Source organism: Giraffa tippelskirchi, chromosome 10, assembly GCF_054371585.1.
Source record: "Giraffa tippelskirchi isolate mGirTip1 chromosome 10, T2T-mGirTip1v1.2.pri, whole genome shotgun sequence".
Taxonomy (NCBI): Eukaryota; Metazoa; Chordata; class Mammalia; order Artiodactyla; family Giraffidae; genus Giraffa; species Giraffa tippelskirchi.
The window spans coordinates 114,937,201-115,081,379 of NC_137284.1; the positions used below are offsets into that span (position 1 = coordinate 114,937,201).

At 41.7% G+C, this 144,179-nt stretch overlaps 3 protein-coding genes and 1 long non-coding RNA gene across 25 annotated transcripts; 2 read left to right on the forward strand and 2 right to left on the reverse strand.

Moving 5' to 3' along the window:
- Positions 1–506: 506 nt before the first annotated feature.
- CBX3 (chromobox 3) lies at positions 507–14,372 on the reverse strand. Of its 2 annotated transcripts, none has more exons than XM_081533849.1 (6): positions 14,284–14,372; positions 12,257–12,308; positions 9,231–9,373; positions 4,718–4,880; positions 2,409–2,503; positions 507–1,828 (listed from the first exon to the last, which is right to left on the reverse strand). In XM_081533849.1, the coding sequence occupies exons 2-6, from the start codon at positions 12,278–12,280 to the stop codon at positions 1,702–1,704; spliced, it is 552 nt and encodes a 183-aa protein (XP_081389975.1). In that variant the 5' UTR covers positions 12,281–12,308; positions 14,284–14,372; the 3' UTR covers positions 507–1,701. The 2 variants fall into 2 exon arrangements, with proteins under 2 accessions (XP_081389975.1, XP_081389974.1); XM_081533848.1 differs by lacking the exon at positions 14,284–14,372 and adding an exon at positions 13,459–13,536.
- A 177-nt stretch (positions 14,373–14,549) lies between these two features.
- On the forward strand, positions 14,550–24,253 carry HNRNPA2B1 (heterogeneous nuclear ribonucleoprotein A2/B1). 20 transcript variants are annotated; one of them, XR_014066618.1, is made up of 13 exons: positions 14,550–14,723; positions 17,443–17,478; positions 17,576–17,686; positions 17,853–17,999; positions 18,232–18,442; positions 18,588–18,689; positions 18,766–18,846; positions 19,344–19,406; positions 20,570–20,689; positions 20,932–21,054; positions 21,564–21,646; positions 23,020–23,155; positions 23,704–24,253. XR_014066618.1 is itself a non-coding variant. In XM_081533836.1 (12 exons), the coding sequence occupies exons 1-11, from the start codon at positions 14,718–14,720 to the stop codon at positions 21,623–21,625; spliced, it is 1,062 nt and encodes a 353-aa protein (XP_081389962.1). In that variant the 5' UTR covers positions 14,550–14,717; the 3' UTR covers positions 21,626–21,646; positions 23,704–24,253. The 20 variants fall into 20 exon arrangements, 12 of the variants coding, with proteins under 12 accessions (XP_081389962.1, XP_081389963.1, XP_081389960.1 ...); XR_014066619.1 differs by having other exon boundaries at positions 23,020–23,092; XR_014066622.1 differs by lacking the exon at positions 20,570–20,689.
- A 1,834-nt stretch (positions 24,254–26,087) lies between these two features.
- On the reverse strand, positions 26,088–60,472 carry NFE2L3 (NFE2 like bZIP transcription factor 3). 2 transcript variants are annotated; one of them, XM_081533833.1, is made up of 5 exons: positions 60,377–60,472; positions 59,596–60,268; positions 38,340–38,507; positions 30,064–30,147; positions 26,088–29,427 (listed from the first exon to the last, which is right to left on the reverse strand). In XM_081533833.1, the coding sequence occupies exons 2-5, from the start codon at positions 60,169–60,171 to the stop codon at positions 28,174–28,176; spliced, it is 2,082 nt and encodes a 693-aa protein (XP_081389959.1). In that variant the 5' UTR covers positions 60,172–60,268; positions 60,377–60,472; the 3' UTR covers positions 26,088–28,173. The 2 variants fall into 2 exon arrangements, with proteins under 2 accessions (XP_081389959.1, XP_081389958.1); XM_081533832.1 differs by having other exon boundaries at positions 59,596–60,472.
- Positions 60,473–127,317: 66,845 nt separating this feature from the next.
- Positions 127,318–128,164, forward strand: LOC145522772 (uncharacterized). Its single transcript, XR_014066160.1, has 2 exons — positions 127,318–127,586; positions 128,079–128,164. It is a non-coding gene; the product is annotated as an uncharacterized LOC145522772 (long non-coding RNA).
- Positions 128,165–144,179: the final 16,015 nt, after the last annotated feature.

The window sequence follows — 144,179 nt, forward strand, 5'->3', positions numbered from 1 at the left end:
AAAGGACAAATTCCTTTCTCATTGCTTTGTCTTAGTCAGTGTATCAATGTTATCTTGCTAGAGGACATATTTCTCCTTAACAAGAACCTTCTGACTAATCCTGTCACCTTAAAATGTATATTATGGAGTGGGTCTAGTAAAATCTATTGTTCATTCTAATCTTGTTAATTTAAGATGTTTGTGGGAGTGGGTCTGAAAAAAGTACGTAAGGCCTTGATAAGACTAGCTATCCGGGCATTCCCCATCCCCTTCTGATGTCTGTGTCAGCTTTCTCTGCCCCTTTTCATACCTTAATAAAACTCTGCTACACAAAAGCTCTTGAGTGATCAGATCAAGCCTGGTCCCAAAGCTAAATCTTTGGAGATCACAAATCTGACATCATTCACAGTAAGCTATCAGTGATACCACTGATCATATTTATGAACATGATGCTATTAATTCAATGAATGTGTCTCAATTCCCACCATAAAGGTCACCAGATAAAGAAAAAACAAAGTCTAATCACATAAAGGAATATAAAACTATTTATTGACCACTGTTCACCAGTATTTACAATAAAGTAAACAATATACAGTTGATTAACATTCTGATTACTACAAAGTTATTGTTTTTCTTGGCTTCTGCTGAACTAGTAACCCAAAACACTGAGAAAATTGAGCCTTCATGTAAGGAATGGATTGGAATCAAGTCTGAAAAAACATGCAGGTCAAGCGTAGATTAGAAAAGTTTGTTCACTTCTTTATTCCTGTAGATTGTAAACTGCCAATATTTTAAAACTATCTGATTAGGTATCCATGAACAAATCTGAGACATCCCATGTATCACAACCTTTCCTAAATATAGCACAGAGACTTCAATTTCTTGTAAAACAATGGTTCATCAAAAGGAACCATCAACTGTCCATTTAACTAAGTTTTGCTTTGCTATATTAAAACATACCAGAATTTTTCTACTTTTTTCATTTGGTTGGGAAGGTTGTTGATAGTGATAAAAATTGTCCTTCCAGGGTTTCTGCATGTAAAACTGCATTTATATGCAAATATGGATGCAGATTCTGATAGGGTTGCTTAAAAAAATTACCCAATTTAAACTGTTTAATTTGTCTAATTACAAAATTATTTAATTTGAAGGTTAAGACTTAAATTTTCAATCTAAGTTGAAGTTATTTCTTATATTGCTCAAAATGATGAAATTCCAGAACACGGGCTTATCCATGGTTATGAAAGGCTGTTGTTTAAATATATTTACCAAAACAAATACCACAACAAAAAATTAACTCCCAAATCATTTACATATGTCTTTTATGTATACACATACAAAAAACTTAGAATGGTCCTCAGGCATATATGAGTTAAACGCAAATTCTAAATTCTGATTGAGTAATGACTATGGAGATTTCCTCCAACATTTAGAAAAACTGTTCTCTAATGCTGAGGAAATAATATACCATGGTATCAAATTCTTTCCTGCTGAAGGAAGCAACTACAGAAAGCATTTATCTGTTCAAAGTAACCAGTGCTACAGATGGAAAAAAAAAAAACCCAAAAAACCCAATGTAACTTCCCCAATACTACTTCAAAACAAACATATCAAACCTGATTTTCATTAGAATGTAGTTATTTCTTCACACTAAGAAATCAAAAAACCAAGACCCACATTTTATATATATATATAAATATATATAAAAGGCAATGCAAACAATTATTGAGCCTCATCTTCTGGACAAGAATGCCAAGTTAGTCTCTCTTCATAAAAAGCAATTACAATTTGAGGACATTTCATATTTGCCTCTTTTGCCAGCACCAAGTCCGCCTCATCGGAATCTTTCCTGTCATGAGAGAAAAAAGTATCCAGTTAAAAAGTCTAAACATTTTTTTGTCAACTGATAACCATGCATTTAAAAAATTGTAATTCAATCAAAACACATTTAAGTGCTTCAAGAGGGTTATGGGGTTACTTGTGGCTGTGTTCCAGTAAAATTTCGTTTTCCAAGACAGGTCACAGTTTGCCAATCTCTACTTTAGCTAAGTAACACGAATCATTCTTTCAGCAGATAACTACTTTCTACCTAGCGCTTCCCTGGTGGCTCAGTGCCAAGAATCTGCCTGCCAGTGCAGGAGACAAAGTCTGATCCCTGGGTCAGGAAGATTCCCAGAGAAGGAAATGGCAATCCACTCTAGTATTCTTGCTTGGAAAATCCATGGACAGAGGAGCCTGGTGGGCGATAGTCCTTGGGGTTGCAAAGAGTCAGCCACAACTTAGTGATTAAAACCAACTTGCTACCTAATGATGGTTAACTATTTATAAAGCCTAGATAGATAGGTTTTTAAAAAATTCACAAGTTTTTTTTTTTAATAAAAAACATATCTATTCTTACTTTAAAATATAACAGCAATTACTCAACTCACCATTTCATGAGGAACATTAATTCTCCACTGCTGTCTGTGGCACCAATTATTCGTTCTGGATCAAGACCTCTGGCAAAACCTCTTGGTTTATCAGCCTGTTCAGAAGTTAAATGATTATATAAATTTTTAGTTTCCACACATTTCATCACAGAGAAAACTAATATTAACTTCCAATTTCTCTTCATGACATATAGCCTTCTGATAATGAAACAAATGATTAGAGCAAGAGTACTAAAACACCTTTTAATTTCCATTAAACTTATAAGCAGAAAAAATAAATTTGGATATCTATAAAAATATTCTGAATCATAAATCAAGAAAACAGAATTTTTTTCAAAGACAGCACAAGGCAGGAAAAAACCCAAATCTCTTATTTTTAATTAATGAGTATAAATTCTTGAAAGCAGTATTTCAAGTTACTTCTAGGAATCATTCTAAATTACATATTTTTAAAAGCACAAACTATAAATAGCAAAATCGTAAAAAGTTTAAAAAACTGACAGTAATCAGTACTGTACTCAATCTGAATGATAAGAAACCTTATAAAAAACCCATGGCTCTCAAAAGTGTGGTCTGAGGGACCCCCAGGGATGCCAGAAACCTTCCGGACTATTTATCTACATGATCTCCTTTTTTCATGTATCTGTGAGTTTACATAATCTTCACATACTTCTACAAAGCAACATATCACAGCAAACTGAATACTGAACTAATGTCTTATTAAGACAAACACTGACAAAATTTGCAAAAATGTAAAATGCCAGGCCTTGTTATTCTTAACTGAAAATATGGTATTTTATAAATTACTACTTTCATTTCAAAGGCAGTTAGTACTGATAGTTATAATCCATATAAACAAGTTTTTTGGGATCCTTGAGAATTTTCTAGAGTGTAGCAAATCCTTTTTTCCCCCATGAGACTTTTACATCATTACCTCAAGCTCTGGAGTCAAGACTGCCTAGGTTATAATGATGTGCCTAACCTTTGTGGTTTTGGGCAAGTTAACTTCTTTGTGATTCAGGTTCATTTTCCATAAATGAATACCATCTGTTTCACAGACATTTCAAAGTATATGAAACACAAATTTAGTTATTCAGAACACGGCCTGGCACATTACATGGGCATAATACAGGATAACTATTGTTCCCTGGTGGGTCAGTGGTAAAGAATTCACTGGCAAATGCAGGAGATGCAGGTCCAATTCCTGGGTCAGGAAGATCCCCTGGAGAAGTAAATGGCAACCCACTCCAGTATTCTTCTGTAGGAAATCCCATGGACAGAAAAGGCTGGCAGGCTACACAGTTCATGGGGTTCCAAAAGAGTACCACAGGACTTGGCAACTAAACAACACTGTTATTAAACGGTGCTTCTGTGGAACATGTGGTAGACTTTCAATTTACTTATAACTGATTTTTAACATTGCCACCTTCTTGCTTTGGCTGCTAAAGCATTCAGAACCAAATCTGTAGCCCACATCTGTTTTCCTTCTATAAAAACAAGGATAATACACCTATGATCTTGACAGAATTGTCATTAAGTTAGTGGACTATCTGTAAAGTACTTAGAATATAATTCAAATTACCTATTTTTAAATCCAAAGTCCCTATCAATAAATCTGTATTGTATGTTAAGTCCCCAAGCCTAGATATAATTCAGACCCAAGACTTTTCCCTAAATTACCACGTTAGGCTAAAAGGCAGGGCAAGTATAATCAGTTTTAAAGTTGAGGGTAGAAGCAAGGATGTAATTTGCCCAAAGCCACAGAGAAATCAATAAAGCAAAGGTTGGTTTAAAATACACATGCAGTGAATGAACCAGTGTTCTCAATTCATACCAATAAAAAAACTATTATCCAAGATTATATGCTTCAAAATCAAAGTATTTTGGGGGAATACAAGGATCATACGCTAAAGTTTTGGTCACTACCACTCACTAATGATTTATAATCAGAATGTGAGATGTAGATTGTTTTCAGTGTATTTTAAGTGATTTTCAATGATCTAACTTTGTATTGTTTTTATTTAAGACAGCTGGTTTAGATCAGAGGAAATTGTCTCATCTGGCGCCAAATCCATCAATGTATCCGAAATAACAGTAGCGCAATGATTTAAAGAAATGTTAAGTGCTTACTGGACATTTACACAATGTAGGGTTAAGCCATGCCTCTCCTTTTATCTTAAACATTTTAAGTATTTAAAGAGCCTTTTTAATGATATTTGCGAAGTATCTGCGTCTTAAAAAGTATTTTAAAAAAATCAAGCCATCCTTTTACAAAGAAGCCAGTCTGCTGGCCAATGTTTTATACTTACAGCATCTCTTTTCTTCTTTGATTTGCTATCATCAGATTCACTGTCAGACAAAGATTTTCTTTTTGTTCCATCTTTTTCTTTACCAGCTTTTTGAGAGTTAAGAAATGCTTCAATCAACTCTGGACAATCTAAATTTTCTTCAGGTTCCCAAGTATTGTCTGCACTGTGTTGTTTAAAAGAAAAAAAGTTCTTGGTTAATAACCACCGTCCAGATCAATTTAATAATACCTGACAAAAAGCCCTCTGTACTGCAGATACTTCCTCCTATCCCCGACATTCTTTTGAGAGAATCTAGAAGACTCTACACATGGACATCACCAGATGGTCAACACCGAAATCAGATTGATTATATTCTTTGCAGCCAAAGATGGAGAAGCTCTATACAGTCAGCAAAAACAAGACTGGGAGCGGACTGTGGCTCAGATCATGAACTCCTTATTGCCAAATTCAGACTTAAATTGAAGACAGTAGGGAAAACCACTAGACCATTCAGGTATGACCTAAATCAAATCCTTTATGATTATACAGTGGAAGTGACAAACAGATTTAAGGGACTAGATCTGATAGACAGAGTGCCTGATGAACTATAGACAGAGATTCATGATATTGTACAGGAGACAAGGATCAAGACCATCCCCATGGAAAAGAAATGCAAAAAAGCAAAATGACTGTCTGAGGAGGCCTTACAAATAGCTGGGAAAAGAAGAGAAGTGAAAAGCAAAGGAGAAAAGGAAAGATATTCCCATTTGAATGCAGAGTTCCAAAGAATAGCAAGGAGAGCTAAGAAAGCCTTCCTCAGCGATCAATGCAAAGAAATAGAAGAAAACAACAGAATGGGAAAGACTAGAGATCTCTTCAAGAAAATCAGAGATACCAAGGGAACATTTCATGCAAAGATGGGCTCGATAAAGGACAGAAATGGTATGGACCTAACAGAAGCAGAAGATATTAAGAAGAGGTGGCAAGAATACACAGAAAAACTGTACAAAAAAGATCTTCACGACCCAGGTAATCACGATGGTGTGATCACTCACCTAGAGCCAGACATCCTGGAATGTGAAGTCAAGTGGGCCTTAGAAAGCATCACTACGAACAAAGCTAGTGGAGGTGATGGAATTCCAGTTGAGCTATTTCAAATCCTCAAAGATGATGCTGTGAAAGTGCTGCACTAAATATGCCAGCAAATATGGAAAACTCAGCAGTGGCCACAGGACTGGAAAAGGTCAGTTTTCATTCCAATCCCAAAGAAAGGCAATGCCAAAGAATGCTCAAACTACCGCACAATTGCACTCATCTCACACGCTAGTAAAGTAATGCTCAAAATTCTCCAAGCCAGGCTTCAACAATACGTGAACCATGAACTTCCAGATGTTCAAGCTGGTTTTAGAAAAGGCAGAGGAACCAGAGATCACATTGCCAACATCCACTGGATCATCGAAAAAGCAAGAAAGTTCCAGAAAAACATCTATTTCTGCTTTATTGACTATGCCAAAGCCTTTGACTGTGTGGATCACAATAAACTGTAGAAAATTGGGAATACTAGACCACCTGACCTGCCTCTTGAGAAACCTGTATGCAGGTCAGGAAGCAACAGTTAGAACTGGACATGGAACAACAGACTGGTTCCAAATAGGAAAAGGAGTACATCAAGGCTGTTATGTTGTCACCCTGCTTATTTAACTTATATGCAGAGTACATCATGAGAAACGCTGGGCTGAAGAAACACAAGCTGGAATCAAGATTGCTGGGAGGAATATCAATAACCTCAGATATGCAGATGACACCACCCTTATGTCAGAAAGCAAAGAGGAACTAAAGAGCCTCTTGAAAGTGAAGAGGAGAGTTAAAAAATTGGCTTAAAGCTCAACATTCAGAAAACTAAGATCATGGCATCTGGTCCCATCACTTCATGGGAAATAGATGGGGAAACAGTGCAAACAGTGGCAGACTTTATTTTTTTGGGCTCCAAAATCAGATGGAGCCCAAAAATCAGATGGATGTCTGTAGATGGTGATTGCAGCCATGAAATTAAAGACACTTACTCCTTGGAAGGAAGGTTATGACCAACCTAGATAGCATATTGAAAAGCAGAGACAGTACTCTGCCAACAAAGGTCCGTCTAGTCAAGGCTATGGTTTTTCCAGTAGTCATGTATGGATGTGAGAGTTGGACGGTGAAGAAAGCTGAGCGCTGAAGAATTGATGCTTTTGAACTGTGGTGTTGGAGAAGACTCTTTAGAGTCCCTTGGACTGCAAGAAGATCCAACCAGTCCATCCAAAAGGACATCAGTCCTGGGTGTTCACTGGAAGGACTGATGTTGAAGCTGAAATTCCAATACTTTGGCCACCTCATGAGTTGACTCATTGGAAAAGACTCTAATGCTGGGAAGGACTGGGGGCAGGAAGAGAAGGGGACTACAGAGGATGAGATGGCTGGATGGCATCACCGACTTGATGGACATGGTTTTGGGTAAACTCCGGGAGTTGGTGATGGACAGGGAGGCCTAGCATGCTGCGATTCATGGGGTTGCAAGGAGTTGGACACGACTGAGCGACTGAACTGTACTTCATTTTGTGTCTACTTCCACAGTCTGTGCTAAGTAGGTAATCTGTTGTATTACCTCCCAGGTAACTGAACCTGACTAGCAGAATAAAAGCAGCTAATATTTTTCCAAGTTATATGGACAACTCACTTTGGAATTTCTCACTTTCTTTCAGAAAAGTGGATTCTGGATCCCGCCCCAAATTACTTTATCAGATAGTGCCTAGGGTTAAGGCCTCCAATACTGTGTTTTAAAAAACATAATTTAGAAGCATTCTCAAACATGAGACAGTATTTTCAATTTCTGCTGGATACTCAAATTGGGAAATGAAGAAAGAATGTTTTTTACATTTTTAATTGGTTGGGAAAAAATTTCAAAATAAAAATCATGTTTTTTGGACCCATAAGCAACAGCATTATTAAAACACTGTTTACTACATTGCCTGTTGTTGCTTTTGTACTACAGTCACAAAGTAGCTGGGACAGAAAGCCATAGTCTCAAAAGCTCCGATTATCTTCTACTAGGGGCTCTTTAGGGAAAAAGCTTGCCAATCCCTGATATAAGGCCAAGACAACCATTTTCATGTTTTTCAGAAGGGCTGGAAAGAAAATGAATATCAAGTACCAAATGTGAAAGTGAGATCAGCCTACAGCATTTGTGACAAGATTGCCAACTTTGTGTGCTTTGATCCAAAAAACTTTTACAGAACTACACACAATGAAATGAATCATTTTAGAGATGCTAGGAAAGACGCTTTAAACCTCTGGTTACAAAAAGGTCTGTTGATGTCCTGAGACTCTAAAATTGGCAGACTTAAGAATGGAGAAGGACAAAAGAGCTAAAGTGGAGCCTCCATTCTATAGTGTTATTTTAATCAAATATTACCTAATACATTATACTGCACATAGCAGGTCCTAGTCACACTTGTGGCCTTAACCATGCAGAGAAAGAGGGAGGAGTTAATTTTCCAGTGTTTTGATTGGTAAGATACAGAAACAAACAGCTTTTAATGCCTCATAGGATAAAACAAACCAAACCCCACAAACTGTCTGCCATATGAGGGTGATCACTTCTTTAGCAAATTGGTGAAGTTTTACTTAAAATACTGCAGACTCTGTTCTAATTGTAGGAATTTTTTTCCTAGTGCCTAAATCACAAACTTACATATATATATACTTACGCTCAACTAAGGGTACTGCAAGAATAAACAGAGAAACATAAATCTTCCACTCAAATCATAATTCCCAAATTGCTGTGGAGGTGATTTTAAATGTGAATGGTAAAAGAAGCAGTAGATAAGAGAACCATCATACTCCCCATCTCCACCAAGCTCAGAAAACTGTTGTCCATCTCCACCTATCCATTTTCAACAGTCACTGCTCAGTCTTGCTGTTTTTGTGGTGTAAGATTAGAATTCAAGTAGACTGTACATGGTAAAGTTTGAGTATAATTTCTGCATGTAAGTTATTCACAGAACAGTAACATTGTAAAGACTGGTTTTGATAGCAATTAGTAATAGGGAATATTAAGAACCAGGTCGCTTAAAAAATGCCCAGGCTCTACTTAGAGATTAGGAGAATAGTAAGCCTAGTGTAGGATCTGAATTATGATGAGCACTTCTGTTTAAGACCCACTAGTATACCTTATACAGCTTCAGTATTTTTTAATGTCCACTGTAGGGAAACAATAGATTAATTAACACAGTATCCAACTACATTAAAAAAAAGCAACCTGTACTCTATATAATTATATAAATTTGACTCTCCAAGGTAATCAACTAGTCTCAAATCTGCTTGTTTACAACTGTAGGCTGAAGACTCGACTCTTTAAACAAGATACCCTGGATTAAAGGTGCCTTTAAATTCAAAGAAACCTATGAGAAAATGGGTAAAAAGATTTTAGGATAAAAACAAATTTTAAACACTACTTAAGTACAGTTAAACATATAATAAAAGCACTGAGATTTCTTACTCTGTAAATCCCTTCCACTTCAGGAAATACTCCACCTTCCCGTTCACTACACGGCGGTCCAGTACTTTTTCTACTACAAATTCTTCAGGTTCTGCCTCTTCAACTTTTTTACTCTTTCCATTTTGTTTCTTTCCCATTTTTTGCTTAAAACAAAAGAGAGAGATTTAAGAAATGTCTTTCTCTTATTTGATTTTTGAGTACATTTTAAAGGCTAAAATGCTGATATTATCATTGCATTTAACACCTAAATTTTCACTTTTATATCCGAAGGCAAACACTTTCTGAAAAAGTTAACAGATAATCAGCAAAATAAAGGAATGGTTGATTCTGTGGCTTTAGCTCAAACCTATCACCCACCACCCTTCACGGAAATAATTTAATCAAAGACAGTTCTCCTGAAAATTGTTTTATCTTTTCCTAGTCTTATTTCTACACAGTCTACAAGACCAAGTTTAGTAGAGTTTTCACTCATTGTAACTACAAGACAGCAGAAAACAACTATTAGAAACTACTAAAGACTAATACAAAGGAGAATAACAGCGACAGGTCTTATTAGGTGAACCATAGACCCATTAAAAATACAGCTCCCAAACACTAAGTAAGACTCCCTTTTTCAATTCAAACACCAATGTTAAAATCTGAACAATAACAGAGAAAAGATAGCTGCAGAACGAAAACATGGTTCAGAACCCTGATATCAATTGGAGGGTCAACCAAGGAGACCATAAATAGGTTAAGAAGGACAAAATCATTTCCCCATAATTTCGGTAGATATTACTGACCACTTGGAACAAATCTATAACGCTGTTACTTCAAGAGGCCAAAATGTTGGATCATTTTAATTCTCTAATGAGAAAAAAATCCTTTTTTTCTTGGTTTCTCAAGAGAAAGACTAAACTGGTCAATGAATTTCACTTAAAACAAGGTTTTAAGTGTGTGTGTCTATGTGTGTGTGTAACACTATTTGAGAGAAGCAGGACACCAAGATCCCAATCTACTTTCCAGTAACTCAAAATGGAGACTGAGGGGGGAAACCCCACATTATGCTCATCTTGGAATCATTTCAACTTAAAACAGGTGCTATTTAAAAAAAATTGTCCAATTACTAAAGTCATCCCTCACATTGCATGAAGGCAGGGAAAAAACACCAATGCCTCAAACATAAACACCAATGCCTCAAGATTACAAAGGACATTAAAAAATATGTAATCATTTAGAAGTGTACACACACTTCTAAATAAATATCCTGTGAAATAAAATTCTATGAAAGAAATAAAAATCCTGTGAAATTTAAATAATGCAGCAAGCATCTGATTTTGTTGGATATCATTCTCCATGTTAGGCTGTACAACTTTCATTAGTCAAGATACTTGGATATTGTACTCAGTCCAATAACTTTCTGCCTCTGTACAATACAACAAAGGTAGTGGTAGTGGGAAGAACGAAGAAAAAATTAATGTAGACAAAAGCTTATTAGATACTGATCCTAAATGGAAAACAAAACTATGTCCAAGAAAGTTAAGAGGCTAACGGAGTAAAGAAGAGACAAAAATAAACACAGAAAATTAAAAGATAAAAAAAATTTAGCAGAAAAAACAAAATATTTACTACTATAGCACTCATAAGCTAGTTTCAAGTGCTCATCTTTTTTTTAAAGAGAAAATCCACCCACTTTCCCATTTAAATTAAAGCACACATTACCTCACAACACTAACAAAATTATTTTAAAATGAAAGGTAGATACTGAAGACTATCAAACTGTAGGCAAGAGCAATTTAACTTTAACAGAAGCATCTATTTGCTTTCTGTATCTATATATTCATCCCCACAGTCTCAGGGACAGGTAGCTCCTTTCCCATCCAATACTTTAAGAATACTGTGTGATTGTAAAGCCAATTTAATTATCTACATTTTGGTTTACTGATTATGAAATCTGAACGACATTCCTGAGGAAGTGTTGGAAGATGCTTTGGGCTTTCCCCATTGATGACTGGGAATAAATAATGCCACCAAACAAGCTTTTTATTTCCTATTTAAACATTTCTCAGGATGTTCAACTTAAAAGTGCAATCTAATGATGAAACAAATAAAAAACCACCAACTTGCCCTTTTAGTTGTGAAACCCAAGGGGAGACTTCATAAACCAAAACGAAATGTTTTGCTTGCTTAGATGTTAAAACACTAACCTTCATATACTTGCAATTATTAACACAATGTATTAGAATTACCTACTGTGGGAACCATAACTTTGAATTTCGTGATTTTTATGTGAATATTTCAGTGCTTATGTTAAAATTTGTAACTTAACATGGCTGAATACACATATGTCAACATATTTGTACAACTTTTAATGAAACCTAAGAATGCAAACTGTGGGTTTAAGAAACTGCTGGAGAGAAAAAAATTGCTCAGATGTAGTCTTCTCTCTTTTCTGGACATACGTGTGATGTTTTTCTTGCTGAGTATTTAAAAAAACTGCACTGCAATGATTTAAATTTAAGGCCCTTTTGTATTTTAGAATAAGCACGTTTGAAATATGATAGTGACCAAAACAATTCGAAAGACACAATGACTTTCGCCTCAATCTAAGTGTACAAGATATCCATTCTTTAAACACAGCAATACTGAAAATACCTGCTTTCTCTAGAATTCAGTATAGAGTAACTTAGAGAACAGTATACCAATCAACAAGGCTTTATTGCTTTGTCTGTCTATGCTTGTAACCTTCTTCCAAGTCACATAAATTTGTGTATCTTTCTTCCAAAATAAAAATACTTGGTAAAATTCACATTGTGCTACCCTCCCAAAATTAGGTTTCTTTAAATGAATCGAAACACTATGAAGTCAAGTCAATGTAATAATTTCCTTTTTTGCTCCTAACTTTTCCCCATAACAGTTGTGGGGGACAGGGAACTTGAACTACATATGGGTGTAAATTACCCAACCACAGAGATGCAAAGTTATAATTTTTGGAGGAAAAAAGTTTGAGTTAGATCCTTAAATATTTTAGGTTTTCATTAACTTACCAATGTAGTTTTATTGGAGGCCATTTTTTATTGCAGACTTGAAGAGCTATTACTAGAAAAATGCATGACAGTTAAGAAGTTTGTAAGACATAAAATGATAGCTACACACAAGTTTTGTTTGGATTCCAACCCCTACCTAGGTAGCTCATGTCATCAAACGTATATACAAGTCTACAGAGAAGCAGTTTTAAGATTCTGCATAAACTAGTGATACGTGCCTGAGAATATATCAGGGCTGTAACTTATCTATACAACCTTACTGAGAACATAGATTATATCCGCGAAAGCTTTACAGGGTAAAAATTGGACAAAAATTTTTTTCCGATCCAAATCCCATTTACACCATAATCAGCATTTTAAAAAACTAGCAAAATAACTTAGTTCAAAATCAGACAACTGCCCAATCGATTACAATAATTAGTGTGAATTTTTCCTCTAGACTTAACAGTCCGAAGAGTCGTCTATGTAATTTAATTTCAACTTGGTTTCTTCTTAGAGACCTTCCCAATCACTAGTTGAAAAACTAAAACACATCGAGATGCTCCAGTTACATTTCGTGCCACTTTTGAAAACAAATCAGCTATTTCTGCACTTTCGTCCGCTCCCCTTAAACCCTTACCCCACCCGGCTTAACGAGGCCTTAGCACCCGGCCCCCACCCTCGCCACACGAGAGCGCGGGCCTCGTGGTCAGCGCATCCGCGGGGAGAAACAAAGGCCGCGGCGCGGGGGCTCAAGGGCACTGCGCCACGGGGCCCGCGCCTCTCCCCACCCGGCGGCGGCCACGTAACGGAGCGCCCGCCGCAGTCTGCGGACACTGGGCTGCGCGGATGCGGGATAACGCACCGCCCTCCCTGGAGGCCCAAGTCGCCGACCAAGCACGGGACGGGAAGGAAGGCCCCCTCAACCTCAACCGGGATGGGGGAGGGGAGAAAAAAAATGCGCTTTGTCTAGAAATAAGGCGGCTAGCGCCACGGCTTTCAACCTTGTGGAGGAGTCTCGTCCCCTAAACCAACTACAGACGGCGGCCCGGAGCCAGGCCCGCCATGGGGTCCCTGTTCGCTTCTCCTTTCCTCCCCGCCAGCTCCTGACTCGGGGTCCGGCGAGGAAGGATAGGAAGCTGGGAAATGGGGGACTTTGGGGCTTATGTGGTATCTCAAGCAACACCACCGACTGAAAGCTAGAGAGAAAGAAAAACACCGACTTCACCGCCTCTGAGCTGCTCCGGGTCCTGGGTCTGCGGCGTCTCCGGCCCTGCGCGCCTCAAGCTCCAGTCACATCCGAGGGGGAGGGGGGGCTGGGGAGCAGTGCTGCGCGCGGGGCCGCTGCCGGGGGGAGGGGAAGGTGGCACCGCCCACGCCAGGCAGCCGCGAGGGGCGGGGTGGGCGCGCGCCCCAGGGGGGTGGGGCCGCGCGCCGCGCAGTGCCCGCCGGGAGCCCGAGCCTGAGGGAGGGGGTAAAGGAAGGGGCGGTGACAGCGGCTCTTAAAGAGTTCGCGGCGTGGCGCCTGGTGGTCCCCGGAGGGGAGAGCGAGGAGGGGGCCGCAACCTAAGTCTACTCGGCGGAGGTGTTTCCTGCTTTGCTGCAGCGGTAGCAACTGGCGCCAAAACAGGACTCCGCCCACTTCCTTGCCCCTGGGGTTGGGTGCCTTCAAACGCTGGGGGTGGGTGGGAGGAATCGGGAACCAAGAACGAGCACAACTTTCGACTGCCCGAAATGTGGACCCCAAAAACATTGGCCAGGGTTAGGGTGGTGAATCGTTAAGTGTCATTTGTTGACTAGAAGTCGCTTCGGGTGTTTCCGGAAGGGCCAGTCAGTCCTCCGCGCAGAGAGGGGAGGGCAGGAGAAGGTGGGGGAAGGAAAAAACAGTGGAAGAGGCTACAAAGATTTTTCTAAAACTGGGGCTCGGGGAAAAGCTATCAAAGCGTTGCTGTAAGGACCACCTCCCGGCTTGAGGGGGCTGGACCTCTGGGTTGAGGATTAAGCTCCTCCCAACAGTGTTAATTTCAAACTGCGCGACCGTTTCTCACCTGCCCTGCGGGGGCAGGCCCCAATTCCGAGAGACTGAAATACGCAGGACTCGAGCCTTCCGCAATTTACAGAGCCCTTTTACGCAACTGACGTCCAGCACCAGTGCTGGCCTTAAAGGGGGAGGGGCACGTACTTGGCGCTAGGAGGTCGTAGAGCGTTCCCGCCATTGGCGGCGGTTAGGACGTTTACGCAACGGCCTGACGTAGGGGAAGACGCGTTAGTCGGGGGAAGGTTCTAGAAAAGCGGCGGCAGCGGCTCTAGCGGCAGTAGCAGCAGCGCCGGGTCTGGAGTGGAGGTGCTCCAGCGGTGTTGTTTCTCGAGCAGCGGCAGTTCTCACTACAGCGCCAGGACGAGTCCGGTTCGTGTTCGTCCGCGGAGATCTCTCTCATCTCGCTCGGCTGCGGGAAATCGGGCTGAAGCGACTGAGTCCGCGATGGAGGTAACGGGTTTGAAATCAATGAGTTGTTGGAAAGGGCATGGCGAGGCCGTTGGCGCCTTATTGGAAGTCGGCCATCCGCCTCCGTGGGAGAGCGGCAGCGAAATTGGGCCACTTCATAAGCGGTTGGTCTCAGGATATTTTTGGAGAGGGGTCGTTAGCAGAGGCCTAATTGTACAGCACCTTCCCCACCCTCAGCCTCACGGCGCCATTTCCCTTTGCTGGGGGTGGGGGATGGGGAGCTTCCACATGGCGGACGCAGCCCCACTTTACTGAAAGTGGGGCGCGGAGGCAGGAATTCCTGCTCCGTTTTTAAAGAAGGGTGGTTTGGGGGTCTCGGCGTCCCCGCGTTGGAGCGTTTCGGCGGGTTTCGGGTCCTAGCGAACCGGGCTGCGGAGCTTCCCCTCCCCCCTCCCGGGAACCGGATTTGGCGGCCGCCATTTTCATTTCTCTCCTTCCTCGCAGCGATTTCTTTTTAATTCTCTAAATTTGACTAGCTTGACTTTTTCAGTGAGGAATAGAAGTGGGTAATTATTTCTTTTTCTTTTCGGACTGTTTTCATGCTGTTTCGAGGTGGAATCCGAGTGTGTAGGGAGCTTGGAGCTTTAAAGTCCTGCGCACCTCATTAGAGGCTCGCTCCCTTCCCCTCGATGAAATGGCGCCATTGCGTTCAGGAGCCGCACCGAAGGGCGGGGGGAGGGGCGGCGTTCTCCTGGGCGGTTTCGCTCGACTTAGGAGGTAAAACCCTCTAGGGTGTTGGGCCCGGTTTCACGCGAGCCATGGTATAAAGACCCCACATTTTGTTTTTCAGTCCTTGTTTGAGTAATAGTTTTATCTGCGTTTGCAGTGATTGAAAAGGCAGTTGAATCGTAGGAAACGTAAAATGAAAATTTATAGATTATCGATTTTGCGGGAGGCCGTGGGGAAGGTGTCGGGGGGGGCGGTGTTAGGGTCAGAATCCTTTATTTTCCTGACGGATTCTTTTTTAATCGTATAATTTATTTGTATTTTAAGTAGTATTTTTACCGGGGAATTTGATCTTTACTGGGTAAGGCCATGGGTGTGTTTCAGTGATAAACTTGAAATTACTGGTTTAGTTGTACTCTGATTAAAACATGGCTCGGTCCCTCAATGCGTGTTCTGCTGTATACAAAACCTTTATTAGGCTGAGCCACTATGTTTTTGAACTTTGTCACTTGCTTTTCTCGTTTATGTTTGCAATCATGGTTGATGATTACATTGATAAGCATAAGGTCTCAAGCGAAGGGGGTCTGCCTGGGTATTTTCATTGACCCTAAGCACGCTTATAAAATAACTTTGTTTGTAATCGATAGTGGACAGCGGGTAAGTTTGGAAAATGAGGTAAGTAATGAGTTTTTGCCTTTTGTTAGTGATTTGTAATGTTGTAGATGTATTTTAGTCTCTTTAATTTATTTGGGTTTTAAAAGGCCAGTTAACTGACAAGTGTTCGGAATAAATAAAATATGCTTAAGTGAGTGTCCAAATACCAGTATAAACCAAGTTACCGTTTTAATAGATCGTTAAGTGTCTCATAAGCTAGTTTGAGAATGTGTCTTTTCAAAAATTTCAGAATCTTAAAAGTAACTATACAGGCAAAGAAGTCTCTGAATTATTACTGTTTTCTGAACTGTTGGGAGAATATCATGCATGGAGAGAGAAACTTAATGGAACTATGGGTTGAGTGTTGTAGTTCTATTTAATAAATTTAACTACATGCACTTGGTGGCTAACTTTAGTTTCTGAATGTTATTTAACCTAGTCAACTGAAAACCAAATATAATGATCCAAGCTTCCCTAACTGATAGCCCAAAATACAGAGCTACTAATGTAGCTTATACGCGTGATGGTTTGTAAGGATTGAGATTTCAGCTCAGGCTCTCTTTTCACGTGAAAGTTGTTTTATGCTGTGTAATTTGCCAGAAGACCACTGAGTTCTACATGGTGAAGTGTAAATCGTAGTAGTGATATTTTGTAACTAGAGTGGATAGTCACAGTGGTCATTTAAATGTTTTTATGGTTTTTGAAAAGTGAGGTGATTACAGTGTCTTTTACTGTATTTGTCTTTTGGTTCAGTAATAGTTGATAGTGCCGTCAACAAAACCAGCTATGTTAAAACTATATGGTTTAGACACCGGTAATTATAAAAGTCATTTTATGTTGGGCAGAAAAGATAAATTTTGAGGCTATTTTGCCACCTATATTGAATGTTTAAGATTTTCTCTGGAGAGTTGGTACATGAGGGAAGGAAGTCAATACTAAGTTTTTTAGGGTTTTGAAAATTGAGTTACATTATAATCACCACCAGAGGGAGCAATGAAGGGAAACTGATTTTTTAAATGATAAATCCAGAAATTGGAACTGTGGGTTATAAAACAAAAGTTATATTTCAAAAATTTGTATTTGAATATGTAAAAGTGAATGTCTCTGTTCTGAGTTATAGGATCGAATGCAGATGTTGATAAGAATCTTTTAACTTTACAGTCACCAGGGAATAGATTTGTGCTCTTCTTCAGAAATATTTTTAAAACTAAGTGATGCTATATTTGTTTAAACTCATTTAATGTCAAGTAAATTTATATCAAGCATAATGATTTTGAAACGTGTAGTTTGGCTGAGGCAATTTTTTTTTTTGGTGTAACACAACTAATATGCAGTTTAACATATGGTTTAAATTTGATGTAAGTTTTTTTTTTCCCCCCAGAAAACTTTAGAAACTGTTCCTTTGGAGAGGAAAAAGGTACTCTGCCAGCAGGTCACCTCATATTTAAGAATTTTATTTCCAGCATACAAAGAGAAAATGTAAATAAAAATTGAAATGCTGTTTTCCTTTGCAGAGAGAAAAGGAACAATTCCGTAAACTCTTTATTGGTGGCTTGAGCTTTGAAACTACAGAAGAAAGTTTGAGGAACTACTACGAGCAATGGGGAAAACTTACAGATTGTGTGGTATGTTAATTGTGGAAGTGCTTAGGGATACTAATCCTTCAACTGTTGAATTTCTCTGTTAAAGACGTTAAGTGACTTAGAGAAAATCAATTAAATTCATGTTCATTATTTTAAAATGCTGTAAGTAATGAGATTAAATGGTAACATCACTGCTTTGTATTTCAAGGTAATGAGGGATCCTGCAAGCAAAAGATCGAGAGGATTTGGTTTTGTGACTTTTTCTTCCATGGCTGAAGTTGATGCTGCAATGGCTGCAAGACCTCATTCGATTGATGGGAGAGTGGTTGAGCCAAAACGTGCTGTTGCAAGAGAGGTGAGCAAATAGGCAACTTGTTTGTTCAATAAACAATTTGGGCTGAAATTCTGTTTCACAGTTAGTGGCTTTTCAAAGAACAAAAAGTTACAGGGAAGACTAAGTTCTTTATCATAAAGGCGCTTTACTTAGTGTTTGGCCAGAAGACAGAAGCCATGCTTATTACCCAGATAGTGTGCTCGTACTCATGTTTGTGGTTTCTTCCTGTCAGGATGACTTTTTCTCATTTCAGGAATCTGGAAAGCCAGGGGCTCATGTAACTGTGAAGAAGCTGTTTGTTGGTGGAATTAAGGAGGATACTGAGGAACATCATCTTAGAGATTACTTTGAGGAATATGGAAAAATCGATACCATTGAGATAATTACTGACAGGCAGTCTGGAAAGAAAAGAGGCTTTGGATTTGTTACTTTTGATGACCATGATCCTGTGGATAAGATTGTGTGTAAGTGTCTATAAGTGCTAGGATTGTAGCTCTTGAACATTTTAGGTTTTGGGTATGTTAACACCTACAACTTTGTTAAAAAGTGAGCTTGAAACTTAGCTATTACAGGATGCTGACTTAATGGACTTTGAACTTTTCATTCCAGTGCAAAAATACCATACTATCAATGGTCATAATGCTGAAGTAAGAAAGGCTTTGTCTAGACAAGAAATGCAGGAAGTCCAAAGTTCTAGAAGTGGAAGAGGAGGTAACTTGTAATTCCATTTTTTTTCTTAAGATTTATTTGTGTAAGTGTTAGTTACTAACCAGGGTGTTTATTGTAGGCAACTTTGGTTTTGGAGATTCTCGTGGTGGTGGTGGAAATTTTGGACCAGGACCAGGAAGTAACTTTAGAGGAGGATCTGGTAAGTCCACATTCTAAGCTTAGGAAGGTGAATGTGCTTGAAAAACAGTTTTAATTGGAATCTAGGAAGTCCAACCTACTTTGTTATCTGTAAAATTTAAAGTGAGATCTGTCCTAATGGGATATTCTAATTTGGTTGGCAAGAGGTAACATTTTAAAATCAGAGTTGTATAGCTCTAATCAAGGACAGATAATTGCAGAGATTGTTTTATGGTCTTCAGTTTCTAAAAGAGTTTTAAAAGGATGTTGTAACCATTTTAAATTTATGAGACGTTTCATGAATAGTGAGTGGAAATACAGTAGAGGTTTGAAGAGATCTAAAAGTTTCTTTGCTTTAGGCTTTATATGTGGGTTAATCTCAGTTATGTAGTAAGTAGAAAAACTGAACTGTCCATTGTTAACTGCTTTTTTATAAGTGGACAACCTGGAGAAAGTAGAGGCTAAAAAATTGACATGGACCAGAATAAAATAATCCTCCTTTTCTTCTGCCCTTAACAGATGGATATGGAAGTGGCCGTGGATTTGGGGATGGCTATAATGGGTATGGAGGAGGACCTGGAGGTCAGTTTCTTCTATTTTTTGATGATAGGTGCCTAAAATCTTAATCACACTGTGTGCTGTCCATCTGAGCATAAACATGAAATGTCTCTTCTAAATTTTCATCTTAGCTGTTGAAAATTACCAAAAAATTACTTGGCAGGTGTTACACTTCTGCAACATCAATTGGGTAGATTTTAAATGAGAATTTAAAAGATGCCCTATTGTTTCTCAAGCAAAAGAATTAGAGATAGATGTGATATTTTGTATAGTGTTTTCCTTAAAAGTATTAAAAAGTGGTTATGAGCAAGATGAACACTATGACAGGGGAGTGTCTGTAGGAGCACTGTGTTGTCTCATCTCTTCCAGGATGAATCTACCAGGACAGTGTCCTAAAAGTCCCCGAGAGAATTTTTCCAGAACATAGCTAGTGTGCTTCTATGTCCAGCTAAGGTTTTGAGCCACTGTTAAGTATCAGTTCATGTGTTTTATTGAAGTACAGAAAAGATAGGTACCTACTGACAAATGTCTTAAGAAAGGAAGGAGAGGTTTGAAACTGAGCTTGTGATAGACCTCGTTTCTGGTTTTGCAGTGATTAGGCATGACTTAAGTTATTCCTACATGTCACTTTCCAGCTTTGCTTTAAAATCCAAATATTGATTTGGTTTTATGAGAAAGATGAGTTTTTACACTTAACTGCAAGCAATCTGAAACTTCGAATTAAAGTTGTAAGTCAGTGCAAGTTGGCTAATTTCTGGTTCTTCCCCTTATTTCTACTGAAGAGAAGGGTGTGGTGGGCATCTTATTTAAGAGAAATTGTAGATAATTCACATTAGCCCACACATCTTGTCTGCTCCACCTTACCCCACAATCTTAGACAAATATAACTAGTATTTCAAGATACCGTCAAGAGAATCCATAATATCTTTAGTTTTGGGGGAGACCTGTGGCATTACAGGTATTTGTAAAGGTTTTATCCAGTTTGTGAGTAGGCCTTCCTCACTGGCAACTGTTCACCAAGGTGGATATTCAGAATCAGCCCTTGAGGCTATTTTAGAGGAGATGTTATAGAAAGAATCTTTTTTACTTATAAAATTGAGTTGTTCTGGAAAGCTGGAAATGGATGTAATAAGACAGTTCAAATGGCGTTGAAAATACTAATTACTTAAAGGCTTATTTTATAATAGGTGGCAATTTTGGAGGTAGCCCTGGTTATGGAGGAGGAAGAGGAGGATATGGTGGTGGAGGACCTGGATATGGCAACCAGGGTGGGGGCTACGGAGGTGGTTATGACAACTATGGAGGAGGTAATAAATTCACCTGCAACCTTTATGTGGGAATTTGGATTGGAATTAATGGCTTTAACACGTAAGATGTTTCATTTCATTGTTGTCAATAGTTGTCTTTAAAAATGTAGAACTGTAGATAGGTGTTTTGCGTTTTGATTTGTTTTTGTGGGAAATTTTTCTAAAATACTTAGCATGTATCATCGGTTTAATACTTGATTGTATGAGGTTCATTGTGCAAAAATTTCCAAATTTTTTTACAGGAAATTATGGGAGTGGAAATTACAATGATTTTGGAAATTATAACCAACAACCTTCCAACTATGGTCCAATGAAGAGTGGAAACTTTGGTGGTAGCAGGAACATGGGGGGACCATATGGTGGAGGTAATTAGATTCTTCAGATTAGTAATGAAATGTTAACTTTCCATGACTTGAAGGAAGATGACAATTGTTCATTATTTATGTTTGGGTAACACTTCCCACCAAATATAAAGTGTTAATGGAGATTAAAGTTGTGGGAAAATAAGAATGCAACATCACTTTGGGAGATTGTTGTAGAGGTGGGATATCTAGTAGTGTAAAATGAATTACATATTTTCAGTGGGATTTTTCCTTTTGGCTGACTAAGAAAAAGCCAGATTTGCTGAGAGCACTTTGCATGTGGTATAAATTTTGTATGACTTGTATCTTTGAAAGCTTACTTAGTAAATCTGAATTTTTAGTTCAAATCGTTGTTATTCTTGAGAAAGTTTAGATTTCCTACATTTAATTTGTTTCCTGAGTAAAGAGATTAGCTAGAAACAAGTAATGGTCTGTGATCTGCTTGTTTTAAAGAGTGATTATAAAATAATTTGGTAAATTAAGTTTGCTTTTTCTTATTCCATTAACTTTAGGAAACTATGGTCCAGGAGGCAGTGGAGGAAGTGGGGGTTATGGAGGAAGAAGCAGATACTGAGCTTCTTCCTATTTGCCATGGGTAAGTAGCTTTTAAGTTTCACATTGTTAATGTCTTGGGAGACCTAGCTGCCAGGAGTTAAAAGCTTTTTAGGATCATGTTATCTTTCCTTAAAATCTGGTTAGATGGATAATTTCATAACCTATTTTTTTTTTACTCTTTACTTCTGTTGAAACAGGCTTCACTGTATAAATAGGAGAGGATGAGAGCCCAGAGGTAACAGAACAGCTTCAGGTTATCGAAATAACAATGTTAAGGAAAATCTTATCTCAGTCATGCATAAATATGCAGTGATATGGCAGAAGACACCAGAGCAGATGCAGAGAGCCATTTTGTGAATGGATTGGATTATTTAATAACATTACCTTACTGTGGAGGAAGGATTGTAAAAAAAAATGCCTTTGAGACAGTTTCTTAGCTTTTTAATTGTTGTTTCTTTCTAGTGGTCTTTGTAAGAGTGTAGAAGCATTCCTTCTTTGATAATGTTAAATTTGTAAGTTTCAGGTGACATGTGAAACCTTTTTTAAGATTTTTCTCAAAGTTTTGAAAAGCTATTAGCCAGGATCATGGTGTAATAAGACATAACGTTTTTCCTTTAAAAAAATTTAAGTGCGTGTGTAGAGTTAAGAAGCTGTTGTACATTTATGATTTAATAAAATAATTCTAAAGGAAATTGTGTAATTATAGACTTTTTATTTTAAATAAGTTAAGGAGTGGGTAGTATAATTAAGGTCTGTTGCAAAGCTGTTGTTATATTTGTGTAAGATAAATGCTGGTCAGATGTAAGTGTGTTGTCTGCAATTCATGAGGATTAAATTATCTAGATAACTTAAGGGATATCTCTGCAAGGAGAAACACCTTTTTAGATCTTTTAGATGCTGCTGCTTCAATGCAAGGAAAGGAAAATAACCCCAGCGAGGTACTCTTCAGGGATACAGGTCTAGTACAAGAGAACTCTTTGACGGCTACTAAGGTCAGCCAGTCTTAAGAAACTGTGCTGTTTCTACAAAGCTTTAACTACAGTAGTTTTTAAGGATGCCAACGAAAGCTGAGGGTGTAGAGCAAAGTAGTTCTAAGCTTCAGTTAAACTTCTTTAGGTAAGATCTCATTTACTTTTCCTTTCTTAATTTTCCTCCCCCAAAGATAAACTAATACTCTTCAATGGTCTTTCAGTATAGTTGGTTCTTATGTAGTATAACATAGCTATAAATTGAGTTTAACAATTTTATAAACTCAAGAGAATAATTTTATAAACCCTGTTTTCCAATCTGTCATTTTACTTATATTATTTTGGTTGTTTTTTATTTCCCTTTTTTTCCTTCTTTCCCACCCCCTCCCCCTCTATGAAGATTCAGGTGCTTAACATATCATTTTTTTCCCTGCTGGAATTTTAGCATTGATATGAACCATGGACAAGTATATTCTGCTGCCACAAAGACTGTAAAGTGCTTCATTTCAACAGCTGAGGCAAGCCAAGTGATCATTAATAAAGCTTTTCTTGGTTCCTTCAGTGGTGTTGGTAGTAAAATGGTAGGTAAAAGTTAGGCTGCAAGTTCAGTAAATCATGAAATTTCCCATCGTTACACCCTTCTGTATTCACGTTTCTTGGATCAAGCATTTTGAGTGAACTAGGGTTTTTTTTTTATTATTAAAAATAAAGACTTCTTTTAAATTTTGATACTGTTCTAGCTTTACATGCATATCAGGATCAGGCTAAGGAAAAGGTAGGGCAAGATGGTTGGATCTACTTTCAGATAATATGTATTTATGAATGAAGTGTCTACATTATAAATCTGTACATATCCAATTCTAAATACTTGGGTTTAAATGCAGTAATTCTTTCCCAATCCCCTACCCTATAGGAGAGATGTAGGTTGGCTGCTGAAATTTCATTTCTTAGATGTCATCAGAGATTGATTGCCTGGCTTTATTGCCTTTTCAGGAATGTGATAATCAGGGCATATTCTACTGTATGCACCTGTGAGTCTTCTTTGATCCTAAGACCACCACTGAAGTTATTTAGGTTCTTTGGACAAACATGATAAACTTCTTCAGATACTTTTTTTTTCCTTTGGCAGGAAGGTGTCTTGCTGCAGGTAACTAATGAAGAAGTGGTCAACCACAGAGTCTTCAAGAAATAAGAAATTCTGTACCATCTGAAAGTAGTTCTTGTTGGTGCCTTCATTTTAAAAAAGCACTCTTTAAGATTAAAGGGAAATGTTTTCTGATAAAACAGACTTCATTTAGTTACAGGGTCTTAATATAAAACAATTACAAATTGAGTATTGTTTGTAAAAGAGTAAACATCAAGTCAGCTAGAGAGATAAATGTTATCATGTTTTGAATTAGGTTTTGTGAGTAGACAGATTAAAATTCTATTTTAAATATAAAGTTATAAAATAAATACTTTTGTATTCAAATACTTGGTGTAATGTTTACACATAAAATGTGAATCTTGTTCTATGAACATTAAGTTGTCTAAAGGATTGCCATCCCCTAGATTTTTACAGCAGTTTCACAAAGCAAATGCATATTGCCATTTTCCTTTCAATATTGATAGACAAATGAGAAAAGCATTGTGGACATTACTGGCTGTCCCTAATAAAATGCCATTCTTTATACACTGTATATTCAGCGTTTGAATAATGCTATAGATCTCTGGCTTTGCCTTGTATGTTTAACATTGCTGGTGGTGGTTTTAAAATAATTACAGATTTTAACCCAGCTAAAGTGGTCCAAAAGAGGTGGCTATGCAAACATAAAATCTGTGAACTAACTGCTATGTTGTGTTACACCTAGTATCATGGTTGTCTTGAAGGGTTAAACATGATGGTACAGCAAGCAAAGACTTGGTTACCTGGATGTTCACTTGAAACAATGAAAAACCAAAGGGGACAAAGTAAAGTTGACTTTTTTACTACTTTGTTTCTTAGGTATCTCACAGGTAAGTCAAACTAATGATGGCTAACAGAAGATGAGCTTTGTTTAAAATCTGCATCCATTATTAACTATAAACTTGTTAACATCTGGCTGTGGATTTATTAGGAAAAATAAGATCTTAAAAATGTCCAGCTCTGCGAAGAAGTTAAACTTTGAAGATAAATCAAGTTGGTTATAATACAATCCTAGAACACCCAGCGTTTAACACCAGCACAAATAGGGGAAGACATTTTAATAGGTATGAACAGGCTGAAATGAACTAACGTATTTTGAAATAGGTGATGTGGAATGTTGGTGTGTCTTAAGTGTTGAGCTGCTAATTTTCTTTTAGAAATGAGGTTTAAGGAAGTTTCCTGAAAGAAGGAAATTAGTACTGTTAAATATATTCACCTCACAGAGTAATTATACATGAAGCTTTTGGAAACAGCTGTGGTTCTAGCTGAAGCTTCAGGGTTGTATAACTTGAGCTTGAAAACGTGATTGGGGCTTGAAAATTTGAATCCAAAATGGCCTAATGATAGGAGTTGAAGATAGGTGCTGGCGATTTCCTTCAACCGTAGTGAAGCAACAGACTCTTAACAATGCAACCCATGTTTTAAAGTTGTGATGGTGTGTGAGGTGGGGGGAGTTGCTCACATGATACCCAAAAAGTAAGCAATACTGGGAGCCATTTTGAGGGGGTGGCTCCCACACCTGGTGTCTGCTTCTCTGGTGAAATGTTTTTGAAACTGGATATTCTGTGGTTTTCACTATCCCAAGTAAGTGTGTGAGTACAAGTTAAAGTTGGTCTCAAATTCTTTTAATTGTATTCAGTTACTGTTCAAGTGTGGAGTATATGGTGCCTTTGCAGGAGGCAGAAAATATCACCGATTTCAGTATACCTGAAGTGCATGTTTACAGTTTTGTCTTGGTTTCGCTTACGTGTCTAAATTTGAAACATGTTCTCAGGTTAGTATATACCCAATGATTTTAATGCTGCTCTGCTGTTACTGCAAGTAATAAAAGAAGCAAATTCAGATCTTTGAAGATTGGGTGAAGGGAGACTAATCCAGGTATTTTAACAACATTTAAGTGAAAAAGGTTTAAATTGTCAAACACTGATGTATATTCCGTAAGATGACACTTTCTGGGGTAGGAATTCAGGCATTTAGGATTTCAACTGCTTCTCTATCCTAAGGGTCAGTGCTGAGCTGGAGCCAGCCTTGAAGTGCACCCCAAATATCCAGATCTTATTGAGCACCCATTGTTTCAACTGCCTGGTGGCTCAGACAGGAAAGAATGCACCTGCAGTGCAAGAAATTTGGGTTTGATCCCTGGGTGGAGACTGGAATGGCTACCCACTCTATTCTTGCCCAGAGTTCCATAGTATCCCAGCAAGTCCATGGGGTCAAAAAGAGGTGACTGACTTAACACATGCATTGCTTCAGGAGTAACTTAATTTCACCTGGGGATTTCATCATGGCCTGTTAGGTACCAAAAGGGATGGAAGCTTTTAATAAAAAAAAGTGAACCAGATTTCACCTGATTTTCAACTGATGTAATCACAAAGAGGTTATTTTAGGACCAACAATATTCTATAGGAAAGGAAAGGGACTACCATGTTGGGAGCAATTCAAAATGAAATGTTTGGGTCATTCTGTGAACTCAGGAAAACTTCAGAACTAGAACAGTCTGGTCAGTCTTGGGGTATGAATTGGTAAGTAGGCAACTTTGACTAAAATACTGAAATGAGGTTTTCCCTGCTGTTAACCACTGGAGAGTAAGCAGCTTCAGTACCGTACCACAGTCCATTGTGTATTGTACAAAGTACCCAGACAAGCCCATGGCAAGTGAGATTGAACTGGCTGGTGACAGCTCCATTCATCTACCTTTGGTACCAGTGCACCAAATACCTTAGATCTCGAGATGTTTAAGTTTTACCGTGAACGTTTTGAATTCCAACTCTTCAACTATACCCCTTCTCCATTTGATGTTCCATAGTTCTTTGTGGTCTTGATGCTTTCAGGGATTGGGGAAGATGCTGAGCCTGAAAAGGACACTCAAAATTGAGCAAACCAGGGTATCTGCAGTTGCAGAAACTGACAAGTAAATTGGTTTTGTGGATTTTGTTCCAAACTTGAAATAACTTGTGATTGTGCCTCTCAGAAGCCACAACGCATGAGGTGTGTTGCCTTGCAAAAAGCAAGCCTGTCAACACTGAAGTGGGCAGAACTGGTCAGAGGAGCTGAACTTTGATCAGGAATCATTTTGCTTTAAAACAGATTCCTAGATTCAGTTTAAAATAGTAACCTAAAATAACTGACTTGATTCTAATATCTGACCTTAGATTTTTCTAATCAGATACTGTGTATGTAAGGTGTTCAGTTGTGCCCAGCTCTGAAGTGGGCAGCCGCTTCTTGTTCCATGGATCAAAGTTGGCATCTCTTGCATTGGCAGGTGAATTCTTTACCACTAGCACCACTCAGGGAGCCCTATCAGACAGACTGGACAGCATTTGTGTTACTGTTCTCAAACCATGACAGTTTGGACAGCTGTCCTCATGTACTTGTTTTTGAGTGCCATCATTTCTAAGACATGACCAGGTTTTCCAGTCTCCTTTGTCTTTTTTTATAAAAGTGTTTCTTTTTGCTTATTTGAAAGTGTTTCATTTTGCTTTTATTTCTTCAGTCTGATTTATCCCTTAGTGTAAGTCTTGAATGATCCATAACGTTTTCACATTTAAGTAAGTTGGTGTGTTTTTTTTCTGGTGTGAACTTGTCGATTTCCTAGATAAGGGAGCCATCCCTACAGGCTGGCTTTACTGCCAGGGAGTTCCAGTTCCCCATATGCAGGTAGTTATGTGGGGGGAGGCTCTTTGTCCTCAGACATTAAAGCCTAAATGTGTATTTTGAAAGCTGGACTATTGGGGGTGCATCCTAGAGTAGAACCTAGTCTATTTCATGTGATGTTCTGTGTTAATTTGGAGGGGCTGGGGAGGCTAATATTGTCAGTTCAGCATACTGACTTCAGTTTGGCTAGAGTCTGGTCAATTTGTAATTAAAATTTAACACTGTTGCTGTCCTATTTGCGGGATATTCACCTGTATTTTTCAGTGTGGTTATTTTGGAGAACTGGAAGGTAAATTTGCTTAGAATCTATCAAAGGCAAAAGTGAGCACTTCATAAAATCTAAAGTTTATTTCCACAGAAAAAGCTATATAAGTTAAAGTATTCATAAAAATTAAGCTAAAAAGCTCTATGAAAAGTCACTAAACTTCAGTGCTAAGTGAAAAAACCTTAAGGTTAGATTGCATTTTAAGTCACAAAAACATGTTTTGAAATAATTGCATCCAGTGTTTGCCTCTTTTTAAAAAAAAATCTTAAGAAATGGCTACCGAAGTAGGCTGTTTTTATGTCACATTGTACCTCCTAGTAGGACTTCATGAAGTTGTGGCTTCTGCCCCAGGTCTGATACTGATCCATGAACTTGTCCACTTAAACTTGAAAACAGTTTTAACTGAGTGATTCAAGTTGTAGTACTTAAAAGCTAACACAAGCTGAACTTGGAAGCAGATTTATGATCCTTTATCAGTTTCTAACTGCTTTTATGTTTGTTGGTGGAATCCATCTTCAATTTTTTCTCTCATTTTTTCGTTTTCCCTTGTGGTTTTCCCTTTTCTGGCCTGGGATCATTAATTCCTTGGGTACAATCAAAACACTTCCATCATGGGTGCACTGAAGAGCATACTGGTTTGGACTGACTGGTCTACCTTGATCATCTCTTAACCTACTAAAAACATCACGATAGAGATTGTGCAGTTTCTGTTTCATTATGTTTATAGCTTTGTGACATTGGGATTGCTCTCTCTTAAGGGTTTCCTTCTTTGCTTGCAAGCTACATACATCATCTTCCAGATTCAAAATCGTATCCAGTTTACGCTTTCGGCAGTTCTGAGCAGCAACTTTATTTTTCCCTCTTCGTCTAATGTCACGGATGAGCGACACTTGTAAATCTGTTAGATAGTGCCTGCTTAACATGCTGTTGAAAGAATCTACAGGCATGCGGATAATTTCATCCACAGAAAAAGGGATATGCAAAGCTTTAGCACGTCGTTCATCACGGCTTAAGTTTCTGTCTGTGTCGTTCAGGTATCTACTTATTTTCTGTGACTTCCCAGGCCATGAAAAAGATTCGGAAGTGGATTCTAGTGCACTTGGCTGTAAGTGGTAAGTGTGGTTATGTGATACGTGTTGAAATGCAAGGTCCCCATGAAAATGGGAATCACTCCTATCATTGATGTGACAAAGCTTACTGGGCTCTGGATAGTATCCTCCTACAGCCCCTTCTAGGTTATGGTGGGAAAGGTCACTGCTAGAACCTGTAGCACCTTCACATACAGAGTGAGAAGAATTAGACTTGATAACAGAGGTGCTATTATTGTCACTTGAGTCTAAGGAAAGCCCAGAATCATAACCTGGTTCTTCAAGCAGCCAAGAAATTTCCATTGGATCAAAACCTTCTGTGGCCAAAGACATTAAGTTTATCTCATCAAATATGTTTATATCAAGGTCATACAGATGGTCTTGGCTTAGATTCCTCATCTGATTGTCAACAAATGGAAGAAATCCTGTCAAATTAGTTCCAGGAAGGGTCTGTTCAGTATTGGTAATAGGAGAACTTAACTGGAGAATTTGTTCTTGTGGCTGTGAAGTCCTTGCTGCTGGATCCCTTCTAAATGTATTGTCAGAACATAGCAACATGGCCTCGTGGAGACTTACATCATGACTTACAGCTTGGCTAAAATTTACATTATAATGTGTGGGGGAATTCATGCCATCATTGATACTTCCAGGGAGAGGAGCAATATCTGCCAGTGAGACTCCCTGAAAAAGGAAAGGAAAAATGCTGTAAATACATAAAACTATTTCAACACCAGTTCTAATACACAATGCAGTACTTTCAGTTCTCTTTGTTAACTCCTCTATACAAATAAGGATATGCTGTTGGCTATGAATAACTTCCCTTAAATAAATGCAGGCAACTGACTACACAAAATGACCTCAAATGCGACTATGGTATAGTGGGGGAAAGATTAGGTCTTCGAACATCACAAAATTTTAAAATAGATTGTCAGTATAAAAGCTGGTCTTACATCTAATATTATCTTCTTGTTATTTATTATTTATCCTGTTTATAAGCTAAGCTAAACCCACCCTGTGGACTGCCATGGAAGTACAGTGCTACCAGAAAGACTGAGGTGTGCCTTATGTTATCTACATACTGCCATATTGATTCAACATGGATTTTATGAATTTGATTATACCTTTGTGATTATTTGGAAGGGGGAACAATGTACAGAGGAGCCTGTGAGCTATAGTCCATGGGGTTATAATGCACTAGGAACTATTAAGTATTAAAGCTGTTAAAGCTGTATATCCCAGGTAAAAATGTTACATTTGCTCACAAAGAGGTCAGTGCAGATATTTTCCTGCAAGGATAAAAGCCAAGTTTCTGATTACCTCCAGTAGATTTTCAGGCTGCGATGAAAGCAACTGAAATAAGTCTTCCAGAGAGAAAAATGCGTCTGTTCCATTTTGATATCTCTGTAGAAAAAGTCATTTAAATTAAAAAGTTCAAGTGGTTGCCTGGGACTTTTAGACTTAATCTAGAAAGGATAACCAAGTCATATCCAGGATGAATTTTTATCTTTATTTTGAAATTTTTATATTGTTCCTTTTTTAGTACTATTTTAATATCCTGCTTTCAACAAAAACATATAACTCAACGACTCCATTCCTGCCCTAATCATTTTCCATCAATTTTATTGGCATGTATTCTTAGTTCCACATTATTTTGTCCCTCCCCAGCTAACCTTCCAGAGTGATTAGAGGATATTGTAATTTTCAGTCAAATACATTTATAGAGTTACCAAAAGTTTTATCAACCTCTCTATTCACCATTGCTTCATCTCCTGCCTTCCTAAAGGGTTTAAGTTTCTTGTTGAAATGATTTGATAGTTTTTTAGAGTGGCTTCATGAGCTCATTAGTCTTTGTAATTTGGAATTATTTTGCCTTCATGCTTAGGTTAGGCTTAATGTTTTCCCTCAGCACTGTCTTGTGGCATTTAGTTATAAAATGACAGACCTACAGGAAACATAACTAATTTCCCCTCTTCCCCTTCAGTTCAATTGTTCAGTTGTGTCCTCCTCTTTGCAAGCCCATGGACTGCAGCATGCCAGGCCTTCCAGCCCATCGCCAACTCCCAGAATTTACTCTAACTCATGTCCATTGAGTCGGTGATGCCATCCAGCCATCTCATCCTCTGTCGTCCCCTTCTCCTCCTGCCTTCAGTCCTTCCCAGCATCAGGGTCTTTTCAAATGAGTCGGTTCTTTGCATCAGGTGGCCAAAGTATTGGAGTTTCAGCTTCAGCATCAGTCCTTCCAATGAACACCCAGGACGGATTTCCTTTAGGATGGACTGGTTGGATCTCCTTGCAGTCCAGGGGACTCTCAAGAGTCTTCTCCAACACCACAGTTCAAAAGCATCAATTCTTTGGCACTCAGCCTTCCTCATAGTCCAACTCTCACATCCATACATGACTACTGGAGAAACCATAGCTTTGATGAGGCGGACACTTTGTTGGCAAAGTAATGTCTCTGCTTTTTAATATGCTGTCTAGGTTGGTCATAACTTTTTTCCAAGGAGCAAGCATCTTTTAATTTCATGGCTGCAGTCACTATATGCAGTGATTTTGGAGCCCAAAAAAATCAAGTCTGTCACTGTTTGCCTATCTATTTGCCATGAAGTGATGGGACCAGATGCCATGATTTTAGTTTTCTGAATGTTGAGTTTTAAGCCAGCCTTTGCATTCTCCTCTTTCACTTTCATCAAGAGGCTCTTTAGTTCTTTTTCACTTTCTGCCATAAGGGTGGTGTCATCTGCATATCTGAGGTTATTGATATTTCTCCTGGCAATCTTGATCCCAGCTTGTGCTTTATTCATTCCAGCGTTTCTCATGATGTCCTCTGCATATAAGTTAAATAAGCAGAGTGACAACATACAGCCTTGGCGTACTCCTTTCCCTATTTGGAACCAGTCTGTTGTTCCATGTCCAGTTCTAACTGGTGCTTCCTGACCTGCATACAGATTTCTCAAGAGGCAGGTCAGGTGGTCTGGTATTCCCATCTCTTTACAATTTTCCACAGTTCATTGTGATCCACACAGTCAAAGGCTTTGGCATAGTCAATGAAGCAGAAATAGATGTTTTTCTGGAACTCTCCTGCTTTTTTGATGATCTAATGAATGTTGGCAATTCGATCTCTGGTTCCTCTGGCTTTTCTAATCCCAGCTTGGATACCTGGAAGTTCGTGGTTCACATACTGTTGAAGCCTGGCTTGGAAAATTTTGAGCGTTACTTTGCTAGCATGTGAGATGAGTGCAATTGTGCGGTAGTTTGAGCATTCTTCAGCATTGCACTTTGGGATTGGAATGAAAACTGACCTTTTCCAGTCCTGTGGCCACTGCTGAGTTTTCCAAATTTGCTGGCATATTGAGTGCAGCACTTTCACAGCATCATCTTTCAGGATTTGAAATAGCTCAGCTGGAATTCCATCACCTCTACTAGCTTTGTTCATAGTGATGCTTCCTAAGGTCTGCTTGACTTTATACTCCAGGATGTCTGGCTTTAGATGAGTGATAACACCATCGTGGTTATCTAGGTCATTACGGTCTTTTTTTGTATGGTTCTTCTGTGTATTCTTGCCACCTCTTCTTAATATCTTCTGCTTCTGTTAGGTCCATACCATTTCTGTCCTTTATCGAGCCCATCTTTGCATGAAATGTTCCCTTGGTATCTCTAATTTTCTTGAAGAGATCTCTAGTCTTGCCCATTCTATTGTTTGCCTCTATTTCTTTGCATTGGTCGCTGAGGAAGGCTTTCTTATCTCTCCTTGCTATTCTTTGGAACTCTGCATTCAAATGGGTATATCCTTCCTTTTCTCCTTTGCCTTTTGCGTCTCTCTTTTCAGCTATTTGTAAGGGCTCCTCAGACAACCTTTTTGCCTTTTTGCATTTCTTTTTCTTGGGGATGGTCTTGATCACTGCCTCCTGTACAGTGTCATGAACTTCCATCCATAGTTCTTCAGGCACTCTATCAGATCTAATGCCTTGAATCTATTTGTCACTTCCACTGTATAGTCATAAGGGATTTGATTTAGGTCATACCTGAATGGTCTAGTGGTTTTCTCTACTTTCTTCAATTTCAGTCTGAATTTGGCAATAAGGAGTTCATGATCTGAGCCTCAGTCAGCTCCCAGTCTTGTATCTGCTGACTGTATAGAGCTTCTCCATCTTTGGCTGCAAAGAATATAATCAATCTGATTTCGGTGTTGACTATCTGGTGATGTCCATGTGTAGAGTTTTCTCTTGTGTTGTTGGAAAAGGGTGTTATGACCAGTGCGTTCTCTTGGCAAAACTCTATTAGCCTTTGCCCTACTTTATTCTGTACTCCAAGGCCAAATTTGTGTGTTACTCCAGGTATTTCTTGACTTCCTACTTTTGAATTCCAGTCCCCTATAATGAAAAGGACATCTTTTTTTTTGGTGTTCTAGAAGGTCTTGTAGGTCTTCATAGAACTGTTCAACTTCAGCTTCTTCAGCATTACTGGTTGGAGCATAGACTTGGATCACTGTGATATTGAGTGGTTTGCCTTGGAAACAGAGATCATTCTGTCATTTTTGAGATTGCATCTATTTACTGCATTTGAGACTCTTGTTGACTATGATGGCTACTCCATTTCTTCTAAGGGATTCTTGCCCACAGTAGTAGATATAATGGTCATCTGAGTTAAATTCACCCATTTCCCCCCTTGGGTAGTTTCAAAGATATTTTCTTAGTTTTTGTTGCCCTGCCATTTCACTATGATAGGTCTGGGACTTAATTTTTTATTGACTCTGCTTAGGAGTCTGTGTATCCCTTTAATCTGAGTCATAGGATCATTTTAATTTTGGAAATATTTTGGCATAAACTTTGAATACTGCTTCTTCATACTTCCGAGTTTCTCCTAGGACTCCTATTAGAAGTAATGTAGATTTTCTTATTCTATCATTGTCTTTTCAATGCAAAAGCTCATCTTTGAGAGCTGTTTTCTATAGGAATGCCACATACTAAGTGTTTACCAACTCAGTTGTATATTTTTCTCTTCAAGGACCAGTTTTTCTATCACTTTCTACACATTTTCTTAACTCAGGATTCCTGACAGTGATGGTAGTCTGAATCCACACCACTTGGTGTTCTGATTTCTAAAAGTTGGATGGACAGCTTCCTTGCTCTGTCTCCTGGCTCATGGCTAGAAGTGTCCTAGCTGTCATTTACTAAACTAGAAGAGCCTTTAAATATTGAGCTTTAAAGCAGGGAACTCAGGTACCCAGAGGCATGGACTTGCCATCTACTCAACCCCAGCCTCTGTCATGGCATCTGGATATCTTCAGCTTTTGTGCCTGATTTGAAGATAGTATTCATTATGCCTCATCCAGGATTTCTGTCTGATGTGTCAAAGGGGTGTCTTTACATGTTAGTAAGTTCACATTCGTGACTTGTGCTGTGTGTAACTCCCACCCATAACTTTTTACTCTAGAGTTTTCTTTTTTAAAGATTCAGATCAGCTGGACTGATACTGTGGTGGTGATGGTGTTCAGTCCCTCAGTCATGTCCAACTCTTTGCGACCCCACGGACTGCAGCATGCCAGGCTTCCCTGTCCTTCACCATCTCCTGGAGCTTGCTCAAACTCATGTCCATTGAATCAATGATGCCATCCAACCATCTCATCCTCTGTTGTCCCCTTCTCCTCCCGTCTTCAGTCTTTCCCAGCATCAGGGTCTTTTCAAATGAGTCAGTTCTTTGTATCAGGTGGCCAAAGTATTGGAGCTTCAGCATCACTCCTTCCAATGAATATTCAGGACTGATTTCCTTTAGGATGGACTGGTTGGATCTCCTTGCAGTCCAAGGGACTCACAAGAGTCTTCTCCAACACCACAGTTCAAAACCATCCATTTTTCAGCGCTCAGCCTTCTTTATGGTCCAACTCGCACATCCATACGTGACTACTGGAAAAACCATAGCTTTGACTAGACAGACCTTTGCTGGCAAAGTAATGTCTCTGCTTTTTAATACGTGGTCTAGGTTTGTCGTAGCTTTTTTCCAAAGAGCAAGCGTCTTTTAATTTCATGATTTTGTGTGTGTGGTTTTGTGTGTGTGGTACAAATACTTGGGTTTGCCATGTTTTCAAGGCTTTTTGTGTCTATTTCTTTGGCTGTTTTAAGACATATTTAAGATAAGCTGGTGGATAGTATTTCTTGTTCTTTAACTGGAAATTACACATCCTTAGTGGGTAGCAAAGTTCTTCACCAATTGGTGAAGATTTTAAATGATACTAAGATATTAAGAAATTTCAGAAACTTGATTCATTCATCCTGGCCAACCATTGACCAAAATTTGCCTGATGGTCACAAGTGTGTGAGAATGGATAACATCAGCAGAAATCTGTATTCATTCCCACAAAAACCACCCTTAATTATGGGTAAATAACATTGTTTGCAGAAAAGAAAGTCTTAATATTTAGAACATGGAAATATGGGTATGAAGATCATTCTCTTTAAAATGAATTATGGACTGATCCTTCAGGCTATTCAAAGATATGTCTCATTAGATCTTTTTTACCTGTTTCTTCCTCTTCAGTGCCCCTGTTGATGGAGGCTTGAGGAGCTAACACCTTACAACCAGCATTCTGGTTGATTCCGGAAGAAATGGGAAGATGGAAGGAAGAAGTGACAGGGTCCCTTAGACACCTGTTATCTCACTCTTATGACCACATTACCACCTCTTATGTCCACTCTCACTGAGCTGTATTTTTCCCCAGGTTCCTTTCTGCTCTGAGGGTGGTTTTGGGTTCAGGTAGTTTAGCTAGTCTATAGGTGTCTCTCTATTTCTTGGTATTGCCCTTAAGCCTGCCCTTACTTGCATTGCCCTTAAGCCTGCCCTTACTTCCATTACAAAGAAAATCCCCTCACTTCTCTTCAGAATCCCATGGGCCTGTACCTTTTACTTGAGGGCCTAAACTGTGGACTACATGACTGCAGTCCTAAATCTTCACATAAAAGTCCTCCTTCCTAATCAGTTCTGTTTTTGGCCAGGAATTCACTGCATTTTGAACAGAGATCACTAGGAATATTAAATATGGACACATTTTCTACCTTTAAAAACATGCAACAATACATATATTCAACTTGTCTTTAGTGAGAAGAACGTATCTTCAGACCAGTTAACCTGTATATATTTGTGTATTTAGTTTTCATTAATAGCAGTCTAGCCTTGCAGTGCAGCTAGAAGGAAGTCACTGTTAATGAGTAAATTATGTCAGTCATCCTAAATATTCTCAAATGCCAGTGGTTCACTGGGGTCACAGATAACTCCTTTCTGCTTTGTTGTTAGAAGCTCCTACAAGAAGTGTAATTTAAACACTGGAACAAAACAGAAGCATGGACCTACAAAAAAGGAGCTGAGTCTGATAATTAAGAACCAAGGCACAAATGCCACACTCTTAAGTGATTGTGTTTCTAGACAGTTTTGTCCAAACTGATGTCCGTCTGCAGTGAAATATTTTAAATTCTCCAACGAAGCTCCCTACTTCATCGATCACTTCATTGTTATTTAATGAGTGCCTGTTACCTAGCAGTGAGTGAGTTACTATAGGCAATTCAAAAAAGTAGAAAATAAAATTAGGTCCTACTTTTCTGGGAAGTCTTGTGAAGGGGTAAAATTGCAAAGACATACCCAGGGTAAAAAGGAATCAACAGCATAAATCTATACACAATGAAGTGGCAGTAAGACTGGTTTAAGAACATCTTTTGCCTCCAAAAAGATAGTTTGTGAGGCACTCCATAAAGTGGCCTGAAATGTCTCCTTCAAAACAGACACAGTTATTTCAGCACTCACTGGCACTGATGTGACAATTCCCTGGCATGTGTGTGTGTGTGTGCATGCGCATAAGGAGGTGGTAAAGCCATAGCAAGGTACCTGAATTACAAAAGAATACAAGGCCTGGGGAGAATACCACTGGGTAAAAGTGGAGGCAGCTGGGCATACCTCTGTATGTCATAGTGAAATGCCAGGCTGCAGCGGGATCTCGTTTAACTGTAGCTCATAAAAGGGTTGAATAACCTGAGGTAAAGTGAAAATGGGAAGGGGTTCCTTGGGGTGAACTCCACATCTTCTAAAGACTAGCAAAAAAGGACTCAAAGAGACCAAGCATGGGCTGCAGCTAGAGAAATGATTGACAGACGAGGTGAGGGGCAGGTTTCTGGGACCAGCAGGTGCTTGAGAGGCCACCTGGAGGTGGAGGTGCGTGTGACCTTGGGAAGGACAGTGAGAGACCCAGCTGTAGAGGACTCCAGTAGGGGTCTCCAAAGAACCTGCAAAATGAAAGTGCCCAACCAACAGAGAAGTGGTTTTCAATACATTCTGCAGTCCAGGGAAACCAGTTTCAGACTGGCAACAGTCAAGAAACACCTTTTCTGAGCTCTTCCCACCCGTCACACCCTCAGCTTCAGAGATGTCTGAACAAACGAGGAAGAACTGGGGAAACCAAAGAAGCTGGCCACACACACCCTTTTTCACCCCGCCAGGCTTTGAGGCTGCAGCAGGGATAGGAGTGGAAAAACTACAGACTTGTTGAGAATTTACACTGGTTCTGTCTACCAACTGCTGCACTGGGATAAGCAGAGAGGTTTTGGGTCTGATTATCTAGCAGAGGGCCTGTCCTAGATTTCACCCAGCATGCAGGGAAGAACTAGTTTCCTAAAACAGAACAGGCTGGAGGGGTGGGAGAGTGGTGAGTGGGCAGAGGGAGCAGAACTGTGTTCAGGCTTCGTTCTGTCAATCATGTTACGTTCAGGGTGATGTTAGAAAGTCAAGGCTACAGTGATGATGGGCTGCCTGAGAAGGGCCAAGGCATAGTACTCTACCCTCCATGGGTGTTCAAGGCATAGCCCCAAATTCCACCTGGGGCAATGCAGGGCTGGGAGTCCCGTCAGGGCAAGACCTGTAAGGGTGCCACCTGCCAGGGGAAGTACCAAGTGGTTAAAGGTCTGTGGAATTCCATACCTGTCTGGACCACTGCTGAGTAGAACCCAGCTTAGGTCCCATGTTAAAGAAGAAAGGAGTTCAGCCTGGCTCCTGGAGTTCACGTTTTTCTACTCTATCTACTACTCACGAGTGTGGTTATTAGTTGCAAGGAGTCAATGAGGCTATCTGACTCAACCTAGGCCAAAGATGCAAAGTGGGCTCATGGATGCCCAGTCAGCATGGTGCACCAGGAGACTGAGCGAGGATATGAGCCCAGGTTCCAGCCGGATTGAGGGTGATGTTCCTGTAGGGTCTTCTCCTTACTTTCCCAGACCTAGCCAACCTGTCTACTTCTGGAAGTGGCTGGTTTTGATTGAGGATTCCTGGGTTCAGGATGCCAGCCATCTCTACATCCCTTGCAAACACAACAAAACCTGCTAGCAAGTTTCTGGACGGGTGTGTGTGAGTTTAACCAGATATAATGGTCTATGGCTGATTCCTTGTAAACCAAATAACCACATCCACAATTTTAAAAAAATATGTATTTTCATATATCAAATTTACTTCTAGTGAGGCACACATATATAAAATCCATTCCCAACACATATTGTCAAAAGTCATAAAATCTACCTTAAAGCCAAAATAGTATGGTTGGAATATTCTGACATGCTTACCTCACTTCTAGAACCAGTGGTTTTTTCTGCCTCCCAGACAGGCTTATCTGCTACTTTATTTTTATCTTCATTCTTCTGCTGTAGTGATTTTTCCTTCTGGGTTGATGATCCTTGCTCATTTACTTCATGCTGGGGACTGTGACCCACACCTCTTAATACCTCATTCTCCTATAAAAAGGACCGACCCCAAAATGTGCTAAGTACAAATCCACATTTCATCAAATAACTAAAATCTTTAAAACTGTTTTGTACTTACTGCTCAGTGATCAGGAAAACCCACAAGTCGAAAACTCAGACTGACATTTCATTATTTCGGTATCAAAGAAACATTTTAATTCTGAAACAAAGGTCAGTTTTGTGTCCTGTCCTTTTCAAAAACTCACTGTGAGACAGGCTGTACTGATCTGGATAATGTAAATTATTTGCATTTATAAACCCCCTGACTTCAGGAAGGATAAAGAGGGTTGACTTTGTTTTATACATTTCTATACTGTTTGAATGTTTTACCACAAACATGTATTTCTTTTACAATCAGGAAAAATGTAAATAAATTTTTATTTTGAAAAAAAGTCAATGATAAAGCTTAAACTAACATCTCCATTGATATTTTCAACTATGTTTATTTATACAGATGAGTCCTTCACCTTTAACTTAGGAGACAGATAATTAAAAGGCTAGAGATTTCTTCTGAACATTCAAACAGTTGCCATTTAGCATATAATATATATTCTGATACTTCCAATTACATTAAAAATTCTCTGCATACTGTTTCCCCTCTAACATAACATCACGGCCTCTTGAATTCTTTCCAAGGATCTGTTTTTCATTTCTCTCTTCCAGCAACAAAACACAGTGGACTAACTCAAGGACAGCATTACTGCCCCCTACTCTAAACCATAGGAATGTTAATCTTTAAAAAGAAAATAAGTCAAAGAAATGTAAATACACAGATGCTAAAACAAGGAGAGAAATCAAAGCAAGAACAGAATAAAAAGGCTAATGTGTTGATGGCCTGCTTGGTTTTACTTGCTTCTCTGTTCACTGTACCAAATTCTTGACACTGTAGATGTTGGTCTTCCTACCTCAATGATCTCTTGTTCACGTCCTCCATCACAAGTAGCTCGTGTGCTTGAAGACATTGCTTCTGCTACCCTATCCTCTTTTCTGCGTCAACAATACTTCCTTGTCTATTCGATAATTCCCATCAGCCTTCCAACACACAGTAACTAACACCAACATCCACTGGATCATCGAAAAAGCAAGAGAGTTCCAGAAAAACATCTGCTTTATTGACTATGCCAAAGCCTTTGACTGTGTGGATCACAATAAACTGGAAAATTCTGAAAGAGATGGGAGTACTAGACCACCTGACCTGCCTCTTGAGAAATCTGTATGCAGGTCAGGAAGCAACAGCTAGAACCGGACATGGAACAGCAGACTGGTTCCAAATAGGGAGAGGAGTACGTCAAGGCTGTATGTTGTCCCCCTGCTTATTTAACTTATATGCAGAGGACATCATGAGAAATGCCAGGCTGGATGAAACACAAGCTGGGATCAAGACTGCCGGGAGAAGTATCAATAAACTCAGATATGCAGATGACACCACCCTTATGGCAGAAAGTGGAAAAGAACTAAAGAGCCTCTTGATGAAAGTGAAAGAGGAGAGTGAAAAAGCTGGCTTAAAACTCAACGTTCAGAAAACTAAGATCATGGCATTTGGTCCCATCGCTTCATGGCAAATAGATGGGGAAACAGTGGAAATAGTGACAGACTTGATTTTTTTGGGCTCCAAAATCACTGCAGATGGTGATTGCAGCCATGAAATTAAAAGATGCTTGCTCCTTGGAAAAAAGTTATGACCAACCTGCTGCTGCTAAGTCGCTTCAGTCGTGTCCGACTCTGTGCGACCCCATAGACGGCAGCCCACCAGGCTCCGCCGTCCCTGGGATTCTCCAGGCAAGAATACTGGAGTGGGTTGCCATTTCCTTCTCCATCCTAGACAGCATATTAAAAAGCAGAGACATTACTTTGCCAACAAAGCATCTGTCTTGTCAAAGCTATGGTTTTTCCAGTAGTCATGTATGGATGTGAGAGTTGGACTATGAGGAAGGCTGAGTGCCAAAGAATTGATGTTTTTGAACTGTGCTGTTGGAGAAGACTCTTGAGAGTCCCCTGGACTGCAAGGAGATCCAACCAGTCCATCCTAAAGGAAATCAGTCCTGAATATTCATTGGAAGGACTGATGCTGAAGCTGAAACTCCAATACTTTGGCCACCTGATGCAAAGAACTGACTCATTTGAAAAGACCCTGATGCTGGGAAGGACTGAAGGCAGGAGGAGAAGGGGACGACAGAGGATGAGATGGTTGGAGGGCATCACCAACTCAATGGACATGAGTTTGAGTAAACTCTGAGAGTTGGCGATGGGCTGGGAGGCTTGGCGTGCTGCAGTCCATGGGCTTGCAAAGAGTTGGACATGACTGAGCGACTGAATTGAACATGTTATTGTATTTGTTTGTTGTCTAATCTGTCCAACTAGAACACAAGTTTCCTGAGGGCAGGGACTCTGCTTGATTCCTGCTGTATGCCCTCTGCCTATACCACAGCCTGGCACACAGCAGACCCTTAATAATAGTTGCTGAACAGATGAACTCCTAGATACGACATCCTAAGAGTTTGTATGAAATTTCTGATGAGTGAGAATCCATAGTCTTGCTCTTTTCTGCAACTGAAACACTGATTCCCATCTAAATTCAGGGAAGAAGGGAAAGGATAAGACTGGTCATCACTCTTTTAACCTCAATCTTTTGCCAAGGGAAGGTTTTTTTTTGTTAGGCCTTAAGAGAATCTAATTCAAAATACTAGATTCCTGAGGCAGCTAACTTTGTGTACAAATAAATTTGCTGCTGGTGGGCATAGGAGCTTCTAACCTCTAAATCACAAGATCTATTTTAGAACCATGAAGGAAGGTCCTCTTAGTCTGTAATATCAGAATTAATACAACACATGTAGAAAGACACATAAACTTGAAAACATGAGAATGTTATCTATAATAATACATAAATAAACAATAACAGAGGAAACCAGTGGCTAATACATAACTAGGTCAAACCCATAAGGAAACTTTCAGAGTGTATGCGAGTTTGGTAACAAAAGTCTGTAAGACGGCCTGTCTTAAAACTTGGGAGAAGAATGGAAGATAGAGAAATTCTGTATGACCACAAATCACATGGCAAGAAGCAGAAAATAGGTTAAAAATCCTATTATATTATATAATAATGGATCATAACTCAATAAAGTGAAGTTGCTCAGTCATGTCTGACTCTTTGCAATCCCATGGACTGTAGCCTACCAGGCACCTCCATCCATGGGATTCTCCAGGCAACAGTACTGGAGTGGGTTGCTATTTCCTTCTCCAGGGGATCTTCCCGACCCAGGGATCGAACCCAGGTCTCCCACATTGTAGACAGACGCTTTACTGTCTGAGCCACCAGGGAAGTCCTTAACTCAATAAATGTGTTAAATAAAAGGACCAACGAGTTCATTTCAGTATAAACAAGTAAATGAGGAAAAAGGGAAATATCTCCCTTACAGTAGAATGCAACTAATAAATATAGAAGGAGAATGATGGAGTTAGAAAATCATGAATGAATGCTGAAACTAGGGAATAAAAATTTGATGAAAAATAAAAATATTTAAGTAGCCTCAAAGTATCACCCCAGATTACTTTTTAATTACAAAGAGAAAAATAACCCTTCAGGAGAAACCTGGAAAACACCATTTAAACCAAGTTTTCAAATGTTATGTGGCAGCCTGCATGGGAGCACGGGGGGTTTGGGGGAAGAATGTATGTGTATGGCTGAGTCCCTTTGCTGTTCATCTGAAACCATCATAACACTGTTAATTGGCTGCACCCCGACACAAAATAAGTTCAAAAGAAAAACAAACCAGTGGTCAAATCTATCATCACAATATGGCGATACACCAAGATGCCTCCTGACACAATATGAAGGATACAATACCATTTCTGTGGTGTTCATAATCTCAATGTAATAAGGAAACATCAGACAAATCAAAATTGGGAGCCACTTTACAAAATAACTGGTTGATATTCTTCCAAAATCTAAAGTTCAAGAACTGAAAGAACTTTTCCATATTAAAGGTGATTTAAGAGATTTGACAAGTAAATGCAATGTGTGCTCCTGCGTTAGACATAGACCCAGGAGAAGAAGTAGTTACATAGGATATTACTGGGGCAACAGATAAAGTCTGAGTATGGACAATAGATTATAGTCTTAGATTCATGTTAAATTTTCCTGATTCTGGTTAACTGGTTATAGATCATACTAGAAGTACTATACATAATGGCTACAATTCATTCTTAGATGTTTCAGAATGAAAGAACTGTATGTATATATAGATGTAATTATAAACAGGTAACTCAAATGGGGCCAAATGTAAACAACAGGCAAATCTGAGTAAAGGATCTATACTATTCTCACAACATTAAAGTCTGAAATTATATCTAACTAAAGTTATACCCTAAAATTCCTACATGGCAAATCACAGAAGGTAGTCTCAGAAAAACTATTCTTCCATTATAATTCCTGTTAGTCTGTATTTTTCCCCCCAGAGCATATACAGTCATGTCAATTGCTTTACTAATTATGTTTCACCTCTTCCTTCTTACAATTTAAATTTATTTCATTTTCTTGTCTAATTGCTTTGCTCATGCTTTCAGAATACTGCTCAATAATAACGATGACATCTGACATAAAGGAAAACACTGTGTCGTCCCTCCATTCGCAGTGGTCTACTACTTTGCTTCTGACACCAGATATGTGGGCTTTTCATACACCTAGCAGCTCTGTGACACCACGTGCATGCTCTGTAACTTAATTCAGTTCTGACACTATCTACCTAGAGGTAGCATCAGATCCCACAGGTTAAAGGCTCAGTCTCAAATCTGCTACCTCTCCCTCCAGAGGTCAGTTCCAAGTCCAGGTGGTCACCTGTGCTTCCCACCAAGCGCCTGTAAATTAAAGGTCCCCATAACCCTCCTCCTCCTCTGGTGTGATTAGTTTGCTAGAGTGGCTCACAGATCTCAGGAAAACATTTTACTCACTAGATTACCATTTTATTACAAAAGGACACAACTCAGAAACAAACAGATGCCTAAAAGCAAGGACTGTGGAAAGGTCACAAGCTGCCATGCCCTGCGTCACTCTCTCAGCACCTCCATGTGGTCACCAACCTGGAAGATCTCCAGAGCCCTCCTTCTGGCTTTTTATGGAGGCGTCACTACACAAGCATGGTTGATCGATCATTGGCTGTTAGTGACTGAACTCAATCTACAGCTGCTCTCCCTGCCCCAGAGGTCTGGGGGGCGGTGTGGGGCAGGGGGGTAAAGTTCTAATCCTCTCATCATGTGGTTGGTTCCCCTGGCAACCAGCCCTCATCTTTAGGGGGCTCTCCCAAAGCTACCTCATCAACAGAATGAAGGGACTTCCCTGGTGCTCCAGTGGCTAATACTCCACAATCCCAATGCAAGGGGCTCAGGTTCAATCTATGGTCAGGGAACTAGATCCCACATGCTGCAATTAAGACCTGACACAGCCAAATAAATAAATATTAAAAAAACCCAACAACCCCATAAGTCAGGTGTGGTTAGAAGGGGCATGTTATAAATAGGAAAAGCTTCCTTTCACCTTCAGGGCTCTGGAACTATTTCAGGAACTGAGGACTGAGAGACCAAATATTGTAACAAAAGATGCTCCCATTGCTCTCATGCTTAGGAAATTCCAAGGTCTTTGGGAGCTCTGCCACATAGGGGTGGGGGGTGGGGGCAGATGAGGACTAAATACGTATTACATCACATCATCACACCTGCCATTCTTATTTTTCACTCATAATGTTTCACCAATAAGGATATCATGCAGCTTTCCTTATTCATTCACTCATTCAATCAATCCATATTAAATGCTAAACAGTATACTGGATGCTGAGGATACAACAGTGAAAAAAAGTCTAGATTGCCTCATCAGAGCTTACATTTGAAGGGAGAGGAAGTCCAAAATACAAGTGAACTAAGAAAATTACTGCCACTTATGCCAAGTGAAAGAGAAGGGGGGGCACCTTTAGAAAGACTGGTTAGGGAAGACCTCTCAAGGGAGTAGTATTTTAGCTGAGATCTAAAAACAGAAAGAGCTGTGTACAGAGGAGAGAAAACCAATACATTCCTGTTACCACAATGGATTTGATTAGTTTCTTAATGATGGATATTTGTCTCCAATCATTTCTTAAAAAAGAAAAAGAATTAAAATGTCCTTATGCATACTTCTTTGCACACATGTGTTAAGTAAAATAAATTCCTAGAATGTATGCTAGGTCAACAGATACATGCATTTTTTTATTTGAGGGATTCTACCCAATGGTCCTCTGAAAATGTTTGTGGTAATTAACTTACACTCCAACCAGTAAACATGCCAATGTGATAGATGAAAAGTGGCATATCGCTGTAGTTTTAATTTCTATTTCTCTTATTAGGAGTGAGGTTGAACATCTTTCACAAGTTTAAAAGCATTTGTATTTCCTTTTCTGTGAACTCTTTGTGGTCTCTGTCCATTTTTCTACTGGGGTCTTTTCTCCTGGGGTCTACTACTGAAGAGTGGTAGCATTTTTACTCACCTTCTCCCATTCAGTCTCCGATCAATGTATGTATGAAACAAGTGGCGACTATGAAGACAGTATGGGAAGAGTCCTAGACAGGAGTGGGGGAGAGACTCGAGACATGAGAGAAAGCCTGAGTTCTCCTAAGGACAGAAGCATGTGGAGCAAAAGGGCCAAGGCAGGAAAAGTCACAGTTAGGGTAAGAATCTGAGCTACAGTTATTTCTTCTTCCTCTGCAACCACAGAGAGAAATCCAAGAGTTGAGGTGGGGAGACCAGTTAGGAGGTTACTACAATAATTAATTGACAGTAGGTAACAGTCTTCCCAGATGGCCTAGTGGTAAAGAATCTGCTGGCCAATGCAAGAGACATAAGAGACCCGGGTTTGACCCCTGGGTTGGGAAGATTCCCTGGAGGAAGGCATGGCAACCCACTCCAGTATTCTTGCCTGGAGAATCCCATGGACAGAGGAGCCTGGCGGGCTATAGTCCATGGGGTTGCACAGAGTAGGACATGACTGAAGTGACTTTAGCACACACACACACAGAAATAACAGTCTGGAAAAAGATGGTGGTGACAGAGAAGCGGAAGAATCCATGATACACTGTGGAAAATGAGACAGGGCTTGTTGATGGACTGGAAATGGGATGACTCCTAGATTTCCGGCTTGAAAAAAGATGGTGGATAGTTACAAACAGAACCAATAAAAAGGGAAACTGAGAGGTCTTCCATTTTGGAAATGTCAAATTTGAGACGTAAAGAGTCAAGCAGAAATATCTATTACACTACTGAGATGAGAATCTGGAATTTAGAGCAAAGATTTGAACTGGAAGTAAAAACTGGGAACACATCAACATAAACACACACACACAGGAACTAATGAGATTCTAATAAGTGAGCACAAAGCAAGAAGGGGCTCTGGATAAGGTTCTGTGGAACTGAAACATTGAGGTCAAGCAGAGAAGCTGGTGATAAAAGACTGAAGAAGACAAGAAACGAGTTTCAGGGGAAGACAGGATAGCAGTGTCTCGGAATCCAAAACTGTTTCAATAAGAATGGAGTGGTTGATTGTGTTGAATGCTCCTTGGAGGTTGCGAACAGTAAAGGAAAGAACAGTATCCCATGGATTTGGCAATAAGAAAGCAGTGGGTGGCCTTCGAAAAATTTAGGGTAGAAGCCCAATGTTGAAGAGTAAATGGGAGATAACAAATTGGAAACAGTATACAGACCATTCTTTCAAGAATTTTGGCCATGAAGTGACTGGGGAAGTGGGTCAGAGCCATATTTTAAAGATGAGATGCTGGAATATGTTTGTAAGGCAATGATTGAGGAGAAAGGATAACATTCAGAAAGCTGTAGATAAAGACTCCAAAGGACAAATGGCAGGACTAAGTTTCAAAGAAAGAAAAATAAATCCTTCATTTCAGGATAAGGAGTAGAAGTGGATACAAGACTGTATCTGAGGATTTAGTAGTATGAAGCTCTATCTGTATTTTTGAAGGGCATTTTTAAAAGTAGAAATGGGTATTGAACTTTAAGGTGTTTCAAAAATATCCATAAATTATATATAACACTTTTCTTCTTCTTCAAGAAGTAAAGATTAATCCTCCTTCTGAGTTAGGGCCAGACTTAATGAGTTGTTTTTAACAAAAGGAGTATTATTAGGTGGGCGTAATGGTTCAGCCCTGTGGCTTCCACTTTGCTCTCCCTCTGATCACTTGTCCTGGTGAAAGCCAGCACTCATGTTGCAAGGACATTCAAGCTTCTATGGAGAGGCCTTGGCCTCCTGACCACAGTTGTCAGTGGTTCACCTTGGAACTGGATCTTTCAGCCCCAGTTCAGCCTTCGGATAAATGCACTCCAATCACCATCTTCACTACAACCTCTTGAAACCAGGAAGGAGAACTACCCAGCTAAGCCACTCCAGAATTTCTGACTCACATAATAAATGGGATAATAAATGTGGTATTAAGTCATTAAGTTTTAGAATAATCTGCTCTGCAGCAATGGATAACTAATACATCCATTTTAAAAACTGCTTTATGCACCTATATTTCTGTATGACTTGCTAACATTTTATTTAATGTTTTGCAGGAATATGCATAAGAGTAATTCCTGGATTCTTTATTTTTCTTTTTTGGTATCACTGTCATGCTGGTTTTGAAGAAAAAAGAATTGGGAAGCTTTATGGAACATCAGAACTCCTCACTGGAAAGTTTGAAAGAATTCTCCTTGACCTGGGAGCAGAGAGCATCCAGCTGGGCCTTTACAGAATGCCTCGCCTACCTAGGGCCCCCTCACCTAAGGTCACACCCTTCCTGGGGCACCTACATCCCAGGACTGAGCAGAGAGAGCACAAAGGCCTGGCCACCTCGCCCATCATGGGACAACTGTGAAGAGCCACTTAAGCCCAGAGCTCCTGGCACTGCCAACATGCTCCACAGCTTGACTCCTGCTTCTGTCCAAACTTGCTTCCTTGTATTCCCTTCCACAGCTGTAAATTCGAAAGGTACTCCCTTAGAAACATCCTGCCCACTAAACTTGGGCTCAGAGAGAGTCCTCTTCCCAGGGACCAATTTGTGACAGTTAAGCAATTCTATCTTGGGCGGAGGGGCAGGTGGTGGAGACACCAGGAACACAAGACAAGGAGGAGAAGGTCCAATGTTATTTCTATTTAGAAAGTGAAAAAGGGTTATTGCACTTGTATACTCTGCACAGTCCACATGGTCCCACAAAAGCCTCCTGGCTAGGAAGGCTCATGTCCAAAAACAGCTGAGTAAAAGAGGCCACTCCTTTTCCTACCAGCTTGGGCCACTCTGACTCTCAGTCTCCTTGTCTGTGACATGAAGGGTAATAGTTCTAATTCATATTTTAAGGAATTGGTTGAAGAAAAGCACTTTATACATTTTAAGATACTATGCAAACATTAATCAGTACTTTCTACTGCTTTTTGATTCTGAAGAGTTGCAATTAATGACTAACTGCTGACAACTCAATCAGAACCCCAAGAGAAAGCGACCCCAGCCCCTAGTGGCCAGTAATTACTATCTTTTTGCTTTCTTCTTTTCCTGTTTTCCTCAACTCAGTAACAAGGAGCTGAAAGAGACAGTACAAGTGTTTTACAAGCACTGTTGCATATACTGGAGATTTATGGTCCATGCTCTTAAAGAATGGGTAAGCAAAACCCATCATTAAGTTACTTTTTATTTGTGTGTAGGTAGGTGATTTTTACTCTCAGGCTGGGACTCAATTTCAAAAAAAGGAGAAGAAAGTTTCCACGCTCACCACAGGAAGCCATCGTAAACTTGTGAGCTGGGGCACTCAACACCACCCAGGGGCTTGCACTGAACTGGCAGCTGGTGAAAAGGCAGGCCCTCCCACCACAGCCCTGACTGCTGGGAGCCTAGCCACCCCATCCTCCGCATGGATCCAAACCTCCTCAGTTTGGGTCCCTTAATTAAAACTGGGTTCTTCTGTCTCAAAAATCCCACGGCCTGTAGAGTTTCTCCTATGAAATGCCTTCTATTCTATGTAAAATTACAATTATTTGGGTCTTTTCTTTCCTACTGGGCTGTAAATAATTTTTTTTTTAATTTTTATTTTATACTAGAGTTTAGTTGATTAACAATGTTGTCTTAGTTTCAGGTGGGAGCAAGACATATACATGTATCTCCCTGGGTCAGGAAGATTCCCTGGAGAAGGGCATGACAACCCACTCCACTATCCTTGCCTTGAGAATCCGATGGACAGAAAGCCTGGAGGGTCGCAAAGAGTCAGACATGACTGAGCAACTAACACTTTCACTTTTTCCATACATGTATCTATTCATTCTCAGATTCTTTTCCCATTTAGGTTATTACAGAATATTGAGCAACTAAACAACACCCTGTGCTATACACAATAGGTCCTTGTTGGTTATCTATTTCAACTACAGCAGCGTGAACATATCAATCCCAAACTTCCTAACTACCCCTCTCCCACATCCTTCCCTACTTGTAATGAGGGCTGTACCCTTCTGACAGTACCCTTCTGACACCGGTCCTCCAGCTGTTAACTCATCTTTGCCACCACAGATGAGTTAGGGAGCAGAGCTGAGCCTCAAAGGAAGGTTTAACGAAGGATAGTGGAGAGGGGAGAAAGAAGCAAAGCTGGACTCTTCTCTTTGCTGAGTCTTGGAAGTTCTGGTATCCGGCAGCATGATTTCTGACACGGTACTTACTATCCTGTGTTGGGACCGGAAGAGGACGATGGAATTTGACCCTGAAAACACTCTTTGTGAATAGTTCCGGCTGGCTTCACTGGCTGGGCCTTTCCTTTAGTCATCTGGGGGAGGAGGGACTAAGACCTGCTGTGACCTTTAGGGTTGGAAGAACCTTCAAAGACAAAGAACAGTGTGGGGCCTATGAGAAGGATGACATCAGAGGGAGAGGGATGAAGGCCAAAGAATTCTGAGGCCCTGGCTCTAGGCTGGAGGCAAGCTGGAGTCATCAGGTCTAGAGAGAAACGAGGAGCCAGATAAAGAGAGACTGTGTCCTGTCTGGCCTGGGTGGTTTGCTGCAGCAGTTTATGATAATTATAGCTCACACTGATTGAGCACTCACTCTGGGCCAGGCACCGCAATCATGATCTCACTGAAGTTGCCTGGCATCCCAGGCACTGCTCTTTTCTCCTCTTACAAAGGGGGAAACTGAGGCATAGGGAGGTTAAGCAACTTGCTGTTAAGTCACAGACCTGGTAAGTGACTTAACAGGGTGTGGCTGCAGGTGTTTTTACTTGACAGCCTGCTCATGGACACTGTCCTGGTTCTTGTTTGCCCCCCAGGTCCCCATGTGTCCCCAAGAAGCTGAGCCCTGCACACTCTGGGGCTCCCAGCAGGATTCACTGGTGGGAGGGTACAGTAGGAGGCTGGAGTGGGTGATGGGGGAAATAGGAGGGGCCTGGACATTTCTCCCCCTACCCGGGGCTCTGCCTTTCACTAGTAGTCGCTGGGTGTCCCAACACCCCTGTCTGCTGCTGTGAGAAGTCATTCACTGAAGACTCTTCATTTCCTCTTCTGTAGGAAGAAGGGTGCCTTCTTCCTACAGGAAAGCCAACTGCACCACCACCCATGATGGCTCCCACTTGCTTCACACAGATAAGAACTGCAGACGTGGGAAGAGCTCACTCCATACGAATAAAGCAAGTCCCTCTCTGAATATCAAGCAGAACAGCTGGCTACAGTGCATGGTACTGATCTTATCTGGACTGCGAATCCAACAAACCAACTGTGAAAAAACTTATCATGCGATAACTGGAGTTGAATACGAACTGGAACATTCACTGATAACAAATTTTTGCTGATTCTTTTTAGGCGTGGTCTTGGCATTGTGTTGATGTTTAGAAGGGTCCTTTAGGGATATACCCTAAAATATTTATAGAAGATTTTCTGAGTTGATGAAGGTAGTGGGAAGAACAGGAAAGGAAAAAATCCAGGCTTTTTTCTTCTCTTGACTAAATCCCTGCAAAGAGCTGGCACAAGAATCACAAGAAATGATGTCTGGAATTTGTTTCAAAGTAATGGGGGAAGGGACAAGGGGAGTGACAGATGAGCCAAGACTGGCCCTGCACTGGTGATTGTTAAGCTGGTGACAGGGACGAGGGACGGGACTCCATTATCCAATCTTCATTCTCTCCATTTGCCGTTATGTGCTGGAAACTGCTCACCCTAACATGTGCTACAGACTAAACTCACTTCTGAAGGCTCCTAGAGGAAGCAGCTAAAAAAACTGGCAAGCATCCTCCACGAGGCTGAAACTAAGCCATTCAATGTGACTGCCCACCAGGAGAAGCGGGGTATGAAAATAGCCAGTGTTTCCAAACAGTAGACTCAACACCTGGGACACAAGAGCATGAACTCCAACTTGCAGGCTTTGATTTTAAAAGGAGCTGCTTCTTCCTCAAGTAATCCCCAGGTGCAGGCTGAGGGACTGGGAGAGGGGAGGGCAGAAGGGAGTGGGGGAGGGGGAGCAGAGGGACCAGGAGAGGGCAGGGCAGAGCAGAGGGGAGGTGGGGAGGGCGGAGCAGGAGAGATTCATGTAATGCTGCACTTCTCCAGCAGGCAGCACAGGCCAAGCGGCCTTCAACATGCATGTTTTTCTATTTTCTTCACAATGGGAAATTTCAAACACATAAACAGAAAACAACATAGCAAGCCCTCCATAAACTCCTCATCCAGTTTCAAAAATTATCAACAATTTCCTGCCATTCTTTTTTGGTTTTGTTTTCTGGCTGTGCCCTGAGGTATGGGATCTTAATTCCCAACCAGGGATTGAGACCAGGAAGAGACTGGGGATTGAACCCAAGCCCCCTGCGTTGGAAGTGCAGTCTTAACCACTGGGCCACGAGGAAAGTCCCTTACCTGTTGTTCTTATATCACTAATCCCACCACCCCTCCCCTCCGCACTACGTAATTATTCTCTCATAGTTTTTAGGTAGTGTATACCTGGCCAGAACTGTATAAACCTTAACTGCACAATTCTGACAAATGTAGGTACTCATTTAACTTGCACCTCAACTGTGAGAGAGAACATTTAAAGTTCTCAGACACTCCCAGGAAGTTCTCATATTTGTACCTTAGCTTCACCTATTCTAGAACTGAAGCATGAGTTAGTTTTGAACTGCATTTATTTGCAAGTTAGTTCTGCATTCATTATTAGTTATTTTTGCAAGTTAGTTCCTCATCCTCAGCAAGGAACTAGACAGGTCAGGCTTTAACTTTAAAACAACACCTGGCAAACCAGGGCTCTAGCCCAGGTCCTGCTGCCCAAGCAGGTAACTTTGGCTCAGTCTATGAGCTCTTTTGGGCTTTAAATTTAGAAGGGTAGTTTTCAACCAGGCACCGTCCCCCCCCCGCCCCCCATTCCTACATTGCTGGGCCTCAAAAAGCCCTGAGGCAGGAACACCATGGCTGAGATCAAGATGGGGTGGCAGAAGAATCATGTGGAAGTCTGAGAAACTGCAGACCCATCCCAAGCCCCATCTGAGAGGCCAGTCTCAGGTAGGCCCTGAAATTTACATTGTATCAAGCAACCGGGTAACTGACACAGTCACTGGGGTGAGAAACCCAGCTCTAAAGTAAGGCTAAGCAGCTCTTCTTTCAGATGAGCCTTAAGGGTTCTGCCTCCTCAACAAGCCCAAGGCCTCCTGCAAGACCTCACAGTCATCCGCCATTTCCTCGAGATGTCAGGGGTTTCCTGGGAGTTCGACATTCCCCAGCTCTGGAGCAACGAGAGCAAATCATTTGCTGAATATTTATTAATATGCCAAAACCTGCGCACCCAACCAGGTGACTGAGTAAAAGACAGTGTCTTTGATAATCCAAGTGGGCCTCATCCAATCAACTGAAAGTCTTTCAGGGCAAAATGGAACAAAACTAAGGTTTCCCTGGGGAAGAAATTTTGCCTCAAACCTGCATCAGGAGACATGGGTTTGATCCCTTGGTTGGGAAGATCACCTGGAGGAGGACATGGTAACCCACTCCAGTATTCTTGCCTGGAGAATCCCATGGACAGAGGAGCCTGGTGGGCTACAGTCCATGGAGTCACAAAGAGTTGGTCACGACTAGAGCGACTTACCACACATGCATGCATACACACACACACACACACACACACACACTCTGACTCTGTTCTCTGGAGAACCCTGGCTAATGCCAGGGAACCCAGTCGTACCCAATCGCAAAAGGCCATGCCTTCCTTGCCTCTACAACACTGACCATGATCTGCCAACCACCACGTGCAACTCAACCAAAAACCACTCAGGTGTGTGCCAGAGCCTCAGCCTGCTTCAGCTGCCCAGAAGTGTATTTGAATATTACTGTACATCTTTAATTAGATTTTGAGAATAAACTATTCATATCGAAAGGCTACCACAAATGCAAGAAGCTTGTTTTTATGTTTCAATTTTTTAGTGGGTGGGGGGGTGGCATAGTCTACCTCAGCACTTAAGAACAGTAACCTGTCTATTCTGGGCAAGATCATACTTTAGGCAATCCTGAGTTTCACCACCTGATTAATTATATGCCAACCTGAAAGTCTGCTTTCCAATGCCCCCTCCGCTCAAATTGGCATTAAGCGGTCAAACAGCCCATCAGGATTTCGTATATTTCTATTTGGGACTCTGGCCTGGAAGGTCTCAAGACACATGCGAGCTCTCAGCACCCGAGAAGCTCTGCAGAGTCAACATGGAGGATGAATGAGGAGCTCAACACACACTGATTGAACAGGCTTCTGCTCCTAATCCTGTCCCTGGGTGCCGCTTGCACATTAGAGTGAAGACCCAGTTTCCACATTTACGGCGCTGCAGTTCAAAGTAGAGAATGCAAGTCTCATAGAAGAAATGTCACAAAATGCAGCAGGGCGCAAAGGAAAGAACAGGAAATGCTTGAGGTAATAGTGGAGAGGAGTCAGAACTTAACAGCAAAAGACTTGAGAGAAATGAAAGGATGCATTCTGGGCAAAGGTAACCCAGTCAAAGGCAGGAAAGAACCAGCTGTTTGGGGAAGAGGAAGGGAGAAAGTCAAAGTAGCAAAGTAGGCTACAGGTGTGGGCCAACTGGAGAAACGAACTCAGAACAGGGAGCTGCCTCAGATAGGGAACCTTGAACAACAAAAGAGCAAACTGGTAGACAATGAGGAGCCACAGGGGCTTCCCAGATGAAAACGGGAAAGAACAAGGCATGCTCTGGAGACCTGCATGTGGCAACAAAGCACAGAGGAATAAGGAAGGGGCAATGGAGCACCTCCAGCCCCCGCTGAGTTAACAGCAGCTACCGACATGGAGGGCTTACCAAGTGCCAAGCCCACAGAACTTGTGTGTTCTCTTTAATCCTTCTGAAGGGACTCTTACCAACCCATTTCACAGATCAGGGAACCAAGGCACAGGGTGGTTAACAAGTGTGCTCCAGATCATATAACCAGTCAGCAGTGAAGCTCCAGGGCCGGCACACTGACCACAAGAGCAGCCTGCCTGAGTCCACCTGCAGACCTGGGCCCTGTGCTCCGATTCTGAGTGGAGCTGAGAAGTAGGGCGAGCAAAGGGGAGACTCATACACTGTAGAGGTGATGTCTCTGTAACCTACCACTTTAGGTCAAAGGCTGCCTGGAAGAAGTGTGGGGTTCCTTGGGGTTATGGCACAACAAGCCAGCCAAAAACCAGCTTTGCTCAAGAACTTATACCAAGTCCTGCTGCAAATGGTCCCACACATAGTCCAGCTGCTTCTAGACATCTCGGACTTTCAACAACTGGTACCTAGTTGGTAAGCAAGAGGAATACCCCCAAGAGTTCCCAGAAAGGGGAGATGATGACAGCACAACGGACTGAACTGAGTCCCTCAAAACTGATGTGTTTGAAATCATAACCCTCAGTACCTCAGAATGTGACCTTATTTGGAAACTGGGCCGTTGCTGATGTAATTGGTTAAGATGAGAAGGTGGGCCCCTAATCCTATATGACTGGTGTCCTATAAAGAGGGAAATCTGGCTACAGGCATGTGTACAGGGACACCACCATGTGAAGAAGGCAGAGACTGGGCTGATGCAGTAAAAAGCAAGGGCTGCCGAAGACTGCCAGCAAATGAACAGAAACCAGGAGTGAGGCCTGGAACCTCCTGGAACCTCACCCTCACAACCTTCAGCCTCACCATCACAGCCTGGAACCTCAGAACTGCTGAGACCCTATCTCCACCTTTTTCCCTCCAGAACTGTGAGGCAGTAAATTTCTGTTAAGTCGCCTGGTTCATGCTACTTTGTTGCAGCAGCCCTAGGACACTAATGGGCTTCCCAGGTGGCTCAGTGGCAAAGAATCCCTCTGCCAATGCAGGAGGCATGGGCTTGATCCCTGGGTCAGGAAGATCCCCTGAAGAAGGAAATGGCAACTGACTCTCTTATTCTGGGAAATCCCATGGACATAGGAGCCTGGCGGGCTACAGTCCATAGGGCAGCAAAGAGCTGGACACAACTGAGCAACTAAACAGCAACAACACTAATACAGTGACCCATGCTATTCTTTCCCATAAGATCATAGGTGCATCTTCACTGCACATTTTAGTAAGTAAAAAGTCTACTGTGAAACGCTGTACTGCAATGCACATCATTACACAAAAGACTATTTCTGTATCATTGTTGTAAGGTGAAAACAGGCAAGTGTTTGAAATTTCATCTATCTTCAACTGCTGAGGCATCAGGGACTATCTTTGATTTTGAAACAAAAACCAACTTTCACTTTAACAATCTAGGATCTCTTCCCTTTATGTACTCTTAGAAGCAAATATTGACTGTATCAGATTCTTCCTGTGACCTGAAGAAACCAACTCCAAAGGTCAGAGGTCCTGCTGGACCCCTCACTCAGCAGAAGGTCCCCGTCTGTCCCACGGTATGAAACCACAGCAAGATGACCACAAGCCCTCTCAGTTTTAAAGTGGCAACAGCTCTCTGAAATACGGCTGCTGGCTGTAAGTAGACACCCCATCTTCAAATATGCTCACACATTCAATTCTGCAACTACCGTTGATTTCTTTGTTTAACCAGTGCATGACTTTGAAGAACATGTGCCTCATAAGTTGTGAGTGAATGGTTGTGGTTAGGAAGGGAAGCTTGTCTGCCCTGGGGAATTCCATATACTGTTTGCAACTAACGATTAGCCTCACTAAGAAATGAAACCAAAGCTGTACTTCTTTTGATACTTGGAAAATCCCCTACTCCAAAATATTTTTGCACATGTACAAAAATTATGGAAAGTTATACTATAAAGCCAGAATCTCCTACAACTCAAATGTAAGCCACCAGAATCATCTATAACAAACTTAAGATGTTCTTATTGTCACAGCACTCCCTCTCTTTGAAGTTAACCTTGAGCATTTAAGATGGCACAGGCACAGTTCTAAGCCTATTCCATGGTATGAATTGTTTAATTCTCACAACAACCCCCTGCAGTAGGCACCTATATTATTCCTATTTTGCAGGTAAGAATAAAGCACAGATAGGTTCAGAAATGGCCCAAGGTCACAGAGCAATGCATGGTGGAACTGGGATCCCAAACCAGGCAGTCTAGCTCCAACCCACCCCACCTCCTTAACAGACAACCAATCAAGCTAGACACAGAGACAAACAAGACAAAATGTTGAGTGGGGACGGGTTAAGGAGGGTGTGTTGAGGATGAGGGCAAAAGAAAACAATCACATCCAAGGCACTAGGCTGGCACTTCACACATGCTTTTCCCACTTAATGGGCACAGCATCCCTCATTACTCTCCCACTCAACAGATGAGACACTGAGGCCTGGAGGGGTTCAGTCAGTTCAGTTGGGTCACTCAGTCGTGTCCGACTCTTTGCGACCCCATGAACTGCAGCACGCCAGGCCTCCCTGTCCATCATCAACTCCCGGAGTCCACCCAAACCCACGTCCATCGAGTCGGTGATGCCATCCAGCCATCTCATCCTCTGTCATCCCCTTCTCCTCCTGCCCCCAATCTTTCCCAGCATCGGGGTCTTTTCAAATGAGTCAGCTCTTCGAATCAGGTGGCCAAAGTATTGGAGTTTCAGCTTCAGCATCAGTCCTTCCAACGAGTATTCAGGACTGATTTCCTTTAGGATGGACTGGTTGGATCTCCTTGCAGTCTAAGGGACTCACAAGAGTCTTCTCCAACACCACAGTTCAAAAGCATCAATTCTTCTGCGCTCAGCTTTCCTAATAGTCCAAATCTCACATCCATATATGACCACTGGAAAAACCATAGCCTTGACTAGACGGACCTTTGTTGACAAAGTAATGTCTCTGCTTTTCAATATGCTGTCTAGCTTGTTAGTTCAGTTCAGTTGCTCAGTCGTGTCCGACTCTTTCCGACCCCATGAACCGCAGCACACCAGGCCTCCCTGTCCATCACCAACTCCCAGAGTCTCCCCAAACCCATGTCCATTGAGTCGGTGATGCCATCCAACCATCTCATCCTCTGTCATCCCCTTCTCCTCCTGCCCCCAATCCTTCCCAGCATTAGGGTCTTTTCCAATGAGTCAACTCTTCGTGTGAGGTGGCCAAAGTATTGGAATTTCAGCTTCAACATCGGTCCTTCCAATGAACACCCAGGACTGATCTCCTTTAGGATGGACTGGTTGGATCTTCTTGCAGTCCACAGGACTCTCAAGAGTCTTCTCCAACACCACAGTTCAAAAGCATCAATTCTTCGGCGCTCAGCTTTCTTCACCATCCAACTCTCACATCCATACGTGACTACTGGAAAAACCACAGCCTTGACTAGACGGACCTTTGTTGGCAAAGTAATGTCTCTGCTTTTAAATATGCTATCTAGGTTAGTCATAACCTTCCTTCCAAGGATTAAGCGTCTTTTAATTTCATGGCTGCAATCACTATCAGCAGTGATTTTGGAGCCCAAAAAAATAAAGTCAGTCACTGTTTCCCCATCTATTTCCCATGTTAAGGTAGCCCATATGAGGGCACATTATTATGTGATGCCCCCACATTCAGGTTTGCTGATTGCAAAAACCAGTGCTGTTTTGTTTTTTCAGCCCATTTTCTCCAGAGTCAGTTTCCAACTGTAACTTCGGCATTATGGATGGTACAATTTGCTTTTTAAAGTCAATTCAGCAGTGGAGAGCAGTGGTGCTGGGCTCAGGAATGGGGGTAATGTCCATTCCAGCTGCACGCTTGCACAGAAAACTGGAGTGCAGCGGAGATGCTTAGTGTGCCAGCCTTGGAGTCAGGGGGGCTCAGGGTCTAGATCCACTTCTGGTACTAATTAACTGTGCTGATTTAGCCAAGCCCCTCAACCTCACTGGATCTCTATTTCCCAAGTATGAATTGGATATAAGGATGCCTGTGGACCTCACAAGGGGCATGTAAAAGGTATTACCAATACAGGTGAACTGGCTGTGAAAACTGTAAGGTGCTCAACAGCTAATCATCACCAGAATGAACAAAACCATGTCATCCCGGCAGCTACCACAGTCCCGCAGGTCCGCACATGCCAGCTGGGGGAGGTGATACTAGGAGAATGGCCTGGGGTGAACCTCACCCTCTCCCTTAGGAAATCTGGGCTCAGGCCATCCAAGGTCTGGCTCTGCCTAGGTCCCCAGAGCTTTCCCCCATGGCAGCCTTGCTGATCTAAAGAGATATCAACCAGGAGAGCCTGGGCAGGGGAGCAGTCCTTGAAGAGCAGCCTTCTGTGCCTCCAGGTCCTCGCACACTTCGCAGGCTGGTTGGCACTGAGCGGTGATGTGGGCAGGGTGCCATCTGGGACAGCATCCAACACTGGGTTTCATCCCTGGGTGGCACAGAATCGGGAAGGGGAGCGTCACAGAACGCACCACCCCTGCAGAGGGAGGGATTCAGGTGAGACCATCCCCCAGGGTGGAGACTGGAGGACAAGCAGAAAGGATCTACCCACCCCTACCCTCTGTTTATTCAGTACAGACTGGAGCCCACCGAGACTTGCCCACCCCCACCCTATTAGTTCCTGCCCCAGGAAGAGGCAGGGATCGGATATGTTTAACACTGAATCACCCAGCACTTGGGCACAATGACCCCTCCAGAAAAGGGCGGAGAAGCTCGTCTGGCAACTGCCTACACAAACAGGGCAATTCTGAAGAGCAGCAAACAAACCAGTCTGGTCCCATTTTGCATAAGATAGAACTCCACAAAAACAACTTCCAAGGAACTCTTGCTGATCAATACCAATTGCTAACACTGAGGTTTAGGCCAATTACAGAGGTCCCTTTGGAGGAACTTTGGATAAGGCGATTTTTTGGAAATTGCTATGCTGTGTCGGTAGACACCAACTCGCCGTTGGGAGCACCAGACACATCAGTCAACAGATTCTGGCGAACTTTGTTTTAAAAGGAAGTTAAACTGAAAGGTTTGAACCTACGAACCAAAAGAAACTTGTCAGTCACTAGGTGACTGTCAGGGTACCCGTGTTCTTTATGCTAAGGGGTTACACAAGTTCTGAGGGGAGGTGGATCGTTAGGTGTGGAGAATCGTTAGGTAAGAGCAGATCGGTCTGCCTGCGGGCCTCGGAGTGGACACTGACCACAGCCCCTCAATCCAGAGAAGCATCAAAAAACGAACTGCAATGGGTTAAAATCCGGAGGGGGTGATCGCGTTGGGCCGGGAGCGCGGTTAAGAGAAACGTGTATCCTCCCGGAGCCCAAGGCCGCCTTTGGTTCCAGAAAAAGACATGTCATTTTACACAAGGTACGAAGACGGTGGGCCAGAAAATTTCCAGCATACCGTCCTCCCTCTCCAACCCCGAACTGCCCTTGATCGCCGTCAAACACAGGACAGGTGTTCTTTATAACCTAACTGATGAATGACTTCACTCACTTTGTTCCCCAAAGCCTAAGAGTCACAGCGACAACACTAAGCCTTCTTCAGTCGAATTCACAAAAAGGAGAGGCTCACAGTTGTACGCAAATCTGCAAACCCCACCCCCCTGGGGGCGAAGGGTGGAGGTGCGCAGGCGTGCCCCCCTCCACACCCCCACAACCTGGGCTCCGGGCCAGGTTCCCCCAGCACCCGCTCGCGTCCCGCTCTCCTGTTACCTCGCTCGCGTGTCCGCCGGCGTCCGACACTTGAGCCGTAGCTTCCGCGGGTGCCTTCTCCTCCTCCCCGGCGGCCAAGGGGCTACTCTGAACCGCTCGCGGATCCCCGCCGCCACCCGGCGCAGCCTGGCTAACGCCGTCCACGCCGGCGCCCACTCCTTCGGCAGACGAGGCGGCCGCGGCGCCGAGCAGCGCGTGCGCCCCGTCGGTGTCGCCAGCAGCCACGCTGTGCACCAGCCACGCGTCCACTCGGGTGCTGGGGATAAAGGGGACCCCCAGCGCGCGCACCTCCCAGAGCAGTCGGCCCTCCGGCGGCGCCGCGGGGTCCCGCTCCCAGCACTTGGGGTGCAGCAGTTCGACGCGCCCCCACCCTCCCGAGGCCGGGAAAGGGCTGAGCGCGAAGATGTGGCTCGTCTGGCCGTTCCGGAGCAGCAGCTCATCTCCAAGCCGAGTGCGCGGCGGGAACAGCAGGTAGAGGTCTAGGTCCAGGTCCAGGCGGAGCTCCGCCAAGCTCAGCAGGATGGTGAAGTGAAGAAGGCTGCCGCCGTCCGACCACCACGGCTTCAAGTACTTCATACCCCGCCGCGCGCCCGCGGACGCCCCGGCGGGCGCCCGCTGATCCCTGCGCTCAGGCCGCGGCTCTGGCACGTGCGGACCCGCGCGCCGCCGGCACCTGTCCGGAAGAGACAGAGCGGCGAAACAATGGGCCTGGGCGCGCAGCGGCCGTCGCAGGCCCCCGGAGCAGGGCACAAAGGCGGCCCCACCGTAGCCGGCCGGGTACCTGCGGCTGCGGAGTGGCGGAGGAGGAGCCACCTGCGGCCAGAGCTCGCCCTCTCGGGCTTCCCCGCCGCCCGGAGCTGAAGCCAGGCTCCGCCCCGGGCCGCGGGCGCCGCCGCCGGGGACACGCCCACGGCCGCCTCGGGCCGGCGCCCGTGGGAGGGGCCCGCGCGGGGCGGGGCCCCCGCACTCAAAGGCTCTTTATTCCGGGGGAACGCAAAGCTTCCTGGGAGCAGAAGTAGTTCTGGGCGCGAAGTGGCCTCCAGCCCTGTGGTCGTGGGCTGGGCGGTTGAGGCTGAAAGCGCAGGGTGGGAGTAGGGGGTCCGGGATAAAAGTGGGTAGGAAGCGACAGGATGTATAGACTGAGGTGGGGGGGTGGTGGGAAGTCGAGGCACTGGGCGGCATGCAGAGAGCTTCCATCCACGTGAGAACACTGAACTGGCACAGTAGGTTCAGATCCCAGCGCCACTATCTACCAGTCGTGTGACTTTGAAAAGTTACTTCTCTGTGCCTCAGTTTTCTTATCTGTAAAATGGGGATAAAAGTACCTGTTCAATAGGGATGTGGGGAGATCAGAGGCAATGTATTGTAAAGCCGAGAGTTTGACATATAGATTCCAAAGCTGCCATAAGGATCAAACAGCACTGTTCTCTGTTCCCTCCCGCCTCCCCCGGGCTTGCCCTGCCAGAGGTTAGGCCTTCCCTCACCATCTCTTTTGCTCCTTAAGTGAGAGTTAGGAGCGCTAGTGCTCTATCGTTGCCCTGTATGCGTCCAAATTCCCCCTCTACTGCTTACTAGCGAGGACCTTGGACAAATCGGTCACTCTCAGTACCTGTTTCCTCACTGTGAAGTGGGACTAATGAAAGCACCCCTTCAGGACACCTGTTGTGACCCCTAAATGAGGTGTGTATACCACCAACCACAGCACTGGGTAGATAGGAAGTGGCCTCTGAGTGTTACCCATTATTTGTATTACCCATCCTCCAAGGCTTAACCCGAAGATATATCCTTTGAATTTTCACCATTTGGAATTCTCTTCCCCCATCTGTTCTCCCACAGTGATTTCTCCATATGCCAACATTGCAACACTTGGCACATTTCACTTTGCATTGTAGTTGAAATTGACCTGATTTGTCCATTATACTTTCTTGAGGGCAAAAAAAAACCTGTTTGGCTTACCTTTGTGCTCAGCACTGGGCCTTGCCATGGTAAGTTTTGCTAACTCACTCCCTTCCTGGGGAGGGGGCAGGGAGGGAGAGGGTGGGCATGCCCAGCTGAGGGTTGGCAGTTGTATAAGAAATTGAGCAAGACTTGTTTTTAAAGGCCCCTTCCTCCACCTGGTTTTCTCCTCTGTCTCGGGGCTAATGTAATGAGAACTCCACACCAGATGCCACTTTGCTCTATGAGAACCAGGGGAGAGAAGCAGACTTCTGAAAAGCCGGCTTCTACTTTAAGCCCTGGAGGGTGTGTTATCAGGTGTGAAGAGGCTGGCAGAGATGATCTGCCAGGTTAGTGAGATTTGGGACACTTAGTTCCTGGACAGGGATTCAGGTTCTGGGCTTGGTTAACATCTGCTGAATTCAGACATCTAGCTCAGTGTTTTCTGAGGACCCACTGAACTGCCTCATGTTGTGAAAGATAGGAAATGGAGTACTTTTGCTCTGTAAGTTTATGGTCTCATTGGGGAGTGAAAGAATGTTCTCGGATGCCCAAATATTTTGGAGATGTAAATGACCATAAAGAAAGTGCCATAAACCAGGTGAGAACAGAGGTGGCACCTTCTTCAAGGTAGAATCTCCCAGAAATTTGCACTTGTACTCAAAACATATTTTTTTTTTTTCAGTTGAATTGAATCTTTTACACTTGAGATGTGTTTTGAAGGATCCGAATAGACGAACAACAGGAAGGACCTTCAAACTTCCTGATATAGTTGGGGAAGGGGCTGACTCCTCACCTTTAAAATGTGAGCTGATAATCATAGTATCTGTCAGACTTGTTGTTCAGTCACTAAGTTGTATCTGAATCTTTGAGACCCCACAGACTGCAGCACATCAGGCTCCTCTGTTCTTCATTCTCTACCTGAGTTTGCTCAGATTCATGTCCATTGCGTTGGTGATGCTATTAGCCATCTCATCCTCTGCTGCCCCTTCTCCTTTTGCCTTCCTCTTTCCCAGCATTTGGGTCTTTTCCAGTGAGTTGACTCTTCGAATCAGGTGGCCAAAATATTGGAGTTTCAGCTTCAGCATCAGTCCTTCCAATGAATATTCAGGGTTAATTTCCTTTAGGATTGGCTGGTTTGATCTCCTCACGGTCCAAGGGACACTCAAGAGTCTTCTCTAGCACCACAATTCAAAAGCATTAATTCTTCAGCACTCAGCCTTCTTTATGGTCCAATTCTCACATCCATACATGATTATTAGAAAAACCATAGCGTTGACTATATGGACCTTTGTTGGCAAAGTGATATCTCTACTTTTTAATACACTATCTAGGTTTGTCATAGCTTTCCTTCCAAGGATCAAGCGTCTTTTAATTTCATGGCTGCAGTCACTGTCTGCAGTGATTTTGGAGCCCAAGAAAATAAAATCTGTCACTGCTTCCACTTTTCCCCCTTCTATTTGCTATGAAGTGATGGGACCAGATGCCATGATCTTGGTTTTTTTTAATGTTGAGTCAGGCTGTGCAATTCAAATCTGTGTCTTAAAGACTGGTGAGAATGAGGGCACAGAAAGGACCTTGAGGCCAAATATTAAACAGGGGACTCATAATCAATCCTACATACCTTTGACCTTCAACATAACAAAAGATCCCATTTTTAGGAAGTCAGAGAGAGTGGAGAATGGGTTTTTTGTTTGTTTGAAGTTTTTAAAAATTTTTTTTCTAGAATCCCTCTTCCCAGGAATAGCCAAGTGAAAAGTACGAATCACCGACTTGTAAAAGCCTTGAAAAGTCATCTGTGTTTATTCAAATCCTTAAACCAATGCCACTCAAAGGATGGTCCATAACTGAGATTAGTCCATAAACTATTTGTTTCTGGTCCAGGTGAGGTAAGTAATAGAATTGAATGTTTAGAAATGTTTACAGTTTTTTGACATTGTTGTTAACAACCAAGCCATGATCAATGGGTTTGCTTTTATGTACTGTAGTTGCTTAATTTTTCTAGAAATGAATTTTTTTTATCGTACAAAAGTACTGACCTATAACTGGGGAAAGAAAGCTGATCTATCACCAGGATTAGTTTGAGAAGCACTGCTTTAAGTGCATTCTTGTGAAGCAGACATGTTCTGAGATGACTTCCTGTCCTCCCCTTTCCTCGGGTGTTGGCTGATCCTGGTTACTTGCTTCTAACAAATCGAGTATGGCCAAAGTGATGCAATGTCATTTCCAAGATTAGGTTATAAAAAGACTGTGTCTTATGTCTTGCTTACTATCCTACTCTGTTTGGGCTGCTATAACAAAATACTATAGAACTGGGTAACTTATAAACAGCAGAAGTTTATTGCTTACAGTTCTGGAAGCTGAAAGTACAAGGTCAGGGTGCCAGCATGGTTAGTCTGGTGAGAGCCCTTGTCTGGGTTGCAGACAGATGGCTTCTTGTATCCTCACAGAGTGGGAGGGACAAGGGAGCTTTCTCAGTGGCTTTTAAAAAATGTATTTATTTATTTATTTATTTTTGGCTGTGCTAGGTCTTCCTTGCTTCGTGGGCTCTTCTCTAGTTGTGGCAATTGGGGGTTCCTTTTCGTTTCTCATTGCGGTGGCTTCTCTTGTTGCAGAGCATGGGCCCTAGGGCTCTTGGGCTTCAGTAGTTGTGGCTTGGGGGCTCAGTAGTTGCAGTTCCCCAGGGCTCGAGCACAGGTTCTGTAGTTATGGTGTGCGGGCTTAGTTGCCCGGTGGCATGTGGGATTTTCCCAGACCAGGGATCTAACCGCATTGGCAGGAGAACTCTTTACCACTGAACCACCAAGGAAACCCCTCAACAGCTTTCTTAAGGAGGCTCATCACCTAATCACCTTCCAAAGGCCCCACTTTCAAATACCATCACCTTAGGGGTTAGGTGTCAACACATGGATTTGGGGGGAACACAAGCATTCAGACCATAGCACTTACCTTCTCTGTGCATCTCTTGCTCTCTCCCTCTTGGAGAGCAGCCGTATATAGAAGCTCATGTGGCTGTGCAAAATCAATTGCTAGTGAGAAGCTGCTGTGTAATGCAGGGGAGCCCAGCCTGGTGGTCTGTGATGACCTAGAGGGATATGAACCCACTCCAGTACTCTTGCCTGGAAAATCCCATGGATGGAGAAGCCTGGTAGGCTGCAGTCCATGGGGTTGCTAAGGGTTGTACACGACTGAGCGACTTCACTTTCACTTTTCACTTTCATGCATTGGAGAAGGAAATGGCAACCCACTCCAGTGTTCTCGCCTAGAGAATCCCAGGGATGGGGGAGCCTGGTGGGCTGCCATCTATGGGGTCACACAGAGTCGAACACGACTGATGTGATGCAGCAGCAGCAGCAGCAGAGGGGTATGATGGGAGGGGTTAGGGAGGCTCAAGACAGAGGGATTATATATATAGTTATCGCTGATTTGTGTCGTTGTGAGGCGGAAACCAACACAACATTGTAAAACAATTATCCTCCTATTAAGAAATTAAAAAAAAAGAAGCTCATATGGCAAGGCACTGGTATCTTCAGTCAACAGCCAGTGAGGACCCGAGGCCTGCCACAGCCACTTGAACAAGATCAAAGTAGGTCCTTCCATGCTTGAGGTTTGAGATGATGGTAGCCCTAGCCAACTCCTTGATCACAGCGTTGTGAAAGATCCCCAAGTCTAAAGATGTATGTAAGCTGCACATAGATTCCAACTCAGAAATGACTCTAAGATAATAAATGTTGTTTCAAGCCACTAAGTTGTGGGGTAATTTGTTACACAGCCTCGTTAACTAACACAGTCTGTGTCAGAAGAGGACATTAGACACGTGGAAGGAAAAAGTAAAAATGCAACTGCAGCTGTTTAGTATGGTTAGTGAAATATTCCATGAATAATTTATGACTGTGAAGTAACATTACAATAGTACATTCTGAGCCCTTCATGCAATAATCTGGCTTACCCCTACAAATATAAGATTGTAACTTGACATGAAGAGATCGCTGAAACATTTCTGGTGTGAGGTGAACACAAGTATTTTTTCTCATGGCAATTTCTTTATCTATCTGAAATTAGTAGGAAAGAGAACTGGTCAAAACCTTGGTATTCTTCTTTTAGAAAATTTCTGTTAATATGAGCCACAAGAAATATAAATTAGTAGTAAAAAATTCCAGGGTTAAGCAAAACAATTTCCAGGATTAATAGCATATTTAAAATCTAAGATATAAATTAAGATATAAATCATATTATCTAGGAGGAAGTATTAAGCACAGCTAGTTTCGTAACAGGCATAGTCACAGGAATTTAAATGAGTCTGCAATTGTTGAGACATTTTGCCAAAGGCTTCTGCAAAATACGTTCATGAATGACCTGATTTGCAGTCTAATATCTACCAGTCTTGATGAATCAATGATACTTCATGAAGAGGAACTTTATTCTTGCTCTCTTGTTAGTCTATAATCTTCTAAAAGTTGCTTTGGACATTGGGATGGTGATGATCACCATCCGTGAGCCATGCTCACACATGGCTTTCATTAGAGGAGCTGCGATGTACTGAACCCCACTCTTCTGGGACCTTTCCAAGCAGGATCTCATTTACTCCTCACAGCAACTCTATGAAGTAGGTATTACCTCCGTTTTGTATTGTCTAGACAAGGAGCCTGAGTTTCAGGGTCATGACCATGGACATGCCCTTGGTCAATGCCAGAGTCAGAATTCAGTCTCTCCACTTCCCACCACAGTCCACGCCGCCTCCGTACTGCTCTTGTTTACTCCTGACTCATCCTCCTCTTCCTGCAGGAGAGGATGCCCTTTCTCAATCACTGCGTTCTTCCCACGGCTTTTGAAGGTGTAATATCTGCTCACATCTTATCTTCTCTGTAAAGTTTCAGGGGAAATGAAGTACTGTTTTTGTCTCTCAGTACATTGTTACGTCCTTCTTGATCTTTTACACAAAAATAACCAGCCCTGTATTTACAGCAGCCTGTGTGGTGTGGCTGTTTGGTTATCCCTACACTGATTTGACTCCTATTCGTCCATGTCAGCCTCAATTACTGTCAGCGACACAGTAGGCATCCATTGGTGACAGTCATTGGGATACAAAGTAGGGGAGGACAAGAGCTTACAGTCCTATTAAGGAAGCAGGATGTGAACAGGGCAAAATGCTGCCACTGATCTGGGCACCTAAGCCTCCTCCTGTGAGAAGTAAGCTTGTGTAAGGCCAGGCTTATGCCGGGAAACTCAACAAGCTAAGTAGCTTTGCTGCACCTCCCCCACCCCGCCCAGTGCCGCAGCTTATCTCTGTGTGTGAATTGGAATTCTTAAAAGTCAGGTTAAGGTTCCAGAGTTTGCAGTTGCTGTGTGTGTGTGTGTGTGTGTGTGTGTGTGTGTGTGTGTGTGTGTGTGTGTGTGTGTGTGTGTGTAAGAGGATTGCAGGGACAGAAAGGGAATTAGGAAAAGAGGTCTAGGAAACATTGGAGTGAGGCCAGTCAGCAGGGAATGAGAAATCTACAACAGTTTGCAATAGAGACACGTGAGAGTAAAGAGAAATGACTGTAGCCAGCCTTGGTCCTGTCTATGAATGGTGGATCCCTAAATTATTGTGGGCCTGTTCTGTCTAACCAGTCACACAAACCTAGTCAGAGTGGCTAACCACTATCATAAACAACCCCCAGACTCAGTGGCCTAACCCAGTGAAACTTTGCTTTTTTATGTCACAGTCCAGAAAGGGGTTTACAATAGGGGAAGTCTCTGCTCTTTGGGGTCATTTGAGGACACAGGCCCTCTTCTTATTGGCTCTATCCTCCTTTAGGTCCTCAGCCTTTTCTCCATTCAGCTGGCAGATAAAGAGAGTGAAGATCAATCCCGGTTGGGAGGATTTTATGGGCCAAGCCTGGAAGTGGCCCCCATGACTTCCGCTCACATGTCATTGTCCAGAACTCAGCCATGTGGCCTCACCTAAGTGCAAAGGAGGCTGGAAGATGGGGCTAATGGTCTTCCCGAGACCAGGGTGGAGAGGGTGGATATCTGTCTTTGGCGCATCTGGTGAGCTGCTGCCCCTTGGTCTGATTTTTGTATTCTACTCATTGAGAAACCATTTATTCAGTACTACTGGGTATCTAGCTCTTTTTGACTAAAAATATTATTTTAGCCACTCATAGTGAATTAACATACAAAAGTAAAACCAGAATGGTTTGTTCACAATAGAGCAGCACTTCACACTGACAGTCTGAGTGTTTAGGAAATGCTGCCTGAAACAATATGGATGGACCTAGAGATGATCATACTGAGTGAAGTCAGTCAGACTGAGAAAGACAAATATTATATGATATCACTTATATGTGGAATCTAAAATGTGACACAGAAGTAGACTATGAAACAGACTACTTTATCTATGAAACAGAAAGAGACTCACAGACATGGAGAACAGGCTTGTAGTTGCCAAGGGGGGATTGGCATTGGGAGTTTGGGATTGGTAGATGCAAACTATTGGGAACTTGGCATTGGATTGGGAGTTTTGAGTTAGCAGATGCAAACTATCATATATAGAATGGATAAAAAACAAGAACCTACTGTGCAGCATAGGGAACTAGATTCAATATCCTGGGATAAACCATAATGGAAAAGAATATAAAAAAGAATGTATATATATAACTGAATCACTTTGTTGTATAGCAGAAATTAACAAAACATTATAAATTGACTATACATCAATAAAATAAAAATAATAAGAAAAAAAGAGCTGCCTGATCAGATTGATCATAGCCTATGGTACATATGTGGGGAGAGCTTGGGATTCTTCAGTTTGATCCTAACTTGCCCCAAGCAAATCATCTTGGGAAGGGCACCTACATCTCTGGAGCCTGTGCCTCTTGCCTATGCAGTCAGAACTTGAACTGGACAGATTTCTATGTTCCCTTCTCACCTTGAGTGTCTCTGAAAGTCTTGGTGACCAATGAGGAGTTATGTTAGATTACAACCAAATTCACGTTCTTACTTAACTGAGAGGCTTTCAGTCCAATGGCGCCACCACACAGCTTTAGAAAATAATTCTTAATAATCTCCAACTGGAATAAGAATCTGAACAGCATCCTCTCTGACAGCTTTCCATCTTTGTGATGCATCCTCCTTATTTTTTGCACATGCCCCTGCCTGATGACATTTTGAAAGTCTAACACTCACATTGATCTTCACTCTCCAACTTCACACTGTCTATATGGTGAGGGAAGCAGCAGAGAAGGTGGATTGTAGGGCAAGTCACTGGTCATCCACAAAGTAGGAAACCCAAGCGACCACCACTGAGAATTCATGGAAGTGCAGTTTGCCAAGGACCAATTTACTGCTCCCTTGTTAATAAGAAGCTCGTTTTGAGGCCAACGACCCTGATCGTTATTTAATAAGGTTGATGGTTTTTTAAATTATCTAACAGAGGTTTAGTTTAGCACCTGAATTCTCTCATTTGCTTAATCATCTCTCAAGCATATTTGTATTTTTGATTTGCTGCTGCTAAGTCGCTTCAGTCGTGTCCGACTCTGTGCAACCCCATAGACGGCAGCCCACCAGGCTCCCCCGTCCCTGGGATTCTCCAGGCAAGAACACTGGAGTGGGTTGCCATTTCCTTCTCCAATGCATGAAAGTGAAAAGTGAAAGTGAAGTCGCTCAGTCGTGTCTGACTCTTTGCGACCGCATGGACTGCAGCCTACCAGGCTCCTCTGTCCATGGGATTTTCCAGGCAAGAGTACTGGAGTGGGTTGCCGTTGCCTTCTCTGGTATTTTTGATCACAGCTATACTATTCTCTTTACTAATTCACATCATTAACCAAGTCCTGCCTGTTTCTTTCTCCTTGCTGGTTTTTTCTAATTAGTAGTTTTATCTTTCTGAATTCTGGAATCTCTATCTGAGCTTAACTCAACAGCAGCTTTCTGATCGCCAAACTACAAGAACAGAAGGCAGGTCTTCCTGGGCCATCTAGATCTGCTTCTGAGCCCCTGCCAAACTCTTAACTGCCTTCACCCACCTTTTTTAAAAAAATAATTTTAATATTTATTTATTTGGCTGCATTGTCTTAGTTGGGACACATAGAATCTTTTCTGTGTCACTTGGGATCTTTCCTTGTGGCACACACGCTCGGTACCTCCATGGCACGTGGGATCTTAGTTTCCCGATTAGGGAAAGAACCCAAGTTCCCTGCATTGCAAGGCAGATTCTTAACCATTGGACCACCAGCTAAGTCCCTTCACTCACCTTTTTAAAAGATAAATACCAGTCATAGTTTCTGCATGCCGACCAAATCTTGTTTATGATATTGTAGTGGGTTGAATGTGCATGCGTGCTAAGTTGCTTCAGTTGCGTCCAACTCTTTGTGACCCTATGGATTGTAGTCCGCCAGGCTCTTCTGTCCATGGGATTCTCCAGGCAAGAGTACTGGAGTGGGTTGCCAATAGACCCTCCTAATTGATTTCACCATACCAGACCTCAAAATGTGACCTTTTTTGGAAATAGGGTCTTTGCAGGTCAGGACTGAGGTAGAGCACACTGGATTAGGGGTGGGGCTGAATCCAGAAGACAGACAAGGACACACACAGCCCTACAGAGAAGAAGGCAATGTGAATATGGAGGCAGAGACTGGAGTGACGAGCCACTGGAAGCTGGAGGGAGCTCAGAAGGGTTCTCCCCTTGAGCCTGCAGAGAGCACGGCCCTGCCTGCCCTTAGATGTAAGACTTTCTGGTCTCTGGAACTGTGAGAGAAACACCTTCTGTTGTTTTAAGCCACCAAGTTTTTGTGTAGTAACTTGTTAGGGCATTTCTAGGAAAGTAATACAGATATTTTTCAAGTTTCCTTCTGTTTTTGTTTTGTTCTTGTTATTATGTAAGAACGATATTTTTTCCTGAGTAAAGACTGCGATCCTCTGGGTGCTGCCGAGTTACTGGCAAACTCAGAGCCAAGGTAAAGGAAGGAGTGTTGTGGAACAGGAGTTACAACAATGATGTCAGCACTCTGGAGGCCTGCTCAGGTAAGGGCAGACGGGTGGGGGGCTTGTCTGGGAAGCCTCCTGAACCCTGTGCCTCATGTCTTACCTTCAAAGTTCCATCTGCAATGACCCTTGTCCTGTCCCCCACCTCTCACCCACTGGGAGGTCCCAGCCAAACAGTGTTGGGCTTTTGTAAGAGAAGTGGATAAAACTTATCAATGACTTCCTTTCTACAACTTGAGATACTTTTTAGTTTTTCTCCTGCTGATAAAAGTGATGTATGTTCTTGTTAAACAACACCAATAGATAATACAGAAAGGCAATAGGAACTTAAAATCACCTAGAATTTCACCACCCAAGATAAAATTACTTTTTTAATGTAATACCCACACCTGTATTTATATTATTTTTATAAAATAATTTTTATAATTTATATAACTTACCATATGTAAGTTATATAACAATTTTTATAAAAATAATTAGTTTTGGTAACAATTTTTTTGTAACTGCTTTATAAAAACCACTTATAATGCTTATACCATTTATTTATCTTCCATATAAACAAATATAGTTCTATACTGTCATCCTTACAGGGTGCAAAATATCTCAGAATACAGATGTACCTTAATTTAAATAGTTTCTACTGATAAATAGGTTGCTTAGGTTGTTGTTATATTCTCACTATTATAAACTACTTCATGATAGACTTCTTTTATATGTAATTTTGGTCATGCATCATATTATTTGCATAGCATAAATTCTCCCAAATTTTTGAGTGAAAGAATATAAACTTTTGGAGGAATTAGACATATTCTGCCAATTGCCCTGTAGAAAGGACAGTGTATGATGGACTTTCAGTGCTTTTTACCAGTATATCCTAATTTTGAATTACAGCAAATACCCCTGATTTTCTGAGTAAAACTATCATAGCCTTGCTGTTACTGACATCTAGATTAGAAAGAATCTTAAAAAAAAAAAAGTTTCATACAGTAATTGGAATTTTTTTGGAGAGCATTTTCCTTCAGTTGTCTCCTCTTTCACTCTCTGTCTTATTTCTGTTTGAAAGTGCTTTGTGATCAGTGTTTTGTTTACTGCTTGGTGCCTTTTACAAGCATCAATTAACTGTGAACATGACTCTCCCTGATGTATGTCTTTCTTAATTCAGTGGCAAGTGCACTTTCCCAATTCTGCTGCCCTATATCTCTCCAAACCTTCAGGATTGCCAAGATGAGTTAGGAAGAAACAGTATCTGGATCTGTTTCCTACAGAAGTGTCAATATTTGCTAAAACAAAGAGCTGGGAGTAACCCCATGGTATGCCATCTGTCCTTGTCTTTGAAAGCCTGGCAGAAAACCATTTCACAGCCAAGAGATGGTTACTTCGCATAACTGACACTGAAATTCCGCAAGGTGGCTTTCAGAGCTGAAACTGGCTGATGTAAAGAGAGACTTTGCTATGGGAAAACCGGAAATTATAGAAATGTGGCTCAGGTTTGAAACTCTAAACTAAGGATTGTTTACCAAAATATTTCCCATAGGAACCTTTGAATCAGCAGGATCACCTAACTGATTGAAACATTCAGATCGTGAACATGTCATTTTCTTGTATAGGTTTTCAGGACATGAGCAGCTGGTAAGATGAGACACAGTTTTCTCCTTAGAGTCCGATTATTTCAACCATGCTGTTTCTTAAGCAAATAAGCCGCCTACTTTCTTCTATGACATATGGAAGCTCAGTTCTGTTGCAGTTTTAGAGGGGAGGCATAAGACACAGAGCCCCGCTTCTGAAGTACCATTAGTTGCCTGACTTAGGTTCCATAGGGAACCTGGCTACCCTGACTTCCCTTCGAGAAAACCCAGATTCCCGTGAGCAGGAACCTGAAGAGTAATTTAAGACATCATCTTGGGTCTCAGTGAAATCCTTCAAAATACATTAGATGGCTTTCAGGGCCCCATCTTCCTCCGCCAGAGTAGTGCTCAGTGGGATGTTTGCCACTCAGAATGTCAATCCATCTGTGTGTTGTCCAGCTCTCCCCAGAGAATACATTCATTTGGGAATCTTGAACCATCTGTAGAGTCTGAGTCCACAACATTCTTGTGATCCCCAAACACGCCATTCAGCTCTGGCCTTTCTTCCAAGTTTATTTCCAGCAGATGCTGCCAGCCCTCAGCAGGACCTTCACTTATTCTTGTTCTTCTCAGGAAAAGAGTAGCTATCCTGGCCTCAAGAGGGCTGTAGGCCACCCCCACTAGCTGTCCCTACTGCAGGCTGGAGTGGACCAGGAGGGCAGATCTTTCCACATTGCTCTGCATCTTGGGCATCTTGGCCCAGATTCACTAGATCCAGCTAATCCACGAGGGTCTTGGCCACTATAGAAACATATATTTCAGCCCCTAAAGATACATGGGTATGTTTATCTAATGGATTTTACATGGATTAAGTGCATGCATTCATTCAATAATACTTAATGAATATTACTCTGCATCAGGCTTTGTTCTGAGAACATGTTTCTGTGAATAAAACCTCAGGTTTATTGGGGTTTGTACCTGGTAGTTCAGATGGTAAAGAATCTGCCTGCAATGTAGGAGACCTGGGTTCGATCCCTGGGTTGGGAAGATCCCCTGGAGAAGGGAATGGCTACCCACTCCAATATTCTTGTCTGGAGAATTCCATGGGCAAAGAAGCCTGGTCGGCTACAGTCCATGGAATCTCAAAGAGTCAGATATAACTGAATGACCAGCACTTTCACTTTTCATCCATTGGGAGCAGACAGACAATAAACAAATAATTCGTCAGGGGTTGATATATGCTAAAGATAAATAAATAAAACAGGGGGGAAAGGCTGCAGGGAGCAAATTGGGTGTTCAGGCGCACATTACATAAGGAGGGAGATATGGAAAGTCTGACCTACAGGAGGTGATGGCGTTCAGTGAGGGGAAGGAGAACTTCAGGAAGGCAGAATAGCAAGTTCACAGGCTCTGAGGCAGGAGAGCACCAGCTATGTTCAAGGAATAAGGGGGAGGCTATGCGGTATGAAGGGCAGGCAGTGTCATGTAACAACTCACGCTGGACATCACACCATTGTGAAGGTTTTGTATTTTGCTCTAAGTGGGATGGAAAGCCAATAGAAACTTGTAACAAGAGATTAATACATTAATACAAGAGATTAATACATGTACATTAATACAAGAGATTAAGCCAATAGAAACTTGTAACAAGAGATTAATACATGTAAGAGATTAATACATGCAAGAGATTAATACATGTAACAAGACATTAATACATTAATACTTAAGGCTTGCCAGGTGGCATTAGTGGTAAAGAACTCGCCTGCCAATGCAGCAGACATTAGAGATGTGGGTTCAATCCCTGAGTCAGGAAGATCCCCTGGAGGAGGGCATGGCAACCCACTCCAGTATTCTTGCCTGGAGAATCCCATGGACAGGGGAGCCTGGCAGACTATAGTCCATGGGATTGCAGAGTTGGACACAACTGAAGTGACTTAGCATGCACACAAGACACTTAAAACACTGCACACAGTAAGTACTCAAAATTCTAGATTTTTACTTTCCTTCACTCTAAAGGCAACCTCCATTCTGCTTTATGAGAATGATCATTTTTATTCTAAAATATGGCAGAAAGGATAGAAATCCTGATCTTATAGATCAGATTTGTGGTTGCCAGTGGCAAGGGGTGAGGGGAGGGGGCTTTGGAGGGGGGGGGGCGTCAAAAGACACGAACTTCCAGTTAGAAGACAACTTAAGCACTAGGGATGTAATGTACCACATGATAAATATAGTTAATACCACTGGGCTTCCCAGGTGGCTCAGTGGTAAAGAGTCCACCTGCCAGTGCAGAAGACACAGGAGATACGGTTTTGATCCCTGGGTCAGGAAGATCTCCTGGAGGAGCAAATGGCAACCTACTCCAGTACTCTTGCCCGAAAAATCCCATGGACAGAGGAACCTGGTGGGCTATATTCCATGGGGTTGTAGAGTCAGACACAACTGAGTGAGTATGCGCACTCGTCATGTATGAAAGTTGTTAAGACAATAAATCCTAAGAAGAAAATCTTAAGAAGAAAAAATTTTTCTATTTCTTCAGTTTTGTACCCATCTGAGATAATGGATGTTTGTTAACTACTTAAATACATGAAATGATAATCACTTCATGACATATATAAGTCAAATCATTATTCTATGTATTGTAAACTTACCTGTATAAGTGCTGTACGTCAATTATATCTCAATAAAAGTAGAATAAAAAACTTCATTAATATTGAAAAAAATCCTGATTGTACAACTTTAGGTCTAATTTTAACATCCTCCATCTACAAAGAGGATTGGTGATTAGAAAATTATCCCATATCCAAGACTGGGTTCTTTACATTTGCTATTCGACAATTTATTTTCTAAAAAACTTATTATGGGTATTTTCAAGCTTAAAACAAAATTAAGCTAGAATCACCTAGCTTCAAGCAATTATCAACTCATGGCTAATCTTGTTTCTCCTGTATTATTGTCTATTTTCCTCTCCCTCCTCACACTGAATTACTTTACAACAAATCTCAGACACATCTTTTCATCTGTGAATGCCTCAGTATATACCTCTGAAAATAAAATCTTTCTTTTTTGCTTTACCACATTACCATTATCACACCTACAAATTTAATGATAATTCCTTGAGAGCATAAAAAAAGCCAGTCAGTCATCAAATTTTCCTGGTTGTCTCCCTAATGCTTTTTAAAAATAGTTGATTTGGGGACCTCCCTGGTGGTCCAGGGGTTAAGACTCAGCACTACCAATGTAGGGGGCAAGGGTTCCATCCCTGGTTAGAATAGAATAGAATGGGATAGAACAAAATGTAAAATAGCTGATTTGTTTAAATCGGGATTCCAAACATGCACTCTGCATTTGGGTGTTAGGTCTTGTAAATCTTTTAAGATCTGACTATTCACCCCCTGTTGTTGTTGTTGTTTTCTTGTCATTTATTTGTGAAGAAACTTGGTCTTCTGTTCCTGAGATGCCCCTCATTTGGGATTTTGCTGACTACCTCCCCACAGGGTTGTGAGTATGTTCCTCTTTCCCCTTGTTTCTCCTTTAAACTGGTAGGTAGTTCTAGAGGCGTAACCAAATTGGGTTTTTTTGCCTAGACCTCATGAGAAGTTTTTGAACTTCCTGTTACACCCCATCAGGAAATATGCCCTGCCTCTCTTTCTCTTTCATTTGCAACACACATAATATCAAATTAGCATTTTAGCCACATTAAAGAATACAATTCAGTGGTACTTAGTACATTCACAATGTTGTACAACCATCACCACTATCTAATTTCAGAACTCTTCCGTCACCTCAAAAAGAAATTCTGTACCCATTAAGTTGTCATGTCCCATCTCCCACCGGCCAGCCCCTGGCAGCCATGAATCTGCGTTTGGTCTCTCTCGATTTTTCATATGAATGGAATCATAAGACACATGGCCTCCTGCGTCTGGCTTTTTTCACCTAGTATAATGTTTTCAAGATTCATGCAAGTTATAGCATGTATCAGTACTACATTCTTTTTGTGGCTGAATAATACTCCATTTGTGGATATTTTATTTATGCCTTTCTCCACCGATGGACATTTAGGTTGGTTCCACCTTTTGACTTCTGTGAATAATGATGCTGTGAACATTTGCGTACCGTTTTGCTGGCATGCCTGTTTTATTCCCTAGAAATGCCTCTCTTTTTGTGGTGCTAGGACTCATCAGTGGGTTCAGTTGGCTTCAGCTTGATCCATATAAGATAAAGTTCCCAGTGGGCCTTTCATCTATTGATTTCAGCCACCACTGATAACCACTGCCTATGCCAGTAGGGATCCAACAGCACAATTTTCATAGAGGTCTAGGTGGCCTAACCACTTTATTTTACATGGAAGCCTCAGTTAACATTAAAGCAGCACTGTTCTGGGCAATGAAGCTCATGCATTCCTCCAAGGGGAGGAAAAGGGGGAGAAAAGGGCTGGTGACCAAAAAGTGTGGGAAAAGCTGATATGATAGATGCCCTTGCTGCAGACTGCACTGCCCACTCATCTGCTAAAGCCCCCGGGAAGTTGTGCAGTCAAAAATCCTGTTTCACTAAACCAGTAGGGTCTAAAAACTAACTCATGTGACCTAACATCAAGCATCCTCAGACAGGTGGCATTGAGAGGCAGGATAATGGAGTGGTTGAGAGCACAGATGTCAGTGCTAGATTTCCATGGCTCAAATCCTATCTCTGCTGCTCAAAAGCTGTGTGACCTTGGGCAAGTTGCTCCACCTCTCTGTGCCTTGATCGCCCCATGGAGGGGATAAAAGCAACACCTATCTCATAGGGTCTTTTATGAGGATTAAAGGAGTTAAGATATGCAAAAGCACCTTGCCTGGCACATAGAAAGGTGCTGAGAGTTACCTGTTATGACTAAATTGTGGGCCTAGAGGACAGATCAGTGATTTCAGGCTGCTGGCTCTGAGAGCTGCTGGGGTGCTGGGTAAGGAGGCAGGGCAGGGTCACTCCAGGGCAGGTGAGCAAAGGAGGCAGGGAAGAGACTCAGCACATGGGCGAGTTGGTGAAGGGAGAGCTGGATCCTGGACTCAGCAGACTTCCCTGGTGTTGGAACAGGGAAGGCTTCAGTGCCCTCTTCCACTCCAGTAGGCCCAGACCACTGTTCGCTCCTTTTTCCCTAGGAAAAAGGGAGTCACGGCCACACTCACATCTGTGTCCCTAGGTTACCTGGGGCTCTCCTCCTGGCCTTCTCTCCAGTGGTTCCCATGTATCTCTCGTCTCTTCTCTCTAGTATCAGGTTATAATTTTTTCTTGATGACTCAGCTTGTTTTCCTCTTTATTTTCTACATGAGAAATAGAGAGGAAATGGCAACCCACTTCAGTATTTTTGCCTGGAAAAACCCATGGACAGAGGAGTCTGGTGGGCTACAGCTCATGGGGTCGCGAAGAGTCGGACATGACTGAGTGACTAAGCACACACGAGAAGAGATCATTAACCACAGCTTTCCTTTCTCTTGGCAAGAGCCCGGTGAAGGTGGGGTGGGGGGACTGCCTGGAAACTGCCAGGTGAGTAGCATCCAGTGTCCGCCCATCACAGTGTCAGAGGCTTCCGTGTCCCCATGCCCCTGCTGCCTGGCCTGTCGGCCCGGGGGCCCTGTGTGCCCAGGGGCCCAGCTTTCACAACCAGCGCCTCCCCAGCCAGCCCAGCCGGGTACTCCAGCTCCATCCCTCCATGGTGACATGGGACCTGTTTCATCTCATTACATAATTAGCTAAAACTAGACCAGGTCACTGCTTTTACCAGGCCTTTTGCTTCCTAAGCTTACCTACTCCCATTTTTGCTTTGGAAGAATCTAGTCCTTTCCAATTTGGGCTCCAAAAATGTATATTTGGTTTATATTTAAAAATTGTTTAAGGATGTCAATGCAACTGCCTTCCTCTCCACTCTGCCAGCACCTTTCTGTCTCTTTTTCTCACCTTTGCCATGTCCTCTCTAGGCTGTGTCCTCAGCCCTGTGCTTGGGTAGGAAAGCATCCTGGATATTGGGCATCTATGTCTTCCTGCCTCTTGCCTGTTCTGTGTCCCTCTGCCCTCTATCAGCACCACCTCTGGACCAATTTGGCAGATCCCAGCCCTGGGTTCACACTTTTCTGTTGTGGGATCATACAGCAGCTTGGTATATTTAGGACAAACTTCACTGGCATATAGGAAGCTTTGATGGTTTCCCATCCACAACTTTCATGTTCCCACACCAGCAGCAGCCTCAGTCCATGGGTCAGACTGAGAGCCAACCCCCAATTCATAATCACCATTAACCTTAAACAGTAAGTCGAGGGACTTCCCTGGTGGTCCAGTGGCTAAGACTCGCTGCTGCCAATGCAGGGGGCCCGGGTTGGATCCCTCATTGAGGGAACTAGATCCCATCAGGGAACTATATCCCACATGCTGCAACTAAAGATCCTGCACGCCACAACTATGACCCAGAGCAGCCAAATAAATGTTAAAAAAAAAAAAAGGTCTATAATTGGCACTGCTCATTCAGAAAGCATGAGATGCTAAGTCTGAACTATTCAAGGCTAAGTTCTTTGTGAATCTGAGTCAGCTCCTTATTGTCCCTGTTGTAGGGTAAGGGAGTCAGAGAAGGCAAGGTTCAGAAAAAGAACAGGACCGGCACTTTACAGGAGCAGATCACCTTTAATGAGGTGAGAAGGAGCAGCAGTCAGATTAGTGAGCTGCTGCACTAACCCAAGAAAGAGTAAGTACATATAGGCGTATATGTGGAAATCTACTGTCTTAAGGGGGCCTGTTGTTCTCCAAGGTTGTTCGGAGTAGTTATCTCTTAAATGGCTGGGGCAAGGAATTCTGGAGATCGGCCAGAAGCTGGACTGGCTGGGAGCTGGGCGTAATCAACCTTAATGTACTTTTTTTTTCCTTCGGGTGAGAAAGTTCTTTGTTCTGCATAAAATGGTGGGGAGGACCTGGAGGAGAGTTTTAACTCCAGGCTATTTTGAGCCATGTAACTTTCCTTCATCTGTTGCTGTTGTTCAGTTGCACAGTTGTATCTGACTCTTTGCAACCCCATGGACTGCAGCATGCCAGACCTCCCTGTCCTTCACTATCTCTCAGAGTTTGCTCAGGTTCATGTTCATTGAGTCTGTGATGCTATCCAAACATCTCATCCTCTGCCACCCTCTTCTCCTTTTGCCTTCCGTCTTTCCCAGCATCAGGGTCTTTTCCCTGTCCCTGAGAAAGTTGCTCAGTCATGTCTGACTCTTTGGACTATATAGTCCATGGGATTCTCCAGGCCAGAATACTGGAGTGGGTAGCTGTTCCCTTCTCCAGAGGATCTTCCCAACCCAGGGATCAAACCCAGGTCTCCCACACTGCAGGTGGATTCTTTACCAGCTGAGCTACCAGGGAAGCCCTGTCCCTACCCTGTCTCTAAAGGTGGCCTGTGGCTCTTTTCCCAGATTCACACTGTGGGTGAGGAGAAAGGTAGTGAGATGCTCCTAAGACGAAAGTCATGACTGCTCCCCTTTCCCGAGGGTCTCTAGCCCTGGGTTCAGGGCACATCTAGGCAGTGCCCCAAACTGCTGGTATGTTCTGAGGGGAGAACTGATTTCACAACAGAAAGAAGTTGCCTCACAAGAAATGAAAGGACAACTTCAAACATGCTGTCAGAAATGCATCAAATGTCAGCCATGAAGCAACCAGGTTATGCCCAGCAGCCAACCTGTCCCGGGCTGTGGAAACCAATGACCAAAGAAAGAAGGAAGCACACCTGAGCCAGCTTGCTCTCGAGCTGCAATATGCAAATGAAGGTACAAGGTGGTTGCTTAATTCCTACACCTGTTCTGACTTAGCACCCACTTGGAAGTATTGAACTAGTATTTTGACAGGTTGCCAGTGCTGGCAGTGGAGGCAGAAAATTTCACAGTGATACCCCCCACCTGGTGCCAGGGAAGAGACACAGAGCCCGTGGAGTCTGCCTTCGGCTGTGTGGAGAAGCCTTCCTCCCGCCCACAGGGAGGACTTGGGCAGCTGCCTGGCTTCCCTGGAGTAGCTTACAAAATAAATTAGCAGGACCCGACATTTAAAATTTTACCAGTTGTAGATTTTTAGAGTGTCAGTGGGGTTTGGGTTTCATGGTTGCTGCTAAAATAAATGTGAGCAACTCACATGACTATCTTCAGTTTTCACTGATTTAATTACTGCTTAGAAAAGAAATTGCCAGATGGAAAAGACATCAGCATCATGCCTCACATTCTTCGTGGTGTTCGAGGCGTAGTCAGTATTGATCAAAACCTTTCGGTAGCCTGTAGTTTCCACCCAGTGGTTTTAAAGTGACATGTAATTAGTAGGCTTATTTGTGGCCCCTTCTTCATGGCTGTGCCTTGGACAGTATCAAAAGAGACCTGTCTGGGGCCATTTACTAAATCTTTAAGTTCGTTATCTTGTGAGCTTCCAGAACCTTTGTTGGCAGAATATGGAAGTGTTTTAAAATGCAAGTGGGAGAAAATCTTGAAAAGATGGTAGACTCGTTTATAGAAGAGCTAGCAAATTATGACTTTTCTGAAACATATAAAAAAGTGTATGCATCTGCCTTAAGCAGCTTTTTATTAGTGGAGTGCATGACCTGCTTTATAGATAGTAAAACCTAAGACCTGGCAGCAGTTTTAACTCTCTGGGGAGCACAGATTATGTTCAAAGGGCTTATGTGGTTCATGGTAAGATCAGAATGGGTTATGAGAGAAAACCCAACTCAAATATCAACTGAGTGGTTCTAGGACTGGAGTACTGTTACTGGCGCGTGGGGTGTCAACCATTTGGGTGCATTTGAACTGTCATCACAGATTGGGAGAGGACCTTAGCCATTATGGTCTCCAGCTTCCCCAGCCTTCAGTTCTGGAATCTTTGACAAGCTAGATGGTTGACCTTGTCGAGGACTTCACAGGCAGCCTACTTCATGGGTGCTTGCCCAGATCTAAGCTTATACAGTTTCCCTGTGGCCTTTAACCACCCAGCCTGCTCTCTGAATGTCCCAGAATGAATGCACTTCTATAAGACAGTTTTCTAACAGCTGAAGTTACGTCTCATGTGTCTTCTAACTTGCCTTTTCTGTTTCCAGGATCATTCTGTAGATCCAGATTCTTCTGAGGTGGCTTAGTTAACCAAAGGGAATGAACTTCCCAGAGAGAACAGTGCTGCAGCCCAGCAAAGAACAGTAGCTGTGCTTCTAAAACATACTCTCCAAAGAGCCCATGAACATTTTCTAGACCAGCATCCCATCTCATTCAGCCTTTCCTCCCTCTCAGAGTTTCCATATGTTTTACCATCCTGAGGTCCAGCATTAGCCAATGGTCTTAAAAGGGATGCCTAGCAAAGAAGGGAATATGGCAGGTATGGTCTGGTAGGGTGCCCTTTTCTGGGCAGTGTACTTCTGGATGGTTGGATATGTCGAGACACTCACCTATCTCCTCTTAACTATACTTTAACATTTCCTGAACATCTTTTGCAAATTATTATTTTCATAATGTAAATTATGTAAAATAGTACAACCACTTTGGAAAACAATTTGGTATAGTAAAGTTGACCCAGCAATTCCATTTTCAGGTATATTCTCTATAGAATCTCTTGCACATAAGCAGGGGACATGTAAAAGAATGTACATAGTAACACTGTCTACAATAGCAACAAAAACAAACAAATGAACAAACAAAACTGGAAATATGTCAAATGTCCACTGACGGGTGGATGAGTAGATACATTGTGCATTCTTTTTTTATTATTGTGGTAAAATATACATAACATATAATGTACCATTTTAACTATGTTAAAGTGTACAGTTTTGTGTAATTAAGTACATTCACATTGTTATGCAACCATCACCACCACCATCAGCAGAGATTTTTCATCTTCCCAAACTGAAACTCAGTACCCATTAAACATTAAGTCCCCATGTCCCATTTCTCTCAGCCTCTGGCAAACTCTATTCTGCCTCCTGTCTCTATGAATTTGACTATTCTAAGTAACTCATGTAAGTAGAATTGTACAGTGTTTGTCTTCTGTTACTGATTTATTTTACTTAGAATAATGTTTTCAAAGTTCATCCATGTTGTTATCATGTATTGGAATTTTACTCCTTTTTAAAGCTTAGTAATATTCCACTGTATGTTTATACATAGCACATTTTGTTATCCATTCATCCATAGATAGATGCTTGGATTGCTCCCAGCTTTGGCTCTTGTGAATAAAGCTGCTATGAACATGGCTCTACAAATATTTGCTCAAGTCCCTGTTTTCATTTCCATGCAGTTTCAGCAATTTGACTTTCAGGTATATACTGCAAGGAAATGAAAACAGGGACTTGAGCAAATATTTGGTACTATAGAGATATCTCTATATCTATTTCCATATCTGAAGTGTATTTAGAGTTTCTAGTGATCCAAACCTTTCCAACACTATTACCAGATTTCTTAAGTTTGGCCAATTTAGTAGTTTTAAAATCATCATTTTATCATGGCCTTAATTTTTATTTCCATAATTACCATTGCAGTTACTCATTTTATATATGTGAAAGTTTTGTTTTCACATGGAAGTCTTTAATCCATTAAGAATTAATTTTTGTATGGTGTATGCTAGAGGTCTAATTTTGTTCCTTTTAACATGATAACCAAATGTCCTGACTCCATCCTCTTCCCATTACCATTATCTCATATATCAAATTCCCATATATAGTTGGTCTGCCTCTGAGCTGTTTGTTCACTTGGTTAATTTGTCCACCTTCATTATTTGCATCTGTTTTATTTATTAGGAGATAACAATGAGGTATTGAGAGAGACTGATGCTGAAACACGTGGGTACTTTATTGTCCACTATTGTAACTGCACCTGGGTATGGATGAGGTGGTTGGAATCGGCCTACTGGTTGATTAAAGTGCACGCACTCATAGAGCTCATATATTTAAATATGAACACACATATTTAAATCCTGATGATGCAATGTGGTAAGTGTGGTAATACAGGAATAGCTGAAGTGATACAAGGAATCACAATGAAGAAAACAACTAATTCTAGTATTTGGGTATCCAAGAGGGTAACAGAAGGAGTGACCATTCCAAATAGCAAGTGTAGGGTGTCGTAGTTGAGAGCTGAGGTCTAGAGGCAGACAAATTTAATATGGAATCCAAGTGCCCACACTTATTAGCTATATGACTCTGACAACTCCCAGGGTTGAACCTCAACTTCCTTATCTATTCAATAGAGATAATAATACCTCAGAAGTTTGTTAGGAAAATAAAACCAAAAAAAGAAAAACAAGGAAAAAGAAAATAACAAAGAAGAAATACAAAACAATTGGTAAAGAAGGATTAAAATGGCAATAGGTATATACCTATCAATTATTGTTTTAAATGTCAATGGACTAAATGATCTGATCAGAAGACATAGAGTGGCAGATTGGATTAAAAAAAAACAAAAACCTACAATATGTTGCCCAGAAGACACTCACTTCAGGGCAAAAGATACAAACAGACTGAAAATAAGGGGATAAAATATATTTCATGCAAGTAGAAATGGCAAGAAAGCAAGGGTAGCAAAACTCATATCACACAAAATAGAGGTTTTTAAATAAAATTTAAAACAAAGGTCATAAAGAAAGACAAAGAAGGCACTATATAATGATAAAGGGATCAATATTAGAAGAAGATGCACCCAATTTAAGGGCACCTAAATATATGAAACAAATACTGACAGACATAAAGGGAGAAATTGACAATCATACAATAACAGTTCAGTTCAGCTCAGTCGCTCAGTCGTGTCCGACTCTCTGCGACCCCATGAATTGCAGCACGCCAGGCCTCTCTGTCCATCACCAACTCCCGGAGTCTACCCAAACCCATGTTCATCGAGTCGGTGATGCCATCCAACCATCTCATCCTCTGTCGTCCCCTTCTCCTCCCGCCCCCAATCCTACCCAGCATTAGGGTCTTTTCCAATGAGTCAACCCTTCGCATGAGGTGGCCAAAGTATTGGAGCTTCAGCTTCAACATCAGACCTTCCAATGAACACCCAGGATTGATCTCTTTTAGGATGGATTGATTGGATCTCCTTGCAGTCCAAGAAACTCTCAAGAGTCTTCTCCAACACCACAGTTCAAAAGCATCAATTCTGCGGCGCTCAGCTTTCTTCACCGTCCAACTCTCACATCCATACATGACCACTGGAAAAACCATAGTCTTGACTAGACGGACTTTTGTTGGCAAAGTAATGTCTCTGCTTTTAAACATGCTATCTAGGTTGGCCATAAGCTTCCTTCCAAGTAGTAAGCGTCTTTTAATTTCATGGCTGCAATCACCATCAGCAGTGATTCTGGAGCCCAAAAAAGTAAAGTCTGACACTGTTTCCACTGTTTCCCCATCTATTTCCCATGGGGTGATGGGACCAGATGCCATGATCTTAGTTTTCTGAACGTTGAGCTTTAAGCCAACTTTTTCACTCTCCTCCTTCACCTTCATCAAGAGGCTCTTTAGTTCTTCTTCACTTTCTGCCATAAGGGTGGTGTCATCTGCATATCTGAGGTTATTGATATTTCTCCTGGCAATCTTGATTCCAGCTTGTGTTTCTTCCAGCCCAGCGTTTCTCATGATGTACTCTGCATATAAGTTAAATAAGCAGGGTGACAATATACAGCCTTGACGTACTCCTTTTCCTATTTGGAACCAGTCTGTTGTTCCATGTCCAGTTCTAACTGTTGCTTCCTGACCTGCATACAGGTTTCTCAAGAGACAGGTCAGATGGTCTGGTATTCCCATCTCTTTCAGAATTTTCCACAGTTTATTGTGATCCACACAGTCAAAGGCTTTGGCATAGTCAATAAAGCAGAAATAGATGTTTTTCTGGAACTCTCTTGCTTTTTCGATGATCCAGCGGATATTGGCAATTTGATCTCTGGTTCCTCTGCCTTTTCTAAAACCAGCTTGAACATCTGGAAGTTCACAGTTCACGTATTGCTGAAGCCTGGCTTGGAGAATTTTGAGCATTACTTTACTAGCATGTGAGATGAGTGCAATTGTGCGGTAGTTTGAGCATTCTTTGGCATTGCCTTTCTTTGGGATTGGAACGAAGACTGACCTCTTCCAGTCCTGTGGCCACTGCTGAGTTTTCCAAATTTGCTGGCATATCGAGTGCAGCACTTTCACAGCATCACCTTTGAGGATTTGAAATAGCTCAACTAGAATTCCATCACCTCCACTAGCTTTGTTCGTAGTGATGCTTTCTAAGGCCCACTTGACTTCACATTCCAGGATGTCTGGCTCTAGGTGAGTGATCACACCATCGTGATTATCTGTGTCGTGAAGATCTTTTTTGTACAGTTCTTCTGTGTATTCTTGCCACCTTTTCTTAATATCTTCTGCTTCTGTTAGGTCCATACCATTTCTGTCCTTTATCAAGCCTATCTTTGCGTGAAATGTTCCCTTGGTATCTCTAATTTTCTTGAAGAGGTCTCTAGTCTTTCCCAATCTGTTGTTTTCCTCTATTTGTTTGCACTGATCGCTGAGGAAGGCTTTCTTATCTCTCCTTGCTATTCTTTGGAACTCTGCATTCAGATGAGAATATCTTTCCTTTTCTCCTTTGCTTTTCGCTTCTCTTCTCTTCCCAGCTATCTGTAAGGCCTCCTCAGACAGCCATTTTGCTTTTTTGCATTTCTTTTCCATGGGGATTTTCTTGATCCCTGTCTCCTGTACAATGTCACGAACCTCTGTCCATAGTTCATCAGGCATTCTGTCTATCAGGTCTAGTCCCTTAAATCTATTTGTCACTTCCCCTGTATACTCATAAGGGATTTGATCTAGGTCATACCTGAATGGTCTAGTGGTTTTCCCTACTTTCTTCAATTTAAGTCTGAATTTGGCAATAAGCAGTTCATGATCTGAGCCACAGTCTGCTCCCGGTCTTGTTTTTGCTGACTGTATAGAGCTTCTCCATCTTTGGCTGCAAAGAATATAATCAATCTGATTTCGGTGTTGACCATCTGGTGATGTCCACGTGTAGAGTCTTCTCTTGTGTTGTTGGAGAGATAACAGTAGGAGACTATAACACCCCACTGACATCAATAGACAGATTATCCATACAGAAAATCAACAAGGCAACAGAGGTCATAAATAACAGTCTAATAGGAGTTAATTGATATCTATGAGACACTACATCCAAAAAACCCAGAATACACATTCTCTAGGTTAGACCACATGCTAGATCATGAAATTAGCCTCAGCACTTTTAAGAGGATAGAAATTATTTCAAACATCTTTTCTGACCACACTGAAATGAAACTAGAAGTCAACCACAGAAAGAAAAATAGGAAATGAATGAGCATATGAAGATTAAACAACATGCTACTAAGGAAACCAATGGGTCAACAAGGAAATCAAAGAAGTGAGAAAATATCACAAGACAAATGAAAATGAAAACACCACCTTACAAAATCTATGAGTTGCAGCAAAGGGAATTCTAAGATGGAAGTTCACAGTGATACAGACTTTCCTCAGGAAACAAGAAAAATCATAGAAGACCACAAAAGACCCAGAATTGCCAAAGCAATCCTGAGGAAAAAGAACAAAGATGAAAGTACAACTCTTCCAGACTTCAGACAATGCTACAAAATACAGTACTGAAAACAGCATGGTGTTGGCACAAAAACAGACATGCATCAATTGAACAGGACAGAGAGCCAAAATAAACCCATATACCTAGGACTGATTAATCTATGATGAAGGAGGCAAGAATATACACTGTGAAAGATGGTCTCTTCAGCAAGTGGTGTAGGGAAAGCTGCATGTAAATCAACGAAATTAGAATATTCCCTCACACTAAATTCAAGACTAAATTCAGAATGGCTTAACGACCTAAATATAAGACATGACACTATAAAACTCCTAGAAGAGAACATAGGCAAGACATTCTATGATATAAATCAGCAAAATTTTCTTAGATCAGTCTCCCAAGGCAAAAGAAAAAAAGCAAAAATAAACAAATAACCCCTTATCAAAGTTAAAAACTTGCACAGCAAAGGAAATCAACTCCAAATAAAATGACAACCTACAGAAAGGGAGGAAATATTTGCAAATGATATGACCAACAAGGGGTTAATGTCTAAAATATACAAATAGCTCATACAACTCAATTTAAAAAAAAATTGAAAAATGGGTAGAAAACTTAAATGGACATTTTTCCAAAGAAGACATACAGATGGTCAATAGGCACATGAAAAGATGCTCAACATTGATAATCATCAGAGAAATATAAATCAAAACTACAATGAGGTGTTACTTCACACCAATCGGAAAGGCTATCATCAAAAAGTCTGCAAAAAATAAATGCTGGAGAGGATGTGGAGAAAAGGGAATTCTCGTACACCATTGGTGGGAATAAAAATTGATGGAGCCACTATGAAAAACAGTATTGAGGTTCCTTAAGAAACCTAAAAATAGACCTACCATATGATCCAGTAATCCTATTCCTAAGTATATATCTGGAAAAAGTAAAAACTCTAATTTGAAAAGATAATGCACCCCAGTGTTCATAGCAGCACTATTTATAATAGACAAGAGTATCTATCAATAGATGACTGCCTTAAGAAAATGTGTTATATATATAGAAGCCCACATATATATGTATGTATATACATATATGGGCTTCTCTGGTGGCTCAGACAGTAAAGAATCTGCCTGCAATGCAGGAGACCTGGGTTCAATCCCCTGGAGAAGGGAATCAAGATGGCTGGGAGAAATATCAATAACCTCAGATATGAGGAAGACACCACCCTTATGGCAGATAGCAAAGAGGAACTAAAAAGCCTCTTGATGAAAGTGAAAGAGGAGAGCGAAAAAGCTGGTTTAAAACTCAACATTCAAAAAACAAAGATTATGGCATCTGGTCCCATCACTTCATGGCAAATAGATGGGGAAACAGTGGAAATAGTGTCAGATTTTATTTTTGGGGGCTCCAAAATCACTGCAGATGGTGCTTGCAGCCATGAAATTAAAAGACGCTTACTCCTTGGAAGGAAAGATATGACCAACCTAGATAGCATATTAAAAAGCAGAGACATTACTTTGCCAACAAAGGTCCATCTAGTCAAGGCTATGGTTTTTCCAGTAGTCATGTATGGATGTGAGAGTTGGACTACAAAGGAAGCTGAGCGCCGAAGAACTGATGCTTTTGAACCGTGGTGTTGGAGAAGACTCTTGAGAGTCCCTTGGACTGCAAGGAGATCCAACCAGTCCTTCCTAAAAGAAATCAGTCCTGAATATTCATTGGAAGGACTGATGCTGAAGCTCCAATACTTTGGCCACCTGATGTGAAGAACTGACTCATTTGAAAAGACTCTGATGCCAGGAAAGATTGAAGGCAGGAGGAGAAGGGGACGACAAAGGATGAGATGGTTGGATGGCATCACCCACTCGATGGAGATGAATTTGAGCAAGCTCTGGGAGTTGGTGATGGACAGGGAGGCCTGGTGTGCTGCAGTCCATGGAGTCACAAAGAGCTGGACGCGACTGAACTGAACTGAGCAACATGGATGGACCAAGAGAATAGCGTACTTAATGAAGTAGGTCAGAAAGAGAAGGACAAATGATATATCACTTATATATGGAATCTAAAAAAAAATACAAATGAATCTATATACAAAACAGAAACAGACTCACAGATATAGAAAACTAACATGATCACCCCTTTGGAGAGGGAAGGGGCAGAAAGATAAATTAGAAGTATGGGTTTAACAGATACACACTACCATATATAAAATAGATAAGCAGCAAGCATTTACTGTATAGCACAGGGAAATATTCAATATCATGTAATAACCTATAATGGAGTATCATTATAGGTTATTACTGAATTACTTTGCTGTACACCTGAAGCTAACACAATATTATAAATCAACAATAATATTGTGAGGAGAGAGGATCAGCAGGTGTTAGCTCCATTTGTGACACAATCTATACGCAATGGAGAAGGCAATGGCACCCCACTCCAGTACTCTTGCCTGGAAAATCCCATGGACGGAGGAGCCTGGTAGGCTGCAGTCCATGGTGTCGTGAAGAGTCAGACACGACTGAGTGACTTCACTTTCACTTTTCACTTTCATGAATTGGAGAAGGAAATGGCAACCCACTCCAGTGTTCTTAACTGGAGAATCCCAAGGACGGCGGGGCCTGGCGGGCTGCCATCTATGGGGTCACGCAGAGTCGGACACGACTGAAGCGACTTAGCAGCAGCAGCAGCTATACACAATAACTGAATAAAAACACTTCTAATAAACTTGTGGGGGGTGTAAAAAATAATTTAGACACCCTGGCTCTTCCCAAGGCTAGGTAGGTGTTCTCAGGGTCCTGGGCTCCGTGTTTTTAACAACCTCCAGAGAAGAGTCTGATCTTCCAGAGACACTCTTCGAAAGAACCTTGTAGATTTAGCATCTTCAACTGTCCCCCGATCTTTTTCCGTCTCTGACTGCAAATTCTTGTTTAGAAGTGTCTCAAGAATTGCTCTTTCTTTTCCATTCCCGCCCCCACCCCCCAACTCCGTCCCCCACCCCCAGCAGCTTCGGGTCTCAAGCACAGTTCCTTGGGTAGGTCAGGTGGTAGGTCACCATTACTCCGTGTCACTGCCGCCCTGTGGCTCCTCTGCTAGACAGAGCCTAATCAGAGACCCCTCTCTTTCCACCCCAAAACGCAACGACATTCTCTTCAAGCAACAGTTTTCTCAGACAGCAGCGGAGAGTTTGCACTAAATGTGATCACTGTTCCAAGGAGCTGGGGCTGGGGGCAGCAGCAGGACAAATCCCACGCCTGTGTCTTTCTCTTTTGTCTTGAAATACAGCATACAGCTTTCCGATTTCCTGAACCTTAGTTTTCTGTCTTCTGGAGTCACTGTCTCCAAAAGAGCAGCTTTCAAGGCGGAACTTGGGGCCTGGGGGCTTGATCTTTGATTTACAACTCCCTTCCCTTTTCTCCCGGGAAGCCCAGGTCATTAATGCAATGCGCCCTCTAGAGGCCGGCTGAGCCATGCCAGTTAAATCCCGCGGAGGTTCTCTTCCGCCTTGACAACAAATGAAATAACCTAAGCAACCCGCAGTGAAGTGCGTCAGGGAAACGAGGGAAACGTTTTAAAGTCGCTGTTTCTCTTAGAAAAAAAAATCTTGGCCTTAGGTCTGACAGTCACTTTCTCTGGACAACTCCAGTTTCTTTAGTACATTTTCACGTGAAGCTGGTCTGCCCTGTCCCAAATTTTTTGGCGGTATCTGAGACCCCCAAATGCCTAATTTTCAGTCTAGGTTCCTTGTTTGTATGAGAGAGTCTCTTCGTACGTTTGTCAAACTCAGGTTTTCGAGGTCGACTTAATTTTACCCTTTATGAAACAGCTTAATTTAGGATGGGAGAGGGAAAAAAACCAATGGAAAAACATCCACCCTGTGTGGATACGTTCCCATAAACTTACTTACTGCCTGCAGTTAGTTGTTGTGGTCTTGATAAGTTGATGAATGAGAAAGAACTGGAGGTTTTGCGAGGTCCTCTTCAGGAGGACATTGAGAAGGACCAGAATCCTGCCCAATCTGCATCTGAGATCCACAGGGGTGGCCTTCTTGGAGAAGCCGGACATTCCACAGGACCATTACTCTAAGAGGCTTGCACATCCACGCTGCGCTTGGGAGCCAGCGTCTGAAGACCACGTGAAGTGGCCCAACCTGGGGAGAAAACGTGCCTAGGTGTTCTTAGTTAAGATGTTGCTAATACTCACCTTTAGGGAGAAATTCACATCAGTTTAACCAACCTTGTATGCTTCCAGTTCAGTTCAAAAACCTGATGCTGCCAAATAGCAATGTAGGCACTTATTCATTTCTCAAGTAGAGTGAAATAAAATTGATTGTCTATAAAATATTTAGCACATCTAGGCTAGTATTTGAATTATAATGTCTCCTGCAGGCTTTAAAATGTCCTCTCTCTGCTTATTTCATTATTGATTAGGCAGACAAAATTTTTACTTAATGGAGTGACTATAATGTGTTTACTGGGATTAATTTACTCACTCTTGAGGATTAATTTAATTCTTTTATGATAGCAATTTTTCCTGGGACTTTTTTCCCCCAAAGGGTCACATCCAAATTTATTAGACTGCTACATGGTTCACAATAATCTGGGTGTAACTGAATAATTTACGACTGTGTTTGCTAAGTCTGGCTGCTCATTAGAATTATCTTGGGGAAAATCTTAAAAATATGAATTCCCAGATCTCACCCTAGACCCAATGAAGCAAAATCTCTGGAGGTGCAGCTGGGACATTCTTCCATTAAAGATGTTCCCCAGTGATTTGGGGGCAGTAGCCAGGCCCCTCTTGATGGTCTAGGGTTTGGGAACTAATCAATATAGTTTAGTCTTGGGTAATTTTAAGGCTAAAATATTATTGACGTTAAATGTAGAATTTTCTGCTGGTAACACCATATGTCCTTATTTCTCTGTGTCATACCATTCACTTGAATTACCAGCACCCCTCATGTATTAGCAGTGCACTTCAGAGGGGGTGAATGGGTTCAGAGTAGAACCGTGTTGTCACTGGGAGTGGTCACTGCGGGTGGAGGAGGCAGCCTGAGCAAGTGGAACAGCCACATGATGGCTTTTCTCTCTCTCTCCTGCTGGACTAGACTCTGGGTCAGTGTCACTCCACTTGACTGAACCCCTAAAGATCCCCGGGAAAGCTATGTCAGTTTTGGACTATCTGCCAGGGGAATTCACCATGTTCAGTGATGTGAATTGGTACCTGGACATAGCACTTGAAGAATATTGACCTGTAAAGTCACTTGGTGAGTAGAGACACAGTCAGAAAATTTAAAAACTCTCAAGACTTAAAACACTCAATTATGTCTCAATTAAAAACAATAAAACCCAACAAGAGCAAGCACAACAGTGACCTAAAACACTAAAAAACCTAAAGTGTTGTTTATTTCCCTCTCCTGTCAATCAATAGGTTTTTCTTTACTGAACAAAGGCTGCCCATCTATTTGATCAAGGATTTCGTGAAAAGAAATGTATCCATTAGAAATGACCCAAACTTCACCCTCAGTCTCCACCAGGGGCTGTGCCAGTTTACCGGTCACTGAGAACATATGAGAGTCTTCTTATGGAATGCTCTATCTCTAAGAGGTTTTCTGTTAATTTTCTGTTTCTGTGTTTTTCCAGTTATATAATTCATCATCATAGATAAGGATAATTTTACCTCCTTATTTCCAGTTTTAAAACCTCTATTTCTTACTTTTGCAGTGACTAGTAATTCTAGAGCAATACTAAATCATAGTGGGGAGAGTGAGTATCTTTGTCTGTTTTGTAACTCTAATAGGAAAACTTCTATTATTTCCTTATTAAATGTGAAATTTTAAAAACTTTATTTTCTTTACTGAGAATTTTTAAATTGGAGATAAAATGTTAGGTTTTATCAAATGCCTTTCTGGAATCTATATAATTTTATTGAAAATAATTTTTTAGGGGCTTCCCTGATAGTCCAGTGGCTGGGACTCTGCACTCCCAATGCAGAGGGCTTGAGTTCAATCCCTGGTCAAGAAACTAGATCCCACATGCAAAACTAAGACCTGGTGCAGACAAATAAATAAATAAATAATAATTGTTTATATTAAATTAAAATTGCCCAGGAGATCTAAGACTTCCGGTTGCCCTGAATCTATCAAAAAACATTATGGCAACAACATTACTTGTCATACAAAACAAAAGCAAAAATCTAGAAACTGTGAAAATGCCTCTCAATGGGGAAATGGTTAAATAAATTATAACACTTTCATACAGTGGAAAACGATTCAGCTCTTTAAAAAATAATGAAGTAGATTAGGTATGCCAAGATGGATCAATCTGCCATCTGAAGTCAAGTAAAAACAGCAAGCACAATACAGTGTGTGTCCTCATTTGTGTCAACAAGAAAAAGGGATATGCATATATCAGTATGCATGTATATACAAAGGAAATTTCTGGAAGGATGCAGAGGAGCTATTAGAAATGTCTGCTTCTTGATAAAGGATACTTGTCTGGGGATAAGAGATAATATACTCTGTGCTTCAATGAAAAGAAAGCCACATGCATTATTCCTTTTTCAATGAGATAAAAAACTAACAAAAAAGTAATGATTAAAGTTATGTCGAAAGAAAAAAAAAAAGGGAGTTCCTTGGTAGTCTAGTGATTAGGAATCAGTGTTTTCACTGCAGTGGCTTGGGTTCAATCCCTGGTCAGGGAGCTAGTTATGTAGTGCGGCCACACAAAAAAATTTTCCTTGAATTCATGTTAAAGGTTTAAATGTTAGTAACTAAGAGGTGAAAGATAAGCAATATTAAATACAACTCATTATGGGTCAAATTTGTCACGTAGACGTTTTTGGTTTTGTGTTTTTTTTGTTGTTCTTTTTGCACATGAGGTGGGCACCTCTCTCCTGTTACCCTAGTCCCAATTCTAGCATGGAGCCTCAGCTTCTGGAATTTTCCACAAGTCCCTAAGCCCTCTGCAGTGGGTACTTATTCCAGATGAATTGGCTTCACTCTCGAGGAGTCATGTAGTGCTTATATAGTTAAAGTTCCCCAAATAGAATTCCCAGTTCCATTCTTAACAGCAAACGGAAGCTTCTTTGGCTTTGTGCTAACAGGGATTCTTTCAACCTGAATTAGTAAAAGGAAAATGAATTACTAAGTTAGAGTCAACAATATAGTGACGTATGCTTTTGAAAAATTATGATTGTGACACTTGAAACAGGGGAAAATGCCTGCCATAATGATACATAAGGGCTTCCCAGGTAGCTCAGTGGTAAAGAATCTGCCTGCCAAGCAGGAGACATGGGTTCAATCCCTTGGGTTGGGAAGATCCCCTGGAGGAGGAAATGGCAACCTACTCCAGTATTTTTGCCTGGGAAACAGAGGAGCCTGGTGGGCTACAGTCCATGGGGTTGCAAAAGAGTTGGACGTGACTGAGTGACTAAACAACAATAAATGATAAGTAAAGAGAGCAGACAAACTGCACATAGCCACTGTGATTTTAACTTTGCAGAACTAAAGGAGGGATAAGGTAGCTTCAGTAGAACAATTTGATTAAGTGATGGGTTTTCCCCAAATATCTTTTTAGTATTCACATTACATTAGAATATTTTATTTAAACATTAAAAAGAGGTAACAAAATAAATTGTTCTTGAAATCTTGATATGAAAAGAGGAAATATATTTTCTTGTTTCCCTTTATGGCCCAATACGGCGAAGGGAAGTACCCAGGCTCAAGATCACACATAGCTAAGAAATTTAAGACAGCAAGGCAGGCAGGCCTTCTTTTGGTACTTTCAGGCAAATGAATTGGGCTTCTCCCATGGCAAAGCTGGGTTCCTCTTTGGTGCTTCCTAATGAGTGGTTGCCCCCATGGTTATAGTTTACCCCAGTGACTGGTCCTGCTGCTCATTCATCACTTGCTAGTGATCTGTCTCACCACCAGACTCCCTCTCGCTAGAAATGCACAGTCTTGGTGTAACTGTCAATCAAGGATGGTAGGGGAGGCAGGATCTGAGACCCAAGTGGGCCAATTAGACTCTTCCTCAAATTTGAATCACAAGTGAAATAGCATCAGATTAAGAAATTGATTCAAGTCCAGTGAGACACCATTAATTCCTGCTACATAAAGCAGTGGATAGAGGAGGCAGTGTCCCCTTCAGAGTAGGGTTTTTGGAGCTAGATTGAGTTGGAAACCCAGTTCTGCCACTTTCAAACCTAATGAGCTCCTATGCCTCAGTTTCCTCCGATTGTAAGCAGGGAATAATAATACTGCCCCCTCTAACAATAGGGTTGTTACATGAATCAGTGCAAGTGTATCAGGCAGAGCTCTTGTCAGGAAATAAGAACCACTCTGAGTATCTGAAGCAGAAAAGAAACTTGATGCATGAAATTAGGAACACAGAAATCAATGACAGGCTAGAGCAGCAGGCTCCTGGCTGCAGGAATGGTTTAGGGAGCACAGTTCCAAACCAGCCTGCTGGAGAGCTGCCTTGTGTGCCACCATCAGGAAGGTGACCACTGGACCGTGACAGGAACGCTGACTTTGGAACACAGGGCCATAGCTGTGACCCAGGGACCAGGGAGCCACTTGGCTGTTACTGTGCCCACTTCTCATCATTCAGGAAGCTGAGGATCAGACAATGGACAGGACTCTATCCAAGGGCATCAAGATCACTGAGTTTCCATTTTTAAGTTTGAAGTGACGGCTGCTAGTAAAAGTGCTTGCATTTGTAAACAAGTGGTAACATAACTGAATGATCTAACTTTGAGGACCCTTTCAGCTCTATAATTTCATAATTCTCTGGTCACATGTAAAAATCAGTTTCATTAACTTATAATTATATGTCATATCTTCTGTATTGCAAAGAAGGAGGACAGTAATTCACAGACCCTCCAGCAGAATGGAAGCATTTATTGCTCGCATCTTTCTGCAATGCAGAAGATGAAATGCAGTTTTAATAGCATAATTCACTTTTTAGAGAGCAGCCTGGTGAACTGGAGACTTCAGTAGTGCTGTAACATATGTGGTTGGAGCTTTGACCGAGTCAGAGAAGAAGCACCTGGACAGCAGCATCGTGAGTCTGGCAGGAAGGAGGAGAGAAAGAGGGTGGGGAAGCTGATCGTGATAGAAAACTGACAGTCAGGAGTCAACTGCTGGGGAGAGTGGGGGAACCCGCCTGCCCTGTAGAAGTGGGTGGAGGTGGCGGTGGGCTGGGCTGAGCATCACCTTGGGTTCAAAGGCTCTAAATCCAGCTGTGATTCCAGTGTCCATCTACACCAGGAAGTCTGACCTAACAGCAGAATCCTTCACAGGGGTCTAGACACTGCAATGTTCAGAAACTTGGTGAAGTAGCTGAGTTCAGGAGTCTTTGCATAGCAGGACCTCCCTGGGGGTGGGGGAGCGAGGGCTGGAGTGTGAGGAGAGGGAGAGGTGGGGAACAGGGGACCTGCAGAGCTAAGCTGGGTATCAGAGCCCCTTCCTCTTGCAAAGTCATCACTGAGATTTAGGCTGGGTGCCAGTTACCCTGAGCAGAAACCACGAGACCAGAATTTCTTTCACTTGGACAGACTACAGACCTTTTTTTTTTTTAATCAAGAAAAAGTCTATGTTAGCCAGACTTATTGTGGTGGTCACAATATATATAAATAAGGAATTATTATGTTGTACACCTGAAAACAGTATAATGTTACATGTCAATTATTCCTCAAGAAAAAAAGAACTTCTCAGTTGGGTATTGGATCAAATGGTTTTTACTGTAACTGCTTAAGTATGTAAAAATACGAAGCTATGTAAATTTTTGTCCATAGTGTTTACATAATTCCGTATTTATATTTATGTATGAAATATATGTGGGTGACCCTTGAACAACATGAGTTTGAACTGCACAAGTCCACCATGAAGATATTTTTCAATAATTATCTACTCTAGTATTCCTCAGTACATAATCAAAGGTTGACTGAATCTGCAGGGGGTTGACTGTAAAATTATAAGTGGGTTTTTGACTCTGTAGGGGGTTGATGCCTTCAAGGGGCAGCTGTATATTCCATGCCATGCCAGTCCCACTGTGATACAATTATAAAACAGTACAGTGCTTGGTTAAGAACACAGGCTCTGGAGCCCCACCCACTTGGATTCAAATTCTAGAGCCACCATTTATTTGGTATGTAACCTTAGGCAAGTTGATCTCTCTGTGCCTCAGTTAGCTCACTGGTAACATGAGGGTAGGACCTATCTCAGAGTTGTTATGAGAATTAAATGAGCTAAACCATGTAAAGTATGCAGCACAGTGCCTGGGCTGCAGTAAGCTCTCCGTAAGTACTAGCTATTACATTATCTTTAAAACAGTGAAGCACAAACCATGTATGAGTGAAGCACAAACACATCTGCAAAACCAATATTATTCAAGTAAGTCACAGTCATTTAATATACCAGATGATGCTATTGTTCTGAAACTAATTGGTCATGTTGGGTTTAACAGTAGGAAGATGTGGTCTGAGGTTCAGTTCTGTATTTATTTTGGCCCTGGGGTTCAGTGCTAAAGGAGAGAATACCAGTTAGCCTGGTCTTGTTTGCTAGTGCAGAATAATTAGACTTCATAGTTAATTAAAAGTCTACCCTTGAGCATTTCTGAAATGCCAGTTCTAATGAAATGCCACTTGATAACTCTGTGGAACTGTCTTGTTCATTCGTAAGTAAGGTTAGCCTTGACATATCCTGGAAGTCTGCATTAAGTGAGCGTCTAGTAGCATGAGTGCAAAAGTGAGGAACAGAAAAGTTCTTCCTTGTTCATTTACTGCTATGTCCACAATAAATGAACTTTTACAAGCTGCCAGGTGCAACATAGACTCTGCAAACAGAATGAGAATGTAGTTCTGCCTACTACAAGGTTTCTTTCAGTTTGGATACCAAAACACTTGGCATTCCAACTACTTAGATTATTTAAATTATTTTGGATCCTTCACTGTTTATCATAACATGGCATCATTGGGCATTCACTTGATAAGATTATGTTTACAAATATAAATATGAGCTCTGAATTATATGGGAGAATATCAACTTTAAAAGATTATCATCAAAATGAAGATAGAAAATTGGAGAGAAAAAAAAAAAGAACAAATCACAACCTATACTCTTTTTGAGAATTGAAGACTAGAGAATTTAGAACTTTCTCCCTTTGGTTACTTACTCAGTGCCTGGTATACAGTGGGTGCTCAATAAATATTTGGGTCTCATTGAGGAAAAGAAAATAGTAAGGGAAAAGAAGGCAATAGCCATTTCTGTGGTCTGGGTCATTATGGTGAGGCGGGTAAGATGCTGGGACGTAGAGGTCTGTGGACCCACAGGGCTCACTTCTGGCCCTCTGGGTTGGGAGCAGCTAGGAGCTGGGCTGACTGGGCCCACGACATCAGGTCTGGAAAGGATGACCTAATTATCAGCAGCTGTGGGTAGAGGGTGGGGCTGAGATCCTGCGCTTGGGATTAGGGCAGAAACTAGGACTGCCCACCCTGCAGCTGGGGCCTGTGTGTAAGACAGAGTCTGGGAAAACCAGCCCAGGGTGCAAGTAGAGTGAGAGAACCTCCACCCTGGACCACATCGCCCTGAACGGTGGACCAGTCACATCAGATGCCTTTATATGAAGCCCATCAGTGCTTCTATTTTGTTCAGCCGGAGAATTCATTTTAACCTGAAGTTCCTGGTAAACAGGATTCAGGATGCAGCAGTTTCTTGAGTGGATCCAGATGGCCCACATCTGCAGCACTGCAGCCCACAGCGGGGTACAGATTCCTGGGTCCAGCCCTGGAGCTCAGGATTCCTTCTGGGTTCTTTGGAGCCTGGTATCTGCATTTTAAACATGCTCCCACATGATTCTGATGTGGGAGGGCCATTTCCTTGAAGGCACGGCAGATCTGTTTTAGCTCAATACGCTGCTGAGTCAGTCTTTATTGATTTGCTACACTGCACAGGGCTCTGGGGCTGGGTCTCTCTGCAAGAGGCGACTGTACAACTGTGTCCCCTGTCCTCCCCTCACTGTATCCCCCACACTGGGCGACTGCTATCTTTTTCCTGTAATTAAGCCTCCCTCTGGTGCCTGGTTTTATTCGCTGGCTACCTGTATTGTTCCCCTGAGTCAGAATCCATGCTGGCATTTGCCTCTTTGTTCCCCTGGGACCCAACTTCCTGGAGCTTGCCTGCCCTGAGTCCCATCGGCTAAGGAGCCATGCCAGTACCAGGGCGCTGTTCCCTCATCAGCCACGGCCCATGGGATAAGTAAATCAAGGACAGCCATCTGGGTTGGGCTGGAGGTATATTTTGCTAGACAAGCTGATTCTTTCCTTGGGAATTTGGAGTCTAGTGTCATCACAGACCATGAGGAAATTAGGTGCCAGTTTTGTAAATTTTTTGGATTAATTTTGAAGTTGTTTAACTTATACCTAGAGCTGAGGAACATAATAAAAACAACAGACAGTAGAAAGAAGAGTCGCCAGTTAGCTTTGGCAACCCCAGCCTTCCTGAGAGACCTGGCTGCCTAACCCATCCTGGGCATTCGTGTCCTGTCTGTACACCTTACTGTGGACAGGGCAAGCCCTGACTAGTACAGTCCATCTGCCTACCGCCCTGAGCCTGTGTCTGCTCTCCATGTCCCTGCCCACACGCCCAGACAACCCCCAACCCCAGTCAGCACAGTCTTACTTTACTGCTCTTACTGCTCCCCTCCACGTGGGGTGTGGCCCCAGGGTCTCAGGTGCCTCATTTGGGGATGAGCCTATCCTGTGACCAGTCGTAGCCCATGTTTAGACTTCAGAGTAAATGCTGTTTTCATTTCTGATCCACTCTTGTATTTTGGAAAAGAAATATCACTTCCTAATTTTTGAAAGATTGGACCTTCTCTATTTCCATCTTTTCAGCTAATATCAGAATTATCTGAGGAAAGAAATGTGATTTATGAGGAAATGACATTTATTTTGTAGGATGCTGAAATTTTTACTTGAAGCCTTGATTATATAAAAATTCTGACACAGCTTTTTTTTTTTTCTTTCTTTCTTTCTTTTGTTTTTGGTAGAGGGGGCATTAGAGTTCCACAGTTGTGGCAAAAGGGATCCCTAGTTGTGATTTCTGACATAAAAGTTGCTAACTTTCATACTTTCTATATCCTGCTCTCGCAAAGCAACAATCCATAAGATTATACTTGTTTTTCTTTAGCTGTTTCCTGGGACCTGTCATGTTTCATGCTTCTAGAAGTCATTGCTGATGTGTAGTTAGTGTGTGCCTGTTTTTAATTCTGGAATGTATCTGTTCCCTTTTTTCCTCTCCTGTTCTTTTCTCTTTAGCACTAGAGTGCTCATCTCTCTAGAAACTGAATCAGATTGTTCCTAAAACCAGGACTGTATCTCATTGTCAAAGTTTACATCTGAGAGGCTGCAGTCAGCATGGTTATGGCATTTACTGAGCTCTTGGAATCCTCTCAAGCTGAAAGGCAATGATATTCAAGAGGATGTTTTCCTGCTGGTTAGGACCATCACTCAGACCTGGGACTTTCGCTTTTGTTGGTGCTAAAAGATGGTACCAATGGTGGCACCAGTGTTGGATTGTGTTCTTGTGGGTGTGTTGGAATATAAGAAACACTTAGTGGGACTGAACTAACTGTAAGGCCCTGTGCTGGGGGCTATAAGCAGGGCAACAGTAACTTTTATTCTAGGATCTTTTACAATAATAAAAGAGAAAAATGGTTTACAAAAATGACTTCTTTAGGACTGCAAAATTCTAGAGCCAGCAGGAAACTAGGAGATGATCTAATCTGTTGGTTTAAATGTTTGCCTGAAACCCACACCAAGCAATAAATTTAACATTGAGACCCAGTACACATGGACATGGGCTTCCCAGGTGGTGCTAGGGGTAAACAACCTGCCTTCCAATGTAGGAGACTTAAGAGGTGTGGGTTCTATTCCTGGATTGGGAAGATCCCCTAGAGGATGGCATGGTAACCCATTCCAGGATTCTTGCCTGGAGAATCCCATGGACAGAGAAGCCTGGTGGGTTGCAGTCCATTGGGTCGCACAGAGGTGGACACGACTACAGAGACTTAGTATGCACGCACACGGACACAAGGACATACATATGTAATTGTAACATGCTTTACACATACTTCCTTGCCATGTGCAATGTCCTCTAATATTTTCTGCTTGTTTTGATCTATTTTATTTCATTAATTAAAAATCCTGTTTGTACCATAAAACTCCTAGAAGAGATCATAGTAAAACATTCTTGGACACAAGCCAATGTTTTCTTAGGTCAGTCTCCCAAGGCAATAGAAATAAAAACAAAAATTAACAAGTGGGACCTACAAACTTACAAGCTTTTGCACAGCAAAGGAAATCATTAAAAAAATGAAAAGACAACCTGCAGAATGGGAGAAAATATTTGCAAATGATGTGACCAACAAGGGCTTAATTTCCAAAATACGCAAATAGCTCATATAGTTCAACACCAAAAAAGCAAACGACCCAATTGAAAAATGAGCAGAAGACCTAAATAGACATTTCTCCAAAGAAGACACATGGGTGGCCAATAGGCACACAAAAAGATGTTCAAAACACTAATTATTAGAGAAATGCAAATCGAAATTACAATGAGGTACTACCTCACACTCGTCAGATGGCCATTATTAAAAAGTCTACAAATGCAAACTAGTACAGCCACTATGGAGAAGAGTGTGGAGATTCCTCAAAAAACTGGAAATAGAACTGCCATATGACCCAGCAATCCCACTGCTGGGCATACACACCGAGGAAACCAGAACTGAAAGAAACATGTGTACCCCAATATTCATTGCAACACTGTTTATAATAGCCAGGATGTGGAAGCAACCTAGATGTCCATCAGCAGACAAATGGATAAGGAAGCTGTGGTACATATACACAATGGAATATTACTCAGCCATTAAAAAGAATACATTCGAATCAGTTCTTTTTTTTTTTTTTTTGAATCAGTTCTAATGAGGTGGATGAAACTGGAGCCTATTATACCGAGTGAAGTAAGTCAGAAAGAAAAACACCAATACAGTATACTAACGCATATATATGGAATTCAGTAAATTGGTAAAGATAACCCTGTATGCGAGACAGCAAAAGAGACACAGATGTATAGAACAGTATTTTGGACTCTATGGGAGAGGGTGAGGGTGGGATGATATGGGAGAATGGCATTGAAGCATGTAAATTATCATATGTGAAACGAATCGCCAGTCCAGGTTTGATGCATGATACAGGGTGCTTGGGGCTGGTGCACCAGGATGACCCAGAGTGATGGGATGGGTAGGGAGGTGGGAGGGGGGTTCTGGAAGGGGAACACATGTACACCCATGGTGGATTCATGTCAATGTATGGCAAAATCAATACAATATTGTAAAGTAAAAATATATATAAATAAATATATTAAAAAAAATAAATATAGGAAAAAAAAGTCTACAAATAACAAATGCTGGAGAAGGTGTGGAGAAAAGGGAACCATCTTATAATGTTGGTGGGATTGTAAATTGGTACAGATACTATGGAAAACAGTATGCAGGCTCCTCAAAAATCTAATAATAGAGTTGCCATATGATCCAGCATTCTCACTCCTGGGCATATATTCCCAGAGTGATGATGCTTATGATGTGTTCTTTGTTCTGGCTTTGTCCTCAATCTGGGAGTGAGGAGACTGACCAAATTAACCTCTCAGAAACCATTTCTGGACCTGCTTCTTGGGATTTGCTTCAGGGCCAGTTTATCAGCTATGTTAGAAAATTCTAAGTCTTACTACATTACCATCACATCCCCCCTTTGGCTTTAACCTAGAATATTCAATCACCTATCTGCTCCTAATGCTTTCGACCTCTCTAAAAAAATCAAATTTACCTTCCAAATATGAAGATTTGCCACAGTAACATATTAAAAAAGACTAGGCCTCAAGCTCTGTATAAAGTTCTAAACAGGAACCTTAGAGGGCAGACTTCTCAGGTTTGCACTCATGAAGCTGTGTAAGTTTGGATGCATTTGTTTAAACATCTGCCACAGTAGTTAGTGTCTCTCTAGATGCAAATGACATCTGAACCATGCATCAGCTTGCTGTTGCTTACGTGCTGTCTTCAGCCTGAAGGAATATGAGTATGGCTCTCTAAATTATTCCTAATGGAGCATGAACATTTTCTATAACTCAAAATAGTCATGTAATTTCATAGGATTCTTCATCTTTTTGTGATTTGAAACTGTTACGCCAACCTGGTCCTTGGGACCTGTTTCATGGACGTCAGGACAGATTTGAGTAAATAAAGTAATTTATTGGGCCATGTAGTAAATATTTACTGAGCACTTACTCTGCGCTTGGCTAAGCAGAAGGAATGATTTGAATGCCTTATGCTTCTAATGAGTTGGATTTCCCTTTGTGTTTGAGGACTTCCTCTAACCCCAGACCTGGAGTGAAATTCAAGGACTGTAAACACTATTCAAATGAGAACAAAAATGCCCCCAAGTCCTCTGTAAAGTGAAACTTTGCTTTTCCTGGCAGGCAGGATAATTCTCAGATGACATGGGGTATATTTTTCTTCCTTGGGCTCCACTAATCAAAGCGTTAGCTTGTCTTGAACAAGCTTTACCCACCTCTGGTACCTTTCATCTAACACGCTGAAGTTTTCTATAAACAGCAATTATGTCTTATAACACTCTTGTTGGCTCCATTTGATGGAGAAGAAAAGTGAGGTGGTGCAAGATTCCCTTGCTTACAGAGGAGCCTCTAGCAAGACATGATGCCTTATCTGCTGAGTCTGGCTCTGTCTGTGGGTAACCGAAAAGCACCAAGTAACTCATTCTGCTCCAGTACACAGCTCAGTAAATTAAATGCTTCAGTCTCTTGGTTTGATTTTCTGACTAGCTGGGTTCACAAAGTGGGCTAATATTGTATGATTCCATTTATATCAGGCAAAGTTAGTCTATGGCGTTATTTGTCAAGATAGTGGTTATTCCCCTTATATATGACTGGTAGGACTGTTAATCGGCATAGTCACTGTGAAAAACAGTATGCAGGTTTCTCAAGAAACTAAATGTAGAACTACCATATGACCCAGCGATCAAACTTGAGGGTATATTCCTGAACAAAACAAAAACACTAATTCTTAAAGATGCATGTACCCCAAAGTTCACAGCAGCATTATTTATAATAGCCAAAATATGGAAACAACCTAAGTGTCTATCAACAGATGAATGAATAAAGAAGATGTCGTATATGTATATGCAATGGAATACTGCTTAGCCATAAAGAAGAATGAAATTTTGCCACATGCAGCGACATGGATGGACTTGGAGGGCATTATGCTTAGTGAAATAAGTCAGAGAAAGACCAATACAGTACGATATCGCTTATATGTAGAATCTAAAAAAATACAACAAACTAGTGAAAAAAACAAAAAAAGAGGCAGACTCACAGATATAGAGAACAAACCAGTGGTTACCAGTGTGTGTGGGGGCAATGTGGGAGTGGAGAGTACAAAACATTGAGTGTTAAGACAGGCTCAAGGATGTATTGTACTATAAGGGGAATACAGCTACTATTTTGTAATAACTATAAATGGAAAGCAACCGTTAAAATTGCATTAAGGGACTTCCTTGGTGGTCCAGTGGCTAAGACTCTGAGTTCCCAATGCAGGGGGACCCAGGTTCATTCCCTCTTCAGGGAACTAGATCCCACACGCCTCAACTAGAACAGAACCTGTATGTCACAACAAAGATCAGAAGATCCTGCATGCTGCAACTGACTCAGTGCAGCTAAACAAATAAATATTAACAAAAAAAGAATTCAGATGAAGTGGTGAATGAGTTTTTAAAAAATTGCATAAAAAATAATTTTTTTATAAAAAGGTGGCAATTTGAAAAAATTCACTGCATTTATAATTTGTGCAATTTTTCTATGTACATTATACTTCATTAAAATGTTTACTAAAAAATGTATCCATTTACTATCTGCAGAACAGTGTTCCGTTATACTTGCAAGATAGATTCTGTTATTCCCATTTTACAAATGAAGAAACTGAGCTTGAAGGGTTTAAGTGCCTTGTTGAAGGCCACACAGTTACAGGTTACAGAGTCAGGCTCTAAGGGGACCTGCCTGGCCCCCAGGACCACAGCTTCACAGCCTTCCCCGGGGTTCTTCCCTGGCAAGTCTTCAGCCCCCCTCCCACTTTGGCCACGAGTGAAGATTTCTACGGAGAAAATCGTTCCTTTTGTACAACAGCTATAGAGCTAAAAGGCCTTCCAGCCCACTTCCTCCAAGAGTCCAGGAGGGTCTGCAGAGCCAAGTCTTCTTAGGCCTGTCCTGACATTGTGACCAGCTCTGTGGTGTGAGTGTGGCCCTCTCTATTGTTAGCACCTTTTACCAGCTCTCAATTCCCCTAAAAGCTTCAATAAGGGGAGCAGCATTTGAAACAGACGGATGGTATTCACCTGTCACATAACAGCTAAAAATAAAAAAAGGGGAGGTGATAGTGAGATGCCATTGGTGGCATATTACCAGCTGATTGACACATTCTCGTTGTTATTTCCAGTGAAAGGAAATATCTAACGCACAGTTGGCCTTGTCATCCAACATGGCTGTAAATTCTGGTCACTCATTAGTACAGTTTGAGCCAGAAAGAGGGTGTTCTGCATCTCCTTTATACAAAGGAGAATGGTACACTGTGAAAAAGTGAAATTTAGACTGCTTAGCATAGGTTAATCGGATCAATGCCGCATCCAAGGATGACTCTCCCTTCTACGTCCTGGAGAGGTAAGTACTGAGAGGCTGGGCCAAGATCCTGCTGCAAAAAGACAGAGCTCTGTGTGGGCTGATGTGCCCTTCATTTAAAAAAATGTGTTTTTCAATATAAGTTGACTCATTGAATTAAATTAGAATTTTAGGTGGAATTTTGAGGTCTTCTGAATAATTATTGGAAGTCCTCGAGGCTTTATTTCCATTCAGGTACTGACCCTAATGTGCTCCTTTTTATGTAGATGTGTGTTTTTAAGTGATGAAAAAGGAATCAATGAATTTGGCTTAGTGGTCAGGATGTAAGAAGGTGTCACCATAGAAACCTGAATCTTGAAGGGAACAGTTTGCCTGGGGCGGGTTTTGAGTATTTGGCACTTGACATTTGGAGTTTCTGGATGAAGTTTTCCTGTCTCACGAGGGTCCTGTTTACTGAAAAGAGTTCCAGCAGGACTGGCCTGCTTTGATACAGGGGAAGCCGTTTCTCATGGATATATTAAACATGGGACCCCTATAGAGAGAAAAACCTCAGCAAATATTATTATTTTTACTTAATTTTAAAATTCAGATTTCTTGAGAGGGGAAAGGCATAGCAGGAAGGAAGTAATAGAACTTCTGAATTGCACTTTGGGAATATTTTAAATGAAAAATTACTTCCATCATAAGGTTCAATTCTTTTCCGGCAGCTCTTCTACTTACAGAGACTTTCAGAAGAGTGTGTTCCATCTCTACTCAAGCTGGGCTTTTTAAAGTATTAACAAAAGGTGGTCCATTCAGAAACTTTCGCTTTGAGCGCCTAGAATTTCAACTTTTGTCCTTGGGATGACTCTACGTTCCTTAAGCTACTTCTGCCAGTTGTAGCAAAATTTGTCAATGAGTAGGATTTATGGTAAGGACTAAAGTTGAGGATAGCATATCCTAGTATAAGCTCGGTTTCATAAGATTTACTAGAAATGGGTATATGAGACTTGAACGCTGATTTTTAGGACACATAGACCCTAACTCACTGTATTTCTTATTTAAAAATTAAAAAGGAAGGGAAGTTCTCTGCTTTTAGACAAAAGTGTGTTGGGATCTCCGGGGACAAACTGAGAACGGGTTTTTCTTTCATTGCTTCTGAAATGCAGTGGCTGAGAAGGGACAGAGAGCAAGTCTTTCAGGAAAAACAGAGCCATCTGCTGGTAGATTGGCAGACTTACTTTTCCAGATGATCCAAAGGCCCGGAAGGGGTAATACTGGAAACCAGGCAACAGATCTGTCACTGTTTATGCTGTCTCCATTTTTAAAGAGCTATTGTGTAATCATGGAATGATAATGTTCAATAAAATTTACACATACAGTGTACTGAGCTATGTTGCTTTCGTAAGACTTTCTCTTGACTATATCAGGATCAGAAAAGGTGTGCTTTTGTCTACTCTTCTTGTTTTTTGCCTCCTAATCAGCAACCTGCAGTGAAAAGCCCCAGAAGGGAGCAGCTCTGTGAGAAGCGGTTGCTCATTTTTAGTTGAGCCAACAGCTTCTGGAACAAGAAGTGCTTGACCTGGGTCTCAGCCAGCATCTCTGCCGGGTGGCTTCTCAAGTCTCAGGGTGGACTTCCAGGGGGACTAAGCAACACTCACTTCTAGGACTGTCATATAGATTAGATGAGCTTTTTGGACGCAAGGTTAAGCATGGTCTAGAAAGGTTCTCAGGGGCCCTCCTAGGCACAGTCACCATCTTTCAGCTGGCCTCCAAGCTCAGAGATGAGCTCTGTTCTTCACCTGGTGTTTTAAACTCCCTGCACAAAAGCACTGTAAGCTCAGACCCAACTAACCCCAAACAGAATGTATCACCTCCAAGAGCCTCCCTGCCCTCAACAGGCTTTGAAGCCATTAAAGCCGTCATCCCTGCTAAGAAGTTGAGGCATCTGTTTGTTGCCAGAGCCTGTTTGTGTCACTATGAGCACAAGCTCTGGAGTCAGGACTTTGGTTTTCTCTTTCTTTGATGGGGACAATAACACCCCCTGCCAGGGCTACTGTGATGGTGCCACAAGATGAACTCACAGGTTCTTAGCACAGAGCCTGGCCAACGGGAAGACTCAGCATGGTTACTCACTTTTTAATAACACAGTCTCACAGATGCGTCCTCTTTTCCCATTTCTACTGCCTCCAGGCCTGGCTTAATGCAGCCTCTGCCATCTTGACCTCCCGGCATTCAAGCTGCTGCTCTCTTCCATTCTTCTTACAGACTGTCGCCAAGCTAATGTCCTTTATAGCCCTTGCTGGGCTAGTTCCTACTCAGGAAAACAGACTTCTTAAGTAATCAGCCAAACTGCCTCTGCCGGTGTAAGTCCTTTAAACCTGGCTCCGCCTGCTATTATCCAAGCTTCTCAGTAATCCTGATGTACAGACTCCATCCCAGGCAGGAACACACCTTGACCATTCCCTCTGTATCCTGGTCCCTTCTTTTATGCTGTTTCCTTTGCTCTTTATGCTCCCTTCTCCCATCTCTTAACCTTGCCTGAATTTTAAGATGCAGCTCAAATCTCACCTCCACTGTGAGTTTTCCTCCAGCTCTGCAGTTTATAATGATTTTGCCTAAGGACTAGCTCCTATTACCCTAATAATCCTAAATTCCTATTGCACTAAGAAATCCCACCCAATAGCCATAAATTAGAAGTTACTTATTCTCAAAGTTTTATTACAAGTTCAGTGAAGGGCCTTTGTTAATTCACCTCTCTGTGCCTCAGTTTTCCTCCTCTGTAAAATGGTGATAATGACAGTTCCTGCCTCATAGGACTGTTGTGATGATTAAATTAATGTATGCAAAGCAAGTGCGCAGCACCTAGAAAGTGTTCGATATGTGTTAGTTATTATTATTTTTCTGGACACATGAATAAGGGATCAATACTGCTTATTTGATTGCCAGCCGTGTATTACCAAGAAGCCATCAGGTGCTAGACTTGGGCCCTTCAATGGCCATGTAACCCAACATTGCGTATCTTTTAAAGAAGACAGTAATGCACTTGACAAATATTTATGGAGCACCTACCATGTTCCAGGTGCACACTGTACTGTTGTCAGTGCTAGTCTTGGCTTTGTTTATTTTTACATATGTGGCCAGCCAGCTATTCACACCTAATGAACAGTGTAGGTCAAATATATTCATCATGGGCGATTTGAGTTCAAGTCTAGGCTCCACCCATGTGGCCATGAACAAACAATTTACTACATCTGATCCTGACTTTTAGTTCCTCTATGTAAAATGAATTCTAAAGATTTTCTAATCATGATCTGTCAAAAGAACCAACTATGGTTTAAGTCAGATGTTTTCAGGCAGATAGTGGCCCTCATACATACATACAGAGTTCATTTACATGTTCTTTAACACAAGGCCCTATGATATATTTTTTAAAAACTCTCAGTGCCCAGCACCTTCCTACTTCCTTACCGTTGTTTAATGCATACTTACCGACAAAGGGCAATTGCTCTAACTGCCATCATGGAAATGGAATGCTTTGTTTTTCCAGTAGCTTCCAGGTATGGGTGGGCCATGAACTCTACCACCTCCCTCTCTCTCTTCCCTGTCTGAGTCAGAGTTTCTGGAGATAGGGCTCAGGAACTTGTGCATTTGACAAGCACCCAAGTGACTCCCCTGCACATTAAAGTTGATAGCCCTTGGAGTCCGATCCACCCATATCCAATTCAAACCAACTATAGCTGCACAGAAGCTAGATGTGGACGAGGGCCCCATTCAATTCTTGCTTGTCGGATGGCCTGGATTACCAACGCTGCCTTGTTAGATGCCAACTCCCTGTCACCCAGTCCTCAAGTATGGTGTCCCCATGCACTCCCTCAGTGGTCTTAGTCATCAGTGGGGCTTTTTCTTCTATGCTTGGCCTTCATGATGCATGGCTCCCTTAAGGAGGCTAAACTTCCTTTGAAGGTGAGATCTGCAACCTGGGCGTGATTTGGGTGCTTGGATTTCTCAGGAATAGGTTGCTGCATTCTGGAAAGTAGCAGTTTCTAGAGTAGATTCTAGATTTTGGACCATGACTCAATATGAGAAACCCATTTTATATGGAAACTCAGGGTTCATACAAACATGCATGCATGCTAAGTCACTTTAGTCGAGTCTGACTCTTTGCAACCCAGTGAAGCCCACCAGGCTCCTCTGTTCATGGTATTCTCCAAGCAAGAATACTGGAGTGGGTAGCCATTTGCTCCTCCGGGGGATCTTCTCTACCCAGCAATTGAACCAGTGTCTCATGTCTCATGCATTGACAGGTGCATTCTTTACCACTAGCGCTACCCAGGAAGCCCCCATACAAACATACACCTGTATAAATATGGCCAGTGAACAGATAAATACATCCATCATATCTTTGCCCTTTGATATTTTCTTTTTTTTCCAGTGTCTATCTTTTTTTTAAAACTGTTTATTTTTTATTGGAGTATAGCTGATTAACAATGTTGTGATAGTTTCAGGTGGACAGCAAAAAGACTCAGTCATTTATATACGTGTATGCATCCTCCCCCAAACTCCCTTCTCATCCAGGCTGCCACATAGCATTGAACAGAGAGCCCTTTGATATTTTCTATTCTATTTCATCAAATAGATGGTCATTAGGAGCAACATCCAGGCAGATCTAGAATCTCTGTTGAAAACCTGATGGACGCTGCAGCTTTAACCTTCATTATTTGCAAATGATTTTGGGGTCCACAATCTCCCCAAATCATCTACAGATTACAGGCAACGCAGTTTCTTGCTTGCATTCAAGGAAGCATGCCACGCTGCTTATGAAGCAGGGTGCTACTGGGTTAGGCTTCTCTGAGCTAGATGCAGAGTTCGTTTCAAAGTATGCTGCTCCTGCAATGCCCTTTCGGAATACCCATGGCAAGGCAGGGGTTCTCAGTCTTGGGAAAAATAGTTGAAAATCTCAGATGATTTCTATGCTCCTCAACTGTCCTGGGGGCAGAACATCAACCCTTTGAAAATTCACTGCAGTGGAAAGCCAGCTTAGTATTTTCAAAGTGGAGACAAAGCTGGGAATCTTTCCACTATTAATAGCAAAGTACTTGCAGTATATCCCACAACCAACAGTGCGTGGTCACACCACGGCTGAAAAGCTGGCTCTGCTTGACCTGACTATACCTTCCCCGGGGGCCTTCCAGACACTGGCCTCCCCTTTCCACATGCCATTCCTTCTCCTACAGTGCTTCCTCCCCTTCTTTCTGAATGGTTCTTACCTTCCGAGATTTCTCCGTTTGAACCTCAATGACACTTTCTCTCTGTGCTGGGTAACTCCCTGCTTATGTGATTGATAGCAGATATATCGGAGAAGGCAATGGCACCCCACTCCAGCACTCTTGCCTGGAAAATCCCATGGACGGAGGAGCCTGGTAGGCTACAGTCCATGGGGTCGCTAAGAGTCGGACACGACTGAAGCGACTTAGCAGCAGCAGCAGCAGCAGCAGCAGCAGCAGATATATACGTCTTAACTTCAAATGAATGGATGAAAGGAATAGATCTTGCTTTTTTTTTTTAATTACCACCATGCCCTAGAAAAACAAATGCTCAATGAGCATTTCCTCCTACAAGTCCAGACACTGAGGCTGGCACACAGGCCTTAGCTTACCCTCCTAACTGGTGCCCAGAGACAATGTGGCGAAATGGGTCATCAGAACAGATTTGGGTTCTGGGTAGCCTGGTTCAAGTTTCAGCTGGACATAGAAAGTTCTCTAAAAAACATGGGAGAAGCAAGCTATAGGGCAGTGAGTTTACTCTGCTACCATGTATGAGTGAGAGATCCTGTGCTCACATGTTTGTTAATGCTTGAAATTTCTTTGGATGAATCCAAAAGAAACTAAGCAGTAGCACTTTCCTCCATTGGAGGAGGAAAGGAAAGGAGATCTGATTATTTTTCACTGTACACCTTATAGTTACCCATGCATGTATTGTTAAGTTGAAACGGTTAAATAAAAAAATTTCCAGTTTTGTTGCTTCCTAGGGGTGTGATTTTTAGAAAATTGTTTGATTTTCCTAATCTTCAGTTTCTTCATCTGTAAAATGTAGCTAAGAAAGCCTACGTGCTAAAGTCGCTTCAGTGGGGTCTGACTCTGTGAGACTCTATGGACTGCGGCCCGCCAAGCTCCTCTGTCCATGGGATTCTCCAGGCAAGAATACTGGAGTGGGTTGCCATGCCCTCCTCTAGGGGAATCTTCCCGACCCAGGGATCGAACGTGCATCTCTTAGGTCTACCTTCAGTGGCAGGCGGGTTCTTTACCACTAGCGCCACCTGAGAAGTCCACCTGCGTGGACTGCATGGGTTAAATATAATAATATATACAAAATACTCAGCAGCAGGCTAAACACATTTCTTGGAAGAATTCACGAAATGGTTAACTGACCCAAGTCCTTGGAATTCTGTCCCATGCTCTCCTGTTTTAACCCAAAGCTTAGAATCCTAGAAACTTAAGGCCATTTCATTTCCATTGCTGTGTTTGGTGGTTCTCAACGAGGTCAGCGTCTGGCGAGGGCAGTGTAACCCAGTCGCCCGCACCAGGGGCTGACTCTTGGTTTCACCCCCTCAACAATTCTCCTGCTTCCTTGTTACCCACAAGAACTTTCAACTATGTTCCTTCTAATGTTTGTTCTTTAATTTAATCCTTCATATACGCCTCAGATGACACTAATGAGCATCTTAAAAAACTGGAAATTCTTGAATTGAAGCAATGAGCTTCTACCCTGAGGTCTCTAACTTCCAGCTGGTTGCTTTTGCCAAGAGGAGAGAGCTCTTTACGCAATGATTCACTTCAGCTCATGTTGCTGAGTTGGTGTAACTTTGTTAGAATTATCGTGAGTCATATTACTTCTCTGCCTTAACTTTGTCTGTTAAAGTGGTTACAGGATGATTTACTTGCTTTTACTTAAGTCAAGGGAAATAAGTAGAAGGTTGAATTTCCAGGGGCTAGTTGTTGGTGCAAAACGATTGTCAACTCCTGCTATTCAATTACCCACTCCAGTGTTCTTGCCTGGAGAATCCCAGGGATGGGGGAGCCTGGTGGGCTGCCGTCTATGGGGTCGCACAGAGTCGGACACGACTAAAGCGACTTAGCAGCAGCAGCTATTCAATTGCTTTTCCTGAAATCTTTTGGTAGTGGTGCTATATCGAATTGGATGACTTTCCAGAGTCTTGTTCAAGAACAAGATGTATACTAACCTGAAATGGAGGTCAGGGAGGTCAGGGAAGAATACTAAAATGTGTCACTGTCTAATCACATTAAAACAAAAATAGCTAACATTTATTGAATTTTTACTATACACCAGCTAAGCAGTTAGTTTAGTTCTTACCCTCACTCTACAAGAACTGGTCCCCATTTTTCAACTATGGAAAGTAAATGATTTACCTGAGAAGTTAATCAGTACCAGTGCATCCACCTGGACCACTGGCCACAGAGCTCATGCCCTGCAGCACGACATAGATCAACACGAAATAGATTAGGGATCCAAAACCTTTTAAAGGGCTAGATAGTAAATATTTGAGAACAGAAGGTTTTGAGAACAGAAAACCACCATAGACAATATGTAAAAAAATGAGACTATATTCCAATAAAACTTAATTCATGAATAGTGAAGGTTTTCCCACAAACAGACCAGTTTGTGGGGAAAAGGAGACTCTCTATTAGAGGTTTGCTCAGCCTATCCCAGAACCTTCTGGACTTTAGCTAAGACCTAAAACGAAGACAGGCTTCCCTGGTGACTCAGCGGTAAAGAATCCACCTGCCAATGCAGTTGATGCGGGTTCTATCCCTGGGTTGGGAAGATCCCCTAGAGAAGGAAATGGCAACCCACCGCAGTATTCTTGTATTCCAGTATTCTTGCCTGGGAAATCCCATGGACAGAGGAGCTTGGCAGGCCACAGTCTTTAGTCACTAAGTTATACGACTTAGTGACTAAACAACAACAAAAGAAAGAGATGAGGAGAAATGTGACCTCCCCTGTCTGCCCCCATTCTGACACTTGCATTTCCTATTTATTACTTTTCACCCGAATTCACTCTTTGAGCTCCCAAAGCTCCCCGCGCTCCTGGGTTGCCTGGAGCCTCTCTTGGTTGCCCCACTTAGATCACCCTTCCCTAAGTAGTTTTTCTTCCTCCTTCTCCCCTCAGCCTCCCATTTCTTCAGAGAACCAACTTAGCTTAAGTGCTTTATAAAAATTTGCCTTAATGTATTTGCATTTTTAAAGGAAGCTTTTGGACAGATCAATTCAAAGGTTAACGACTTTCTGAAGCATTTAGCCTGGGAAGATGAGTGAGGTGCACTGAAGGTCAGGGAAGAAACTACTCACATTGTCTTAAAATCATACTTGGCCAGATGTCTAGTGAGGCTGGTCCTGACCAGAGAACCCAGAGCTTCCTAAGGCCCCTGGACTAAGCTTGGATGTGGCAAGTGATGGGCTACTGGGTATGTGCTGTGAGAACCTTCAGGGGCTCTTTACAGAAAGGCTGAAGGGGCCAACTTGGTTCAGAACTAACAGCTGAAGTATTGATGAGCTGAGGGCTGGGTGCAGGAGGTGGTGACTTACTTCCTGGGCCCACTTAGGTACATTTCCCCGAGGTAACAACTACTCCAGGCACTTACCTTGGCAACCGAAGAGCCCATGGGAAGATGCTGCAACATCTCTGTGGTTCTTTTAGTTATATCCGGTGGTTCTTAAGTACTGTATGCAGTGGAGGCTGGCTGAACCCCTGGACAGAGCAGAGGAGGAGAATGCCAGTCTTCTGAAAGGGGCATGTGCTTCCTGGGCTGTTTTACATTTCCTGAACTTTCCTACGTCTTGTGATCACTTTCAGCCCGCTACTCACCTCCTCTCCAAATGTAAACTACTAACACTTAATCTTGTGTTAATTACAAATATGTTTATGAGCCTACCAGATCATCTGTGCCTAGCTGTTTCCTCTTTTGTCCCATGCCAACCTCACCAAGCATAAATACAGGTCCTTGTTGTCAGTCTTCCTGTGAAGGTTGTAGGATACATGACTCCTTCTATTAAGGATCCAGGTAAGACTAGACCTGTCCAGGGAGGTGTTTGTGTGTGTGTGTGTGTGTGTGTGTGTGTCAGTGTGGTATTCTTGTAGTAACTGCAACTGGGTAAGGATAGTATTTGGCAGGCTCATGTTTAAGGAATGGCAAGATAGGGAAAATGCCTGACCATTATCCTCACTGAGGTAGAATTTTCCTAGGAAAATACCTTTCTTTCTTAGCAATAGGCTAAGTTTTTTTTTTTTCCTTTCTTTTTTTGGGGGCTAGCTAAATATGTGTGTGTATTTTTGGATCTGGAGAAGGAATATACTATTGTATTTTAATTTTCTTAGGTTTTTTTTTTTTTTTTTTTTTTTTGCCGTCTTCGGGTTAGGTCAATTCGTAGATAGACTTCTACAATCCCAGAAATTTCCTTTTCTGGGGAGGAAAAAAAGTAAAATGAATAATCTGTGATATTATTTGATTGTCCCATATAGCTTCAGAAAGGAAATTGTGTACAGAAAATATCTTTGACCCTTCCTCTCCCCACCCCTCACCCTGAGGTCAAATTCAGCTTTCAGAGGTAGCCTATAATAAATATCCTTATATTGATGCAGTGAGTTGGACACTCATCAATACTTGAATAACATTGCAAAGTGGATGATATGTGGGAAGCATTATCTTTGGCTTCTGTGTCTGCCTCTGAAGTGTGGATTGAAGATGGGTTGATTAATTCAGAATGTTAAGGCTAGAATGAAATAGTGGGTAGCTCTGAGTTCCGGGCTCTATATATAGACTTTTTTTTTTGGCTGCTAAACAGTTTGGTGATTCCATTCACTTCATGCTTCTTTTTAAAGACCTGTGCTCTTTTAGCACACCCACAGGTTTGAATTTCTGTTCCTGTTTGAACAGAAGAAAGGAGCAGTGAATATATAGGCAAGATAAAGCACAAGAGGAGGCAACCCACTTAGACAACTTCATTTTCAGATGTCCTAAATTCTAAAAGAGGGATGGGTATTATTTAGACTTGTCTTTCAATTTACGTTTCTATATGATCAGTCTAGGGACAGCGACGTTGCACGGTGACGTCCCTTACATATTTGGAATGATGATTAGAGCTATGAAGGTGTGTGGTAATAACAAATACCATTTGCGGAGCATCTACCACATACCAAGAAGCTATGCACGTGCTTCTCTTTATTCTCACAATAACTCTACCGGTGGATTCTGAGACTAAGAGAAATTATGGCACTTGCTCCAAATTACACAGTTAGTGAGTAGCAGGACAGCACTCATACCCCGGTCCGGCGGACCGCGTCCTGGCGGTGCTGTCTCAGCTTCGTCGCCGGGCGCCACCTGATCCCGCGAGCACAGCGCATGCGCTAGGCCCGCCCTGCGCCTGGGGAGTCTCCCTCTTCCTTTGTCTGCCCCGGCTGGTGTCGGCTCCAGGTTCCGAAGGAGCTGGGCTTTGTTTTCTTGTGTGTTGTGTTATTTGCGAGCCCTTTACTCCCTGAAAGGTTTCTTCAGCGCACAATTAAGAGATATTTAATGTTACCGAAATGTATGTTCACAATCTTGTGAAATAAAATGATTCTTGGAGTTCAGACACAAAAGTCGGCTAACGGAGCAGCAGAACTGTTGGCAAGGAGTGACATTTAATAGGTTGTTACAGAAACACCTGGTAGCATAATGAGTTATGTGAGATGAGAGAACCAAATACGTGGACTTCTGGGCTGTAGAAACAACAGTAAAATGGTGATAGCAAAAGCCCATGACGCTGATCTCTTGCTCTGATTTTTTTTTTTTTTTACGATGCATTCTTTTGAGAAACTGTTCCTATTTTTAATCATGCCTTACTCTATTAAAAAACGATCCTTCTATCAAATATGATTGATTTTAAATTGCTTTTAAGAATAACTGTTTTTAGGAATACTGTTTCAGAGAACAGTTTACAGAAATCTCTACCATGATAGTTTCTTGTTAATAAATGCTATTGGGGAAGTTGGGGGGCACTCCATTAGAGTTTTTAAATTACCCAGGGTCTAAAATTAGAATCCTTAACAAGAGTACTGCTGATTTAATGTAAGCTGTAAGAAATGAAAACATAGGAAGGAATTTTGAATTTGCTTGGTCATTTTATTTTCAAAAATGCATTGAAATGATAAAGCAAGGCTTTGTATCTTGTTACCTAGCTTTGCTTTGACACTTATTTACATTTCCTAAATACTGCAGAAAAAAAAAGCCAGGATCCTAATTATTGTAAGGTTAAACCTTCCTCCCTCCCTCATCTCCTTCTCTTCCTTCCTTCCTTCCCCTCATCCCCTTCTTTCTCCCTGGTGGGAACAAGACAAGCAGTTAAAAAATATATTAATCTTTTTATTTGTTTACAGATGTTATTTGAAGTTTAGCTTCCATACTTTTCTTTCTTTATATTAAAAGACAAAATGTTTATCCTGAAGCCAGTCTTGTTGAAGACTAAGAGAGAGACATATCTTAGTTATAAGGCATTTTTATAGAGACTCTGATACCAAATGAATTGAGAGAAATGCTATTTGATGCACCATGGAAATGTAATGTTATTGTCTTCCTGTCAATGTAACCTGGAGTGATATATAGCCACCTCTCCCTGGCATGGGAGATTAATGAAATGACTCTAATTTTGGCAATCCTTGCACACTGAGAGTGGGTAACATAACTCTAAGTTGATTTGTGTAAAGGGTGGAGCTGACTTTAAAAAGCATATCATAGTATCTAGTCATTTTGGTGACATTCAAACTGCTATTTCAGTCCTATTCAAGGCAGGCTGCCCAAAACCTCTCCACCTCTTTTGTGGTGGTACCAAGATGACACTGTAACTATAGCTGAACTCTCATCCACTATCAGATGATATGCCCTTTCAATGATTGTGCTTGCCAGTTAATAAAGTTACTTGGTGCTTTGATCTGTTTTTAAAGGAATAAATGTATACTGTGTTTTTAAAGATTCAACCATTTTTTGGCTGCAGTTTCACCTCCACTTCTTCCAATTATTTATACTACCTAAGGTGCAAGGGCTTCTCCTTTTGTAGCTCATGTGATTTGTTTCTGTGGTAGCTAAGAGAATGGGCTTTGGAGGAAGACGGATGAGGTTCAAATTCTCCCCCAGCACGGCTGCAAAACACAGTGCCTGGCAGAGAGTACAATTATTATTATTTTTTAAACAAAACTTTCTGAGTGTTTTGGTTCAGTGCTTTTCTCTAGACCCGTGGTCCCCAACTTTTTTGGTACCAGGGACTGGTTTCATGGAAGACAATTTTTCCACAGGCTGGGGTCAGGGGGCGGGGATGATTTCCAGATGATTCAGATGTATTACATTTATTGTGCACTTTATTTCTGTTAGTATTACATCAGCTCCACCTCAGATCATCAGGCATTAGATCTCAGAGGTTGGGGACCCCTGCTCTAAACACCCTATATTAACAGAGACCATCGATCATCAGTGGCCACTAATATCACAGAAAAAGACAACCAGATACCATGACGATTCTGATGGAAGTAGATGACACTTCTAATAAAGTGGTCTTGTCAAAAAAATCAAACCTGAATCTAATCAGGCTCAATCTACTACCACTACTCAGAAAATAATAAGGTACAGAGGGCAAAACCAGAATGTGGGAAACTCTAGCACAGATGACTCGGTGTCTTTAAGAAGTGAATGGCCAGGAAAATTAAAGTGGGGAAGACAAGGATCTATAGACTAAAGAAGACACGAGTCATGACAACCAACTGCAACATATGGACCTTATTTGGACAATTCAAACAAACTGTAAAAAGCATTTAGGAGACAACTGGGAAAAATGAACACTGAGTGGATGGATATTTGATGAAATTAAAGAACTACTGTTAATGTTTTAGTGGTGATAATGGTTTTGGATTTGTGGGGTTTTTTAAGTTTATTTTTAGAAATGTATACTTAAATATTTTAGAGATATGCACATGAGTATAATATTTATTTAAAATTTGTGGATGAAATGATATGATGTCTGAATATAGATGAAATAAAATTGCTCTGAGTTAGTAATTATTGAAGCTTCATGCTGAGTAGGGAGGGATATTTAATACTGTTCTCTCTACTTTAATGCATGCTGACATTTTCCTTGAGAAAAACTAAAACAAAAGAATGCAAAACATTCTTAACCACCAAAGGCAAAAACTGCCAAAATTTAGTAGGCACTTGATCTAAAGCAGCAAACTCCCAGAATGCCTTAGCACCTGATATTTTCCATCCACATCATGGTGCCTGTTTCTAAGTCATTAATTACAAGAGGCTTCCCTACTCAGGTGAGTGATTTTCCCCCAACATGGTTTATTATCCTTAACAGAATTTGAGAAAATAGCTGTTTCAGGTTAGTTTCTGTCACCTGCCTCTGAGGTCACATACTGCTATCAGGAGTTGACAGTTGCTATTTGGCTCTAGCACTGAAGGTCACGGTCATTCCATTATCTTCCCAAGACTGCAATTTTTGAATCTAACTTTACTGGATATCAGGTGCTCAGTTGGCCGTCTTTTTATAGATGACATCAATATCAAGTGGTATAAGAAAGCTTTCCCAAACCATGATTGCCTTATTCATCAACTCATGAAACTGATCAGGAAAATGTGCAGGAATCTGTTAATGTGGTAATTAGAAAATAAATCTAAAACCTACCTTTGGTGAATAAATAGGCTTTAAAAAAGGAGTGGTGATAAAATTCCAACAAACAAATGCATCTTACTATTTAATTTGCTCTTCTTTCTCTTGACCTATACTTTTTGCTCTGTGACAGTCTCTCCAGATAGCAACTAAGAATACTTCTCTTATCTGAGTGAAGATAGCCATAATTTGATAGCCTGGGTTCCTTTTGTTGTTATTTTCCTATCTTGGAGAAATGGGGCATAAGATTCCAAGGTTGTTAAAAGAAATCCAGGCTAAAAGATTAGATACATTAAAAAAAAATTTAAATTATTAATTCATTTGGCATAAATAAGATCCTGTCTTTCTTTATGCCATCACATTTTATCAAGACAGGCAACATAAGTTTTTCAGAAATAATAATCAGTTTATCAGAATTCTGGATCAAAACATTTAGTGTTTAAATGAAAGAAAAATACTTATTAAAATCACCATATTGGGGAATTCTGATTAGCTCTTAAAAATCCGTGGCCGCATTAAAAGTTGAAAGGATAAGTAAATGATACAAACATTATATCAGAGAAAGAATGGTGTGAATATAGTTAAAATTTATTAAAAATTCCACATATTTAATGAAGGATGTTAAATTTCAATATGAGGTTGGAATTTAAGAGTTTCTGATCCCTGCCAGCTTTAGAAGTTTCTGTAGAACACCGTTTCACTCTCCTTTTCAAATCTTGACTACCCATGTGTTCCTGGTTCCTGATGGCAAATCAAATGCCTGTTGGTTGTTTCCTCCGCCTCCTTACAGTGGTCTCTGGGCCAGCGTGGTCACACATCTGCATGGACCAGGAGTCCCCCTTCTCTGTTAGTCTAACTCCCTTCCATTAAGCAAGAGCCAGTTTCAATGTTACTTCTTCGGTGAAGTTTTCTACTTTGCTGCCACACACCTCCCACCTCCCCAGATGACTTATACCGCTCCTCAGGACTTAATCGGCTGTGTAAACACTGCAGAGTTTAGATAACCCACAAACTCAAGTCTGAACTCCCCCCAGGTCTCCCGGGGGTTACTCTTCTTGGTTACTCAAAGGGCCCCCATGGATGTTTATTGAATGAAGTTGTTTCCTGTTTCCCTTGGGCCTCCATTGTGTCTTCTGAGTTGCCTTCTCTATTTGCATTTGTAGGGTGCCCTTTGCTTCTAGGGGTAGGGGGGTGGGGTGGGTGGTGGTGGTGGTGGTGATGGTTTCCTTTCAGTTAACCCTTTAGCACCTCATACCCACCCTGAGCGGTGGATACTGAAGCTGTAGCCCTGAGAGTGCAGAGGCAGACAGTTTACCCAAGGTCCAGCATCAATCTGTGGGAGAAATATGACTGCTACTCAGAACCCTAACCCTATGTTCTCCTAGGATAGGTGAATGACTTTATTTTGCTTTTTGTTTGCACCAAGCAGCTGTGAAAATAATTTAAATGTTAGTAATATTTCTTACGTATTTCACGCTTCTGAGAGATAAGACTCGATCCGTTGTTTGTGGCTCCACAGCAACCCCACGGCTGACTTTGAAGCTGTGTACAAAGCATTGGGCCTCAACCCTCTCCATGGACTCCTGGGGCTCCTGGAAGCGGAAGTGAACTGAGATGTGGGTGAATAACCTCTGAGTTCTGGGTGCTACTGTGTTTAAGAGTAGGAGTCACAGTGGAGAAAGGAAACTATACCACAGTCTCTTGCATTTCTCTTTCTGATTGTAGTACTTTGGAGTCGTGAGTATTTTCACCGAAGTGTGTCACTAAAATGTGACAAACTCCATTTCATAAGTTTGACTGCTGCTACTGGAACAGAGTAGCCAAGTTCCTTACAAAAGAGAGAATCACCCAGGCCAGGCAGTCACTGAGTCAGGTCTGAAATTGCCAGCTTGCCTTGCCTTTTGGGGGTACCTATGTGACTGGTGTTTCAGGGTTGAAGTTAGATGCATTCCCTATGAACACAATTCTATCCAGCTAAAGAGTTAGACCAAGGACTCCATGTGTAAATTGCACATGACTCTGCATCCCAGTTTACAATAAACGTGTCATAAAAATTGCTTAGCCGAGAGTTGCTATGCAGCACTATTTAGCAGCTTGCTTCCAATATTGCATTTACAAAAATTACATATTTCATATAATCAGGCCTGTCTCTTACTTAATCATCCCACACATCATATAAATCTTTAAAATGGACAGGTCTATAAATCACTAGCATTTTTCATTTACCACTTATTCTAAGCCAGGCAGTTTCTTATTTAAATTGCCATATGAATAAATCTAATAATCCTTATTCACTTACATCATCTCAAACTTTAAATCTTATTCCAGCTGAGGTCATAAGTGAAATCAGTATTGAGGGCAAAACTAGCAGCTGTAACAACTATAATAGCTTGCCAAATTATATTAAAGGGCCCAAATAACATTAAAAAAATGAGGAAGAATTGAATTACATTATTAAAGTGTGATCTGCTGAATCAGGCAAATGCAGGGCCTGAACAGAGCTCCTGAATAGTGTGTAGCTCCTGTGTGGGGCTTGTGGCAATTGGAAGAGAGAGACACTTGCCTGAACTCTCATCTACACACCTCAATTAAGATCTAGATCAGAATTTCTCAACCTTGACACTACTGACACTTTGTGTCAGGCAAGTGTGTCTTGTGGGAGCCTGTCCTATGCATAGTAGGATGTTTAACAGCATCCCAGGTCCCTGTCCCCTACCCCTAGTTGTGATGATCAAAAATTTCTCCATTGTCAAATCTCCCCTGCAGGAAAAATTATTCCTATTGAAAACTACTGGCCTCGATGATCCAACAGGATTGAACTGGGACCTCTTGCAGGGAGAATCCAGGATGTTCTGATGACTCCGGGTTTCATGGACAGATGTGCTCCACATTGCACCACTTTCCATAACATCGGTGCTGCCCTCTTTGGCGGGTGAGCAGTGAGTCCACTACAGTTCTCCGATTAATGGAGGGGGTAACAGGGAGAGGGATAGGGGAGAAGGAACCACAAAGAGAGTCGGGAGAACATTCAGTGAACAGGTCAACTCTCTGAACTCAGGCACAACATCTCTTATGTTGGGGGCAGACCTTTCCTCACCTTTCCCATCGAATTAGCAGCCTGAATCTTCACCCTTTATGACAACTCAAGGGCATCACAGCCCTGACACTCACAGCAGCTCTATCAGCATGGCTGTGGGGTACAAATGATTTTTGTATGCAACTTACATGGTTCAGAAAGGTCATGTGATTTCGTAGCGATCAAAGGAAAATGGTGAATGTTTGTCAATGGGACTTTCAAATTTGAATAATTGGTTCATGAGAAACTTAGGATTATCAGGCATGTACAAATGCTGAGGATGAGGAATCTGGCTTCCTCTCCTCTTATGGCTGGCAGATCGTATCTTATGATGGCTGGCAGAACTGCCGATAGTTCATCTCCAAGCACTGGAAGGAACTGGCTGCAATTAGTTTTCCCAGAAAGATTCTGCCAGGTCTTTGACAGACTAAGGACTTATTCCCCATATAAATCATTCTTGCTCTGCCACCTTAAATGCACACACTTTTCTAGGAGGGCATCCATCCTGTATCACCCAAGCCTAAATAAAGCAAATAATGCCATTACAATTTGAAGATGAAACTCACTGACAGCTCAATGTAACAGAGTGCTGGCTGAGGGGCTTGGTGGTGGTGGTGGTGGGGATTTGTAATTATGGGTTGGCAGTACCCCATGCCTAACTAATGGGAATGGTGATATCATTTACACTGGGGACCAAAAAGACAGAACCAGGAAACAATATCAGAATGAAATCTGTTGTGTTCAGGAACTCTCCTTTTTGAAAGGTTTTTGATTAGCACTGAGAATGGTAAAGCCATTCCATTGTCTTAAACCTGTGGTGACTTCTGGGTCATTGAGTTGTTGAGCCAATTCACTTCGTACAGGAAAGAGGTTATTAATCTAGCTCAGTTTTACCTGTAATTTTGGGAACATCACTACATCCTTCCTTTCATTTCTCTGTATAAAACAGTATTTTCATTTGTGCTCTTTCAGAAATGAATTTAAAGCTCTCAGTTATTTCATTTAGTCATTGTATGGAAGACACAGACCATGGGTTCTGGTGCCTTCCCACCTAATGAAGATGCTCCAGGATGCCTGATATTGAAGGTGGCATTATTACTTCAAACAGAGTATAAATCTCCCCACAGCCTATTTTCTACGTGTCTGCCAGTAGATGGAGTCAGGACGAGAAGGCAGGGAGTATCAGATGCTTTCTTGGTGGCATTGGGCCCCCTTGCAGTGGTCGTCACTATCTCAACCTCTGCTTTATCTTTCTACTAGCGATGAATATTGGCAGTACTTGGCACCGAAGCTCTTAGAGTGCTTGCTACACCTTTGTGAAACATGCTAATGTGTTTTCTGAGTTCCAGCACTGATACTCTGTGACTCCAAGGCCTGGAATAAAGAGGAAGAGATGGACAGACAAGATTCCTTGGCCTCTAAATTGCACCATCCGTGGGCTCTGCTCATCACCAAGGACATGAACCCCTTCACCCAAGGTTCCATGTCAGCGGTATGGGGAGCATGTGCTGTTTGAGAAAACTCTTCTTTCAAATAAACTTCTAACAGTAACATCGTTGCCTTTTTAGGAAAGAATCAAATACTTTTAAATCAGACAAGCAGCCAGCTGTGTAAACAGTGCATTCACTGACTTACCCTCTAATCAGGGAAAATTACTGAGCCAATGCCTATTTTATTGACAGATCATTTTGTGTCTCAATAAAAATATTCTGCATTTTAATGACCCTTTTCATTCTAAGAAAGAAAACATTTATAGGCCCAAATCAGCCTGTTTTTCTCCATAATTCTTGGTGCATGAAGTGATAATATCCAGGCTCTGATGTTGGCACTTGAACCATTGTGGTGGGATAACGCCCTATACAAGATTTTACTCTGGAGGCCCAGAGAATTTGTCATGGCTTATAAAATGGGCTACTTGCTTGCTTGCTGCTGGTGGCAGAATCCATGTCTTTTTTTTTTTTTTTATTCATGCCTAGTTCAAGCCTATAATACATATTATTATATATAATAACATTGATAACTTCCATTAGGCACTGCTCCATACCAGGCACAGTGTTACACACTTTATATACATCTTGTTTAAATCTCACAGCAGCTCCATGTGGTCCTGAGCTGATTGCTAGTCTATTTGCTGCTCCCAGATCCAGTCTCTGCCCTTTTCCTGCTCTGCTCTGTGCCATATTTCTTAGACTCCTGGGCTTCTAGTTGGGTTTAGCCAGTAAGAGGCAGTGTTGAAGGCTGATGGGCAGGAAGTGGGGAGAAGCAAGGGGAATTTCTCCTTTCTTGCTCTGGTGCAGTGGTGGCTCCAGGAGCAGTTGGGTCTTTTCCATGGGTCCAGCCCCCACCAACCCTGGCTTCTGAGCTGGTACCTCTACCTGCTCTAACATCTATGAGGGGTGGTAGTGGCTTCCCAATGCAGCTAATCTCTGGGTTGCCTCCCCCTCCTATTGGGCTTGACAGCCTTTCCATCACCCAGGTAATCAATTCTCCATATAACGTGCCCTCTCTTATAAGTATCAGGAGTGATTTTCTCTCCTGACCGGGACCTGACTGACAAAGGCAAGTACCATACTACCCACTCTCTCCATATGAGGAAACTAAGGCTCAGAGGCATTAAGAAACATATCAATACCTAAATCTGGTCATTCAGTCCATGCCACTTAACCGTGAGAAAGTCCTGCCTCAATGTACAAATGAAAAATCGAGTGATTAATATAAGAGCTAGAACTTGGGCTCATGGGGCTAAGCAGACATCGATTACACCTGCATCAGGTCAACTGAGAAGACCTCGGTTCCAATGCTACTTATTTCTTCCTCTAGCAAATTGTATGATTTTGGAGACATTCCTTAACCATCATAAAACTGCCTTGATCATCTTACAGAATGATTCTAATATAAAATATAAGACAAAAAGGAAGTTGGACTTAGCAATTTGAATTCTTCCAAGAAACTATGTCCCCCTGGCTGGATCTTAACCATGTCATAACATTTCTATGACACTTGTATAGAAGATGCTATATATCTCATCTCGGTTCAACCACAAGTTCAACACATTATTTCTGAGTGCCTGCCATGCGCCAGGCGCTGTTCTAGGCTCTTGCAGTTTAGCTGTGAACTAAACCGACAAAAACTGCTGCCCTGTTTGTCAATGGGATTTTTGGTTTTAAACACCCACCCACCCATGTTAATAATACTGTTCCTTAGAACCTCAATGCTGAGGTGCAGTCTTAGACACCAATCCCACTTAAAAATGTGTCTTATAGTTTTTTCCAAGAGCGTTCTCTCTGAAGAGTGCAAAAAACAGATAATACTGGAATACATGTGGGTAAAAGGGGAAGAAAGTGGAACATTTGTCTTTCCAGGGTGCAGTACTGTGCAGACAGAGTTGAACTGTCTAGGTCCAAATATCTGAGATACCACTTACCAGCTGTGTCACCTTGGGCAAATTACTTAACTTCTCCAACTTAGTTTCCTCACCTGAGAAATGGAAATAGTAATACTAGTAAACCTAATCCATGGGGGCTATCAAGAAGATTAAATGATAATACATGTAAAGTTCTCAGAATGGTGAGAACTGATAACATTTCACTTTGTGAAATTAACTGGGATAGCAAAATTTCATGGAGGTCCCTCAGGTCATGTCTTGAAGCTTTAAACAGACTAGTTCCATTAACATTGAACACTGCTTGTGTTTCTTAAAATCTTACCCTTCAGATTCCTTCTTCTCATTATAAGAAAATGTCCCTTTTCCTGTAATTCTCATATCCTCTGCACCAAGTAATTTTCCTTCTTCTGATGTATAAATGCTTTTTTTATAAGAGCCTAGGCATTTGGGACCCCACTGATAAGGCTTCATTGTAATTGAACTCAGTCCAAAGGGCTTTTATTAAGTATTTACCTACCAAGGGCAACTGGATCGCTGAGAGAGCTATAGGGACTGATGCACACTGAGGGGATGGGGTAGGGTGATCCAACTTAATCAGGATTTACAGGCCATCAAGCTGTCTTTAGCCATCTTAATAATCATACTTGCTGGTTATTTTGGTTACTTCATTTGTAACCCTCCTTGTACCAATTTTTCATTCATTCAATCAAAACATACTATGTGTTTAGGCCTCTCACTGTGTTCTTGGGGGTACAGTGGTGAGCAAACAGGCTTGATCCCAACCTTCCCCAGTGTCAGATAGGTCAGATACTGTAACAAGTTATGTGAAAGCACACTCTCTTAGGTAAGAAGAGTAATTCACCACTCCCCCACACCTCCCAATTGTTTTATGGGAAACAATTCCCATAAACATACAAAGTAATTCCAACTGTTTTATGGCAAGGCCTACTGGGCTTACAGGGAGATCGCTCAGCCCTGGGAAGTCTAGTGAGACATCCTGATATGAGATGGAACTCTGCCAGGCATCTCATTGACAGTGTCTCAGCATCCTCAGAAGTTCTTCCTTCTTGGGAGCAGCAGGAAGGGCTTTTGCACCCCATCTGTGTTCCCCAGCTATGAAGAGAATGAGGGTGACTTTTGAAGACCACTGTGTTCCTGCTGGTGGATGAGGGCAGGGAAATCTCTCTGCAGCTGCTGAAGCCAGATTAGTGCTGTTGGGCTGTAGAGTGGCATCCGTCTGTGTGCCAGAATCCAATGTGATGCATTAATCTCCCGGGGGGACAACAGAAATTAATCCTCTCTCCAGATGGCAGCAAAGTGACAAGGGTGTGGAGATTAAAAGAGATTGTGAGGTTGTACAGCTGACAGAACCATCAATTGGGTTATGACACCCAGCACTTTGTTCTCACCCTCTCACTTTTGCAAGTCGGATGGATTTGGGGTTCTGGAGAAAAGCCCATTCCTACTAACTTTCCTTAGATTTAGCTCTAAATTTCAGGATTTCTATGTATAAGAAATATAAATTTCTATTCATCTTCAATCATCAGCTAAATTCTATTTATATATCGATCTGCTTGTGTCCAACTCTTCTCTTTTTTAATTTTACTGGTTTTCCTAATCCAGCACAGCTGTTGGGTTCCCAGGGGAGCAGACTGAGATGGAGATCAGCTTGTGGGAGGTTTACTGGGGGGTGCTGTGTGGGGAAGGATGGGGTGGGGGTTGGGCCACAATGCAGTCACAATGCTGGGCGTCAGCTGATTTCATAGTGAGCTCTGAAGCTGGGATTACTCTTCTGAGTTGTGGGTATTTCTGGGAAACATGTGGGTCTTCATAGCCCCGGCTCAACCCGTCACTGATGCCTGTTGTCCCGGGAAGGGGCATGGCTGAGACAAGATGGCTTTCCTCAGAGAAGCAGCTGGGAGCTGTCAGCCAACAACTTTCCCTGGGGAGTAAAACCTTGGGTCTTGAAGGGGAAACTGCATGGCACAGCGTTCTTGACCGACACTTAACGGATGCCTTCAGGATGACCTGCGCTTTGGAAACTTCCATGACGCCATCAGTCACCTCATTGTTACTGCATCCAAAGGCATTTTAGTCATTCTTTATCTCGTAGTAGCGTTTGGCAGTAGCTGCTCCATCTTTCTCAATAATTTGCTTCTCTTGCTAACCTTATAATTCTTCCATCTCTTTCACTGGCCTCTTTCCTAATCCGTAACTATGCTCATGTCTCCTGAGATTCCTTCTTAGAGCTCTTCTTTCAGTTCCTTCTCTCTAGGTTATGTCAGTCATGGCCTCAAGGATAGTCCTCGTAGGAGGGGATTCCAAACCCATTTGGATGCCCTTCTCTCTCTCCTAAGCAGCAGTCTGGCAGCCCCTAATTGCCTCCACTTCAAACATAGCATGCCTCAAATCAAGTGTGCCTGTCTCTCAAACCAATTCCCCTTCCCGACTTCTCATTTTCCTCCCATGTTACGGTTTTCCTAACCATTATGCTTGATATCTATATTCGTTTTGAACCCCTTCATACGGCTCATTTACCATCCTATTGTCATCATACCAGCTACCCTGTTTATTTCAGCGCCACAGCTGCTATTTGTTCAAGTCATCATATCACAGCTGGACGACTGCATCAATAAAGATAATAAAAGAGTGATTTCAGAGACATTTCTTCCATCTATGCAGTATTTATAAAGTGTCTGGCATTGATCTAAGCACTTTGTACATAACATTAAGGTATTTATTTCTCATAACAATACTACGAAATAGCTACTATTATTAGACCTATTCTACAGATGAGAAAACTGAAGAATAGAGAGGTTAGTAACATGTGTGAGGTCACACAGCTAGAAAGTGGTAGTGCCAGAATGAAGAACTCCCTCCAGGGCTTGTGCTTTTAACCATTAGACAAAATTGCCTCAAGCTCTTGCTTGGCCACTGAGAGTATCAGCTTCATCATCTTCATTATCATCATTCTTGCCTATACTGCTTAGCAATCACTCACCATGGAGCAATCTCTCTTAGCCCTTATAAATTTAATTTAACATGTCTTGTTTCCCCAAGTTGGCTGAAATCTGAGAGCAGAGGTCACATCTGATTCTTTGAACATCACTGTAAATAGCAGGAATATGGTAAAATTCCCCAGTTGAATTGTTTGAAATACTGTTAGTAGCATCATAATGGGCCTCTCAAGTTAATTCTCCTTGTTGCACACAGAATGACCTATTTAAAGTAGGAAGTTAGATTTACTTAATTCTCTGTTCAACACTGCAGTGAATTCCTGTGATATCCAAATTTCTTATTATGCAAGGTTCTGTATCATTGGGCTCGTCTCCAAACCTTTGCTGCCTCCTTCACTGTAGCCTCACGTGGCCTTCTGGCTGGACTGCTAACAGGCCCTGTGCAGCTCACCTCCCTCTGGGCCTGGCCTGGAATGCTCCTCCCATAGATCTTCCTCCCACTTCCTCCTTACTTCATTCAGTTCAAATGTTTAGTCTTCTGTCTAAAATAGCATCCTCCTCCCATCACTCTCAACTTCCTCCTCCTGCTCTGTTGTAATTCATAGCACTTCTGATAGTATCGATCCCTACTTGACATTATACACTTGACATTATATTATATATTATGAATAAAACATATATATATATATATATGTTTTATTTCTCCTTTTACATTGTCAGAGCTCCAAGAAGGCAAAGACTTTGTCTGTCTTGTGTAATGTGTTGTGCCAAGAGCCTAGAACAGTGTCTGGCACATAGCAAGCCTCAACACATACTTTGCTACATGAATGAAAGAAATACTGGCTATCGCAAAATGACTGCCTATTCTCAAAAACGTGCCCATTTTGGCTCTTCTTTTTTCAGCCAGCAGGGGGCTCTTCTACTCTCTTTAGAATTCAGTATCCTCTACAAGTACCTTGTGAGTTTACCTGAAATTCTACAGCCTCATGAAACCAGAAATACCCACCTCCTCCTTTCTCTTCCACCCTCCAAGTAGGATTTTTCCAACCCAGGCAAATATTGAACTTTGTGTTAGCAAACAGGTTTTTGTTTTTTATAGGTGGTTTTTCAAGGATTTTTGGTTTTGGTGTTTGAAGGGTGTTAGGTTTGCTGCTAGAAATTCCACTTTTAAATTCACTCACAAAGACACGTTGTTGTTATAAACAAAATGTGTGCGACCAAGGGGACAACAGTGCAGCAGTAATGTAAGTTTATGTAAGGGCTTAAGCCCCACAAATTAAACTGCTGACTGAAAGAAGCCAATCAATTATGATGTGCATTTATATCCTTTTGAAAGGGAGATGCCTCTCTCTGTCTTCTCTAACCACCTTCTCTTCAATAACCTGACAATACATCTTGTTGAGAACAGATGTCAGAAATATATTGGTAAATATAACATCTGCTTTGGGAAAATAAATCTTCCCCTACTTACAATAGGGTGGTTTTTAAGTTTGTGTCAATTTAAAAATTGAAAAATCCCCACTGGACAACACCACTAATGCACTTGAATGGGCTTATTGTCTCTTGCCCATTTCCTTTAGAGTCGATTCTGGCAGGAGAGCGCCCGCTTCATTGCCAAGACAAGAAGAACTATATATTATGGTGTATGCTCTGCCAACACGAAGTAAAGCTAGTTTGGCAACACTTAACTGTTGTTGGGAAAAGCCAGGAATCATAAAGATATTAATGTGGCTAACAGAGTCTTACTCATGTCTGTTTCTGTAAAAACTATCCTTAATTTTGTACACAAGAAAATTCACCTCTCTTGCGAGGCAGTAGTTTCTTGGAAAAACCACAGTAACCTTCTATAAATGAACCAGAATAAATGGATTCTTGTAGAGGAAGGAGTAAAGAAGAACTCATGGCAATAGACAGCTTACCTCAATGGAGAAAGCTGCCGATTAGGTTATTTTTAAACAAAGAAAATCCCCTCACTGTATCAGCTTCCAAATGGCAAATCAGTTTAGGGGTGTGTGTGTGTGTGTGTGTGTGTGTATCATTTTTTTCCTTTCTGGAAAAAAATGACTGAAACTGTTAACTCTAGGCAGGAGGAAATGAACGCCAAGACTCGTATGGATTGAGGTAGCAGGTAAAGATGTGTGTGTGTGTTGAGTCTGATGACCTAACTCAGCAGCTATTGTTTAAAGGGATTTCTTGGAATGAAGTGCTTCATATGTATGTTAAAATGATATGCTTTGTCAATTGACAGTATTTGCCCAGTGTGGGCAGAGATTCTTACCAGGCGGTAGTATGTGTGAGCGACAATTACACCAACGAAATAGATACAGTCCTGCCCTTAGAGAGTTTATGAAACTGTACATATAGAAAAGGCACACCTGGAAGAGGATCAAGACATTATGAAGAGGGGTATTAATGGCTGTGACCCAGACTCATCTTTTTCCAGAAAGTGTCGTCTTCATCCCATTTTAAAAAACTGAAATTGGGCTGAAGTCTGAGTATATCTGGTCTCTGGAAAGAACATCACAATATATCCAAAAAGTATTTAGCAGTGTGGCAGCTCTCCTGAGCACAAAAGCATCACCTCTTAAGTCAGATCTGGAGGTGATTGGGGTGAAAGGTCAGTGTATTTTAATCAGTATTTAAAAGTTTGTTCATTCCAAGGTATTTAACGAGCACCTACTGTGTGTAAGGCACAGTGCTTGGGACCTCAAGTTATTTATGATCAGAAAGAAGATATGGCTTGTGTATAAATTGTTAAAATGGACATAGAGATGAGTGCCTCAAGGGAGGTACATACAAAATATTGAGGGAGTTCAGAGGAAGGTGACTACTCATAGATGAGAAACCTGATGAAGTTGTCAATGGCAGGCGGATTATAGAACAAATAGGACTTAAACACTTTGGAGACTGGCACAGCCCGAGGGCTAAGTCTGGACCAATAATAGGTTCTGAAGCTTTGGTTCTCTTTCTGTATCAGATACCCATCCAGAACTCCACATTGATAAAACAAACCTGGGACATGGTTGACACTTCACTCAGTGTCTTCCCCCAGTCATAATCTTCTCCTTGCTAATCTTCACTAGTATTTCTTTAGATTATTTTAGTTCCCTCTAAGAAGACATTTCTTCTAGTAGGAATGAATAAATAAATAAATAAATAAATAATAAATAAATAATCCTTTCATTTCCTCTTTATATACAAAGACAGTTGTCCCTCAAGCTCATAATATGATGGGCTTTTTGGTAGATATAGCACAGCCTTGCTCTAAACAGAATGATTGTCAAGGTGTTCTCTTTTGTACCACTTGTTTACATGATGGTCCTGTGCTCTCATGTAGAAAACTGGGGACTGAAAGCTGCCCCCATCTTCTGTTGCCTAAATAGTAAAACTGATGGCCACCTCTTGAAAGAAAAGTAGAAAATGGAAGGGAATGAATTATACTTGGATTTGGGGGAATGAAACTTCCTGCTGAGCCACTAAGCACCGAGCACAGGTGTCAGCTTCCCTGGGAGACTTCCCACAGACGCTTTAGGTTTTGAGTGGATTCAACATTGCCATGGGAACCTCATTTTATATAAAATGGCAAGTTGGCAAAATACTGAAGCACACTGAGATCACCAACCAGGAATAGGGCTTGCTTCAACACAACTAAAAATGGAATTACATGTCCTGGATATAGAAATGACATGATAAACATAGAGCTTTTAAGTTACAGAAGCACTCAAATAGTAATACTTCAAAGCCAAGAAGGGCTAGACACATACCAGATACTTTACAAATGCCATTAGTGTCATCTTCAAATGGAAAGCATGACTTTAGAATGAGCTTGAGGCTACTGTCTACCTACTGACAGATGCCCTTCAATGACTGGTATTTTCAAATAAATCCAGCTGCAACCACACTTCAAAAGAACGCTAATTCAGCTGTTCCCAAAGCCATGTGGTTTCGTACCCATTTCATGTATTTGGAATCCCTGCAGAATCTTTCTAAGCTATTTGATGGAAAACAGACAGCCAACTCTTCTGATTGCCAGTAGATTTCAGACACCACCAAACAACCTGACTACTGCATAATTCTATGATTATTTCTACGTTTATGAGAATACCCACTCACTTTCTTTATCCATCAGCTGTGATGCCATGAGTCACTATCACACCTGAATTCTTCTAAAATGTGCTTCCTAGGTGTAGAGTTACAGACCAACTTGGGTTCACCCCTTGGTAAACCTGTAACTGCTACTTCTTTGCTGCTTTGCTGAAATTCTTTCTCTGCCTCCTCTCCACCAGCAGGCTGCTTCCTGTCACCCATGGCAGTTTTCCATCAGGATTATTTCTAACCATCAATTCTTCCACCCTCTGCCTGAGCTAAAACTGATGCCTCTTTGTGGATGTGTAGAAAAAAATGTGGTTACACCCTGTATTTCTTTAGAGTCAGCTAATTATGAATTTAGAAACTTGGAAACAATTACAAAACATTCTTTAAAATAAATTGCCATCCAGATTGAACTTTGTTATCTATGAGAGCATTATGTGCTAATTCTGATTAAGGGTATAAAATCCATATTTTTATTTTAAAAATGGATCTACTTTTATGCAGCGCTCAAATTTATTGTTAAAGCTTTTAGGATCCCAGATGAAAGATACTACTGCAGTGGGAAGTTCTAATATTATTTATTTTTCTAGTCATCAACATTAGTTGGTTTCTTCTTTCTTGAAACCTATTTATCATTTCTATAAATATAGTATTTGGGGGAGCTTCCTGCATTAGATCATCTCCCGTCCTTTTAGTGCCCTTGATGTTCATTGCACTTTCCTGGTGAGGCTTGCTGAGACATTAATGCAGTGGCCTCTTCTGTTTTAATACCTTTGGAAAGTCTTTATGTTACTTATTACTAGAGAGATGAGTGTTGACAAGTATTTTTCTTGCTTTTCTGCTATGCAGAACACTATATTCTTTCTTACCAGGGTGATCAAACTTTTTTCCTGATGTCGATATTCATTCACAAACATTTACTGTTTCCTCCTCTGATGCTAGATACTGCTAGGTTGTAGGGCTATCAAGCAATTTCTGGGCCCTTCACCTTCTTCAAAAGCCACATCAGATTGTGTGTCCACTGAGAGGTTACATCTGGCATGGTCTCTCCTACCAATTCACCTTGTAATATGGCAGACAGACTCTAAGATAGCGCCCATGATCCTATCTTCTGGTATTTATACTCTTCTGAAATTCCTTCTCCTTGAGTGTAGGAAGAACCTATGACTTGATTAACCAAATAAAATACAGCAAAGGTGATGGGGAGTCGTTTACCTGACATTCTGTAAGACTGTGATATCTGTCCTCCTGGGAGGTCTTTCCCTTTGCTGGCATTGAGGAAGCAAGCAGCTATATTGGGGTGTTATGTGTGGTGGAACTGAGGGTGGTCTCTGCATGACAATCAAAAAGGATTTGAAGCCCTCAGTCCAATACCCAACAAGATGTTGAACCACTAAGGATCCCAGCATGGGTGTCAGCTTCCCTGAGAGACTTCTTACAGACATCTCAGGTTTTGAGATGCTGCCAGCAACCACATCAGCTAAGACACAGATCCTTCCCCAGTCGAGCGTTTGAATGAGGATCCATCCCTGACCAATACCTCCACTGAAGCCATTTCCTTCCCCAGGCAATATTCCTGACCCAGGGATAGAACATGTGTTTCCTGCATTGGCAGGCAGATTCTTTACAGCTGAGCCACCAGGGAAGCCGTGAAGCCTTACAGAAGACCCAGTTAAGCCATGCCCTGACTCCTGACCTATAGAATCTGTGAGATAATAAATGTGCATTTTAACCTGCTTAGTTTGTGGTAATATCATTACAGGGCAATAGAAAAGTAATATATGTAGCTAATTTCCCCCTCCTCTTTGGACTCTATGTATATGGTACATAGCTTACTATATTTAGATTGCACTGTAATCTTTTATTTTTGCATGTCTGGCTTCCCCGTATAAAATAAGGACCACAATAATAATCACTGAAGCAGGGTAGAATTGTACACTGTAGCTCTCAAATGGCTAGAAAAGAAAAAGCAACTTTCTATTGTTTTCTCTAACTGCTCTCATTTCAGTCTCAAGGCCCCATCCTGTTGATGGCTGTGTATACAGGGGAGGAGGAGTTCCTTAAATCTGCTAATGAAACATAACTCTTTATGTTGGCTTGGTCTTTAGTCAGTAAAATTCAAGAATTGATTCCCTTATCAGAGCTGTTTCTCTCCTTTCAAAGCTTTCCTTCCTTCCCTCTCCGAAACTGTGAAGTATAGGGAAGGCTTATGTGTTCTTAGGGCCCTTAGGGAAAATGGCTATTTCATTTGATGGTCCTATACTGTTCCCTGCACCTGCACTGGCCTCCTCAGAATTGTGCATTGTTCCACCTTGTCACCAGACACCCTGCTGGCATCTTCAGGATGCTGAAGTCTGCAGCTAACAAGAATCATGGCCAATCTCAGTTTGATCACAAGCTGGTAGACTGTTTTGTTGACCGAGCTTCACATCAACCCTAGCTGGCTCTGCAGGTACTCTGGTTCTCTTCCTTTTTCTCCATCCAGTACTGGCCTGGAGTGTTTATTCTGTGGTCTCCACTGTGGATCACTTTGACATCGGGCATGCCAGCACTGTGGTAGTCCGGTTGCCTCTCAGTGGTCAGCTAACTTCTGTGTCAGTCATTGGAGAGCCCGCTGTATCACGTGAATTCCTTTTATGCTGCAAGGGAGCAAGGAGAGGCTTAGGATGCTCTCTGCCTCATCTTGGCAAAGGGATACCCTATGAAGTGACTTTCTCCCACAGTCCTATAGCAGGAGTGGCACAAGCCCCACCTACTTTCAGTTTCCCCCTTACTCTGTACAATAATATTATGGCCTGTGTGAGGTCCAAGGATGAGGCAGTGCTGAGTTTCTGAGAGATTCAAGTAGTTGTCTCTTTACCTGCTTCTTTCCAAATCTCTCTCTATGATCATCACTTCTGGAAGAACTTCAGGCTCCTCATTCTGCCTGGTGGGAATGCTCCCTTATATAGTTTCCTTCTGCTTTACTTCTTTACTACGTGAGACTTGACTTTTTCTTCCCTGGGACACTAGCAACAGGGACACTAGGGACAGGCTAAGCCTCATGCCTTAGCCTTGATGGTATGCAGGCTGCAGGAAAAGAAATGGCTTATCCATTAAGAAAGATGCATTAGGAGTTTAAGCTAAAAAAGCATCCCCAAATGGAAAAGATGAATTTATTTTACTCCACTGAAATTAAGAGCTTATATTCATCAAAAATTCTATAAGAAGATTAGAAATACAACTCAGGAGAAGATATTTGTACACATACTACTGACAAAAGGTTAGCATCCAGAATATACATTGTTTGCCTTAGATGAAGAACAGAAAAATATAAATTTCAGTAGAAAAATAGGTACAGGACACCAATAGGAATTCTACAGAAGCATAAACAGATGTTTAACCTTCTTAATAGTTAGTTCAGTCCAGTTCAGTTCAGTCGCTCAGTTGTGTCCGACTCTTTGCAACCCCATGAATCACAGCACGCCAGGCCTCCCTGTCCATCACCAATTCCTGGAGTCTACCCAAACCCATGCCCATCGAGTCGGTGATGCCATCCAGCCATCTCATCCTCTGTCGTCCCCTTCTGCTCCTGCCCCCAGTCCTTCCTAGCATGAGGCTCTTTTCCAATGAGTCAACTCTTCGCATGAGATGGCCAAAGTATTGGAGTTTCAGCTTCAACATCAGTCCTTCCAATGAACACCCAGGACCGATCTCCTTTAGGATGGACTGGCTGGATCTCCTTGCAGTCCAAGGGACTCTCAAGAGTCTTCTCCAACACTACAGTTCAAAAGCATCAATTCTTCGGCACTCAGCTTTCTTCACTGTCCAAATCTCACATCCATACATGACCACTGGAAAAACCATAGCCTTGACTAGACGGACCTTTGTTGGCAAAGTAATGTCTCTGCTTTTAAATATGCTATCTAGGTTGGTCATAACCTTCCTTCCAAGGAGTAAGCGTCTGTTAATTTCATGGCTGCAATCAACATCTGCAGTGATTTTGGAGCCCACAAAAATCAAGTCTGACACTGTTTCCACTGTTTCCCCATCTATTTCCCATGAAGTGATGGGACCAGATGCCATGATCTCAGTTTTCTGAATGTTGAGCTTTAAGCCAACTTTTTCACTCTCCTCTTTCACTTTCATCAAGAGGCTCTTTAGCTCTTCTTCACTTTCTGCCATAAGGGTGGTGTTATCTGCATATATGAGGTTATTGATATTTCTCCCGGCAATCTTTATTCCAGCTTGTGCTTCCTCCAGCCCAGTGTTTCTCATGTACTCTGCATAGAAGTTAAATAAGCAGGGTGACAATATACAGCCTTGACGTACTCCTTTTCCTATTTGGAACCAGTCTGTTGTTCCATGTCCAGTTCTAACTGTTGCTTCCTGACCTGCATACAAGTTTCTCAAGAGACAGGTCAGGTGGTCTGGTATTCCCATCTCTTTCAGAATTTTCCACAGTTTATTGTGATCCACACAGTCAAAGGCTTTGGCATAGTCAATAAAGTAGAAATAGATGTTTTTCTGGAACTCTCTTGCTTTTTCAATGATCCAGTGGATGTTGGCAATTTGATCAGTGAGATGGAAATTACAGCCATGGTGAGATACTATTTATATCCACCAAGTTAGAAAAAATCTGAAAGTCTCATAATGTTTAGCATGGTGGCACAATGGGAATTCTGATATAACGATGGGAGCACAGATTGATACAACCACTTCAGAAAACACATTTCCTTTACCTGAGTGTGCATACCCAGCAATTCTACTCCCAGATAAATCCTGAGAAACTCTTGCACTGTGCACCAGAAGCCATGCAGAAGACTGTTCACAGCAAAGATCTGGAAACAATTCAAATGACCACCAATAAGAGAATGGATAAATACTTCAACTGTGGTAAACTTATACAATAGAAGATCGTTTGGCAGTGGAATGGAATGACTGGACTGCAGCTACACAGGTCAACATGGATGCATTTCAAAAAAATAGTATTGAGTGAGAAAAGGAAAGTCACAGCAAGATAGAAAAAAAACAAGCATGAATTCTTTCATCAAAAGGTCAAAAACAGGCAAAAGCGAGTGTATTTTGTTTAGCAAACACATTAAAGCTGAAAAAGAAAACAAAACATTAAGACATAATTCAGGATAAAGGTGACCTCTTTGTGGGGATGAAAGAAGGGAAGGAGAGGCAATCAGGAGGGATGGATACCCCAAACCTTCAAATTTAACAGTATCTTTCCATTTCTTTTTTTTTTTTTTTATAAATTTATTTATTTTAGTTGGGGGCTAATTACTTTACAATATTGTAATAGTTTTTGCCATACATTGACATGAATCAGCCATGGGTTTACATGTGTTCCCCTTCCTGGACCCCCCCACCCACTTCCCTCCCCATCCCATCCCTCTGGGTCATCCCATTGCCCCGGCCCTGAGCCCTTGTCTCATGCATCGAACATGGAATGGTGTTCTGTTTCACATATGATAATATACATGTTTCAACGCTATTCTCCCAGAACGTCCCACCCTCACCTTCTCCCTCAGAGTCCATAAAATTGTTCTATGCATCTGTGTCTCTTATTCTGTCTCACATATAGGGTTATCGTTACCATCTTTCAAATTCCATATATATGCATTAGTATACTGTATTGTTGTTTTTCTTTCTGGCTTACCTCACTCTGTATAATGGGCTCCAGTTTCATCCATCTCAGTAGAATCGATTCAAATGTATTTTTTTTAATGGCTGAGTAATATTCCATTGTGTATATGTACCACAGCTTCCTTATCCATTTGTCTGCTGATGGACATCTAGGTTGCTTCCATGTCCTGGCTATTGTAAACAGTGCTGCGATGAACATTGGGGTACATGCGTCTCTTTCAATTCTGGTTTCCTCGGTGTATATGCCCAGCAGTGGGATTGCTGGGTCATATGGCAGTTCTATTCCCAGTTTTTTAAGGAATCTCCACACTGTTCTCCATAGTGGCTGTACTAGTTTGCATTCCCACCAACAGTGTAAGAGGGTTCCCTTTTCTCCACACCCTCTCCAGCATTTATTGCTTGTAGACTTTTGGATAGCAGCCATTCTGACTGGTGTGAAATGATACCTCATTGTGGTTTTGATTTGCATTTCTCTAATAATGAGTGATGTTGAGCATCTTTTCATGTGTTTGTTAGCCATCTGTATTTCTTCTTTGGAGAAATGTCTGTTTAGTTCTTTGGCCCATTTTTTGATTGGGTCGTTTATTTTTCTGGAATTCAGCTGCAGAAGTTGCTTGTATATTTTTGAGATTAATTGTTTGTCTGTTGCTTCGTTTGCTATTATTTTCTCCCATTCTGAAGGCTGTCTTTTCACCTTGCTTATAGTTTCCTTTGTTGTGCAAAAGCTTTTAATTTTAATTAGGTCCCATTTGTTTATTTTTGCTTTTATTTCCAATATTCTGGGAGGTGGGTCATGGAGGATCCTGCTGTGATTTATGTCGGAGAGTGTTTTGCCTATGTTTTCCTCTAGGAGTTTTATAGTTTCTGGTCTTACGTTTAGATCTTTAATCCATTTTGAGTTTATTTTTGTGTATGGTGTTAGGAAGATCTTTCCATTTCTTAAGTCAGAGGTACAAACTTCCAATTTTCCATGGCCGGAGAGGAGCTATTTTAGACTTTGAGAGCTGTATAATCAATCCCTATCACAATTACCACCATAGCCATAGACAATGGATAAAGAATGAACATGACTGTGTTCCAATAAAACTTTAGGGACATAAACTTGAATGATAATTTTTACACGTTATGAAATATCATTCTTAAGATTTTTTTCAACCATTAAAAATGTAAACCCTGTGAGTCATATACAAAAACAGGCACAGGGCCATCAGAGTTTATATGTATGCTGTTTATGTTTGTGTATGTATGTATATCTATTTATCATATACCTACCTTTAGACTGTTTTGTGTATGCTTGATATTGTTTATAAAGAGACCTTTTTTTAAAAGAATAAAAAAATTGTCATCCATCTCTTACTATCACCTGTTTATCATCTGCTTTGTGCCAAATACCATGGTAGGAGCCGTGCATATTATTTTTGATTTTGGCATTAAGAATGAAAGGAAGGTATTTTAAAAAATTCCTTTCAGGTGATGCAACTAAACCACACTGGGGATAGCTGACTTGAGCAAGGGTCCATAGGCTGTAAGGGCAGGATGGGGAGGTGAATCCGGATCTGTCCCAACCCTATATTCTATACATTCTAACAGAAGTACAACCTATGTTGTATTTATCTCTGCACCTTCATGCTCAGCCTAGAGCCTGGCTCATTGTAGGCATTTCTTAAACATTAGTAATGTGCTGCTTCTTTATCCCCCTTTCTTTCTTCTAGCTAATTCTAACCATTTCACCTGGTTAGAAATTGGACAAATGAGGCACAGATGTAGTGGCTAGACTTCTGGTTGCAAGCTATTCAACCATCTCTGGCTTCCACAAGAAAAGAGACGTTTATTGGGAAAGACACTGAGTGCATGTGTGCTTGCTAAGTCACTTCAGTCATGTCCGACTCCATGTGACCCTATGAACTGTAGCCTGCCAGGCTCCTCTGTCCATGGAATTCTCCAGGGAAGAATACTGGAGTGGGTTGCCATGCCCTTCTTCAGGAGATCTTCCTGACCCAGGGATTGAATCAACATCTCTTATGTCTCCTGCACTTGCAGGCAGGTTCTTCACCACTAGCGCCACCTGGGAAGCCCAAAGATATTGGTGAGCCTTGTACATCTAGCTCTATAATCAGATCAAGGGAAGAACTAGGTAGCAGGAATGAATGGACATTTTCTTTGCAGCACCTTCATTAGAGTAACTCACTCCCATCGCTTCCACCTCTGTGTTCCTTTATGTCTGGGAGGGTGAGTGCTTGGCCTCTCTGGGGTCACACACTCACCCTTTGGGTGAAAAGAGGCACCATGATTGGTCATCCCACCAAGGCCACATGGGGTGGGGGAGAGGATAGTTCCCCAAAGGGAAGGCAGCTGTCCATTACTCCTTGGAAAGAGATGATCCTGTTTCCCTGTTCCTGATTAGAAGGAGCAGCATTTGTCCTTCACCACTCTTAGGAAGGACTTAGAGTGCTGGCAGCAGGTTAGCAGCTGTAGGCTCATGCTGGAAGAATACTTTAAAGATACAAATAGTTTTTGTTAATAGAGTTATTTTTTTCACCATGTCGTGTGCCTTGTGGGATCTTAGTTCTCCAATGAGAGACTGAACCCAAGTCCTGAGAGTGAAAGCACCAAATCCTAACCACTAGACCTCCAGGGAATTCCCTAGATTTTATTTTTCAGAATAGTGTAAGTTTCAAGGAAAAGATAGGAGCAGATAGTACAGAAAGACCCCACATAGTACCCCTCCTAGTTTCCCCTCTTATTAATGTCTTGCATTAGTGTGGTGCATACAACTAATGAATTAATATTGTGTATTATTATTAACTAAAGTGGATAGTTCGCCTAAAGGTTCACTCTGTGTGGTACAGCTCTATGGATTCTCACAAAAGCATGATGTTTTGTACTCACCATTACAGTATCATACAGAATAGTTTCACACCCCCAAAATCCTCTGTGCTCCAGCTGTTCATCCCTTCCCTTGTCCCTTTGGAACACCTCACAATTACTAATCTCTTTATTCTCTCTCTATAGTTTTGCCTTTACAGTATATGATATAGCTGGAATCATGCAATATGTAACTTTAAACAATAATTATTTTTTATTGGACAGAGGAGCCTGGTGGGCTACAGTCCATGGAGGTTGCAAAAAGTTGGACATGACTGAGCGACTACGCAACCACAGTGCATAGTAAGTCTTGAGGCTGGGTGCTGTCAGTCCTTTGATATCATGTTCTTCCCTGTCAATATCATGGTAGCTATTTTGGAATTTTTCCTTCTTCATATAAAGTTTGTAATCAGTTTGTTGATATTCTCAAAATATGGAAATACTTTTAAAAGTAGCAATTCTAGTTACAGATACCTAAGGGGCAGCAGAGGGTGAGATGGTTAGATAGCATCACCAACTCAATGGACATGAATTTGAGCAAATTCCGGGAGATAGTGGATGACAGAGAAGCCTGGCATGCTGCAGTCCATGGGGTCTCAAAGATTTGGACACGACTTTGCAAATGAACAACAACAACTGTTTTCACAGGAGCCTTTCTATATCATATTCTATACCATATATGTGACACACCAGGGAACATTTTCTTTGGAAATCCATGTGGTTAATGTGACTGTTTTTAAAAATGTAGATTCTATAGTCGATAGTGGCATAACACATTTGTACAACTTTAGTGCACTGAAAAAATTTTTTAAGATTTTTAATTGTGGTAAAATACACTTAAAATAGATAATCACAATGGTGTGATCACTCACCTAGAGCCAGACATCCTGGAATGTGAAGTCAAGTGGGCCTTAGGAAGCATCACTACGAACAAAGCTAGTGGGGGTGATGGAATTCCGATTGAGCTATTTCAAATCCTAAAAGATGATGCTGTGAAAGTGTTGCACTCAATATGCCAGCAAATTTGGAAAACTCAGCAGTGGCCACAGGACTGGAAAAGGTCAGTTTTCATTCCAATCTCAAAGAAAGGCAATGCCAAAGAATGCTCAAACTACTGAACAATTGCATTCATCTCACATGCTAGCAAAGTAAAGCTCAAAATTCTCCAAGGCTTCAACAATATGTGAACCGTGAACGTCCAGATGTTCACGCTGGTTTTAGAAAAGGCAGAGGAACCAGAGATCAAATTGCCAAAATCCGATGGATCATCGAAAAAGCAAGAGAATTACAGAAAAACATCTACTTCTGCTTTATTGACTATGCCAAAGCCTTTGACTGTGTGGATCACAATAAACTGTGGAAAATTCTGAAAGAGATGGGAATACCGGACCACCTGACCTACCTCTTGAGAAACCTGTATGCAGGTCAAGAAGTAACAGTTAGAACTGGACATGGAACAACAGACCGGTTCCAAATAGGAAAAGGAGTAAGTCAAGGCTGTATATTGTCACCCTGCTTATTTAACTTATATGCAGAGTACATCATGAGAAATGCTGGGCTGGAGAAAGCACAGCTGGAATAAAAATTGCTAGGAGAAATATCAATAACCTCAGATTTGCAGATGACACCATCCTTACGGCAGAAAGTGAAGAAGAGCTAAAGAGCTTCTTGATGAAAGTGAAAGAGGAGAGTGAAAAAGTTGGCTTAAAGCTCAACATTCAGAAAACTAAGATCATGACATACGGTCCCATCACTTCATGGGAAATAGAGGGGGAAACAGTGGAAACAGTGTCAGACTTGATTTTTGTGGGCTCCAAAATCACTGCAGATGTTGATTGCAGCCATGAAATTAAAAGACGCTTACTCCTTGGAAGGAAAGTTATGACCAACCTAGACAGCATATTAAAAAGCAGCAACATTACTTTGCCAACAAAGATCCGTCTAGTTAAGGCTATGGTTGTTCCAGTGGTCATGTATGGATGTGAGAATTGGACTATAAAGAAAGCTGAGCACTAAAGACTTGATGCTTTGGAAATGTGGTGTTGGAGAAGACTCTTGAGAGTCCCTTGAATTGCAAGGAGATCTAACCAGTCCATCCTAAAAGAAATCAGTCCTGAATATTCATTGGAAGGACTGATGCTGAAGCTGAAACCCCAATATCTGGACCACCTGATTCGAAGAACTGACTCATTTGAAAAGACCCTGATGCTGGGAAAGATTGAAGGCAGGAGAAGAAGGGGAAAACAGAGGATGAGATGGTTGGATGTCATCACCGACTCAATGGACATGAGTTTGAGTAACTCTGGGAGTTGGTGATGGACAGGGAGGCCTGGTGTGCTGCAGTCCATGGAGTCACAAAGAGTCGGACACAACTGAGTAACTGAACTGACTGACTGACACTTAAAATGTGTAAGTGTATAGTAATTTGAAGTATATACATATTGTTATGTAACTAATCTGAAGAACTCTTTCCATCTTGCAAAACTGGAACTCTATACCGATTAAAAAACAACTGTCCACTTCCTTCTCTCTCCAGACCCTGGCAACCAACATTCTACTTTCCACCTCTATGAATTTGAAAACTCTATGTATGTCATATAGGCGAAATCATATAAAATTTGTCTTTTTATGACTCGCTTATGTCATTTAGAGGGCTTCCCTGGTGGCTCAGATGATAAAGAATATGACTGCAATGCAGGAGACCCAGATTTGATCCCTAGGTAGGGAAGAGACTCAGAAGAAAAGAAAGGCTACCTACTCCAGTGTTCTTGCCTGGAGAATTACATGGACAGACAAGCCTGGCCGACTACAGTCCGTGGGGTTGCAAGAAGTTGGACATGACTGAGCAACTAACACACACACACACACACACACACACGATATAATGATACTTGTAAACTATATCTGACTATTTAGTCAATTATATTACTAAATCTAGGATATATTAATTATTTTTTAGTAAATGACAATTTCAGGCATGGTTTTGGAAATATGGATTTAAGTAACGCTAGACTATGTTTAAATAAACAAAACCTGAATATAAAATAAAGTGTGGCCTGAATTTTTTGTTCCTGTTGTTCAGTCACTAAGTCATGTCTGACTCTGCTCCCACTGATTGAAGTACGGCCAGG

Excerpts from the sequence above, each read along its gene's own strand:
- HNRNPA2B1 (XM_081533836.1), top strand. Across the intron at positions 17,479-17,575 it reads TTCCTTTGGAGAGGAAAAAG|AGAGAAAAGGAACAATTCCG; the intron begins GTACTCTGCCAG and ends TTTCCTTTGCAG. Across the intron at positions 18,690-18,765 it reads TTCTAGAAGTGGAAGAGGAG|GCAACTTTGGTTTTGGAGAT; the intron begins GTAACTTGTAAT and ends TGTTTATTGTAG.
- CBX3 (XM_081533849.1), bottom strand. The coding sequence starts at position 12,280 with ATGGCCTCCAATAAAACTACATTG. Across the intron at positions 4,881-9,230 it reads AAGTGGAAGGGATTTACAGA|TGCAGACAATACTTGGGAAC; the intron begins GTAAGAAATCTC and ends TAAACAACACAG. Across the intron at positions 2,504-4,717 it reads CAAAGAAGAAAAGAGATGCT|GCTGATAAACCAAGAGGTTT; the intron begins GTAAGTATAAAA and ends ACTTCTGAACAG.
- NFE2L3 (XM_081533833.1), bottom strand. The coding sequence starts at position 60,171 with ATGAAGTACTTGAAGCCGTGGTGGTCGGACGGCGGCAGCCTTCTTCAC. Across the intron at positions 30,148-38,339 it reads CCACTGGTTCTAGAAGTGAG|AGATATCAAAATGGAACAGA; the intron begins GTAAGCATGTCA and ends CTTTTTCTACAG. Across the intron at positions 29,428-30,063 it reads AGCCTGAAAATCTACTGGAG|GGAGTCTCACTGGCAGATAT; the intron begins GTAATCAGAAAC and ends TTCCTTTTTCAG.